Source organism: Eumetopias jubatus, unplaced genomic scaffold (assembly GCF_037043125.1).
Source record: "Eumetopias jubatus isolate StellerSeaLion01/CBP00866 unplaced genomic scaffold, mEumJub1_p1.0 scaffold_13, whole genome shotgun sequence".
Taxonomy (NCBI): domain Eukaryota; kingdom Metazoa; phylum Chordata; class Mammalia; order Carnivora; family Otariidae; genus Eumetopias; species Eumetopias jubatus.
The window spans coordinates 5,317,985-5,449,347 of record NW_028274819.1 but is presented as its reverse complement, the minus strand read 5'-3'; the positions used below and the strand labels follow the sequence as shown (position 1 = coordinate 5,449,347).

Sequence of the window (131,363 nt, the reverse complement as noted above, 5' to 3'; positions counted from 1 at the left end):
CCGGCCGAGAGCCTGCGCGCCGCCGACAGGTACTCCCGGGGCGCGCGCGCGGAATGGTTGGCGCCGCAGGTGGACGTGGACGGGAGCGCTAGCGGGGCGGGGCAGCGAGCGCGCCTGGGGCTGGAGCGGGCTCTGCCTGTCACGGATCCGGGACCCGGGGCTCCCAGCTCGGGGCTTCAGTCCCCCCTCTGTCAATGCGGCTTGGGCCGGAACTCTGGGGCACCTTGTGATAGCTTTGCAGAGCAGCCTCTGGCTCTGTGCGACTTGGGGAACAAGTTCCTTTATCCCCCTGAGACCATTTCCTCCTCTGTAAAGAGGCTGGAGCAGATGATCTTTATGGTCTCTTTATGAGGATATGGGATCATTACCCCCTCATTGCACACCGCGTGCAAGAAGAAAGGGAACTGGATGGTTTGAGCTACAGTCTCAGCTCAGAATCTGGAGTCAGAGAAACTTGGGTTTGTGACTTTGGGCAAAGTTGTTACATCTCTTGAGCCTCAGTTTTTTCAGTTGCAAAACTGGGGGTAACGATAGTGCCACCTCAGGTGTTTGAAGATTAAATGAGATAATTCGTGTAAGTTTTTAACCCCAGGCCGGCACCTAGTGAATGTTGTTCCTAGTCCCAGCCATCATTTCCGATACCCTAAAAAACATTCCTTAGCTACTTGAGACCTTTTCCTAAATTTTGGAGTCACTTCCTCTATTGATGGGCAAATGCATTCTCTTAGGCAGGATGTTTTTATAGGCTGATTCCGATGGGGAAGCCCGAGTCTTCTTCCCCACGTCTGGATGCTCACGCTGTGTATCTCCTCCCTTCAGCTGTAGTTTGGGTTATATCATTACCACACAGCGTCTAGGGAGGGTGCAAAGCCCAACACCATGCAGTGCAGAAGATCCTTTCCCTTTCTTAAGATTCACAGAGGATGTGAGCACTGACATGCTATGATGAAGAAACAGCTGAATATTGAATTATATTTATATAACATTTACATAGGACTGGATACACACACAGTTATAAGGAATACATAAGAAAGAATCCTATGCTACTTGCATTGAGTTCAAACTTTGTATTAATTGGGAAAACCCTTACAAGGAATTTTAAATTAGTGAGAAAATGTATTATTTATTAAGTCCGGGAATTCCCAGTGGCTTCACAAACAAGCCTTCACTCATCCAACAGGCATCTTTATGTGTAAGCTGTATTCTGTGAGTTGTTTTTGACCACCTATTATGAACCTGGTACTGTGTGGGGTAGTCTGAAGGATACAAAGATGTATAAAATGATCTTTGCCCTCAAGAAAAGTCTGTAGGGCGTGCCTGGGTGGCTTAGTGGCTAAATGTCTGACTCTTGATCTCAGGGTGGTGCGTTTGAGTCCCTCGTTGGGCTCCACGCGGGGCATGGGGCCTACTTAAAAGAAAAGTCTGTAGAGAAGATCGGTTATGCATACAAAACACATGGTGCAGGAGGGAAGTGGTGTGTCATTAATACATCATGGTGTCTGCTGTGCTCATTGAGAGGCAGGAGACCCCACCGGTAAGTGGCTGTGTCATGAGAGCAGTAAGGAGCAGACAGCATCTCAGCCGGGCCTTGGAGGGTGTGGACAATGTGGGTGTGCCAAGAAGTAGGGCAGAGTTATTGTGAGCTGCCATGTCTCTGGCAGCCTTGAGACATGGGGGAGAAATGTCTCGGGCCCTAACTGGATATGAGCCCTTAGAAGGCAGGGACTGGGTTTTGGTCAGTGTCTGACTCTCGGCAGGGCCTGTGGATGGCACATAGGAAGTATTAGTGAAGGAACAAGGGCTATGAGTTTCCTGCAGAGATGAGCCAAGATGTGGTCATTGTGTTATCCTGAGACTTTTATTAAGCTTCCATGCTGTCTTACAGACGCCCTTCTAGGGGAGGAATGTGAATAGGCAGGTGATTATGGGGCAAGGGCTCTATTGTTGGTACGTTTAGTACAGTAACTGGGAGCCAAGTGAATAGGGTCTCGTGAATGGGTAGGAGGGTTTGTGAGCCTCCTTCCCGGAAGTGAGCTAACAACCACAAGGGGAGGACACTGCAGCACGGGATTATGAAGTGGTCCTGAGGCCCAGTGAGGGATATTCCCTTGGGTCTGTCTTGTAGCATTTGTGTCTGTTTTTGGCTCTTCTTTGTCTATGGCCCACTCTTGCTCAGAGAAATTTCTCTCCCATCTCTGGAAACCATGTCCAGCATGCCAAGGCCGATAGTAGCTGCAAAGGCATGAAGTTGGCTTCAGCAGCGCCGTCTTCAGGCTGACTTCTGGGCCCCCGTCCTTCTAGTCCTGCCCGGGGCTTGACCCTGTGCCAGGAGCCAGCACTGAAGCTGACCACTCTGAACAGCTGTCCAGTGACCCCGGGGAGCGGAGAACTACCTTAGGACCTGGGATGGAGGAGTCCCTTGTGGAGGGCAAAGCAGAGACTATTGAGAGGAGAATGGCTCGAGGAAAGGGCGAACCCTCCCCCACCCTACTGAGACTCCCCTCTGAGATCCTCTATTGCTCACAAAGGGTGAAGTCATCCTCAGAATGAGGAAGCTGGGGAAAGCTTAAGTGGGTTCAACAAAGAAGGGATGGGGCACCGCTAACTGCCGATTTTGTCCCTAGATGCGGGATGGTGCAGGACTTCTGGAGGCCACAGATGCTCCTCCTCCTGAAATGGGACCCAAAGTGAGCCGTTACGTCATCTCCCTGGCAGCCTGTGCTCCCGCCATGGAGTCCTGTTGTTCCTCTGTCCTGTGCCTCCAGCTTGCTCCCGCTCCACAGGCCGCAGGTAAGTGCCCGCTGGGTGTGCCAGGACTCCTGCGTCGCTAAGTGCCGCGTAAGGCTTTAATAACTAGAACCTGATGCTCGAGAGGAGGTTACCACAGCCCAGTGCCTGCCATGGAGGCCTGCGTCAGCCTACGTCAGGGCCATGCTGGTCCTTTACAAGTTACGATGGCCAGCAAGTCTTAACACTATGACTTTCCCTTTTCCACCTGAGCGATCTGAGTTTTTAGGTTATAGACCAAAGCGCTAAATGGTGGCATCGAGACCAGTGGTCATTCCACTGCCTTGGCTGTCACTGAAAAGGTGCCATCTGCCTCCAGGTAAGGCTGTGGTCATAGGTTAACCTGAAAGTAGGCCTGTACTCCCCTTCCTTCCCATCGCAGCCAGAGTTTCCTACCTATTTTCCCCAGTTTTCCAGCCTGGCCCAGCTGCTCTCTGTTATCAGACATATTTGGCCAGAGGCTCTCACTGCCATGCCCTCTCTAGACACTGACTTGTTCCCATGGCAGCATGTCGCAGCAGAGAGCTGGTGCTCCGCCCCCTAGTCTGCCAGATCTGCCTGCTCCCAGGATCACTGGGACACTATAGGGGATTCTGTGTCTGGGCTGGAAGAGTAAGAATACAAAACTATGCTCCCATTGGGTGGGGAGGCAAGTCGGCAAAGTTTGCCCAGTGAGATTTCCCTGGCCCGGGTAGAAATGCCACACTCCAGCCCATTGATGCACGCCTGGCAGCCACTCAGTGAACCTCAGAGGTAAAGATGGAGAGGGAGGTGTCAGAAAGGGGCGCACAGAACAAGCCCAGATGCAAACAAGGCCCCATATGCTGCCCTAGCTCAAGTCAGACATAATTGTGGGGGTGGGCGACAGGTTGGGTGAAGGAGGATGCTTCTCAAGGCCAGAGAGACAGATGATTGTATGTACCCCACAAAATGTGTGTGGCCTGGGAAGGCTTGGAACTGGGCGAGCGTGCTTGAGGCAGCAGCCGACTATCTATCCCAGCAGCACACACTTCTTGGTTTGGTGGACTGACTCCCAAACGGCCGAAGGCCTCAGGAGACCTTCTCCACAGCTTGTGGCATGAACTATATCGATAATGTTGTGCACCATCACCACTATCCATTTCCAGAACTTTTTCATCAAACATCCCATCCACCCTGGTAATCTCTAGTTTACTTTCTTTCTTTCTTTCTTTTTTGTTTTAAAGATTTACTTGTTATTTTAGAGAGAGAGAGAGAGAGGGAGGGAGGGAGCGCGAGTGAGTGGGGGGAGGGGCAGAGGGAGGGAGAGAGAGAGAGAGAAACAGATTCCCTGCTGAGCATGGAGCCAAGGACGTGGGGCTTGGAACCAAAGTCAAGAGTCTTGATGTTCAACCGACTGAGCCACCCAGGCGCCCCTCTATTCTACTTTCTATCTCCATAAATTTGCTTATCCTAGGTGCCTCATGTAAGTGGAGTCATTCAATATTTGTCATTTTGTGTCTGGCTTATATCACTTAGCATAATATCTTCAAGATTCGTCCATGCTTCTAGCATGTGCCAGAATTTCGTTCCTTTTGAAGGCTGAATAACGTTCTACTACATGGATAGACCACATTTTGTTTAGCCATTCATCTATTGATGGACATGTGGGTTGTTTCCATCTTTTGGTGACTGCGAATGATGCCATGAACATGGGTGTACAAGTATCCGTTTGGGTCCCTGCTTCAGTTCTTTAGGGCATGTGCCTAGAAGCAGGCCTGGGGATCATATGGTAAGTCTATGTTTAACTTTCTGAGGAACTGCCAAACTGTTTTCATAGCGACCAAGAAACTTCACAATGATGCAATATTATTATCTAGATTGCCTACCATAATTACATTTCTCCAAATATCCCTAAATTTTCCATTACAGCTTTTTAAAAAAAAAAAAGATTCAAGACCCAGTCAGGGATCACAGACTGCTTTTAGTTGTCGTGTTTCTTGATTCTTTTTTTTTTAATATTTTATTTATTTATTTGAGAGAGAGAGAGAGAGAGAGCGCGCGCACAGGCAGGGGAAGGGGCAGAGCAAGAAGCGGACGACTCCCTGCTGAGTAGGGAACTGGACACAGGGCTTGATCCCGGGACCCCAGGATCATGACCTGAGCTGAAGGCAGACACTTAACTGATTGAGCTGCCCAGGCACCCCTCTTGATTCTTCTTTAATCTAGTAATTCTTCTGCCTGTTTCTTTTTCATGACACTGGCATTTTTGAAGAGTCCGCACTGGTTGTCTTATAGGATATTCCCCAATTTGGATTTGTTTGACTATTTCCTCACAATTAGAGTCAGGTGAAACCTGTTTGCAAGAATACTTGCAATTGAACAATAATGAGCAATATGTTCTTTCTGCTTCATTACTTCAGCCATTTAATGTTGCTTTATCTCATTATTGCTGACGCTGAATCTGAGTGCTGGTTAAGATGCCGTCAGCTGGATCTTTCCATTGTCCTTCCCCTTCACGGTCATGAACAGCGTGGTAAGTTGAGGCTGTGTGAATATTCTGTCCCCAGCCATCTTGTCAGTCATTGGTTTCAGTATCAAGTAATGATCTTGGCCTAAATTATTTATTTCATTTTGTTTCTTTGAATTATATCATACCGTGTACCTCTGTTATTTGACATAATAAGCTATTATTTTTCAGTAAAGGAGAATTTTCTCTTGTCTCCTCTTTTTTTTTCTTTTTTGGGGGGGCACGTGTGTGCGTGCCAGGTGAGGGGGATGGGGCAGAAGGAGAGAGAGAATCTCAGTGAGGCTCCACACCCAGCACGGAGCCCATTGCAGGGCTCGATCTCACAACCCTGAGATCACGACTTGAGCTGAAATCAAGAGTTGGACGCTTAAGCCACTGAGCCACCCAGGCGCCCCAAACTCAGCATTTCTTAAAGGAAGACAGTGTTATCCAGGCAATGTCCAGCGTATAATAAAAAATTATTAGTTACTCAAAGAAGAAGGGAAACGTGATCCATAATCAAAAAAAAAAAAACAAAAAAACAGGGCGCCTGGGTGGCTCAGTTGGTTGGGCGACTGCCTTCGGCTCGGGTCATGATCCCGGGGTCCTGGGATCGAGTCCCATGTCGGGCTTCCGGCTCGGCGGGGAGCCTGCTTCTCCCTCTGACCTTCTCCCCTCTCATGCTGTTTCTCTCCCTCTCTCTCTCAAATAAATAAATAAAATCTTAAAAAAAACAATCAGTGGAAATATACCATGAGATGACACTGACATTGAAATTAGTGTATAAAAACTGTAAACCAGTTACTATAAATATGACTAGAGACTTAAAGGAAAATATGGTGGTCTTTTTTTTTTTTTAAGATTTTATTTATCTTAGAGAGATAGAGAGCTCATGAGCAGGGGGATGGGGGGAGAAGAGGGAGGGCGGAGGCAGAGGGAGAAGCAGACTCCCTCCTGAGCAGGGAGCCCAACATGGGGCTCAAACTCAGGACCCCGAGATCATGACCTGAGCTGAAGGCAGATGCTTAACTGACTGAGCCACCCAGGACCCCTGGAAAATATGGTGGTCTTAATGGGGAGTCTTAGCAGAGTAATTAAAACTATAAAAAAGAACCAAGGAGACTGAAAAATCCATTGGAGGGGCTTAACAGAAGATTGGAGAAGGCTTGGAAGAAGAAAAGGCCAGAGTTTAAGAACAGGTCCGGAGAAATGGTCTCATCTGAAAATCAGAGACAAAAGTGTTGAATAGAAATTAACAGTACCCAGTGATCCGTGGGAAAATATCAAGCAGTCTGACGTATGCGTCTGGAGTTCCAGAAGGAGAGGAGAGAGAGAATGGGACGGAAAAAAATATTTGAAGAAATAATGATCAAAAACAGAAATCTGAAATTTGATAAGAAACATTCACTTACAGATTCAAGCAGCTTGGCAAGACACAAACAGGGTAAACACAAAGTCGCACCTGGAGTGGGCACATCATAGTCAAACTGCTGAAAACCAGAAGCAAAGAAGACATTTTGAAAGCAGGTAGGTTACGTGTCAGGGAATGGTGGTACCGAGGGGCAAGAGGGCAGAAGACGGCGGGGTCGCACCTCTGAAGCGCCGGCCGCGAAGAGCTTCGATCTAGAATTCTGTAGCCGAGGGAAATGCCTTGCACTAGGAGGGAGAAGTAATGACATTTTAAGAAAAACGACAGAGGAGAGAATTTGCTGCTGGCAGGCCTGCGCTATGAGAAATGCTAAAGGGCGTTCTTCGTGCTGAAAGGAAATTTGGCAACTTGGAGCCATAGGAAGGAATGAAGCACCACAGAAATGGTAATATCCAGGTAAATTTAAAAGCATTGCTTTTTTCTTTTCTTAATTTCCATTAAAGACAAATGTCTATTTACAGCAAAAGTAATATTATCATAAGATACCGTTTTGGATATATGTAGGAATAAAATGCAACAGCACCAAGAATGGGAGAGCAAATAAAGTTATATTGTTGTAACATCCTTATATTTGCAAAATGTGAGGAAGTTCAGTTAGACTGTGATCAATTAGTGATGCATACTGTAATTTCTTTTTTTTTTAAGGATTTTATTTTAGAGCGAGCACACAAACAAGTAGGGAAAGGGGCAGAGACGGAGGGAGAAAATCTCAAGCAGACTCCCCACTGCGTGGACGCCGGGCTCAGTCCCACGGCCTGAGATCATGACTTGAGCCAAAACCAAGAGTCAAACACTTAACCCATGGAGCCGCCCAGCACCTCGCATGCTATGATTTCTAAGGCAACCATTAAAAAGTAATAAGAGGTACAGCTACAAAACAAAGAAAGGAAGTAAAATAACATCAATGATATTTAAGATATTGACTATTGAATTATAATATGTAAATATAATGTAATTATATTCAGTTCCTCAGAAGAAGTTAGGAAAAGGAGAACTGAGGAACACAAGAACATATGAGACAAATTTAAGAAATGTAGCAAGATGATAGACTTTTCTACTATTGATATATTGATACATTGAAATCCTCACCCCCCAGCACCTCAGAATATGACTGTATGGAGACAGAGCCCTTACATAGGTACTAAGTTAAAGTGAGGTCATTAGGCTGGACCCTAATCCTCTTACAAGAAGAGGAGATTTGGGGGCGCCTGGGTGGCTCAGTCCGTTAAGCGTCTGCCTCCGACTAAGGTCATGATCTCGGGGTCCTGGGATCGAGCCCCGCATCAGGTTCCCGGCTGAGCAGGGAGTCTGCTTCTCCCTCTCCCTCTGCCCTTCCCCCCGAACTCATGCGCTCGCTCTCGCTCTCTCAAATAAGTAAATAAAATCTTTAAAAAAAGAGAGAGAGAGAGAAATGGATACAGACATGTGCAGTAGGAAAACAACGTGAAGACACAGGGAGAAGTTGGCTGACTGCAAGCCAAGGAGAGAGGCCTGGAATAGATCCCTTTCTCACAGCCCTCAGAAAGAAGCAATTCTGTCAACACATTGGTCTCAAACTTCTAGCTTCCAAAAACTGTGAGAAAATAAGTTTCTGTTGTTTAAGCCACCCAGTCTGTGATACTTTGTTATGGCGGCTCTAGCAAACTAACACAGACTTACACCCAACCGGATGAATAATTCCATTAAATGTAAACATTCCAATTAAAACACAGAGCTTGTCAAGACCCCACTATATAATATGTAAAAGAGATACAATTTTTCTACAGACACAGAAAGTGAAAGGATGAAAAAGATACACTGGGCACCTAGAAAGCACAAGAAAGCTGGCACCGCTGCATTAATATCAGACCAAGTAAATGTCCAGACAAGGGGAATTAGCAGAGATGAAGACATGCAACTCTCGGTCTTGGGGTTGTCCCACACAATGGGATACTATCCACACAATGGGATACTATTCGGCCATAAAAAGAATGTAGTTCCATGTTAGAACATGAATGAACCTTGAAAACGTTATGCTAAGTCAAAGAAGCCGGATACAAAAGGCTACATGTTGTTTGATTCCATTTGTATGAAATGTTCAGAATAGGCAAATCCATAGAGACAGAAAGATTAGTGATTGGCAGGGGGGATTGGAACCGACTGCTAACAGACTTCTTTCTGGAGTGATGGAAATGTTGTGGAATTAGCGGCAATGGTTGTACAACGTAGCGAGTATACTAAAAACACTGATTTGTACCCTTTTCCTTTATTTTATTTTTTTAAAGATTTTATTTATTTATTTCAGAGAGAGAGAGAATGAGAGAGAGAAAGCACGAGAGGGAAGAGGGTCAGAGGGAGAAGCAGACTCCCCGCCGAGCAGGAAGCCCGATGCGGGACTCGATCCCGGGACTCCAGGATCATGACCTGAGCTGAAGGCAGTCGCTTAACCAACTGAGCCACCCAGGCGCCCTATTTTATTTTTAAAGTAATCTCTACACCCAGCATGGGGCTTGAACTCATGACCCCAAGATCAAGAGTTGCATGCTCTACCGAGTAAGCCAGCCAGGTGCCTCACCACCCTGATTTGTACACTTTTATTTTATTTATTTATTTTTTAAACTTTTTATTTATTTATTCATGAGAGAGAGAGAGAGAGAGAGAGAGAGGCAGAGGGAGAAGCAGGCTCCCAGGGAGCAGGGAGCCTGATGCGGGACTCAGTCCCAGGACCCTGGGATCATGACGTGAGCCGAAGGCAGACACTTAACCATCTGAGCCACCCAGGCGCCCGATTTGTACACTTTTAAATGATGAATTTTATGTATTATGTTATATCTCAAAGAGTAAAATAAGACAAGCTAAAAGAAAAAAAAAAAAGAACAAGTTAAACCCCAAGAAATGAAATAATGAGAGCAGAAATACGCAAAGAACAAAGAAAGCAAAACCAAAAGTAGGTTCTTTGAGAAAAAGCAATAAAATTGACAAACCCCTAGCAAGACTGATTAAGAGAAAAAAAAGAGGGAAAATGAAAATTACCAAGTTTTGGGAACAAAAGAGTGAAAAGGGGCAAAGGAGAGTAAGGAAACTTTTGGGGAGATTGAATGTTCTAGATTTTAATTGGGTTGTTGGTTACATCAGTGCATACATTTACCAAAACTGTATGCTTAAAATCTATAAATTCATCTGGAGACGAATTATATTTCAATAAAATGAAAAAATGAAAAAATTCTAGGGTTCCTGGCTGGCTCAGTTTGTAGAGCACGCAACTCTTGATCCTCTGGTTGTGAGTTCAAGCGCCACCTTGGGCACAGAGCTTACTTAACAACAACAACAACGAATCTACATACTGTTATCTCCAGTTCAAATCTGACATTTGAGGATTTTTTTCCTCACCTTCCTTCCATATTATATCTCCCTTTTTCCACAGTGCAATCTCTGACTTCCAAACGTCTATGTATTTATTCATTTTTTTGTATCCTTCATACAAAAACAGCAAAACAGTTTTAGAATTCCTACACCAATACCGTTATCAGCAACAAACCTATTAAGTAAAGTTCAAGATTTTTTTTTTTTGGTAGTCTTTAGGAAGCCCATGAACTATATTGGAAATTTATTTGTATTCTTATATTATTTTTCTATATGATTATATTATCAATTTGATATCCAATTAGGTTCAGTTATTACTATTTATAGTCAATTTTGAGATTTGAAAAAAATCTCCTGATATATTTTTGGATTTGTAAAATATTCATAGGGGCGCCTGGGTGGCTCAGTCGGTTGGGCGACTGCCTTCGGCTCAGGTCATGATCCCGGAGCCCCGGGATCGAGTCCCGCATCGGGCTCCCTGCTCAGCGGGGAGGCTGCTTCTCCCTCGGACCCTCTTCCCTCTCGTGCTCTCTATCTCTCATTCTCTCTCTCTCTCTCAAATAAATAAATAAAATCTTTAAATAAAATAAAATAAAATAAAATATTCCTATGATTCAGGAGCTGAGATTATATAAAAAAATACTTAGACAAATCTCACTCTCATTCTCTCTTCCACCCCATTCTTACCTACCCCCAAAAGGATCCATTTTACTCATTTCTAGTTTACTCTTCCTATGTTTCTTCTTTCAGATTTCTATCTTATTTTCCCTTTTTTCTTACACAAAGGTAGCACACTACATATTTAGCAATTTATCCTGGAAATCACTTTGTATCAGCTAATAGAAATCTCTCTCTCTCTCTCTCTCTCTCTCTCTTTTTTATAGCTACACAGGATTGCACTGGTGGCTTTATTTAATTAGCTTCCGTGGATGGGAACTTAGGTGGTTTCCAGTATTCTATTGCAATTAATGCCCACAGTGATTAAGCTTATGCCTATGTTGCTGTATGTCTGTGGAAGTGAATCTTCAGGATCAGTTCCTAGAAATAGCACTGCCAGATCAGAGGGTGAATGTTCTGTCGTTTTATTAGCACTACCAAGGACAGGTAGAAGAGCCTTCTCTCCCAGTGGAATGTAGTAAAAAGAGTGCAGCATTAGGAGTCCACGAAGCCATTGCAATACGTGGCACAAAGCCCCTTTTACCTTAGTAGAACTGTCTCTAGTACTGTTAATATGAACATGGTAAGACTGTTTTTCTTACTAATTGATTGAATAGGTAATACAGTCACGTAGTTCAAAATTCAAAAGCTCTGTTAATAAAAAATTTCCCTTCATTCCCTATTTCCAACCCACCAAGTTACCTCCCTCTCAAAGGCAACCGATGGTATCAATTTCTTGAGTGTCCTTTCAGAGATATTTATGCTTGATATAGGTGAATGCACACATTTTTTACCCAAATAGTAGCCTATTATATACACTGTTCAATAAATCTTTTTTCCCCCACCTCAACTTTTTCACATATATTTTAGAGCTCATTCTATTCTATACCAGTCTATACAGAGCTTGCCTGAACTTTTTCACAGTGTGGTATCCATTGTGGACTAGAACTTACTTTACTGGTGCCTTATTGATAGACATTTAGGCTGTTTTTAGTCTTTGCTATTACAAATGGTAAGATAATAAATAACCTTCTGTATGTTATTTTACACATACAAGTATATCTGGAGGAGAAATTTCTAGATATGGACTGAAAGGGATGTGTGCATTTGTCATTTTGACAAATAGTGCCGAATCGGCATCCTCGGAGTTGTCCCGGTCTACACCCAGCACTGCAGGACTCACTGTGTGGGGGCATCCTGGGCAGCCATCCTCCTGAGAGCCTGGGGAGCGGTGGGCTGCAGGGTCCTGTGTGCTCTGGATGTGATGATCCTCTCTACTCTGCCCCGGAGAGCGCCTCGGAGGAGCTGAGTGCGGGCCCCGTAGGCTTCAAAACAGGATGTGAAAAGGAGCCCGCTTCTGAAGTTGACCGCTTTGATGCGTCCCTTGCTGAGAAGGCTCTAGGATAAGATGGCTCTTGCCTTCAAGGCCACGCAACCCCCAGAAGTGACTTAGATAGAGACCACATTTCACTCAGCTGCTGCCTACACGATTCTCACAGGCTGGACAGGACCAACAGACCAAACAGGAGGTGTGAATGAAGTGGGAAGGTTCTGTCAGCTTTGAGTGCCTGATGAAACACTCGAGCAGAGGAGAGACGATGAAATGTAGCCATGCGACACGCTCTCATAAAATAGATACATTACCATGGAGAGCAGAGGAGAAATCCTTAAGTCTTCTTAGGGAAGGCTGCGCAGAGAGAAACAGCATGTAGTCAAGGGTAGGACACACTGGACTGGGAGCCATGCAAACTCCCAGTTTGAGGGGAAGGAGGCATCTGCCCCAGGGAGGTTTCTGGGAAATGCCTTTTCCTTCAAGAGACGAAGGGCTCAAGATGCCTTTTCCTCAAGAGAGGAAGACAAAGTAGGGCTCAGGAAAGATGAGGGACCTTGTCCACTTTGTGTCCACTCTACTCGTTCTAAAATCCTTAGCCACAGGGCCGTCTTCAGGGAGTCCGAGTTCCCACAGTGTCATGTCCACACCTGTCTTGTGGCAGGTTTTGAAATTCGCTTGCAGGTCCTTCTCTCTTTCCCACGCCCCTGCCCAGGAGGCTCTCGGATCCTGGGTTCCGCACTGGGGTTCTGACCATCTGCACCTGCCACAACTGGCACGAAGTTGTTGGTTTCTAGTTTAGGGCTCAGGTGAATGGACTGGAGACCCAGCAGCCGTGTTGAGGATCGCCTAAGTCCTAGAGGTCGTGTAAACCCAAACCCACCTCAAGCCGCCACTGCTGTGGCCTCGGTCTACTTCTAGACCAGTTCGGAAACGTGCGCCCTTCCCTTGTTTCCTTGAGTTTCTTGGCAAATTAGCTCCTGAAGCCTTTGTGTTATTAGCGCATTTGTCTGAGTTTGAGGGTGGGTAAATGCTGCCACACCTAAGTCAACAGATAAGGAATCGCGTGACCTTCACTGGAGGGTGTGGCCCTGGTAGTCACTGTGCGGGGGGGGGGGGGGGGGGGGGGGGGGAGTGCCAGAGAGAACTGCAACACGCAGACAGAGGGATGCAGGAAAGGTGGGGACACTCAGGGCGGGCCATCTTCCTCCTTTCCACCGCCCCCTCGTGAGATCTTCTGGCTGCGTGCCACCAGCCACGCTCGAAGTTCTCGGAACCGCCTGGATGCCAGCTCGGCCTTGGCTCTCCTGCCACTCGGCCACTCTCCCTTCTCCTTGGCTGGTCTTCCACCTTCTAGAGAGGATTTCCCGAGTGCCATCTTTGGTCCTGTCTTCACGCCTTCTCCCTGTCCCTCTTCACCCCCTGAGAAACCACCCATGCCCATGGGTTTGATCGTCGGTTCTACGCAGGCAATGCCCCTGTGCCCTGGATGCCACCTCTCCCTGGCCTCGCTGCTGGACTTGCCCTCCAGGCTGCCACTGCTTCCTGGATGTTGCCTTTTGGGAGTCCTGTCATCGTCTTAAACTGCACATGCGTGAGATCGAGCTTGCCTTCCCTCCCAGTTTCCATTTTTCTGCCCATGGCATCAGCCTTCTCTCACCCACCCAAGCTTACATCCTGAGTCATCTTTGACGCCTCCCTCCCCACTCGTCCCTTCCCAAACACAAGCCTTGCCACCTGCCTTTGCAACATCTCTTGGAACTCTCTGTCCTTTGCATTCTGTCTTCTAATCCATGGTCTCCGCACCCATGTCCTGAATATTTTTTTTTAAGATTTTATTTATTCGTTTGCGAGAGAGACAGAGCAAGAGGGACAAGCAGACTCCCGCCAACACGGGGCTCAATCCCAGGGCCTGGAGATCATGACCTGAACCAAAGTCGGAGGCTTAACTGACTGAGCCACCCAGGCGCCCATGTCCTGAATATTTTTTTTTTAAGATTTTATTTATTCATTTGCGAGAGAGAGAACAAGCAGGGGGAGAGGCAGAGGGAGAGGGAGAAGCAGACTCCCTGCTGAGCAGGGAGCCCGATGCGGGACTCGAGCCCAGGACCCTGGGATCATGACCCGAGCCGAAGGCAGACGCTTAACCATCTGAGCCACCCAGGCGCCCCTAAGTTTATCCATTTTTAATGTAATGGCAACTACTTGAGCATATCATGGAATAGAATACAAAACTGGCTGGAGATTTTGCAGATAAAAGATACAAGTAGTAAGAATATTCAGAGTGGAGGTGTCTTGGGCCCACCTCCTGCTGCACTGGGGGGTCTGCATTCATTCTGCAGCAAGAAGGGTCTGAGGAGCAGGGGTGTGGTGAGTAGAAGGGGTGAGGCACTGAAGTCAGACAGAGGGAACCACTGCAGTAGGAGGGGGCTGTCCTGGGCTCAGGGTCCCCACAGTGAGGGTCTCTTTAACACACATGCTCTCTTCCTCCTGAGGACTCAGTGTCGATACCACTCCTAGTTGCCCCGACGACGTGGCCTCTGTATCACATTGCTTTTTTTTTTTTAACTTTCCACACGGGTAGATCTTAATCTGTTCAGCAGCACCCTGAGCTGGAGCGCAGGTACGGTGGGGTACAGGTGCGGGGTGATGCAGTGAGGAAGGCAGCCCTGCGTGTGAGTCCGGCCCTGGTGTTTCCTGATTGAGCAAGTCTCAGCCTCAGTTGCCTTATCTGTGAGCCGTGGCTAATACTTACCTAATGACAGTGTTCTGAGTCACTGTAGTCAACCACATAAGGAATGTGCAGCATTCAGCCCAGCAGATGGCACGGAGGGCACTTAGTAAACGTCAGACTCCTCCCAGCTGCATGAGGCTCTCAGCAAACATCAGATTCTCGAATGTTCCCACCGATACCATACCTTCCCACCTGCATCTACTCCCACATCCTTGGCCTCCCTTCCTGTCGAGCTGGATGCTCCTGCCTGAGGCCACCCTCTCCCTGGGTCCTGGCCTTTGTCACTTTCACAAAGGCCTCACTCATAAGACCGCCACCTCTGTCCCCTCTTGGCTCACTTTCATACTATATGATCATGCTCTAGTGTCACTCTATCTAAAACAAAAGACAAAGGGTGCCTGGGTGGCTCAGTCGGTGAAGCATCTGCCTTTGGCTCAGGTCATGATCTTGGAGTCCTGGGATCAAGCCCTGAGTCCAGCTCCCTGCTCAGTGGGGAGTCTGCTTCTTGCTCTGCCGCTCACCCCACTTGTGCTCTCTCTCTCTCAAGTAAATAAATAAAATCTTTTTTAAAAAGTACATTTAAAACAAAAGACAAAACGACACATCAGAACCCCTCCCTTGAGGGGCGCCTTGGTGGCTCAGTTAAGGGACCAACTCTTTTTTTTTTCTTTTCAGAAAATTTTTTCTTAAAGATTTTATTTATTTATTTGAGAGAGAGAGAATGAGAGAGAGAGAAAGCTCATGAGATGGGGGGAGGGTCAGAGGGAGAAGCAGACCCCTGCCGAGCAGAGAGCCCGATGCAGGACTCGATCCAGGGACTCCAGGATCATGACCTGAGCCGAAGGCAGTCGCTCAACCAACTGAGCCACCCAGGTGCCCCATAAGGGACCAACTCTTGATTTCACTTCCGATCTTGATCTTCATGATCTCATGAGTCTTTAAACAATTTTTTTTTAAAGATTTTATTTATTTATTTGAGAGAGAGAGAGAATGAGAGATAGAGAGCATGAGAGGCAAGAGGTTCAGAGGGAGAAGCAGACTCCCTGCTCAGCAGGGAGCCCGATGTGGGACTCGATCCCGGGACTCCAGGATCATGACCTGAGCCGAAGGCAGTCGATTAACCAACTGAGCCACCCAGGCGCCCCCATGATCTCATGAGTCTTGAGATCAAGCCCCGCATCAGGGTTCTGAGCTCAGCGAGGAGTCTACTTGAAGACTCTCACCCTCTGCCCCTCCCCCGCTGGCGCTCATGCTCTCTCTCTCAAATAAATAAATAAATCCTAAAAAACAAAAAACAAACAAAAAAACGCAAACCCTCCTTTGATCCCATGTCCCTCTGGTCACCACTCCATTCCTCTGCTCCCTTTACAGTAAAAGTCCCTGAAAGAGTTGGCATGCTCCTGCTCTCCGCTTCCACTGCCATTCGCTCTGAGCCTACTCCAGGCACATTCTTACCCTGGCACTCGTGGAAACTTCTCGTCCCCAGTGACCTCTGCATTGCCAAGTCCAGCATGCTGCCCTCGGGCTTCGCTTTACGAGCCTCTCCAAAGCATCTGAGACCCTGAAATGCCTTCTGTCTGGTACTCCCAGGCCCATGCCTCCAGATTTTCCTCCAGCCTGCCACCCCCAGTCTCCTCCTCCCTTGCCTCTAAGCATAGAAGGTGCAGGTCCGTCCTTGGACCACTTCTGTCTCCATCTGTACTCGCACAGGTAACCTCATCCACATTCAGGGCTTTAAATGCCATCTAAAAAACGCCCACATTTTACAGCTCAAATTCAGAGCTCCCCAGAACTCCAGACTTGCGTATCCACCACCTACTCCCCAGCTCTGCTTGGGTGTCAAGCACAAACTCCTGATTCCCCGGCCCTCCCACCCCTCTCAAGTCTTTCCCGTCTTAGTCGTGGGAACTCTGGCTTTCCAGCTATTCGGGCCAAAGCCTTTGGAGTTCTTCTTGGCTCCTCTCTCTCTCCGACCCACAGCCACCTGATCTCCCCACCCTGGTCCAAATCACCATCACCTCTCTCAAGGCTGACCCCAGAAAGCCTCCTGAGCACAGTGTTGCTGCCTCTTCTTCCCCCAACTCCACAATCTATTCTCCACCAATAGCCAGAGTGATGTTTTCAACACATAAGCTTGATTATGTCATTTATTGGCTTAAAACCCACCAGTGTCTTCCTGTCTCGCTCAGATTAAAATCCACATTCCTTATCTCAGCCTGAAAGGCCCCATGGGAGCGACCTGCTACCTCTCTGGCCTCATTTCCCACCATACTCCTCTCGCGCCCTCTGCCCTGGCTGTGCTGGCCTCCATGCTGTTCCTGGGCCAGGGTGCACACACTTCTGTCTTGGGAAGTGTGCTTGCTGTTCCTTCTGTCCAGAGCACCCCCGTAGGTGCAAGGCCCGTTCCTGTACTTCGTTCAGGTCTCCGCTGAAATGCCACCCTGTCAGAGAGCTTCCCTGGTCAACCTAAGCACTCCTGGCATTCTTTGACCTCTAACCCTAACTTTGCCTACCACGGAGCACCTCGTGGCATTATATTTACCTGTATGTCTTCTTTGATCTCCTCACCACTAACAACACCCAGCTAATAACACTCTAGAGCCCGGCGTACAGCAGGTGCTCAGCAGATGAGCAGGTGCCTGGGTGTAGACAGGAAGAGCCTAGCGCACATGGCCTCTTATCACCACATACCTGCTGGTGCTGCTGAGCAGCCCCACACAGCTCTTCCGGGCTTCAGGCCCCCTCGCTATAAAATCTACCTTGACAGCCCTTTAGCAATTTTAGAGATGATTCATTTAAAGTGCCTGAGGCACAGGCAGTGCCCAGGACAGTGGGGGCTGAAGAGGCTACTTGGCTGCTCTGTAGGCCTGTCCCCAAGGAGTTGGTAATGCTGTCTCTGTCTGCCCAGGATGGAGGGCTGGTACAGCCAGTGAAGGTAAACAGAGTGCGAGGAACACTGACCCCATTCTCCATGTCATACCATCCCAGGGTCCCCTAAGCATTGTTTCTGCTCCACCCAGTTCCCCACCAAAGCCCATCAGACGATGGCCATCCCTGAGCCGGACCTGCAGGTTGAAAGCCTCCTCAACCCTGCTTTGGATCCAGGTGGCCTCCATGTGGGAAGCAGAGGTGCTTGCCGGGAATGTGTAGGTCTGGACTTTATGGGCCGTGGGCCCTATGGATCCTCCTCCGACAGACCCATTTTTGTGAGGTGGGCCACACTGGGCAGGCTAGGTGGCAGGCCAGGTTAAGTTTTCTCTGGCTCATCTCTGAAGGTGGCTAAAGAGTAGTTTCCCTGTACACCACCAGGGGGCGCCAGAGACTGATCAGCTCTAATGAGGACTTGTCCCACGGTCTGTTAAAGTGTCTAGTCCCAGGTCTAGGGTTGGGCAGCAGAGGGAAGGCATAGTGCTGGTTCTCTCCCACCTATCAACTTGCTGGTTGCTGCCAGCCCACGCAGGGCCATATTAAGGGACTGGAGGTCAGGCTTCCAGACTCAGTGTTCTTTATTGATAAGCATTAGTGAACCTCTTGCCAGTTTTGCCTTCAGATTCCCAGCCTTAAGTGGGGAGTGCATCTTTGCCTCGTAGATATCTGCCTGAGTCTGACTATGTCAAGGCTGTGCCTATTTGCCACACTATTCCCAGGACCACAGTATTTGTGGTCAGGGAGGCGTGTAGCAGGCATCTGAAAGGTCATGGGCAGGTCCTTGTCCTCAGAGACCATTCTCCACGTAGGAAGTGCAAGCTTCAGCTGTGTTGGCTCTCAGAGGGGCTCCAGAAGCCTGCTGGTTAGATGGAGGGCTGAGCCTCGGAGGCCTCCAGATTCAGCCTCTTTTCTCTCTCTATGAGGCTCTTTTCCTGCCAAAAGTTCTTCACAGCAGAACTGAGCCAAGGGGGCAGCAACCGGCTCTCACTTGGGTCTTGAGGTTCTGGGATAGCGGGCAGGAGGTCTTAGGTGGTGCCTCAAAGGGGATAGAGATGCCAGAGGCTGTGCAAGGGGAGGGGGCAGGGAGGGAGAAACCAGAATCAATTAAGTCCTTGATCTGATTTCACCAGCCCCAATTCTTGGCCATGGCCTATAGTCCTTGGCCAGCCCCTCTGAACTAAATAGATAGTCCCCTGGGCCCTGGGTGCACCCTTCCCCCACCATTAGATCAGCGGTAAGAATTATTAAAGCCATCTTCTGCCTTCCTGAGCCAGGCACCTTAGAGAACCTTCTTGCCTGTTCAGCAAGGCCCCCAACCTGCATCCATGTCTTCCTCAGGTCAGGGCAGCCCCCACCCCGGGGGGCCAGAAGGCTGGTGGTGCCTGGCTCCCCTGAGAGCCCTCCCTGGCCTGTCTCTGACCTGCACTGGAAGCGGGGATCTCCAGGGTGGGTCTGTAGCACCTGACGCACTTCTGGGGGAGGCTCCAAGCCCATCTGTTCCGCCCGATACCAGCGCTGCAGCCGTGTGATCCCTGCCAGGGTGGGAAGGAGACGCGGGCACCTCATGGAGGGTGCGGGCTAGAGAATGCGTGTGGAGGGGTGTGTCAGGACCTCCACACCCCCTAGTCTCAGGAGACAGTGCCCAAGAGGGTCAGGCAGGGCCTTGGGTTGCTTCAGGGGCCTGAGAGGGTTCTCACCTGTGCAGGGCCCATACTGCCAGGCGAGATCAAACTGCCTCAGCAGCTCCAGCTCTGCTTCATCCACGCTCAGGGGCTGGGGCTCTTCCCCTGCAATGACATGCTGCTCCTCAGGCCTGCCCAGGCCTGTGCCCTGCAAGGCCAGTCCCCTGCCCCTCGCCTCACAGCTGCCCCACTGCTCCCCGGCCCTTGCCACCCCTTTGCCTCTGCCGGCCACTGCCAGGCCTGGAGTAGGAAGTAGAGGACATACTTCACTTCCCCTTCCATTGCCCACGTCCGCCCACGTCCTCTCATGCCCCTCAGCGGTGTCCGCTACTCCCGCCCCCCCCCCCACGTAAGAGACCTAGCTCTGGTGCCAGCTCCCCCTTGCTGTGCCCAGCGGGGCCCTCCCTCCTCTTCACTGCAGGGTAGGAGTCAGTGATGAGCCGCTTCCGGCCCATGGCGGCCACCCAGGCAGGCAGAGAAGGAGGCGACTGCGGGGAAAAAGAGAGACAGGCCAGCGGGCACGAGAGAGACAGCTGCTGAGGGAGAGAGAGAGAAGAGGGCCGGGGCCAGAGAGCGAGCCTGGGGCCAGCGACGGGCAGACAGGGTGACCCAGACAAGCAGAGAGGAAGTCCACTGGTTCCAGGGAATGACGCCTGTCCCCCACCCCCACAAGCGCACAAACATCAAAGGCCTAGACCAATGGTTGGCCGCCTCTGCAGGGCGGGGCCCGGCTCCAGCCAATGGCAGGTGGCGACGGCAGGGGGGGCGGGGCAGCTGCTGCAGCTGTGTTCTGGGGGAGAAGGGGTGAGGCTGGGGTGGGGGACCTGTCAAGATGCCCCAGACTGCACCACCTCCTCCTGCCCCCCTCCTCCCCATTGGTCTGCAGTGGGTCTCAGGGGACTTATAGAGCGTTATCCTCAGGCTCTCACTTCCCGTTTTCCCTTCCTAGGCAAATGTTCTTTTCAGCCTCAGTAATCCCCGTGGCCGGTTAGTAACTCCCCAGAGTCCAGCTGGAGCCTCCACTCCCACCCCTTGTCCCGCAGAGCCTTGTGGGGGCAGGTCTGGAGGTCCGAAGAGCGTTTGGGCTAATCCAGCCCCCTTCCCTGCTCCCACCCCACCCCCATCGGCCCCAGGAGACCTGGCTGGAGAAGCCCATGGGTTCCAAAGCTCCTTTCTCACAGTCTGTGCCCAAAGACCCTGCCCGCTCTTCGTCCAGGCAAGCGTTGGCCTTGTCGACTCTCCAGGGTTCCCGTAGCCTGCCCATGCCTAGTCAGGAAGATTCCACAGTCAGCAGGAGACCCCAGTGTTTGTATCCCCAGGTCTTTAGCAGTAAAATCTGCTAAATACTGCTAATACTGTCTCACTAATGTGACAGTATGAGTAGAAAATACCAATAATAAACTAAACTCTTACATGGCACTTAACCGGTGTGCCAAGTATTGTTCTCAGCACTTTCCTACAAATTCACTCAACTAAACTAGATGTAAAATGCTTCTTCTTCTTTTTTTTAAGTAATCTCTACCCCCAACATGGGGCTTGAGCTCACGACCCCGAGATCAAGAGTCACAAGCTCCATGGACTGAGCCAGTCAGGCGCCGCATAAAAGTTTTTCAAAGTAGGAAGTGCTGATCGTCACAGGCATTGTGGGGCCCCAGTTAAACCACAGTCCCTCTGTGCTCTCCCCACCCAGGAGCTCAGAGGCTAATGGGGTAGGCAGATAGGATACACGAGTTGTCAGTGCAAGGATAAAATTCCTAACAAACAGGAAAGGGGAGAAGGGTGGGTCAGAGAGAGGTTGGACCACAGGGTTGGCTCAGCACTGGAAGACCTCCTGGAGGAGGCGGGCTGCTGTAAACAGCGTCCCTCAATTCTCCACCCATGACCTTTGTCCCTTGGGCTCCTGTCATCGCTGAGTCACCCCTTCACCCTCCTCCCCCTCACCAACTTCCTGGCAGCAGGCAAAAGTGCTGGTCAGTGGGAGTCTGGGAATCAGCACAGGGGCCAGCCCAGCTCTAAGTGCCCTTTAGAGATCCCCTCCAGCTCTTCCAGGAGAGCAAGGGCCTGCCCAGATGCTTCTGCCTCCCCTTTCCCACTGCTCCAGGACCTCAGTGCTCTGTGTTAGGAGTAAGGTGGGTATAAGAGAGGAAATGCTCTGGACAGGAGACCACCAAAGGGGAGGAACGAGAGCAGCCATGTCTTCAGGGACCTCCTCCTGCCTGGCTCTCCCCATGCACTTCCTTGAGGAGGGCTGAGTGGGAGTCAGAGCTCATGAATGCACTGCACAGAGCTGGAGGGCCCTTCCCTGCTTTATTTTCTGGGCTGGGCCTGGCCTAATCCCCCATCTGCCTCGTGGACTAAGTGGGGCCCACACTGAGGGAGACGGGGGGCCCTGCTGCATTGGGGAGGAAAACAGGGAGGCCCTCTCCACCGTGCCTGGGAAGGGCTGAGGTGTGGGCTCCCGTCAGGCCCTGTGCGCTCTACAGAGGGATGGTGCCCAGGCTCTGTGGGACTGACCACTCTCTCCCCAGAGGGCGTTCCCAGAGGTGTGTGGCACCTCACTCCTGAGCCCACAGAGCCCTGAGGGAGTAGGAAGCCATGGGTGGGGCGGACCCCTCCTCATTCCTGGTCCTTCCCACCCCTGAAAGCTGATAGCCGTGGGGCCCTGCCACCGCCCAGGGAGCGTGAAATGGGGTGTGCCGCTGGGCGGCCACAGTGGCTCCTACCGCCGCCCGAGCTCATTGCCTCTCTCCTCTGGCACCCGGACCTGCTCTGTGGGCATTGTCTGGGCCATCCCTGCCGGCTGCCCCCAGCTCTGCCTGGCCCAGACCCTGCTAGCCTCTCCCACCTAGCCTGGAAGATGTCTCCCTTGGCCTTCAGCTTCCTCCCAGCCCCAAGAAAGAATCAGGGCGGTCAGCTCAAGTGCAAGTGGCCTAGGACCAGTTTTCTGGCCTGGAGTCCAGAGAACTCTCCACAGGCAGCATTGCCCTCCTGTCCTAGTCCGACAGTAGTGGGGCTGAGTTCCCTGACACAAAGGAGTTGGCACCCAGGAGTTTTGGAACCATCCCTGTCTAATTGGCATCCTTCCCCAACTTGGTGTCTGGATCCCTGAGGTGTGCTGGCCACTAGAACCTTGGCCTGCCCATCCTCAGGTCTTTTCCTTCTTCACTCCTCTAACCCTGTCTGCCCCCTATCACCTTTTTTCCTGGAACCCCAGTCCCGACTCAGGCAGCCTCCTGTCCTATCCCCAAAACTGCTGTGGTGGGGCCTATCACAAGTCAGGCGTCAGGCTGGAGGGCCAGGTCAGAGGTCTGAGTTGGGAGCTAAGTTCTCCCTCCTTCAGGGAATTTCCTGAGACCCAGGAGCCTGTTTCTATGTCAGCTCTGACCCCCAGAGGCTGGTGATGGGACTAGCAGGAGTGACCTTTGCACTTGGCAGGAGTGACCTCAGCTTGGGAACACTCAAGGGCCTTGCTCTAGGCCAAGGCCAAAGTCTTGGGAGAACCCAAGAGAAAAGAGAGCAAAGAACTGGAACAGGAGCCCAGCACCTTCCTGAGGGCTGAGGCCCACTGCCTACTCCTCCAAAGGGAAGGGGGATTAGGCCTGGCTTAGCTCAGACAATGTGGCAGGGTGGGGGGCCTCAGCACTGCGCAGGCGCCCTGGGAGCCCCTTCCCCCTCCCCCTGCTCACAGTGGGGCTTCTGGAGAGAGCCAGCTAGAGCTAGGAAGGTGGGGGCAGGTAGAGCGAAGGAAGCAGCTGCCTGGGGCCCAGCAAGCTGTGGGGCGTAGCCTGCTCTCCTTCCTGCTCTCCTTCCTTCTCCCCAGCACCCCCCTTCCTCAGGCCCTCAGGCCCTGCCACCCACCCTGAGCTGGAGATTCTGGGCAGCCAGACTCATATCCCCAGGCCCCACATATTCACACGCCCTGGGCCCCATTCTCCACCCTGTGGGCCAAAATTCTTTCAGGCGGCCCCTCCTAGTCCATCACAATCCTCCCAGACACCCCACCTCTCCCTGCTCCAGGGTCTCCGGCCTAGTGGGCTTGAGGCGCAGGAGACTGGCAGAAGGCAAAAGTTCTCCTGCGTCTGGGTTTTTCTGCCACTGGCTCTCTCTTCTGCTTTGTCCCAACCACCCCCTCCAAAGCTCCCATCACCTCCCCTTTCACCTTGGCCAGCCCGGCCCTGGAGAAATTCTGGGGAGATTTGAAAAGGGAGCCTTCTGGCCATTTCTCACCTTGGCCACCAGGTGTCAGACTTTGTCTAGCTGGGAGGAAGGTCCTAGTTAGTTTCCACCCCATGGGCCAGGCCTTAGAGATGGGGGCGAGTTGGGGAGGGGCCTGGAGGTGACCTCTGAACTCGGGAGGCCGAAAGACCCTGAAGGTTGGGAGAAAGAAAGGGCTGGAACTCTGGTCCTACAGTTCACAGCTACTCCCTCGTTGTCCCCACCCCCACCTCACTGACAAGGGCTTTGTCTACTGCTGGGAATCGGGGAGCCAGGCTGAGTCAGGGAGCTCAAGAATTACAGGGACAAAGGCAGGGACAGTTGTGGCTCCAGAGAAGAAGGGGGAGCTGAGAGGCAGCCATCCATCAGAGCACTCAGCCAATGGCCTAGATCACTGGCCCTCACCCTGCAGGTTAAGGGGAACAAGGGCCTCCCTTTTGGCCCTTCCCCAGTTGGGGTGACCGTGGCAAGTGGGTGAATGTGTGCATGCGTCTGTAAGATGAGTGCTTGAACGAGTCTCTGCACACACTGAGAGGACCCCAAGTCCTCGGGTGTTGGGCCAGTCTGTGCAAAAGCGGGAAGCTGGCAAGGTGTCACTACCCTTTAGCCACCCTCCACCTCTCCTGTACCCGCTCCTCCCCCTGCCAGTGACGTTGCCTCTCCCAAGTGACAGCTCTCCATCCTCTGCCCATCCTTTCACACGCAGGTGCGTTTCTGGACACCCAAGACGATGCTGAGATTTGTAAGCCACTCCGTGCCATCTGGATGGGGATGACGGGGGAAGAGAGTCTACTCTCACTCCCCGCGCCCCCCGCCTCACTCTCCCCAGCCTCCCTGGAACAGAAGGACTTCTAGAGATGTCCTCTCCTCCACGGCACTGCTGGGCCCCAGGCATTCCAGGTTTTTTTTGTGTGTGTGTGTTTTTTTTTTGGCATTCCAGGTTCTTAAGCTGACCTCTGCATCCCTGGGCCCCTGACTCTCAGGCCGTACTTAAGAGGTGGGGCCTGGGATAACCACGGCTAACTCGTCACCTCTCCTGGAGCTGCCATGGGTGGAGAACCAAGGACAAACAAATTCATAGAAAAGCCTGATGACTTGTCTTTACCAAGAGCTACCTGCCTCTTGGTCCACAGCTCCAAAACCCAAAGGGGGGACTCACACCCTGACACCATCAGTAGGGAGCTATTTGGGGGAGAGTTCAAGAACTCAGACTCTGAAATGCCCTTTCTGGCTCGGTTCTCCTCTGTGTCCACCTCCCCCCCCCCCTTGCTGCTGGGGGTGCCCCCTCTGCATCTTCCACGGGAGCCACCTCCAGCACTTGCCCACCCTTCCGGATCACTCTCCTCCCTTCATTCCCTCTGCTACCAGCCCTGTGTGCACTCAAAAGCACCATTCCTAACCCTCTGGAGTCTCAACCAACCCTCAATTCTCTGCCATTCCTGCTTTGTCAGTCCTTGGGCCTTGGGAAGCACCCTGTCTTCTCTCTGTCCTCGCCTCTGGCCATCTGTGGCTTGCTGGGGAATGTCACAGCCCATGACAGGGATGCGTGTGCTGATGTCACCTGGCTCCACGAGGCAACGATTTTGATTCCCTTCCTCTGCTTGTCCCTGATTCCATTCCCTAAGGCTCTCTACATTCTTCTCCAGCTGCCACCCCTCCCACAGCAATTTCGTGTTTAGATCTCTCTGTTTGAAACAACAGCAAACCAGCCAACCACACATCAGTGCTCCTGTTACCTGCCTAGGTATTCCTTTTGCCACCAAACGCCGGGGAGAATACACTCACCCCTTCTTCTTTCTCACCACCTCCTTTAATCTCACGATTCGGCGTCCCAACCGCTCTTGCAAAGGTCACCGTGACTTCCTGATTTCTCAGTGGGTTTCCCCCCGAATTCGTCCCCCAGTGCTTCTGGGACCTCTGACACTGTTGATCGACGGCCTCCCCAAAACTCACTTCCCTTAACTTCTCACGCAGTATTGCTTGACACTCTTTAAATCAGCTTATGTTAAATTAGCAAGTACTTTAGTTCAGTGCAGGCATTGTGCTAAGATGCTGTAGGGATGCAAAGACAAGTAAATTATGGAACCTGCCCTCGAGCTGCTATCTGCTTAAAAGGGAGACAGACACACTGAACTGACCCTTGTCCTGCCCTTGTCCAAACCCTACCTGGAGAGGCCATGCAGCGGCACCTGCTTTGTGTTGGGCACTGGAAGGACAGCAGTGGTGGCAGACACCATTGCCTTCCCCGCGAGGCTTACAGACCAGCACCCTCAGCGGAGGGATGCCATCCTGCCTTCCCTGTCTCCCGGGGATTCCATCCGGGTCTTTCCACAGCTAATCAAATTCTGCCTTGGAATTTAGCATTTGGGCAAGGGATCCCTTTTTCTAGGTGGTTTGGTTCAACACGCTAATTGAATACCTTCTTTGGGCTTGCGCCTGCCCTGGGATAGAGCAATGGGAGAAAACTCAAAGTCTGCCCCCCAAGAAGCTCTCAGTACAGGAGTGTGGGCTATGCCTTCCTTCTCCCGGTATTCTGTATAGCCCCTTGCTTGGTGCCTTACACCCGACAGGCTGCTACTCATTTTGCCCCAGCGTGGAGACAGCCCAGATGCCCTCTCCTTCCTATCTTGTTAGACAGGAAGCAGGCCTGGAGGATATCTAGACAGAGCCAGGGCAGATGTCCCTGCCCAAAGAGCCTGGACCCCTCTGTGGGGCATGTCCCCTCCAACCTGGGCCAGGTGACTGTGGGACAGTCAGCAGAACCCGGTTCGACCATAAGCAGGTCCAGTAGCTCTTGCACCTACACTCCCGCACCCGCCGGTCTTCTCTCCCCAGATGGGTCACAGGCTCCATCAGGGCAGGAGCCAAGTTAGGTCTCAGACTTCTCTTGGATTTCCTAGTCCAGTTAACATAACGATGGGCAGGTCTTTAAAGTATTTGTAGATTGCTTGACAGGACCATCATTTGTTACTTCCTTTGCTTAGGGCACCGTCTCCTGGTAAAATACCTCTGTGTTAGCTGGGACCAGTCAGCCCAACTTACTCCGCGGCTCTTCACTGGAGTGTCCCGGCAGGTTGATCTGTCCCAAGTCGCCTGATTACTAATCCCTGCCGCTGTGGCCAGGCACCTCACCTTTATTGTTTCTCTCATCCTTCAAACAGTCTTAGAAGGCTGTTTCATCATCCCCATTTTACAGACGGGGAAACTGGAGAATAGAGAGCTTTAAGTAACTTGTCCAAAGTCACTCTAGGAGGCTTCGAGGCTGGGCTTGGAGCTGAGGTCATCCCTTGAATAGCGTCTACCCCATTTGCTTGCAGACCAATCTGAGTTAATCTCTTTCCTCCTAACCTGCTGACTTACCCTGGAAAGAAAGGGGTAGAGTCACAGCTGAGACTTGGGACTTGGCCACAGTCGGTCACGCTCCCCAGGAGAGGAAGGGTGTTGAGGTGAAGGTCACTGCTGGGGGCCCCGGTGGGCTGCCACGGGGGTGGGAGAACTGGTGAAGCTGAGGGCTGACTGTGCACGGCTGACCGGAGGGACAGGTGGACAGCTTAGGGAGACAGACCTACAAGACCCTTAAAATAATCCTGAGAGGTGAGGTGGGCTGAGCAAAGGCCGGGAGGGGGCGGACAAGACGGTGGAAGGACTAAAGGAACACGCCGTGGGTGGAGGAGCAGAGTGTGCTGCGTGCACACCCTCCCTGTGGACGAGGCAGAGCCACTTCCCCAAGTTCTCCGCCTCTCCGAGCTACCTCTTGGACTGGCAGGCTCCGAGCCCGTGGGGGCGCGGGAGCCCAGGCAGGGAAGGGCCAGGAGGAGGGGCAAGGCCAAGCAAAGAGATGAAGTCCTGGGGCAAGCATTTTATTTGTTAATACAAGAATAGAAATTCTGCAATAAATATCATCTAATAAATAACATCTCCAAATAAATAAATATTAATACAACAAACTTAGAGTCATGAGTGGGTGAGGCTGGGGGGCAGGGCCTGGGGGGGGGCTGCCCCCCGCACCCGCAATGCTACTGCAATGTAAACTTTCAGGGAACCCTGTGGCTGTGGCTACGGTTGCCCTCCCCAGCCTGGGCAATCCACAGCCAGCCTGGAAACGGGGTGGGGAGGAGGCGCCGTGATGCCGGCGACAAGATGCAAGGCAAGGTCCTTTTGGCTGCCATCCTGTGCCACCGACTGCCTTGGTGACCCCTGGGTCCGGTCTGTGCCTGGCCCTATGCTTTCAGTACCACCTCCAATGCAGACCCTTCCTCTTCCACTTTTAAATCCCATTTTTTCCTGTTTGGACTTGCCACTGTGTATGTTTCCTGAATCGGATGTACTGAGTTATTTGGGGACAGGGGAGCAACACCCATCGAAGAAGAGCGGGGCAGCCGAAGGGCTTCACCCCAGAAAGGCACGTGCTGTGGTGGCCCCCCCTCCCTGCCCTACAGGCACGCTTCCTGGAAGTGCCATTGGAGGGGCAGTGGGGCACTGGCCAGTGCTGGGCAGGACACAGGAAGCTGTGAGAGCCTTTGCACCAACTTGAGCCCCTTGGGGCTCCCGTGAGCATTCCTTCCTGTGGCGATGGGACGGGGCCTATTGCACCTCTTCCCCAGACCTGCACAACTTTGGGAAGCAGGGAGGGGACAGGCCTTATTGCATCACACCCTCTTTCAAGTCCGGAGAGGGCCAGAGGCTCATGGCTTCTGTCTCCTGGCTCAACGAGTGTTGGCATACAGGTTTCTCCCTCCCCGAGCGGGCGCAGGGTTTGAAGGAGCAGGGGAGTGGGGAGGTGGCGCAGGTCAGAGATCAGAAGCCACGGGCCTCCAGGTGCAGGGTGACTGCAGCCGCGGGAGGCTGCATCTTCTTCTTGAGCCGGTTGAAGTCCTTGGCTGAGCGCCACAGCCAGGTCTGCAGCTCCTTCAGCAGCCAGAAGTCGTCCATCTTCTGGAGGAAGTCGCTGTGGGCAGGGCCAGGGGCCCAGGTGGGCTCAGTGCCGGGCAGAGGCTGGGGCAGCGGGTAGCCCAGAGCCGCCATGACCCCCGCGATGCTGCCCAGCAGGCCCTGGAGGCTGGTGCAGAAGTGGGCCAGGCTGCGGCGCAGCTCGGCCGTGGCCGCCTGGCGGTTGAGGCCTCGCAAGTAGCACAGCAGGTGGCTGTAGGCCTCATAGTTCTGGGTCAGCCGCAGTTTGTCGTTGAGGCTTCGCCACACATCCAGGTTGACGGTGGCCCTGGGCAGGGTCTCTGCCCCCAGCCGAGGTGGGTTGAAGTCAGGCTCGTTGAAAGGGGGGCCCAGGTAGTTCAGCTGTGAAAAGGAGAGGGCGATGTGGAAGGAGGAGGGCCGAGTAGCCAGCGGTCACCAGGAGATACCTGCCCCCAGAGCTGCTATGTCCTGTGTCCCCTGACACTGGCCCCGTCTCCACACTAGGCCCCTCTCTGTTCCAGGGCCTCCCCCAAGTTTCTCCGGGGATGTCATCTGCATGGAGGTGACAGCTGAGGCAGTGGGGGTGACGAACTCCCCTATGGAGAGGTGTGGAAAGAGAAAAACTCGCAGGAGATACTCAGGGAGGACGTGCTGATTGGCTGTGTGTGCGAGCCTTGGGAGTGGGCCCGCCGCGGGGCAGGGCAGAGAGGAAGAGGGGCCGGGAGGACCCCGGAGGCCAGGCTGCAGAGGTGGAAGGTGGACCAGAAGAGTGCAGAGCCAAGAAGAGTTCAGAAGGCAGCAGTGCTGGACAGTGTGGCTGCAAAACAGACACCAAGGAGAGTGAGCCTTAGAAAATTCTGTCGGGTTTGGCAAGAAGGAGGTGCCTGATGACCTCGGAGAGAGAACCGCTTCAGTGGCCTGGAGGCCAGATTGCAGGGGGTTAAGGAGTGAGTGGGCGGAGAGGAAGCTGAGGCAGAGGGTGTAGACCACTCCTTCGAGAAGTTTGGCAGGGAAAGCCAGGGGAGAAAAAGGGTCGGGAGCTAGAGGGGGTAGCAGAGTCAAGCAAAGGTTTTTGGCCAGGGAAGGGGAAAGCGGGTGGAAAGGCAGAGGGGCCCGTGGGAATCAGGGCTCCCTTTGCCTCCCGATGCCTCCATGCCTGGTCCCACGGGCAGAAGGGCAGGGGACAGACAGTGCTCCCGAAGCACTAAGTCCCCCAAGGAAGGGCTCATAGGAGCAGGGCTGCAGAAGGAAGAAACTGAGGCAGTCTCAAGAGTTGGGCTGGAGGAAGGGTAGAGGAGGCAGTCCAGGGAGGACAGAGCTTTGCCAACCCTCAAGGGAGAGGCCTGGGGCCCAGGGAAGGGGCTGAGGGGGACGTTGCAGCCAGAGAGAAAGGGAGCAGAGAGGGGCGAGGCCTGGGATAGGCAAGGGCCCAGGGGGAGGTTCACACGCTGACAAGCACAGAGACAAACTAATTTCCTCGGTGTATCCTGGGGCTGGAGCCAGCTCCCCCGCCACCCTCCTCCCCTTTCTTTCCCTGGCTCCAGAGTAGGGTCTGGGATGTGGAAGAGGAACACGGGAAGAGGGGGCCGGTTCCCCATAGTCCTCGGCAACTCTGACCCTCTTTCCTTCTCTCCTGGGCTCTCAGAACACCTCTGGACTGCCCCCAGATCCTTATGGCACAACTTCCATCCACACCCCTGAACCTCCTGCCACTACTGGCCTGGCTTCCCTGCAGCCCCCTTCCCCCAAGTCCCCCCTAGGAGGCCCAGCTAGGATGGGAGAGGCAGACAGAGGGGAGGCCCATGGGTCCAGAGCAGCAGGGCCCCAGGTCTGGGGCAGAGGCGAGCTGGAACACAGGCATGGGAGGTGGGGCCCCTCCATCCCCACCCAGCCCCGCCCGTGCAAGAGACACCACAACACGGTGTAAACAGAAGAGACTTCCCCGGCCCCCAGGGGGAGGCGGGCGGCTGGGCCGGCAGCCAGTGGGGCAATGGGCCAAGGCGGGTGCGAGGCCTGCCCACATGCCTAGTCCTGGGGCCAGGGATGGGAAGGAGGGGGCACCTCAGAGGGAAGGGCAGGAGATAGGCCAGACATGGGGACTGTTTGGAACCAAAGGGCCCCCCTGGTCACCAGTGCTCACTGGAACCCCTCCACCATTCTGTCTCTCTTCCACCAACTTCTCATTCGTTGCCCAACTCCCAGACCTTTCAGCCGCCCCGGGTACTCACGTAGGTCCCAGCCAAGCTGCGGAGTTGGTGCTCCAGGTAGCGGGTGAGGTCGTAGGTTTTCTGGATGGAGGGGCCAGGCCCTGGGTCCCCTGTGCGATTGAGGGCTGGCACTGCAGGGAGGTGCCAGAGGACAGTACACAGGCAAGCTAGCATCCCCCACGAGTCCCCTGTGGACAGGATGGGCAAGAGGCATGAGGGCGGGCCCAGGCCCAGTGGAGGACTCAGCTGGCAGCCCCTCAGGTGCCTGTCCCCACCTTGGGCTGGGGGGGTGGTGAGTGGGGGCTGCCGGATGGGAGGCAGGGCGGGTGGAGGAAGGGAGTGTTCCTGGCCGGGGTGTGTGTGTATGGAGGCATGTATGTGTTTGAGGACCGGGACTTGGCCTCTGTGTGTGTATCTATGAGCACATATTGGAGAGTATATTAGTGTGTCAGCTGAGAGTCACCATCCGTATGCCGACACATATGTGTGCGTACGTGGAGGGACGGGGCCAGGCCTAGGGTCTGTGAATCAGTATGCCTGGGTTCAGCCTCCTCTCCCAGCCTCCCAGTCCCACTGGAGCCAAGGGGTGGGAAACAGCACGTGTCCCCGCTGCCGGCTGAGAGCAGTCAGCCCTGGGAAGGGCCCGAGAGAGGCTGCCCCGAGACAAGTCCAAGCTGAGCCATAGGAGGCAAGGGGGAGGGTTAGATCACCAGCGTCAGGCTGAAGGACACAGGGCTGGCTCCTGTAATCAGTGGTGGGTACGTTCTAGCGTAGGATTCCTGCGCGTGGACTGACGCAGGGTGGAGGTCGGCCCCGTTCTTATCTAGGAGGTTGCATGGGGAAAAGTTTGACCTGAGTGAGTTTGTTGTTTGTTTTTTAAGATGTATTCATTTATTTCAGAGAGAGAGAGAGAGAGAGAGAGCGCGTGCGCGCACACACGTGTGTGTGTGTGTGTGTGTGTGTGTGTGTGTGTGCTCGCGCGCGTGCGCGAGCAGGGGAGGTGCAGAGGAAGAGGGGAAGCAGACTCCCCCGCTGAGCGTGGAGCGTGACTGGGGGCTCCATCCCAGGACCCCTAGAGATCGAGACCTGAGCCAAAATCAAGGGTCAGATGCTTAACCAACTGAGCCACCAGGCACCCCTTGAATGAGGTCCTTTGATCAGCCTGCAGTGAAGAGGGAGGGTGGGGGAAGTGAAAGGGAGGAGGAGAGGGAATATGATGTATCTGATGCGTTTGGTTTGTCAGCCAACGGTGCTGGAGAGTTTGGACATCTTGAGATACCAGAGCCCAGGGCTCAGTTCCGTGAGGACAGACGCAGGCAGTTGGGAGACATGATTTTCCCAGCTTTTAGGTGAGGTCCACGGTGAAGAGAACGAGACCAGGATTCAGGGGGCATTGGGGCTGGGTAAAGGCAATTAAGGTTAGGTTGGGGTAAGGCTATAATTGGCATTGGCCTAGGTTAGATTTAAGGACTGGGTTACTTTTAAAAATTTCAGGTTAGTTTATTAGGATTTGGCTGACTGAGTGTGGTTGAGGTTTGAGTCCAGCTGGGGGATGTGGTTAGGTTTGGACAGGCACAGGGTTCACTGGGGCCAAGGTCTGTGAATATGTTGATTTAGATGTCAGCTGGGGTAGCACACGGCGTGTCATGAAGAGAGGGCTGGTTTGGGTTTTAAGCTTGGGTAGGTGTGAGATCATGAGTCGTTTCTTCTACTTTCTCTTTTCCACTGTCAAAGTTTCTTAATGACATATGTGATAGAAACGAGTTGGGTATGCGTTTGACAATTTGACTGTACTTAGAGTTAGGGGAAGTTTGGAGTTAGTCGTAATGCCGGGTCAGGGTTTGAGAGAGGGTTTAAGACTCCAACTGTAGAGAATGCCTCTTACAAGGGTGTAGGGGTCAGGTAGGGACTTCTGCAGTGGCCCGGCCCATCAGTCTTGACCCTTTCAGATGCTTGGTTGGCAACTTTATTGATGGAGCATGGGAGTGGGCAGGGTGGGGGAGAGCACCAGTCTCAGAGACCCTGCCCCTGGGGATAAGGGGCTCTTCGTTTGAGAGCATGGGTGGGTGCGTGGGTGCGTATGTAGACAGAGAGCGGGATCAGGCAGGTGACTGGCCCCCTTGTCCTTGTCCCCATCTGCAGCCCGTGGCTTCCCTCCTGGTGCTCCTTTCCTCATTCTGCCTTCCCATGCCTAGCTCCTGCTGACTCTGCGTTCCTTTCTAGTCACTGTTTCTCACATCCCAAGGGAATTCCGGGCCCTTCTCCTCTGCACGAAGCCTGGGGCTACCCTCAGCCCGGATATCTGGCAGAGTCACTTCCAAGATCCGAAGGGTACAATACGGGGTTAGTTGTGGAGGTTGGAGACATGCTGAGGTGCGCAGTGGCCCTTCCAGCCTTGAGTTAGCAGCAGTGCTGAGGGTCCCAGCTGAAACCCTGGGAGCTGGGCTCACCTCTTTCCCCCACCCTGCTTTGGGCAGCCCTTCTGGCCGGAGTTCTGAGACTGGGCCAGTGGCACGGAGGGGGGTGGGGGAGGGGCACAGGGTCAGGACCCCAACTCTGGGCCTGGTTTTCCCCTCCCCTTCTGGGCCCTGTGGGACACCCCTGGGGAGAACTGGCTCCCCACACAGGGACAACAGGGGGAGAAGTCTTTGGATAAACAAGAGCTAAGTCATCTGGGCAGAAAAACGGCTCATGAAATTAACCAGACGAGGCTGGTGTTTCCAGGAATATTTCAGTTCTGAGGTAACTGTGTCACTGCAGGCTGGGGGGTGGGGGCAGGGGAAAGAGCAGAAGGATCGTACTGACCGACCCATAGAGAGAGCCAGAAAGAAGGAAGGAGTCTCAGGTATCTAGAGGGAGAAGAGGCTGGGAGAGGAGAAAGGGGGACAGGGCTCTCCTCTCGGTTACAACAGCTTCCACTCTGGGCAAGATGTCCCCATATCTCAGGAAGCAAACTGATAGCCATCTGGGGCAAAGAACACCTGTGGTTGAGTTGTAAGCAGTGGAACTTGGTGCAGCTTGCAGCTTGCCTGCATCCCTGGGAGGGAGAACTAGGTGGGCATCCTGGAGCCCTCTTCCATCCTTCTGGCCAGGCTCACGGTGTGCAGGTGGACGGGGCCACTGGGGGCTGTGTCCTGGGCCCCCTCCCCCAGTCCTGGCCCCTAGCCCAGCCCCCACCCCAGCTCTGCCTCTGGCTGCTGCCCACTGATTGTTTACATCCCCTCTTCCCTTGTGTTTATAAATCCGGCTGAGCACGTGAGGAGCTAATGAGTGCAGCTCACGTTTCCTGCTGGAGCCCCCCACCCCCCATCCTGGCCCCCGCCCGGTCGGCCCCTAATTCCATCCAGATCCCTGGGCCCTGGGAACCTAGGCCCCCCTCGTGAACACACACACACACACACACACACACACACACACTCAGCCCATGCAAGCGCATGGCCACCCTGACAGGGCAGCACAGGCAGGCATAGCCGTGTTCTCATGTCTTTAGCAGCCGCCCCTTGATCCCTGGCCTGTATCCTCCAGGCTGACCTCATTCAGTGAGGGTGGGGGGCTCAGTGGGGCAGATGGGCCAGGGCAGCCAGGGTGGGCAGGACAAATCAGCCAGGAGACTCGGCACCTGGGATGGGTGCGTGAGGGCTATCAGCCAAAAATGTAGGAGCCAGGGAGGCATCACAGGGCTGCAGAGGTGCTGAAAAATGTGGGAGCCAGCCGGAAAGGCTCCGCCCTCAGGCCAGCCCCGGGCCAGCTTCCCCAGTGACCTTGGAGGGATCTGTTGCGGGGAGTTGGGGAAAGGAAGTGGTTTAGGGGGTGATGTGTCCACTGCAGTGGGAGATCCAGGCACTGAACTGTAGGAAATGGCCCTCGGGGGCTCCTCCTGACCTGCCTCCTCAGGGACAGGCCCACAGAAACAGCCCATCTTTCCTTGTCCTCTGGGCTGGCTGCCCTCCCCTCTGTCTCTTCTCCCTTCCATCCTCCCCTTGCTTCCCTCTGCCCCAGGTCACTGAGAAGTGCTTAGTGAGTGAGTACACATAGGCCCAGAAGTCAGGAGCCCTAGCTTTGCCACCAACCCATCAGGTGATGGGGCTTGCGCGAGGGCTGCGCTATGCACACTGAAGTCCCTCTCAGCGGAACCGTGTCGGCTCCATCTCTGCTGTCATCTTCAGCAGCCCCCTTCCTGCCCTTCTCTTCCAGCCTAAATGACAGAAGAAGAAACTGAGGCCTGAGAGGCCCAGGGAAAGAAGCAGACAGGGGGGCCGGCCACCCTGCCTTGTGAAGTCAGTATGGATACAGGAGTTGAGCTGTTGGAGTGAGAGGTTCTGGATTGTGCTGCAAGAGGACCCCAGGTGTTCCCAAGGGGTGCAGGATGAAGCTGGGGGACCTAAGCAGCCAGCTAAGAGCCAGGCATGGGGACCAAGAGAAGGAAATAGTCTGGGCAAGTGTGCGGGTGAGCTTGAAAGGGTGTTGTTATTCAGAGGTGTGGGAGGGGCTGGGAGGGGGCTGGGAGGGAGCGGGCAGGAGCCCCGGTGTGAATAGGCAGGTGGGATTGGATTGTGGGGAGGAATGTGAAGTGTCACTAATAGAGTAGCTGGTGTGGCCAGGTGGTGTGCACAAGTGTGAACGGGGAGGAGTGCGGGGCTCTGTGGAGGGGAGAGGGAGCCATTACACCAGTCTGGAGGAGAGACTGGGGACGGGAGGGCTGCTAGGTGACACTTGCTGCCATCTGCCTGGTGCCTGTTTTCTCCCCTGGTTGAGTGTGTGGCTCCAGGGCAGTGAGGGTGGCAGATCCAAACTGCAGGGGGAGGCGGGGGTTGCTGTCTGGTCTCTCCGAGGAATGTGTCCCGGTGTCCCGAGGGAGGGGCAGTGTGTGCTCAGAGCCGGAAACGGGGTTCTGTGGGGGTTGTGAAAGCCGGGAGGTGTCAGCCCCTCAGGGTCAGGGTCAGAGAGTTCCTGACAGAGGTGTGTGTCCACTGCCCTCACGCTCAGCCTCTGTTTCCAAGGCTGGGGACTTCCACCTTCCCCTCCCCTCCTGGCAGCTCCCTCCTACCCCAGCCGGGCGGGCCAGGCCGGGCGCTGGGGGAAACTGGGACGGGGTCCCCTGGGACTGGGGGTCTGTGCGGGTGGGGGCTTCTGGAGCGCAGCGTGGAGTCACTGGGAAGGAAGTTGGGGAAGGCAGAGATGAGGGCACTCTGGAGAGGCCCGGGGGACCTGGGCTTTCCCTCGAGGGGCTCGGCCCGAGAACTTTGCGGAGGCGGCCGCTCGCTGGCCCTCCCCCTCGGCGGTGACCTCTCGCTCTCGGCCCCCTCCCCGCGGCGGCGGCGCCTTCCCCTTGTGTGGCCTCGGCGCCCCCGGCCCCGCCCCCGGCCCGCTCCCGCCCGGTCGCTCCCTTCCCGGCGGCGGGGGCGGGGGCGGGGTCCGGGGCGCCGGGCTCTGCCGGGCCGCTGCCCTTTCCCGCGCGTCAACTCCCTGCCCTGCCCGCCCTCCCGCGGGCCGCCGGGGCCGAGCGGCCGCTGCCGCCGGTGACGGACTTTCTCCTGCCCGGTCCGGCCGGGCTGTGCCCGTCCCCCGCACTAATCACTCCCAGGCCACGGCGGGCCGGACCGGGGACTCGCTGCCGCCGCCGCCGCCCGCCCCGCCGCCCGGCCCCTACCTGCCGCCGGCTCCCCGGCCGCGGGCAGCATGGTGGGCTCCAGCCGCGCAGCGCGCAGCGAGGAAGCCGCGAGTCCCGCAGCCCGGCCCGGCCCGGCCCGGCCCGGCCCAGCCAGGCTCGGCTCTGCCCTCCGCCCTCCTCTCCTCTCGCCCGCCCTCCTTCCCGCCCTCCCCTCCCGGCGGGCCGGGGAGGGAGCGCGGCGGGCCCGAGGTGTCGGCCTCCCCTCGCCTCCCGCCGGCCCGGCCTCGGGCTCCCCGCCCTTCTCCCCTCTTCCTCCCCGGCCCCCTCCTCCCCGCGCGCCGTGTCTCCCTCCCGCAGTCCCGCTCCCCGCCTCGGACTCGCTCTCCCCGACTTTCGCGCGGGGCTCTTTCCGCTGGGATCCCCGGGACCCCGTCTCGCAGGGGCTCCAGGTTGCCGGCTCCCCTGGTCAGCGGGTCGCGCGGGCTCCCCGCCGCGCTCCCGGCCACCTCCTGGCTCCGCCGGGCGGACTTCAGGAATGCCGCGTCCCCGCCCGGCCCCTCTCGAGGGCGCCCAGCCGTGCCTCCCCCGGCCCGAGCCCTGCTGGCCGGGGTAGCTCCCGGCTCCCCAGCCCGGCCCCGGCTCGGGGCTCCCGGAGGAGGCACGGGAACCGGATCTCGCGGCTCCCGGGCGGGGGCGGGGGCCGGGGCCTCGGACGCCAGGCTCCTACCTGCTCGGAGGTCCATGGGGCTGGGGGCCGGGCCGGCCGGGCGCGGCTCCTCTCCCGGAGGCTGGCGGAGTGGGAGGGCGAGCCGCGGCTCCGGCGAAGCTTTAATAATCCCATCCGCCAGGCCCACTCGCAGGTTTTTTTCGCTCGGTTTCGGATTTTTTTTTTTTTTTCGGTGTGGGACATTCTGCAAACTTTTTTTTTTTTTTTTTCTGACGTGTAAAGCTGTAACCACAAATTGTAGCGGCCCTCCCCGGGCTGGGGGGAGGAGGGGGGAGGAGGGAAGGGAGGGCTTCTGGGGCTCCTATCCCTCCCACAACACCGAGGGGGGGTGAGGTGAGGCGAGGCTGCGGCGGTACCACCCTGGGCCTCCTGGGGGAGGGGGCGGGGAGGGCATCAGTCCGTCTGCAGACTCCCCGAGCTAGGGGAGGGAGCCGCCCGCTCCTTTTCTTCTCCGACGGCGTCGACCTGGGGTGCGGGGTCCCTGCGCTCGCCCTACCTCTGACTCCTCATCTCTAACCTTCCCTCCCCTCCCCCTCCCCCTGAGTAAATGCAATGACACATTCTCCCAAATGCCAGCGAGCTGGCTTCGTAGCAAGTGATGGTGTTTTTCCTGCTGCCCTTTGTCTGGGCTGACCGCCCCCCTTGCCTATTGTCCCGCCGCCTGTCCCATTTCCAAGAGCTGGGGCTAAGTGAGGCGCTGGGGCTGGGGCAGGTGACTAACTGGCTCACAATGCCCCCTGGGGTGGGGGAGACAGAGGGCACCACAGGCCCACTGCCCAGCTCTAAGGAAAGTAGAGGGCACTTGGCTGAGGGTTTTCCCCTCAGGTTCACAAGGTTCTTCATTCTTCCCCGTGGCCGGGAGACTGCACATGGGTGGGGGAATTGTAGTTCATTAATCAGCAGGAGGCACCGGACCAGTTTCAACACCAGCGGCTGCACGGGTGACTCAGCGGGAATGCTCCCATTCAAGGCGATGGACAGACCAAGAGTCCCCATCTGTGAAATGCTTCCCCCTAAAGGCTTTCGGTCTCCTCTTGCCTTTGGGGTTTGGGGTTGTTGATGTTTTCCAGTGGTGGGGTACGGGGGGGTGGGGTGGGGCGGTGGTGGCCGCGGAGTGCTCTCCCTCCTTCCTTCCCTCAGGCCTGGGTGGGGACTTGCTAGGCAGGATACCTGGGGGACCCATAAGCCTACACCCTCCATAGAGGGTCTCCTTCCTGCCCCCTTTCTCCCGGTCCAGAGAGCTGCCAGGGGGAGTGCAGAGGAAACGGTTCACGTCTGGGGCTTGCAGACATCTCCTCTTGGTGACTTCTTGGGGGACAGTCCTTTGGTCTCCAAGGCTTGAGTGCTCTAGATCCAGACCACCAATTAAATCATTTGGTAATAAGTTGCTTCTGCTGTTTGTTTTTTTTCAAAGTGGGAGAGGCGGTGGTGGGCCAGCCCTGGAAGGTGATTCCTCTCTCTGGACTAGCATCAGATTCTTCACTCCACCCTCCTGCCCCAGTGCCCCCAGAGAAAGGAGGGGGGTGCCCTGCCAGCCCTGCCACAGCCCCTCCAGGCTGCAGGTCAGAGCCAGGCGGCGTGGTCAGGACCAGTGCTGGGTTCCCAGGCAGCTCTTCCCTTTTCTGCACTGTGCCGACTGAGGTGGGGGGGGGGGGGGGGAAGAAGTTTGTTTTCAATTACCTCACTGGAGTGGGACAGACTTTGTTGTTGGTTTTTTTTTCTTTTTCTTCTTTCTTTCTTTCTTTCTTTTTCTTTCTTTCTTTCTTTCTTTCTTTTTCTTTCTTTCTTCTTTCTAAACAAGGAGAAAAAGAGCTGGGAAAGGGGAGCTGGCCTGGGGATGGGGGCAGGGGGCTTTCCAGGGCATCAGTAGCAGCTCTGACGAAATCTGCTTGGGGGGGGCTCCTTCTGAAAAGTGCCGGGGGGGGGGGACTCTTCCCCCTCACCCCTCCACCCCAGCCAGAACTCTGGAGTTTCAATGACATTCTTGGCCGGTGAGCCCCACGATCTTTTGATGCCCATGCCAAGGTCAAGAAGGCAGATGCCCAGTGGGTGACTGGCAATGAGGCCAGCCAAGAGGTCCTCAAGGAGCCTCCGTTTCGGAGGGAGGGAGCCATGAAGGGCCGGGGTGGGGTGCGGGGGTGCAGTCCGTCCTTCTCCCCTGGTTTGCAGCCTGCTCCTTATGGAGAGTGTCTGCACAATGTGGTTTGGATTTGGCTGAGCCCCCTCAGCACCTTATAAAGCACCTTGCTGAGTCAGGGAGAAAGCAGCCCCCACACGGGAGAGGAGGCGGGGGCCAGGAGAGAAAGGGAAAAGAGGGAGAGGGGAGCTGAAGGAGGAAGGTGGGGGCTGAGAGAAGGGGAGGGCAGGAAGGACGAGAGGCAAGGAGGCAAATAAATGGGTAGGAGTGGGAAGGAGGAGCGGAGGCACAGACTCAGCAGTGGAAGGGGAGAGAAGCTCACCATGCTGCACCCCCCCCCCACACACACAGCAAATGTTCACCCCAGGAGTCCAGAAACTATTGGTTTGCAGGAACTGAGGGCCAGGGCTCTGAAATGGGGACCCAGGCCGAGTGCAGGGACAATTGGTTTTCCACACAGCCCCCTGTCCCCCAGCTTGATACAGTGACCCCACATGCCGGGGAAGTCACCTTCTCCCTCTGCCTCTTGTCTAGACTCGCATCCCTGCCCTCTCCCCCCACCCAGGGGGTGGCCAAGCCCCCCCCCCCCATCTTCCCCACTGCCAAAGGGAAAATCAGCTCCATCTCCAAGCTGCCAGTACCCCTCTGCCATGTCCGGGCAAAGGCAGCAGGCTAGGAGCTGCCAGTTGGGTTGGGGTGGGGGCTGGAATACAGACCGTGCCTTTCTGCTGCCAAATCCCAAATAGGGTGGGCTGTCGGAACTCGGTTGGAGGGGGGAGAAGGAAGAGAGGAGAGGCGGAACAGGAATAACCCCTCCAGTGTTTCTGTGGGGCGGGGGCACAGGTGGCTGCCCTCTGATTCCCAGCTAGGGGATCTCAGGGAAGTTCCCGCTCCCCTGTGGCTCTCCGAAAGCAACTCTCGTTCTGGGATTGCTGCTGAGGACAGGGCAGAGGTTACGGGAGACTCCAGCCCCCTGGGCCCCAGAGCCATCTGTCTTGGTGCGTGGTGCAGGCACTTCCTGAACCCCTGCTGGGTGCTAGGGGCTGCCCAGGACTGAGGGGACGAGGAAAACCCACCCCTGCCTTTAAGAATTTCATGGTCTTGCGACAAGGGGGGCACTCATTAAAGATCAGAGGACCGAGAGGGCAGGAGAGCCCTGGGAGGAGGCTCAGCCTCAGGGCGGAAATGTGGCTGGATGGCAGGAGGGCCAGGGGCAACCACGGGAAGAGGCACCCCACGCTAGCCCAAGTGGTTCCCTGCATTTGGCAGAGGGCCAGGCTGAGAGTCAGGATGAGGGGCTTCCAGTTGGCCAGCGTGGCCTTGGGATAAGCCCATCATCTCTCCGTGGAACGGGTTATGAGCACCTATGCCCTCCTCCCCCACAGGATGGTGGGAGATCAGTGAGCTCATGAGAAGGACACTGCTTTCCTGCCTTCCCCGGCCTTTCAGAGTCCAGGCCTTATTGTGCACAGGGGGTGGCAGGCCAGGCCCCAAGGGTTGTGGCTGGGAGGGGGGCAGGGCTGGCACCGGGTGATGCCTGAGCTGCCCTCACAGGGGGTGGGTGAGTCATTGTTGGCTCAGGGACAGGCTAGACCCTGTCCCTTCCCTTTCCCTTCCCTCGCTACAGCCATAACTGGGATCCCCAAGGAAGGCCTTCCAGACACCCCCAAAACACCATGTCCCGCACAGCTGCAGGATTGGCATTGAAGGGGTCCTGGCCCAGAGGGTGTCATGGATTCCTGAACGAGGGAGGCCTCTGGTCCAGCCCCCTCCTGGTGGGTGAGCAGGAGTGTGGTGTGGGAGAAGCCCACAGAGGTAAGTAAGGACACCCTCACTCATTCATGCATGTGTTCACCAAACATTCCCTGGGTACACAGAGAGGAGCCCTGTGGGGCCATGGGGATGAGGGATGGAGGCTGACCCGTGTGCAGGCCAGAGAGGCAGGGGCCTGCCCGTGCCTGCTGCAATGCCTGGCATTTCTTGATGACACTTCTACTCCTTTTAGGACTCTGAGACTTAAATACTGACCATAGTTTAAACATTCTGAGCTCTCACCATGTGTTGGGTCCTGGGCTCCGGTTTTGGGGGGACAATATCATTTCATTCTTACAGTAACCCTGTAAGATGGGAACTGGGATTTACCCATTTTATATGTGAGGACACTGAAGTCACTTGCCTAAGGTCACACAAGTACTGGAACCCAGCACTGTCTGCCCTTTTAACTACACCACTCAGGTGCTAACATGCCCCCCGAAAAAGGGAAGAGGCTGGGTGCCCAGAGGCTCCAAGAGGCAACAGGACTTGTCAGTGCCCCCTGGCTATGAGGTAGCTAAGCTGGGGCCAGCCTGGCTTTACAGGACAGAGAGGATCCGTGGACAGAAAGAGAGCCGGAGACCTGGGCTCTCATGCCCTCCACCCACCACCCACTGCTGACACGAACGGACAGTGCGCTGCTGGGCCAGGCACCCGACCTGGGCCCTCCTGGGTCGGTGAGAGCACCCTGAAAGCGCTCCATTGCCCTCAACTAGAATTAGACTCCACGAGCAGCCAAGTGGGTTTGAATCATGGACTGAGGACTGCACTGGCTCTTAGGTAGCCCCCGGTCCACAGCCGGGGGGAGGGCTTCGCCGGGCTTTCAAGGGCCCCGACTCTTCCCCCTGCAGAGTCAGGGCTAGGTAGGCTCAGAAGCCCTGCCTGGGCTGCCGGGGCCCGAGGAGGCTCCCTGGGATCCGCATCCCTGAGGCAGCCTCCTCTCCATCACCCCGTGCTCGCTGCCCGGAGTGCCGGCCTGGGGGCCACCGAGGGCAGGAAGGGGAGGAAAGGCAGCAGGGCTGTCCACTTTCCCTTTCCCCTCTAGTGGGCAGGAGCCCAGAGGGTCTGCCTCACCCTGAGCTGGCAGTGATGTCAGCAGAAACCCCGGGGGCGCCGAGGACCTTCCTCCTACCTCAGCCCCAGCCCTACCCTGCCCCTGCACCCCCCACCCACACCTGGACGGGCTCAGCCTCCCGGGGGGGGGGGGAGGGGGACACTGCGCCCACCTGCCCCCTGCTTCTGAGGCCGAGAGGAGCCCGGTCCTGCTGCCTGCCTCTCCCCTGCCCTTTCTAGGCTTTGTCTCCCCATCCCAAGGATGTCTGGGTGATGAGTGCGTGAGGAAGGCAGGGGCAAGAGGGGTACCCCCAGGTGCGCGACTCCTCCCTTGCCTGCCAGGAGCTTTCCCCGCCATTCTCCCAGGATGTTCCATTGCCCTGGCCAACCCATGCCTCGGGCTCGGTGACTCCGTCTCCCCTGGCAGAGGAGTGGGGTTACCTCTCCCTGGGCTGGAAGATCCTTATCCTGCCCTGCTGAGTCACTGCCGGCTCCTCCCACTCTGTCCCCTCCCTCCCCACTGGCCTCCCTCCTTCAGACTTCTCAGGCTTTCTCCAGAGTGCCTGGGTTCCTCAGGGGCCCCAGGGGTCAGAGGACAGCAGCACCTCCCTGGGACGACTCGCAGTCCCACCCCAAGTGGCTGCCATCCCAGCACTGTGGGGACAGTGACAATGAGCAAGGGTGCCCTCCACCTTTACTGGCTGTGTGACCTTGGGCAAGTCACTTGGCCCTTCGACATCTCACTTGTCTCCTGCATAAAACAGGAAGGATGATAATGATACCTTCCTCAGACAACTGAGTTAATACAAGTCAAACCTGGGGGCGCCTGGGTGGCTCACTCGTTAAGCGTCTGCCTTCGGCTCAGGTCATGGTCCCAGGGTCCTGGGATCGAGCCCCACACCGGGCTCCCTGCTTACCGGGAAACGTGCTTCTCCCTCTCCCACTCCCCCTGCTTGTGTTCCCTCTCTCGCTGTGTCTCTCTCTGTCAAATAAATAAATAAAATCTTTAAAGAATATATACAAGTCAAATCTGGCATTCAGCACTTGATCATGTTGAATATTATTGTTATCTGCCCCTCATGCCCTATTCTCCTGTCTCGGCTAATGAGGCCCCCTTCCTCTTTCAAGCCCCCATGCCCATATGTCTGCCCCTTTCCTGTTCTTTAGATGTTGCTTCCTCCTGAAGCCAGTCCCCGCAACCTCGGCGCCGACCCCTCCCCACAAGGCACAGACGTCAGGCTGGATGGAGAGTTCTAGAGTTGGGCCGTTCCTTGTTCAACTCTCCTCCCACGATAACCCATTCCTGAACATTTGCCTTTGCATCCCAGACAGCCTCCTCACCGGGGTTCCGTGAACTGACGGAGGGCTGGAGGGGGAACGGGGGGTGGACACTCCGGGCACAGGAAGCTCTGAGGGGATGAGAGCAGTCACCCGGTCCTGGGCTCCCCAGCCGTGGGTCCCTCTGCAAGACATGAGTGGTTTGGGGCCGTGAGGAGCTCACCCCTCCCCGGCCCCCACAGGCACCTCTCAGAGGTCCCCTTGTGCTTCTCCCCAGAGCACCCTGAGTGTCCGCTGCTGCCCGCCGCAAAATGCATTCAATGATACAAGGCTCAAGAATTCGAGACAGGTGTACCAAGGGCATCTGTGCAGAGGAAGGAGAAGGCCGGGAGGGCTTGGAAAGGGGCTGAGGAGGCCTGAGTGGCCAAGAGGGGAAGGCCCCACCTGGCCGGGGACCCGTGCCCGGCGCTGGGGGTAGCTGACGCTCAGGCCCGTGGGGGGCAGCCCCCGCCACAGCGTTCAGAAGCACCTCCTCTCTGTACCCTGAGGAACGGTGTTCACCTCCCAGAGCCCCACACCCTGCCCACCAGGGGCTCCAGCAGGGCTGGGACCACGGGCAGGACGGCTCCAGAGCCGCCCTGCTCTTAATTAGTGGCCTCCTCCCTGCCCTCCCCCAGGGGCCCGAAGTCTCTCCGCCCGCCCCCTCCACTGCAGTGAGCCCGGCTCGGCCAGAGACGTTCGCTTCCCGGTGCCCTTTCTCCCCGGGTGCGGAGCACCGCGTCGGGCACCGAGCTGGTGCCCAGAGGCACTTGCTTGCCCCGCGCAGGCCCCGGCCGCCGGGTCTCTGTTCTGGAAGCTGGGACTGTACACGGTGTCTGTCTCCCTCTGCTGGTCCCTTAAGGGACAGCCCGGCCAGGACACCTTCCACAGAGCTGGCGGTGTCCACGTCTACCCCGGCGCGGGGACAGTGAGCACTGCAGGGTGGAGTTACAGGGCCCAGGGGGCGACTCAGGCCCGGCTGCCGCCCGCAGGAAGCCGACACTGCCTCCTGGGCCTGGGAGGCCTACAGCCGGCCTCTGACAGGGGCCCCGAGGGGCGGCCTCCCGGCTGCCTTCCCCGTAGGCCAGCAGGCCCCAAACAGCCTCCTTCCCCTTCTGACCCGTGAATGGAACTGTCATCCACGGATTTATCTGAACCTTTTGTGAAGCTATTTCTGTTTCCAGCCGCGACCACATCTTGGAGTAATGAGTTCTGTCGGTGTCCTCCCCTGCTGGGTGAAGCATGCTGCCTTTGATTTGTCCTAAACTTACCTCGCTTGCGCTCCAAGGGGGCCCTGTAACTCCAGCCCGCCAGGTCGTGGCGAACAAGCTGGAGCTCCCCTGTTCGCATCCCTGCTGTGGGCTTGGGAACTTCCAGCCCATCCCCCTCCTTCCACCTCTACCCGGCAGCCCGAGGAGACCCGGTCTCTCGTCTCTTCTCCGGGGCTGACTTCCGCCCCCACTAGAGTCTTCCTAGTATCCCCCAGTCCCTGGCGGCCTCCGGGCCTTTCTCTGGAATGTTCCTCTGGGGGGACTTTCCTCCTAGGTTCCTGGTGGGATGCACCAGGGCTCTGTCCACGCAGACTTGTTTTGTTTCTGGTCCTGACCCTAAAGTATGGGGAGGCGTCCTAGGAGCTTTATGAACACTGACGGGGGTGAACCCTCACAGCTGCCCCTTGAGGGAAGGCCTGGTATCGCCCCTCCGCCAATGTACAGGCGAGGCTCGGAGGAAACAAGCAACGTGACCCATTTGCACGCACCCTGAAAGTGGTGGAGCCAGATGGAGGCAGGCCGGTGCCTCGAATGCCCTTAGTGCACCTCAGCGGGCAACCTGGCTTCGAGTCTTGCCAACCGGCTGAACGCTATATTCCTGTCACTCAGTGTGTGCTTCTTAAGCTGCCTCTACGGGCCAAGCTTGTTCTGGTTGCTGGAGCTCCCTCGCCCGCTTGGTTCCCCCACAGGTGGGGGATGTCCCCCAGTGGTTCCCCCCCACACACATATACCATTTTCTGTGTGTGCACAGGCCAGCCGACCTCCTGCAGAGCATCCCGCCACCAGAGCGGAAAGCCCACGAGGACGGGTTTTTGTCCTGTACTCTCTCTCCTGTAGAGCAGTGTGTCTAATACAGGTTGAATAAATAAATCACGGTGCTCTGGGAATTCCTGCATTTTTCTTTAAAGATTTTATTTGTAAGTAATCTCAACGCCCCACACGGGGCTCAAGCTTACAACCTCGAGATCAGGAGTCGCATGCTCCCCGGACCGAGCTGGTTCCCCTGAATTCCTGCATTTTTAAACCTAACCAGTTGGGTAAGAGGTGGTGGTTGAAGGGAGGAAATTTCCCAGTGGGTAATTATTTTATTTTATTTTATTTTTTTAAAGATTTTATTTATTTATTCATGAGGGACAGAGAGACAGACAGAGAGAGAGAGAAAGAGAGAGAGAGAGAGAGAGAGAGAGGCAGAGGGAGAAGCAGGCTCCCAAAGGGCAGGGAGCCCGATGCGGGGCTCGATCCCAGGACCCTGGGATCATGACCTGAGCTGAAGGCAGACGCTTAACCATCTGAGCCACCCAGGCGCCCGTGGGTAATTATTTTAAAAGTTTGAAATGGTAACCACCTTCCTCCATTCCATATCTGCCTCACCACACACATATTCCCACATACTTACATACTTATGTACCTGTGGGAGGCCACCTCGAATATGGGGTGAGGCTAAGAATTTGGGGTTTGAAAGGATCCTGAGAGAGCAGCTCATGCAACCCCCTCATTTTACCAAGGAAGAAACTGAGGCCCAAAGAAGGGCCTTGACTTGCTTGAGACTCTTGTGAGTAGGGCTGGAGCTATACGGGTCTCTCGACTTCTGGCCCAGACCCCAAATTGGCTTCCTATACCTGTCCTCTGCCAACACAAAGTGCTCCCGGCGGTTGCGAGGCCCTCATCCTCCACTGTGCGTCCTCCCTCTGGACCTGAAAGGCATCACTGCCTGTGCCAAGTGCAAGCCCAGAGAGGCTGCTTGCCTTCGGACAGGAGATCTTCCTTCCGGTCCCGCAGTCTGGGGGAAGCGGGACAGCCAAACACAGCTCCTCTCCAGAGCTGTGGCCGGATGACGGGCCCAGGGAAGCCGAGGCCCCCTTCAAGATCACAACACATCAAGGTCGGAAGGAACCTCAGTGAGCATCTCATACCACCAAACACGTTGTACAGATGAGGAAACAGCTGCAGACAGAGAAGGGACCCGCACAGTTACACAGGCTAGAGACCCAGGACTCCTGATTCCCAGCTCTAGGCTCCTTTCTGGTGTCTGAGCCCTTCACAAGGGTCAGGTGAGAACAGACCTCTGACAGGGTGTGTGTGTGTGTGTGTGTGTGTGTGTGTGTGTGTGTGTGTGTCCAAAGACTCATTACAAATACTGAAGAGGGGCGCCTGGCTGGCTCAGTCAGTAGAGCACACAACTCTTGATCCTGAGGTTGTGAGTTCAAGCCCCACACTGGGCACAGAGATTACTTAAAAAAAAAAAAATCCTAAAGAGTGTGTGCGTGTATGTCTGAAGACTCATTAAGTATCCTGAAGAGTCTGGGGTGCCCGGGTGGTGCAGTCGGATGAAACCAACCATCCGACTCTTGGTTTCAGCTCAGGTCTGAGATGGAGCCCTGAGTCGGGATCTGCGCTCGGGGTGGAGTCTGCTTAAAAACTCTTTCTTCCTCTACCCTCCCTCACCCCCGTCCTCTCTTAAATAAATAAACCACCACCACCACCACCACCACCTGAAGAGTTTCTGTCTCCCTCTCCCTCCCCAGGGCCCTGCCTCCAAGACCTCAAGGCCACAGGACCCTACAGCCCCATAGATGTCAGGGGCAGAGGTGCGACGTGTAATTGTCCCCCACCTTGGCTTCCAGGGAGCCTTGGCGTACGCCTCCTGTACCAGTTGGGCTGTGCAGGTAACGGTTGTGGGGCAAAGTTGTGAAGGCCACGCAGAGTTATACTGGGGTAAAGAGAGAGAGAGAGAGAGCGAGAGCGAGAGAGGAGAGGAAAGGAAGAGAATAGCTAACACGAGGTTCTTTTGTGGGTTTCATTTATTTTTTGTGGGTTGTGTTTTTTTGACAGAGTGTGGAGGGGAAGCAGCTACTGTCCAGGGAAGGATGGGGCCGTGGGAAGGTGCTGGAAGCTTCACGACAGCACCTTAGGTAGACACAAATGAAATACTGTTGCACTGTGGTGAGTGGTGGGGGCCGGTGCACAGAAGGCCTCTCTGAGGACGAGCAGCTAAAGCTGAGCCTAGGAAGAGAAGGAGCCAGCATGTGAGCAGGGGGACGCTTTAGGAAGGTCGCTTTGGTGCCGTATGGAGAGTGGACTGCAGAAGACAGGCAGGAGACCACTCAGCTCCTATAGTCGTCCGGGTGAGAGAGGATGGTGGCCCAAGCCAGGAGGGCGGCTGCGGAGATGGAAGAGGGTGCCATCTGTTTGGAAGATGGAGCAGTCAGGGCTTGCTGAAGGACTGTAATATGTGGGCTGAGGGACAGGGTCAAGGATGACTCCCGGCGGACCCGACTTAAATGCCTGGGTAGCGGCAGGACCATTTACACTGCCTCCCCCCTCCCCCGGCAAGGCAAGAATAGCCTCCCCCAGTGCTCTAGAGAAGTCTGGTGATGCACAGACACTGAGAGAAAGGAGAGGGAGAAACAAAGAGGCAGGGTCCAGAATTGCAGGTCAGGAGCTGGAGGGCAAAAGGCTGGTAGACAAATACGACTCCTCACTGCAGACAATACCAGAGGGTGAGTAAGGCCAAGCCAGCCCTAAGGAATGCAGAGATGCCCAGGGGCCTTCAAAGCACTACAGAAGCTTGGTGCTATGGGAGCCGGAGCTCAGAAAGTCCCTTTGGGACTTCCCTTCCACTTTGCAGACCTGCAGCCCAGGGCCCAGGGCAAGGGGAAAACTTCCCTAACTGACGAATCCCCTCCTTCTGCGCGGTCCTGGGTTTTGTTTTACTTATTTATTCATTCGTTTATTTATAAGAAAGATTTTGTTTATTTATTTATAAGAAAGATTTTATTTATTTATTTGACAGAGAGAGAGAGAGAGAGCACAGATAGGCACAGAGTGGCAGGCAGAGGGAGAAGCGGGCTCTCCGCTGAGCAGGGAGCCCCATGCGGGGCTCGATCCCAGGGCCCTGGGATCATGACCTGAGCTGAAGGCGGACGCCTAACTGAGCCACTCAGGCACCCCCTGGGTTTTGTTTTAAATGGCCACATAAACTCGATTCCACCCTCGTAAAACGTTTCCAGTGCTTCCCACTGGTGTCCCTCATCGTTTGGCAGCCTCCATCCCTCTGCAAGGCTCACAGACCACTTCCCTCCACAAGGGGCAAGGCCCACGTACCAATGACCCTTTCCTCTCGCTTCCCCCTGCTAGGTACACCCTTCTACCCCCTTCAGCCCCTAGAATCTTCTGGTCTTCAAAGATCAATGATGGGGTTCCTCGAAGCCAGAGTGAACAGCCACTCTCCCACTCTGGGATCCTGCAGCAAATTGCTTTAATCTCTTTAGAGCTGGTGGTTGCTGCTTGTGTCCGTGCGGATGGTCCAGCTTCAACCCCGTATCCAGGCGCCCAGAAGATCTGTACTAAGCGACCCAGGAGGGCTCGCCCGCACATTTTAGGGCTCCGAGCCCGGTGCTCGCGGCCTCGCACCGGGTACCTCGTGCCCTGCGGCCGCGTCCTCCGTACTCCTCGCGTTCGGCTGCACAGCCGCCGAGGCCCCACCGAGCCGGCCGGCTCCCCAAGGGCGCGAGGGGGCCGGGGCCGGGCGCCCCCCGCTCCGGTGACCGCGGCCCGCCCCCATCACCGTGGACTCCGTCACGTGACGGCGGAGCCGGCGAGCGTTTTTCTCACGTGACGGAGGCGCCGGTGTGGGGACCAATGAGAAGGCGGGGGCGGGGCTTCCGGGGGGCGGTGCGCGGGAAGGGAACCTCGGGCCCCCGCGGCGGCGGGTGAGATCGGAGACCGGCCGCGGGCCGGGTGCGTAGGGCCCGGCGCGGGCCAGCCGCCCGTCTCAGCTGCGTCGGAGGCCAGGCCCGGCCTCGGCGCCGGGGGCAGCATGAGGTGTCTGGTCACGGGCGGCAACGTGAAGGGTGAGTTGGGGCGGCCGGGGTGGGGGGCGGGGGCACGTGGGACCGCCGGAGACGCCAGCCTAACCCCGGTTCCTTTTCTCCTCCCCGCAGTGCTCGGCAAGGCCGTCCATTCCCTGTCCCGCATCGGGGACGAGCTCTACCTGGAGCCCCTGGAAGACGGGGTGAGGGGCTGGGTGGGATTACAAGCGGGAGCCGGTTTCTCATCGCGTCAGGCCAGATGCCCTTGGGCAGAGCTGTCTGCCGAGTTTGTCCCCCGCCTCCCGTTGTCGGGGCGTCAGTTTGGGCCCTGTCATCTTCCCAGGCCGATGTGTGACTCGAGAGCCACTGCCCTCCCTGAAGTGCCTGTGGCGGGTGGGGGCAACTAGGGGGAAAGGTAGAGTGTGCCGACGGTTGTGTAGGGCCCTTGCTGTGGGAGCAGTGACTGCCGGGGACTCAGGGAAGGAAGGCTTCATGGAGAAGGCACCCGCTGACCGGAAGGAGAGGGAGGATTTCAGCGGGTGATGGTGGAGGAGGAGGGCGTCAGGACAAGCGTGTGAGCAAAAGCTGGCCAGAGGGCAGGGCCCGTCTGCCCCCTGACCGCATCCCTCTCCCTGCTTTTCCCGGCCCAGCTCTCTCTCCGGACCGTGAACTCCTCTCGCTCGGCCTACGCCTGCTTCCTCTTTGCCCCGCTCTTCTTCCAGCAGTACCAGGCGGCCGGCCCTGGTCAGGAAGCCCTGCGCTGTAAGATCTTGATGAAGGTGAGGCCCTTCCCTCATCAGCGCTGCTTGGTGTCCCCTCGGCTCCCCCCCCCCCCCCCGCCCGGAATGTGTCTGCCCTGGGGCATTCAGAAGATGCTAACTGGGGAGAGGGATGTATGTAGGAGCAAGCGGGTGTAAAATGCAGTGAGGAGCATAGGAAAGACACCACCCAGGGTAATGGGAGATACGGTGAGGGAGATTGATTCTGCCAGGGACCTGGAGAGAGTGGTGACATTCACCTTGGTCCTTGAAAAGTGAGCAGATCTTTCAAGGCATCCCAGACAGGTGTGCAACAGCATGAACAGAGGCCTGGAAAGGCATAAATGGTGCTGCATGTTGTGGGAACTCCCTTCCTAGTGGGACAGTGCTGAGCCTGGGATGGCCAGGTCCTACGTGGGAGTGAAAGCTGGTTGGTGGAGGCACAGCACTGGGCTGATGTGTTGCCTCCGCTCAGTCGTTCCTGGCTGTCTTCCGCTCACTGGCGGCGGTGGAGAGGAGCGTGGAGAAATGCTGCATCTCACTGGGTGGCAGGAGCAGCCGCCTGGTGGTCCAGCTGCACTGTAGATACGGTGAGTGAGCGGCCGGCCACGGGCTCCCTGGCGTGGAGGCGTAGAGGTTAGCAAGACCCACTGAGACCCTGTCTGCCCATCCAGGGGTGAGGAAGACTCACAACCTGTCCTTCCAGGACTGCGAGTCCCTGCAGGCCGTCTTCGACCCAGCCTTGTGCTCGAATGTGCTCCGTGCCCCAGCACGGTGAGTGTGGCCTCCAGCTGCCAACTGAGCGTGGGTCTCGTTTGTTTCTTTGGAGCCTCCAGGGTCGATTTAAGGAGACACCTTCTTCGTTTTCTCTACAGAGCTTCTATGAACCTCAAAGAGTTTATCCAGACCGGTCTGCTCTCAGGTCCTGGGGTGGCTCTTGAGGGGCTGAGGCTGGAATGGAGGAGGGCATTGCTCCATGCTCACTGTCTTCAGGAACCTGTGTTCTCCACCCCAAAGATCCAGCTTGGCTTTCTGGCCACTTAGACCCCTTCCGACTCCTCTTTTAGAAAGCATGTCTTTGCCTTGCTCTTAAGTCCTCTTTCTCCGGCTTGAGCAGCCTTGAACATCCGTCTCTAGCTTTTCGACTCAGGGGCTCAAAATCCTTCTCTGGTGTGGTCATCTTTCTGGGACTGCTCTCCATTCAAGGGCCGCCTCTTTTCCTGTCTGCTTGGGCTGTAGCTTTGAGGAGTCCACAGGCCGAGGAAGGAGGCTGGACAGGGTGGTCATGGTCCAGGAGTGCCGCCTGAATGAGCATCTGTGGGGATGGGGCTGTTCGGGGAAAATCAGAGTACCCCGGGGGGCTGTGCCGGGTCCAGGAGATGGGGATTCCAGTGGAGGCAGAGGTCCCTGCAGCAGATCAGGGTAGAGAGGGGTGGTTCCCCTCCCACCTTTCGCTGCATGCTGATTGCATTTGAGTAGCCCAAGGTCACGTTCATTTTTTTTTGTAACCCTCGGGTGTGGTAATTTGAAGTTCCCTTTGGGTCCAGATGATCTGTTTTTCTGAGTTCTGTTGAGATAATGCTGCTCAGGACTCCTTTGGGTAGAGAAAGAGGGAAGGGTATCACCTCCGGTCTGGATTTTGGTGCTTTTTTTTTTTTTTTTTTTAAATGAATGAGCAATTGTTTTTCTCATGGACAATTTCAAGTATGTATAAAAGCGAACCCCTGCTCCTGTCCCAGTGGTGAGACACAGTCCAGATGTTATTTCATATGTACATATTTGTCAACATGTATTCCTAAAAGACAAAGATTTAAGGTCTTTTCTGAAGGCTGAGTTTATAGGGATGGACTGGGTGTGCTTCCCCCCCCCTCCCGGGAGGGGCAGGTGCTGCCGGCCTGGTTTGGCCCAGTGCGAACAGCCCATCCTCTCTGTTGCCTCCCCTGGGCTCTTCTCTTGTCTGCCCCATCCCTTGCGGTGGACTTTTCTCCCCCAGCAGCCTGAAAGCTTTGGGTGGGGTAGGAGCCATGTCCTGCTCACCCTGTCCTTCCCAGGGCATGCTAGGGCCAGCACATGGTGGGTCCTTTTGGACACTGGTCTCCGCAAGCGTGAAGCCACGGGGCAGGCCTGAGCCTTGGGTGTGATGCTGTGCCCCCCTCACAGGGTCCTGGGGGAGGCTGTTCTGCCCTTCCCCCCTGCGCTGGCAGAAGTGACACTGGGCATTGGCTGTGGCCGCAGGGTCATCCTGCGCAGCTACCAGGAGGAGGAGGCAGGTGAGAGAGCCAGACGTGGCCTTAGACAGGGGGTTAGAGCTGGGGTGGGAGGGGGTAGGGCGCAGAAGCCTAGGTCCTTCCTGTTCCTGCCTCCACAGACAGCACCGTCAAAGCCATGGTGACCGAGATGAGCCTTGGGGAGGAGGATTTCCAGCAGTTGCAGGCCCAGGAAGGGGTGGCCATCACTTTCTGCCTCAGGGAATTCCGGGTGAGGTTCCCCCCGCAGTACACTCCCCACCCTGTCCTCCCTGCCCTGCCCGGGGCCTCACTGCTCTGCTTCTCCCTTCCCAGGGACTCCTGAGCTTTGCGGAATCCGCAAACTTGTCTCTCAGCGTTCACTTCGATGTACCAGGCAGGTAATTCCCAGCCTTAGGTCCGGAGGGGAGGCTCTGGGATGCTGGGAACTGAAGGGCCCTGACCTTGCCCGGGACCTGTCGTCTGCCTAGGCCAGCCATCTTTGCCGTCAAGGACTCTCTACTGGACGGACACTTTGTCCTGGCCACGCTGTCAGAGTCAGACCTGCACTCCCCAGCCCCGCGCTCCCCAGAGCTACGCAGGCTGGTGCCTCCGCTCCAGGCTCACAGGTGAGGCTGCCCACATGCCTGCCAGCCCCTCCCCACTCCCCTCTCTCTGGACCTTGGCCGCAGCCTCCTGCCTGCAGCTTGTGCACCTCCCCCAGCACATACACTTCCTGTCAGGCCCCAGCCCCTCTGGTGCTCACAGCCCCTTCCAGCCCTGCAGGCTCAGCCTTCCTGGTCAGCTGTGCTCAGAGAGCCCTCCCACCCAGGGAAGAAGTGTCCCCGAGGTCGGGTTGGCTTCCTTCTCTGGCTGAGGCCTCCCCTCCGAGCCTCTTCTCAGGCCAAGGAGGGAACAGGCTGCCGGGAGGCAGGGGGCTGACTAGGGCTGGGGAGAACAGGTGGCAGGAAGGGCAGGTGGGCCGGGGAGGATGGGCCCAGTGTAGTTGAAGCAGAGGAAGTTTGGTCTGGCCCCCCGCCCAGCACGTCCCTGGGCCCCAGTGCTCTCCAGCTCTGTCTCCTGGGAGGGCGGAGGCTTTGGCCCAAGGTGGCCCAGCTCGGAGGACTTGATGCTGCTCTACCCCAGCTGAGCTATCCTGACTCCCAGGATGCTTCCCTCAGGCCCCTATCTGAACTCTGAGCAAATGGATCAGATCAGTCCGCGCCCTGCAGGAAGCTACCACTTAACCACGGCATCTTTCCCCTCCAACCAAATGAGAAAGTAATAAAGCCAGGAGATCACCCGTGGTCCCAAGGCTTTTACCGCTCCGAGTCTTCTAAAGCGGGGTCCTGCCTCTATACCCTCTTCTCTCCCTGTGGTTCGCTGACACCCTGTCCCTGCCTGCAGCACACCCCACCTGGATGACTTTGCCAATGATGACATTGACTCTTACATGATCGCCATGGAAACCACTGTGGACAGCGAGGGCTCCCGGGCAGTACCTTCCACCTCCCTTTCTCCCGGCCTCCGGCCCCCCTGTAGCCCTGGCCCCTACTCAGAGGACAATGAAGCTGAGGCCAGTACACAGCCTGGGACTCCCCCACCCAAGAAGGTAGGGGCTGGAGATGGAGGCAGGGGTGGGAGGCAAGGACGGAGCAGCCTCCAGAACTCACTCTGCTTCCTCTGTTCACCTTCCAGTTCCGCTCACTGTTCTTTGGCTCCATCCTCGCCCCTGCACACTCCCCTCCGGGCCCCAGCCCTGTGCTGGCTGAAGATAGTGAGGGTGAAGGCTGAACTGAGAACAAGCCTGTGTCCAGAGGCTCTGGACTAGATGAAGCCACAGCCTCCCCCTTCCCCCAGGGGCAGCCCAGGGATAGGGCTGATCTCCACCCTGCTGGGTGGTCAAGGTGGGCTGTGCTGGAGCTGAGCGCTGGTCCTACTGCCACCCCAGGTCCCTCGTGGCTGGCCGTGACCAGCCTGGGTCCTATGTTCTCTCTTCAACTCCCAACCAATCATGTCTGTCCCCAGGCTTGGCAATGAGCCACCACCTGATGGGAGGTCCCGCACCCATTACTCCCCTCCCAGTAGGCCTTTAGGCCAGACTCCAGCCATGTGGCTAGGGCTAGACACCTGCCTTCCCCAAGCGTTACCTCCCTAAGACGGAAATCACAGAGGGGCTGTTGGCCCCTGCTGGTCTACCTTCTTTGCCAATCATGACCTGTCCCTCCCCCAAATCCTAGGCACACCTCTGGGATTCCTTGTGGCCAGCAAACTTTTTTCTTGCTCTCTCTATGCTGTCTGGCCCTGGCCTGGGATTCTAAGCCCCTGTGTACCTGAGCCTGTGGCTGGGATTACCCTGGCTGGGGCCCCATGCCCAGCAAGCCTGTCCTCCTCCCAAGTGGCCCTGGACCGAAGGGCTGCCAGGCCCAGGATTTGGGACAAGGGAGACAAGAGGCCATGGCGAGAATCCAGCTTTGACCTTTATTCAAGAGACCAGATGGGTTGCCCCAGGATCTGTCTGCCAGCCCTGAGGCCAAGCAAGGCTGGAAACCCACATCTGGCCCTGCTTTGCCCTGAGCTGCAGCCTTGGCCCCAGGATCCTGCTTGCGACCACTGCAGGTGCAGGTGGAAGGAGCCCTGGGGGACTGGACGCTGCCATTGATTCATTAAAAAAAAAAAAAAGAAAAATACACCAAGGCTCCGTGTTCCCCGTGACAGGTGGGCCTGGGGGGCCAGCGTGAACCCCCCCAAAGGCCACATAATTTCTGTACAATCCACCATCCGGGGCAGAGTGCGGGCACACAGAGGCTATTTCTTGGCTTTGGCGGAGTTGCGGGGCGGGGTGATGGGCCGGCCTCCAGGGTTCAAGCCACTGAACTGCCCGTATTTCCCCTTGTTCTTGTCAGCGGGCTTGAGGATCTAAAAGAGACAGAGCTGGTCAGGCTCATGGGCTAAGCCACCAGGCCACAGGCCCCTTCCTTCCCTCCCCATCCCCACCTGGAAGGAGCACATGAGCGTCTCATCCACACTCATCATGGCACCTGCGTTGTCAAACTCGCCACAGTAGTTGGGAGCCGAGAAGAGTGTCACCAGCTGCCGCTTGGCAAAGAACTCATAGCCGTCTTCCACCACCTGGATGAGGGTAGGGGCAGTTAGCTCAGCAGGTGCGGGCTACCCAGCCCCTGCTCCCACCCACCCCAGAGCTGCCAGCCCACCTGGTGTGCCCGGCAGATGAGGTCCAAGTCGTGCTTGTGCAGGAACTTGGCCACTACCTCAGCCCCAAAGGTAAAGGAGACACCACGGTCATTCTCGCCCCAGCCCTGCACGTCCTTGTCAGGGTCAGACCACAGCAGGTCACATAGCAGGCCCTGGTCAGGCACGTCTGTGGGCCGCATGATACGCCGAATCTGCTCCATGGACTGCAAGTCTGGGGACAAGCCTGGGGGAGCAAGGTGGGGGCGGGGGGGGGGGGGGGCAGGTCACTTCCTCAAGCCTCAAAACAAAGACCCCCCTGCTCCACAAAGCCTCTGCAGGTCAGCCTCCCCTCTACCTGCCACCACCTGGCTCCCTCCCAAAGTCCCAGGAGTCCAGGCAGGCAGAAGTCATTCCCTTCTGCCTCAAGGACCACAGAGCTCTCTGAACAAAGGAGACAAAGGCAACGCACAATGCCAAGGCCAAAATGGGGGTGAGTGGAACAGAGTACTGGGGTGGGTGTGGCGGGGGGGGGACTTCCTGGAAGAAGTGACATGCAAAGCAAGAGCACGGGGAGAGCTGTTCCAGGTGACTGGGAATATATCCCCCCAGCTACCAGCCTCGTCCCCCAGGGATGTGGCCTGGGGCTCTTCCTTCCCAGACATTCCTTCGACATGTGCCCCAGAGCCACCCTCACCTCCATGGCAGCAGAAGATCTTCTCGTCCACAATGGCAGCAATGGGCAGGCAGTTGAAGCAGTCAGTAAAAGTTTTCCACAGTTTAATGTTGTAGCGTCTCTTGCCTGCCGGGGGCAAGGACAGACGACCTCATGAGGCCTGTCTGCCTCACACCCAGCCTGAGTCTCTGGGCCCTCCAAGGCACTCTGTGGGCCCTTCAGACACAGCTGGAAGAGAGTGGCAGACAAGAGAAGCCCCTCCCCCCACTCCACTGCCTACCAGTCTTCCTAGAAGAATTCTAAAGCAGCTGAGTCCACAGGAACCTGAGTTCCAATCTGGAACAACCCACCCCCACCCAGTGAGCAGGGCCAGGCCAAGACTAAGTCTGGTTTATCTCAACTTCTGGTCAGCAGAAGCCAGTCCAAATAGGCATCCTAAGTGCTCAGCGGATGTACCGGACGGGAGTGTCATCAGGCAGGGCCCTGCAGGAGAACACTGGGCAGTGTTCAGTCAGCAGCCATTCGCCAGACCCCTTCTCTGAGTGCCAGGCCCCATGCCAGGAGGGCAGGGCGGAGAGACACGGGCTGGCGTGCGCCCTTCACAGAGCTCAGTCTGCAGGCATCTGTCAGACACTTGAATACCTTTACCGCCAATCCGGGTCTCACTGGATAGCGGAGTCCCTTAAGGGCCTGGGCAGCCCCAGATACTCGGTCTACTCACACTCATCATAGAAGCCGTAGATGCGGTTGATGCTGGCACACTCGTGGTTCCCACGCAGCAGGAAAAAGTTCTCGGGGTACTTGATCTTATAGGCCAGCAGCAGGCAGATGGTCTCCAAAGACTGCTTGCCCCGGTCCACATAGTCCCCCAGGAAGAGGTAGTTGCTCTCTGGAGGGAAGCCGCCGTACTCAAAGAGCCGTAGAAGGTCATAGTACTGGCCATGGATGTCACCTGTGACCCAGGGGACGGGTTCAGCGCTAGGTGCAGCGGCTACACTTGAACCCAGGGCCAAGTCTGGGCTCCAGGGAGGAGCACTGCAAGGACTTGCATGGCCGGGGCGGGGCGGGGGGGGGATGCCACTTTCAGAAAGCAAAAGGGGCCTGGGCAGGGGGCTCACCACAGATCTTGAGGGGTGCCTCCAGCTCCAGAAGAATGGGCTGGCTCAGGAAGATCTCCCGTGATTTGAGGCACAGACCACGGATCTCGTTCTCTGTTAGCTGTACATTCTTTCCAGGCCGCGAGCCCTGCACTGGGGGCGGAATGGGGCGTCAAGCCTCTGGTAGGAGGAAGGTGGGCGACACAAGTGGCCCTATGGGCACATCTGAGGGCGCCTGGGCCTCCTGGGCCCCTCCTTGCCCAGGGGCAGCTGTTGCTGCTGAGCCTCCCAGGATGGACCCCTCGAGGGGGGTCGGCTGTGCGCGGGGCGGGGGGGGGGGCCTGTCACCCCACCCCATAGCGCAGGACCCCTGGGAGGGGTGGAGCTAGGCTTCTTAACGTTTCTCCCTCACCGCCAAGAGCACAGGCCAACCTGTGCGCCCCCAGCCCAGGAGAGGGGGCTGCTCCCCTTGCCAGAGCGTCCCCAGAACCGCCCAAGCGCCCCGCGCCTGGGGGGGCGGCTGTGGCCGCGGGACCTCGAGGCCCGTCCCCGCCCAGTCTAAGCTGGCCCTGGGAGGGGCAGGCCCGCCCGCGCACCACTTCCGGGCCAGGCAGAGGGCCAGGGCGCGGCGGGCACCGACCTCCCCCGCCCCGGCCAACCTTCCAGCAGGCGCCCGATGATAGAGTCCAGGTTGAGCTTCTCGCTGTCGGACATGGCGGCGCCGCCGCTCCGGCCCAGCAGCTCCGGGCCCGCTCCTGCCGCCCGCCCGCCCGCCCTCCCTCCCGCTGCCTCCTTCCGGCCTGGCGCTCCTTCCGCCCGCCCCAGCCCGCCCCGGCCTGCCGCCCCGCCTCCTGGGCTTGCCGCCCCGCCCCGCGCGCTGCCCCCGCGCTCTAGCGCCTCCGCTGGACGCCGGGCGCAGCAGCCGCGGCGGTCCGGGGGCGGGGCATAGGGGACAGGGCGGGGCTTGGGCTGAGGTCGGTCTATCTAAAACGGAAGCCCGGCCGGTGGGTGGAGCTTGGTGGGGCGGGGTTGAGTCTGGTCCCACCCCTGAGGAGTGATCCGAGTCCCGTTCCGAGAATATGGGGCCGGAAGTACTGTAGAAGTTGTTTTTCTCTATCAAAGGCTAACCAGCCCTTCCCACCCTGGGCGGGAGTGTGGTGTAAGCACATTAATAACCGATTCCCCAAACACTGCGGATGAAGTCCTCGAAGCGCGGAAGAGGAAACTGAGGCCCAGAGATAGCAAGGGTCTGGTCCAAGACCCGGCGTCCACCTCCTGAGCCTCTGTGGCCCCCCAGGCAGCCGGCCAGACCCAGATACCTGCTGCTGCACTCTGAACCCAACTTGGTTCACACTGTGGGGCACGCTAAATTAATATTTTTTTTTGTAAGATCCATTATTACCTGCTGAGTGCATAATAATGCTGCAGTATGTGCATATTCAAAGCATTACTTTGTGAAGAGCAAATATTAAATCATAATTCTCACTGGAATCTTGATTTTTTTAATTTTTACTTATTTTTTTAAAGATTTTATTTGTTTATTTGTCAGAGCACGAGAGAGCACAAGCAGGGAAAGCTACAGGCAGAGGGAGAGGCAGGCTCTCTCCGCTGAGCAGGGGAGCCCTATGTAGGATTCGATCCCAGGACCCTGAGATCATGACCTGAGCCAAAGGCAGACCCTTAACTGACTGAGCTACCCAAGCGCCCCTAGAATCCTGAATTGTTTTACAAGCTGATAACCTCAAAACTGGAGGGGGCCTGGCCTCTGTACCTCGGGTGGGTCCTGGCCCCTTCACACCCAACGCAGGAACCCAAGCCTGCAGCCGTCCAGCCCACGGGGAGGGGAGGGGAGGAGAGGGGAGGGGAGGAGCCCATGGCCCTGGGGGCACGGGGGCAGGCCGGAAGAGCCTCAGAGAGGAAGGGGTGACTCCCCCCACACTTGGGAGGGGAGTGTGGGAGGGGCCCCCCAGCGGGTTGCTGAAGCTGCCAGAGGAGGAAGTGAGAGGAGGAGGTGAGGTGCAGCAGGGAGGTAAGCTGGTCTGGGGGGGGCAGGGGCTGAGTCTGGGGCTGGGCCTCTATACAGAGGCTTGGCTTTTCTGCCACTTCAGGGCCCACCGTCCCCCCACCTCCAATAAAAGGGGGGACAGAAGGGGCTTGGTGAGGTACCTTGAAGCCTCTCCCCTCTGAACCCTGCAGCCAGGTCCCTGGGCTGGGGATTGGCTGGATGGGAGCCCAGGCTCCAGGCTGGCCAGAAGCTGCCTCTCACGCTGGCTCTCTCCACACCTTACAGCCTGTGGTAGCTTGGGTCTGGGGCACCATGGCCCAGGCCCTGGGGGAGGACCTGGTGCAAACTTTAGAGCTGCAGGACGACTCCAGCTCTTTGGGGTCCGACTCAGAGCTGAGTGGGCCCGGCCCATATCGCCAGGCTGACCGCTATGGCTTCATTGGGGGCAGCTCAGCAGAGCCAGGGTAAGTGGGGAAGGGATGGGGGCGGCAGGGTGTGGGATTGAGGTTGGGGGCTGAGGGCTGACTTCTAGCGTGAGGCTCAACTTCGAGGGTCCTGGGGGGTCTGGGGACTCAGCCAGCGTCACCCTTCTTCGTGCTCCAGGTGGAATCCTAAAGCTGGCAGAGCTGAGGCAGGAGTGTCCCTCATGTGTCTTTTTCCCCCAACCTCCCAGGCTTCGCACCTATCCTTGGGGCCAAATAGCCTTCCCTTTTTGATCTGTCCCAGTAAATCCCAGAACCATTCCAAAGAACCCATACCTCTACCCCTCCCCTTTCCCAACATATAGATAGGAAAACAAGTCCAGATAGGGACTTGCTCAAGGTCACACAGCAGATCAGATAGAGAACTCAGGGCTGGCTTCTAGTCTGCGGCTCTGTCCCCCTCGCTTCTCTTATGAGTTGTCTGCGTTCTCCTATCCTGGGGGACAGCCAGCCGGCCCCTCCCCCCCATACCTACACACCCCCTTCAGTCTCTCCTGCTTCTGCCCACATCAGAGTCACATCCTTTCCTGTCCCTATGACAACCATTGGCAACTCCTGGGTTAGAGGTTACCCCCCCACCCCGAGATCTCCACGGCCAGGAGCTGAGCTTCCCCGGGGCAGCAGGGGAGGGTGGCAGATGTGGGCCCTGGGAAGCAGCTAGCCAACTCCTCCGTGCCTGTGCCATGTGCCCGTAGGCCAGGTCACCCTCCTGCAGACCTTATCCGCCAGCGGGAGATGAAGTGGGTAGAGATGACCTCGCACTGGGAGAAAACCATGTCTCGGCGGTACAAGAAGGTGAGGCGAGGATGCGGCTCCCTGGCTCATCCCCCTTTGCCTCTGCCCATACCCTGGCAAATTTTACCCCTCCTCTGTCCCAGCACCTCCTGTCTTTTCCCCCTACCATCCGAAGGGACCCTTGCCCCATGACAGGCTGGGGCCTGGGACCTGCCAACAGGAGCAGGGGAGGCTGGCCTGGCTGAACTAACGGGGCCCCTTGGCCTCACCCGCAGGTAAAGATGCAGTGCCGGAAAGGCATCCCCTCGGCCCTGAGGGCCCGCTGCTGGCCTCTGCTGTGTGGGGCCCACGTGTGTCAGATGAACAGCCCGACCACCTATCAGGTAACAGTTGGCAGGAGTCCCTGCCTCCCCTTTCCTGAGCCCCTCGCCACTCGGAGCCCTCCCCACCACCTTCCTGTCTCCCCACAGGAACTGGCCAAGGCCCCCGGAGACCCACAGTGGATGGAGACCATCAGCAGGGACCTGCACCGCCAGTTCCCTCTACACGAGATGTTTGTGTCACCTCAGGGTCATGGGTAGGCGGCCAGTGACACCCCGGGACCTCCAGCCCCACAACCTCCAGGGCCTTCAGCCTAGACTCTTGCCTCAGCTTTATAGCTTTACCTCTTGGGGGACCCAGCAAGGCCCGGGGCGGGGGGCTGAGGCCTGGGAAGAGGCCCCCCGAGGGTGGGGAAGGGGTATCTGGAGGACCAGGCCCTGATGGGGTCTCCTGGCACAGGCAGCAGGGGCTCCTGCAGGTACTCAAGGCCTACACGCTGCATCGGCCGGAGCAGGGCTACTGTCAGGCCCAAGGCCCTGTGGCAGCCGTGCTACTCATGCATCTGCCCCCGGAGGTGAGTGCCCCCGGCCCCGCTCCAGGGGCTCGAGACCCTGACCCCTAGCCCCAGCCAGGGACTCTGGACTCGGGCACTGGGCTCTTTGACTCCCAGATCCTGTCTCAGTGACCTAGGGTCTCATGACCACCAACCTCAGTGACTTTCAAGCCCAGCGACCTTGACTCCAGGAACCCGGGACCCTTCTCCCCTGCCCCCTGCCCCAGTGACCTAAGAATCTGGACGTTGTCCCCTTGACCTCACGACTCCTGATTCTGAGCCCTGTGACCATGATCTCAATGACCTCAAGAGCTCAGGGCTTGAACTTGGGGACCCTCCCAACCCTTGACCAGCGAACCCCAACTCTGTGACTCTGAAATTCGACATCATGAACCCTATGACTTCCAACCCCCTAAACCCATCGGTAGGCCTCTGGGCCGTGGGGAGACTTGGTAAGAGCCCAAGTTTAGGCTGTTTAGGCTCCGGGCTCCAGAGTCACCCCAGAGGGTACATAGGCCCTCCCCTGTGCTCCTTTCCCCTACCCTGCGGTTCCTTCTGTGATCCCCTGGGCAGGGGTGCTCATGGCCTGTGCCCCCACCCAGGAGGCCTTCTGGTGCCTGGTACAGATCTGCGAGGTCTACCTCCCTGGCTACTACGGGCCCCACATGGTGAGAGGCTGGGAGGGGGCCAGAGGGCACCCCGGGAGGGACTGGGCAGGTGGGCAGGGGCCTGGGGATGGAAAGGGGCAGAGCCTGGGCTTCGGGAGTGGACGCGCTGATGGACGTGGCTGCAGGAGGCCGTGCAGCTGGACGCCGAGGTATTCATGGCCCTGCTTCGACGGCTGCTCCCGCGCGTGCACAAGCACCTGCAGCAGGTGGGCGTCGGGCCTCTGCTCTACCTGCCCGAGTGGTTCCTGTGCCTCTTTGCCCGCTCCCTGCCCTTCCCCACCGTGCTGCGTGTCTGGGACGCCTTCCTCAGTGAGGGTGAGTGGGCAGCTGGGGGGCGGGGGAGGCGCGGCCTGGCCTGGGAGCCTTGGGCTGCGCACAGGGACGAGCACACCAGCTCTGCTCCGCCCCACCTGCCACTGCCAATCCTGGCTCCCGGTGCGGGTGCCAGTGGGTGCCGAGGGCGATGGTGTCGGGTTGGCTCTGGGGGAGCAGCCCAGCCCCTGCCTGTGCGTCACTGGTGTGATGGCTGGTGCTCCTGCCCCTGTGACGAGACACACCCCCCCCCCGCCCCCACCGAGGGAGGGCAGGCTCTGATGAGGGTGGGCTGGGGCCAGGGAGGCCCCCCCCCAAGGAGGCGGGGCAGAGCTGGGGAGATCCCAGCGGTGCAGCTGTTCTGGGGACTGGGCTCAGTGGGCATGGCCAGTGGCAGGGACAGGGCCGGGGCCCGGGGAGCGGGGGAGCGCTCATCCCTGGAGCCCACAGGCACTCGGGGAGCCCTCGCTGGTGCCCTGCACGGCTGTAGACGCTGGGACCCCTGGGTGAACGAGACCTACATTCCGGTGGGGGTGGGGATGGGAGCCAACAGTAGCCAAATTAACAAGATATTTATAGGAGTGCCCGGCTGGCTCAGGGGTGGAGCGTGTGACTCTTGATCTCAGGGTCGCGAGTTCAAGCCCCACGTTGGGCATAGAGCTTAAAAAGAAGGTATTTCTAGATTGTCATAAGTGCCATGAGGAAAATAAAACAAGGGATGTGCCAGAGTGTTAGGGGAGCCGTGGGAGGAGAGCGCTGTTTTCAAGATGCTTTTGGCCTCTCCGTGGGGGTGGCAGACTTGCAGGGCCCATGTGGAGGCCGGGAGGCCAGGAGAGACACTGTCCACAGGGCCAGGCCACTGACGACTTGGGGATGTGGGCATGGGCAGAGACGAAGCCGGAGAGGTCAGGCCAAGAGTGGGGGCAGTCGGGGCAGAGCTGAGCTGGACGTTTTAGGACTTGGGGGCTCTGCCTCGGTACCCCGATTGGTTACCCACCTGCATTCTGTTCTCTATGGGTTGTCTGGCAGTTATAACTGAAAAATGGTAGAAATCAATTAGTACATTTATAGAGCACCTGCTGTGTGCCCAGTTGGCTCCAGGCCCCCTTAGAGCTCTGGTCACAGGTGTCCAAGCTGCCATCTCCGTGTCACCACCCCCTCCAGCCTCACACCTTGGGGGCCGGGCAGGGCAGGCGGAGGAGCCCTCTGGACAAGCAATGTCACAAGCTCTGTTTCGTCATGATGATGACACGAGTGGTTGTGATCATCTCTTTACAAGGCATGGTTGTCACCAGGCCTCACTGGTCCCCAGACTCGAGGCTGCCTGGAAGGGATTCTGAGGCTGCGGGAACAGCCCGAGGTCACACCCGCGCGTGTGGGTGAGCGAGCGTGCATGGGTGTGTGCACGCGTGCACTATGCTCTTGGCTTAGCCGTGAAGAGTCTGGCGAGAATCCCTCTAGTAACAAGAAGGTCACAGATCTGAGCTAGAGAGGCCTTCCTAGCAAGGACGAGCTGCCGAGGCGCTGAGAGCGGGCGTGAGGAGGCGTAGCCCCTGACTGCTAGCAGGCTGCTCTGCCCGGAAGCGTCTGCGGCCGCAGTCACTCACTCGTCAATGCCCCCACATTGCAGTCCCACTGTCACTCACTGCTCCTGGTCTGAGTCAGGCTGCGGAGCTGCAGGGGGGGGTGGAAGGTGGGAGAGCAGGTTCAGGTACAGAACCGAGGAGGGGCAGGGCCGGCCCTGCCCTGAGTGAGTCCCACGGCCCGCAGGTGTGAAGGTGCTGTTCCGCGTGGGGCTGACACTGGTGCGCCTGGCGCTAGGCACCACAGAGCAGCGCCTGGCCTGCCCCGGGCTCCTGGAGACCCTTGGTGCCCTACGAGCCATCCCCCCCACCCAGCTGCAGGAGGAGGTCTTCATGTCCCAGGTGGGTGCCCCCCCCCCCGCCTTGCCTTCCACAATGGCCCAGCCCCTGCTGCTCAGGTGGGGAAACTGAGTCTCACAGCCGGAAGTCAGTGTGAGACCCGGGGCCCAGTTCCTGTCCTCTGAGCAGCAGAGAATGTGAAAACCCCAGGCTTCAAGTAGATTTCTGTGGTTCCCTTAGTGAGTCTGGCTGTCAGTCCCTCAGCCCTCAGCCACTTCCTGGGGCTGTGTCCTGCCCGCCTGTGGGGACCTCATGGTTTCCTGCCCTCCCCCGGTCTGGGCACACTCAGTACCAACGACTCCCCGCAGGTGCACAGCGTGGCGCTGTCTGAGCAGGACCTGCAGCGGGAGATCAGGGTCCAGCTGGCCCGGCTGCCTGAGTCAACGTCTGGGCCACCCCCCAGGCCTCAGGCCCGCCTGCCTGGGGCCCAAGCCATCTTTGAGGCCCAGCAGCTGGCAGGGGTGCCGGGAGGCACCAAGCCCGAGGTGCCCCGGATAGTGGTGCAGCCCCCGGAGGAGCCCAGGCCGCCGCGGCGCAAGCCCCAAACCCGAGGCAAGACTTTCCACGGGCTCCTGACTCGGTCCAGGGGCCCCCCTCTCGAGGGCCCCCCCAGGTCTCATCGAGGCTCCGCCTCCTTCCTGGATACCCGGTTCTGAAGGTTCGACTTCTGAGGGTATCACGGACTCGGTGTTCCCCAACCCCAACTGCCCGATTGGCTGATGCCCGCCTCATAAATGGGCACTGCACTTTACGGCTGGGATCTGGCGGCTCAGCTCCCTGCCCAGGGACTGTCAGACACCAGGATGAAGGAAGATCACCGAGTGCGGTTTCAGGGGCCAAGGCCTGCCATTTTCCCACGGAGCCGTCCTGGTGCCCGGGCCCTTGCAAGCATGGAAGCTGGCGCTGAAGAGGTGTGGGGTTAAGGGCACCTGGCTGGGCTAGCGGACCCCAGAGGGCTCCTGGGGAGGCCTAGAATAAAGTCTGACTGAGCAGAAGCCTGATGGATTTGGACTGAACGCTCTCCACCCCTAACTGTAGACCTCACCCCCTCACAGCCTTGCCTCTCCGGGCCAGCCCCGGGTTCCCACGGGATACACCGAGGCTGCCCATTGGCTGCTGAAAGCTGTTTACCCGCAGCAGGAGCCAATGGCGAGCCGCCTCGCGCAACCTCTTGGGGGCAGGTAAGGCTCTGGCACTTGCGGGAGGAAGGCTCCCCTAGTGGATGCTGGGCCCAGAAGTGGGGCTCTATCCCCTATTCTTCCCCTCCTCCCAGGTTGGTTCAGGACTCCCAAGGGCGGGGGGGGGAAACCTCTAACCCAAGTCTGCCCCCCCACTCATGGTCCTGGTCCCGTCCTCAGAGACAGCCAGGCGAGAACAAAAGCCTACTGTGCAGGGACAAAGGAGAAAGGTCCCACAGGCCCTTGCCCACTCCCAAAGCCTTGGTTGTACCCCCTCGGGACTGCCACCATGGAAACTCCCTCCCACACATGATAATTGCCCCTGTGGGTGCCAGGGGTGCCTGAGACATGAGCCATCGCCAGGACAACGGGGCTGGCTCCAATGCTGGCTTGTGTCCCTACAGTGCCCCTTCCCGGGTGCCTTGCCTGCCTGGGGGCCCTGCCCTGCAGTGGGGAGGGTGGCAGGGCATGACAGGACTCTGCAGTACTGGGAGAAAGCATCTGGACTCCCACTTCCACAGTGGATTATTCAACCTTGCTCGTCCCGGTGGCTGTGCTGGAACACTGGCCTGGCCACTGGTCAGACCCCTGATTTGGAATGTCCTGGTGACAGCACCACAGGTTGTGGGAATACACTCACTCTTAACATATGTTCCTCTGGTGCTTAGTATGTGCCTGGCCAGGGCCTGGCTCTGGGGCAGACCATCCCATACCCAAGGAGCCTACCACCTGGAGGAGGGAACACGGAGGTCTAGACGCAGGTCTGCGGAGTTTCCTGGGGGAAACTGAGGCTCAGGAGGGGAGGGGATTTAGCGAAGATCTCGCTGCCCATGCCAGACCCCAGGTTTACCCCTGCCTCCACATCAGCAGCCCTGAACCTGCCCCCTACAACTGGGCGCCCACCCAGGTCTGTCCTCCTGGGGGTGCTCTCTCTCCTGCTCCCACCCACTCCCCTGGCCCTGCCCCAGCCTGAGTACTAGCCCCTTGGAGTGTGGGGCAGCAGCTGGGCCCCGGGGTGTTAAAGAGAGCTTCCAGGGCCCTCCCTCCCTCCTCCCTGCCCCACTAAGGTAACTGTAGCTTAAAAATAACCCACTCACCTGCACTTCCCAGAACTCTTTCTCAGATCCCCTCCGCCTCTGCAGGCAGCACAGATCGCGCACTAGAGAAAGGGGAAATGGGAGTGCCCAGGCCCAAGATCACCGTTAAGGGCAGAGCCCCTAGAGTTCAGGGCTCTGTGCCTTCTGGACAACACCTTAGCTTTAGGGCATCGAAATGCAGTCTCAGGCTCTGTAGCAGGTAGGGTTGGGGGCACCTGCCCTTAGAGTCTGCTCCTAGACTCCCTGCCCTCCAAGGGCTCAGTTCTTCTGCTCGGAGGTTGGGGAAGCAGGAAAGCAGCAGCCTCGGCCCTGGGCCCCAGAATCTGTCATGAGTCTGGGAGGGGGGCCATGGTGACAGTGGGTCCCACTGGTTATAGACCCTAGGGGCAAATGGTCTCCAGCAGGACTCCTCTAGCTAGGGCTAAATCAATGTCTTTTCGGCTCAGGGAAGCATTTTCTGGGCAGGTGCCATTATCAAACATCTACATGGGGAGCCTGAGCTGGGTAGGCTGTGGGGGTGTCAGACCAGAAGAGAACTAGCGCCTTCCTCATGTGAACACTTCTGCACACATTACCTTCACAAGACCGTGCTGGCTCCTACAGCACCCGTGTGCTAGTTGGGAAAAGACACCTCTCCTCCAGGCACATGCAGCCCTGTGTGGCAGAGGGGAAGTGACCACTCAGCTGGGTACCTTTGTGCAGTGAGCAACCTGAACAACTATACTCAGTAAACCTGGCAGCCCCGGCTCCCGACAAACCTGCTTGGAAGGGGGCTAGGGGAAGGCAAACCATGTATCTGATGGCACTCAGCCTGCAGGGACTGAAGCTGGTATGGCACCCAGAGATGTCCATTGGCCTGGGTCAGCCCCAGGGACAGGAGTGGGGGCCAAGCAAAAAAGTGGAAGGACAGGAGCCCCTGGCTGGCTCAACTGGAAGAGCATGCAACTCTTGATCTTGGGGTCGTTGAGCCTGAGTCCCATGTTGGGCGTAGAGATTACTTAAAAATAAATAAGTACACGTTTTTAAAAAGCAGAAGGGCAGATGGATCCCCACCTTGGTCGTGAGGAGGGCCCATGGTCTCCATCTTGCACTGCCACCCACCCCTGAGGTTCCCCATCCCCACGCTGCCCAGAAACCAGACTCGGACTCCCTGCAAAGTCCCTGCATAGGAATTGTCCTCTCGCTCTCTGAGCTTATTTTCTCCTATAGATAATGCGATAAAAGTTCCCACCCCAGCCCCAAGATTGCTCTATCAGTCACAGTATTAGGAGGATGACTGTTCAGTTGATCTGGACTACAGCTGACACGCTGCCTCTCCTCACCCCACCACTAGCTGGCTGGAGACAGAGCAGAAGCGTTCTGCCAGACCGCTTGCCCCAAGTCCCAGACCTTGCCTTTCCTCCTTGCAAGCACAAGGCAAACGCCACAAGAGCTGGTGCCTGGCCAAGGCCCTCTGGGAGTGGGCACAGAACCACACTGCTCTCCATGCATGTGTGCACACGCTCCAGCAGATGGAAGACCCCCCACTCTGCCTCTCACCAGCAGTGTGCTCAAGACCTGAGACGAGATCAAGAGCCGGACACCCGGGGCGCCTGGCTGGCTCAGTCGGTTGAATGTCTGACCCTTGACTTTAGCTCAGGTCCTGATCTCAGGGGCATGGAATCGAGCCCTGCATCTGGTTCCTGCTCAGCACAGAGTCAGCTTAAGATTCTCTCTCTCCCTCCCGGCGCTTGTGCACTCTCTCTCTCTCAAATAAAGTAAAAAAAAAAAACAAAAAACAACTTATTTGAGAGATAGAGACGCGGTGAGAGAGGGAACACAGGCAGAGAGAGAACGCGGAGCGGGGAGCCCGATGCAGGGCTTGATCCCAGGACCCTGGGTTCATGACCTGAGCCAAAGGCAGACGCCTAACAACTGGGCCACCCAAGTGCCCCTAAATAAAATCTTAAAAACAAACAAGAGTCAGACTCTTAACCCACTGAGCCACCCAGGTGCCCCCAGAAATGGAATCTTAAACCAGGATCAAGACTCACCTATAAGCACTAGTTAGGTCGTCTGATAGACCTCTGCCATCCCCTAAAGGAAAGCAACTTTGCAAAACCCAACCCCCTGTTTTGCCCAGTACAACTTCGTTGTCTTTGCTCCCTTCTGCCTATAAGTCTTTCATTCTGCACAGCTCCTATGATTTGTTGAATAAAGCCAATCAAATCTTTACAAATCTACTCAGTTGAATTTCAGTTTTTTAACCCTTGTTAAGTGCCAAAAGCTCATGCTCCTTGATGACATCCGCGCCCCACCCCTGTTCCCACCAGTGGGGTTGCCGTGGCGCTCAGGCTACCCCTGCAGCAAGAGAATGGACTTCTCTAGTGGCCACACCTAATTCCAGGGAGGGCGCCGAGCAGCCAGCCCTGGAAAGCTGTGTGGGGAATGTGGGCTGGGATGGACGGACTCTGGATGAATCATCTCTCCCCTTGGAGTCCCTTCGGTGGTAAACAGGGGTGGGTCATCTGTATACCCAAAGCTGTCCCCTCTGCCACTACAGGTGCCACAGGCCCCTCGGTACTCTCCCCCAAGCCCAGAAGGCGCTCAGGGACAGCCTGGGAGTCTCCAACTCTGAGACAGGCAGGGAGAAGGTGTGGGTTCGAGGCTGTAAGGTGGAGGAATTGTAATAATAGTCCGCATGTGGTGGGTGCACGTAGGACCATGTACGAACCCTCCCCACGGCCCTGTGAGATGGGAACTAGCCCCATTTTAGGCAGGAGGAAAGTGAGGTTCAGACCAGAAAGGGGATGTGCCCAGGCCCTATGGCTGGAGCTAGGATTGACACCTGCCTACTGTGACACTTAGGAGAGGGTGTGAGTCTCCGAATTTGTGGCCGTGAGCCAGGTCTCTTGAGGTGTTTTCTGTGGGTGCTTGGGTGAATGCACCTGGGTGTAAGGTTGTGTGTCTTGGGGAGACTGGGTGTAATTGCTGGTGTCCAGCAGACGTGGGTGTCCATGGGCAGACAGATCCCGGACACACCCCCTTTCCTGGGCTCACATCTGCTGGAACCCCACAGCTTGGGCACCCCCTTCCCTCTTGGCCCCCTGCAGGGCAGAGGGTGTCCCAGGAAACTGGGACTGCCCTTGAGGGACCCTCTTACTGATTGGTCCCTACTCCGGTGGGGGCCAGGAGAGGTGAGGCAGGACCCCGACAGATGTACAGGGACCCCTGCCCAACCCTGCCTTTCTGGGACAGTCTGCCATAGGACAGAGTGCTCATGGCTGAGGCAGACTGCTGGGGGCTGGGTGTGCTAGGGAGCTCAGGACTCCATCCAAGGGCAGGACTCCAGATTGTGGGCCCCGACGGCCCTCCTGACCCTCCTGGCCACCCCTCCCCGAAAGGCCAAGGGCAGCCCTGCCACTGGTCTCTGCCCTCTCCGGCTCTCTCCCTCCCCTCCTCCTCTCTCCCTCTCTCTTTCTTCCATCCCCCGTGCATTCGGCACTGTCTCTCCCTCTGTCTCTCTCTCTCTCTGTCCCTGTCCGGGCTCTGTCTTCCCCTCACCACAGCCCTGTGGCTGTGACCCGCTGTTCCACTTGGTCGGCCCTCTCTCCCTGGACGCTCCCTGGAGCCCAGGTGTCGGGCTGGGGGGCGGGTGTCCGGACGCGGGCGGCGGGGCGGCCGGGGAGGGGGGTGCCGGCTGGGGCCCCGCGCCGCCCCCGCCCCGCACTGGGCATGCCCCGGTCGCTTCTATATAAAGCGGAGCCGCCCGCTCCCGCTGTGCCGCCGCCGCTGCCGCCGAGCCCCCGCCGCTCCGCGCCGCCCGCCTGCCCCGCCGAGCCGCTGCAGCCCTCCAGGTACCCCGGCTCCTGCCCGCGCCCCGGGGAGAGCCAAGGAGGGGGGCTGCGGGGCCAGGGGTCGCGGGGACCCAGCGCGCCCCCCGCTGGAAGGGCGGGGTGCTAGGACCCCAGCGCTGCCAGGCACAACCCTCAAGGCGTGAGCTGGGGGCCTGGGGGGGGTGTCAGGACCCCTGGGGTCCGGGCGGCAGAAATCCCACCGCCTCCTTGGGTGGGGGTGGGGCAGCCGTGGACACCTGTCAGGGACGGGACACAGGCACCTTTGGGGGCCATCTCTCCGCCCCCGAGTCTGAGGGGCTGGGCAGTGGGGTACAGACCCGGCTGCCCTGACTCCCTCCTTTGTCTCTTTCCCTCTGTCTCTGCCATCAGTCTCTCAGCCACTGCACCTGTAAGATGGTGAGTCTCCTCTGCTCCTTTCCCCAAAAGGCCCAAGCCCCTGGCCAGAGGGAGGGCCCAGAGGGCAGGGTTTGGCACCCAAAAGCCTCACCCTGGGGGCTCCCCTGGGCAGACAGCTCAGACCTATAACCAGCAGCCCATGCTGTGGTTGACTCTCCACTCCAGGTGACATGGGACAAGCAGCTGCTGTGCGCCAGGCACTTCCCCCTCTCCCCCACCAGCCCCAGGGATGGGCACTGTTGGTCCCCTTTGGCATTCATTCATTCTGCGACATTCACTGAGCCCCTACTGTGCATCTGACACCATTCCAGGTTTGGGGACATAGCAGTGCATGAACAGTCTGGGCTCTCAGGGAACACACACCTTCTTCTTTTTGGAACACACCTTCTAAGAGAAGGCACAAGGCTCAGAATTTGGAACTGGTCAGCCTGGAGTTGAGCCCAGGTCTCAGGCGCAGGCCTGCCCTCCCGGCCACAGCACACTGTCTTCCTGTGACTGAAGCCTCACCGGCCTGCTGGGGTGGGACAGAGCAGGTGCCAGGCCCCCACAAGGCCCAAAGAAACCTTTTATAACTCACCCAAGGTAGCCCACCTAGGCTGTCCCCCTGAGGACAGGCCCACCTCTGTCCCCACCTGTGGTCACACAGAGCCTCTGAGCTGCCTCATGTGGGAGTTAGCCAGCCTCAGAGAGGGGCAGGGGTGTAAAATTTCATCCAATGAAAGCATTTCCATGGCTCAGAACATCTGAAAAAAGGGCACTGGCTTTTTCCCCTACCAATGCCTAGCACAGGGCTGGACACACAGTAGGTCCTCAAGGCCTACTTAGGTGGCAGTGGAAAGATTCACCTACACATTTAGGTCTCAGCAGAGCTCCATGATGGTAGTAGATAGGTTACCAAGGCCAGAGAGAAATGAGCAGCTCAAGAGTGATTGCTTGGTTCGTTCGTTCATTTATCCTCAATCAACGTTTATTGAGCAGCTATGGTGTGCTAGAACTGCTTCGATGAACAAAACAGACCAAAACCTCTGGTCCTGCGAACCAAGCTAGGGCAGACCTTGGCGTGGCATGGGGGGGGGGGGGCAGTGGTCCAGCCAGCAGCACATTGCTTTCTACCCCCAGAGCCCTGGAGCACTGCACCTACGTTTTACAAACCACCTCTACCTACGTGTTCCTGGTGACAGGCCTTCATCCCCTCCTGGTTCCTAGGACAGTGCCCTGAACATAACCCAAGGTTGGGGGTGTGGAGGGCTTATATCCTTGGGTGACCTAACGTGCCATTTGCCCACTCTGCCCAAGACCCACCACTTCTGCCCCTCTCAGCTCTCCCTGGATCCGCTGGGTCCCGAATGGGACTGCCCCCTGGGCTCCAAGGACCTGGAGGAAGAGGAGGGCCCATGGGGAGGAGGCTCTGGCCTGCCGCCCCCAGACTGCTTCCCCGGCTCCTGGCGCCACGACGTGGGCCTGGACTGCAAGGGCTCCCTCGAGGGGGCGGAGGCCCGGGCCTGGACCGTCTACTACTATAGCCTCCTGCAGAGCTGTCTGCAGCAAGCTGGCCTTCCGGAGACCCAGGACCGCAGCCAGGTGCCCCGCACAGGTGCCCAAGGGCTCCAGGGAGGGGGGAGCCCCTGGGGGGGAGGGGGCGCCCTCAGCCCAGCCTGCTTCCCATCCCTGTCAAGGTCAGCCCCTTCCCCCAGGCTCTGGCTGGATCTGGAGCCAGGGAGGTCAGGCCAGTCAACCTCCGGCAGACAAGCATTGTTTCAAAGGGCATCTGGCACCAGTAAAGTCAGAGATCAAGGCTTCCCTCCTGTCCCCAGAAGACCCAGCCGTGGGATTTGTCATCCACGTTCTGTGGAGCCAGAGCTTCTACAGACGTGTCTTGGGAGCTGCTGTGGAAGCAGCTAACAGTTGGGACCCAAAACTCCTTCCCTGTTTTATCTGTTTTATTTTTATTTATTAATTTTTACATCTGTTTTAAAGATTAGGTGGCCACAAAGGTTTTGTGTGGACAGAGGGTTCACAGCCAGAATACATGAAAATCACAGACTGGGAAACTGAGGCCCAGGGACTCCTCCCCGCCCCCACCACACTGCATGGGGGCCACGGGTCACAGAGACAGTCAGTGTCAAAGCCCAGGCTAGAACCCAGCTCTCCAGTCACTCAGCCTCCAGTACCTTCCAGGCTAGCTGCAGAGAGGAGGGAGCCAGCCTCACTGGGTGGGATGGGCAGGCAAGCTTCCCTTTCCCTTTCCGGGCGTCTTCTCTGTCCTCTCTACTCTTCTCAGCCCACACTGGCAAGGACCTTGGGGGCCCCCGGGGAGGGGGGGGGAGGGCGGGGCTACGGGGCAGGGAAGGGTAGGCAGAAAGATAGCAGGGGAAGCCCCTGTTGAGCTTGGCAATGTTCTCCCCACCCCACCCCACCCCCAGGCTGCCCTGGTGCGGAGGTGACCTTATGCGTTCTGGGATCCCCCAGCACCTTTCTGTCTGTGCTGCTGGAGGGTGGGGTCCAGAGCCCGGGTGAGTATGTACCCAAGCTCCCCCGCCTGCTCCTACAGAAAGGGCAGCCCTGCTCTGGCCCGGCCACATCCCGAAATACCCACTGACTCTGGCAAGTGCCTGCATTCTGCCGGGCCGGCTGCCATGCTCTGAGTGGGGGTGGGTTCTGGGAGCAGCTGCCCCCACTACCCAGGGCCCCGGGCTGGAGGCGAAGGACATGGGGGCATTAAGCCTTCCCTGGCCTTCCCTGGCCAGCAACCCTCCTCCCTCTGCCCATAGGAAACATGCTCCTCTGCCTGTCCCCTACTTGGCTGACAAAGGTGCCAGCACCTGGGCAGCCGGGCGAGGCGGTCCTGCTGGTCTCCAAGGCTGTGAGCTTCCACCCAGGGGGCCTGACATTCCTAGATGACTTTGTCCCCCCACGCCGAGCCACCTACTTCCTGGCGGGCCTGGGGCTGGGACCTGGCCGGGGTCGAGAGGCAGCTGAACTTGCCCGTGACCTGACCTGCCCCACCGGAGCCTCGGCTGAGCTGGCGCGGCTGCTGGAGGACAGGCTGCTGACAAGGCGACTGCTGGCTCAGCACGGTGGTGTGGCTGTGCCAGCTACCCTGGCTTTCACCTATAAGCCCCCGGCACTGCTGCGGGGAGGGGAGGCCAGCCCGGGCCTACGGCTGGTAGAGCTGAGTGGCAAAGAGGACCAGCAGACACTGGTGAAGGAGGAAGTAGGGGCCTTTCTGCACTCCGGGGCCCTCGCTGATGCCCTGCAGGTAACAGGCTCCTGCCTCCCGAGGTCTGTGCAGATGCCAGCAGGATGGGACCCATGGATGGTCACCTAGTCCTGCTGGGAAGTTGTCCCCAACTTGGAGCCCTCCTGCTGGCGTCTCTCTCTCTGTGGCAATCCCCTCCCTTCTTACCTCAGTTTACACATCAGATCCTATGGTACCCCACAGGTCCATGGGGTGGTAAGGAGACCCCCTTCCCCTCCCTGTTGCAGGTGGCCGTGAAGCTCAGTGGCTGGCGCTGGCGGGGGCGGCAGGCAATGCGTGTGTACCCTCGAGTGGAGCTGGGCACAGTGGTGGACACGGTGCTGGCGCTGCTGGAGAAACTGGAGGAGGAGGAGAGTGTCCTGGTGGAGGCTGTGTGCCCACCTGCCCGGCTACCCTTCCCAGGTGAGAGCCACCTGCGCCAGCCAGGAGTGGGAGCTTGGCTCGCCCTCCTGGCTGCTCTGTGCCGGGCTCAGGCCTCGCTGTCCTTCCCCAGGCAGTGCCCCACCTGGCCCCGAGCTGGCTGTGCGGATCTGTGCCGTGGTATGTCGGACACAGGGTGACAGGCCCCTGCTGAGCAAGGTGAGCGTGGCCCAGGTTTAGGTCCTGACCCTGCCGCCACACCCCAGCCCAGCCCTAATGAGCTGCTGCTGAGGGCCCCGGGCAGAGAGAAGACATAATCTTTGGGGGGAATCCTGGTGGCCTCTAGGAGGACTCCTGCGTCTGACGCTTTTTCCCCTCCCTTTCCACCCTTCCTGCCTCAGGAGCTCTGCCTGGTACGGGGTATACCAGGGCCCAGGGCTGAATCCTCTTACCCACAGAAGAGGCTGACCCAGGGTCTCTGAACTGCCAGTGTCTGGAGTCCTTTAGGAGGGGCCTCCAAGCCAGGGAACTCAAGGCAGCTTGAGGACCCTCCCGGGAACACAGCTCTGAGCCAACCTGAGGGAGAGTCTGTCAACCCTGCCCTCATGGAGGTCTAGGGTGGGGCACACCAGGGTGGCACAGGCCCCCAGGCCTGCAGGAGCTAGGAGCAAGCGTGCTTGGCGCCTTCAAGGAGCAGAGACCCCGGCTGGGCCTGGAAGCCTGGGTAGAATCCCCTTAGGGTCTAAAGGACCAGAGGGGCAGAGGCGGGGGAAAGTGGTTTGTGCAGCGGAAGCCACAGAGGAGGACTGGGCTGCTTGAATGTCCAGTGAGAGGTCTGGCCTGGACCTCGGCACCAGGGTAGGTGTTCAGGGCATGGGTGTGGGGGGTGGCATTAGTCCTGGGACGGCTCCTCCTGGGCCAACACCCTCAGCCACACCCTGCCCAGGTGGTGTGCAGCGTGGGCCGTGAGGACCGGCCTCTGCGGCACCAGAGCTCCTTGCCACAGACGCTGGAGGTGGCACTGGCCCGGTGCGGCCTGGGTGAGACGGGACAGGTGGCGGTCGTGCGACGGCGCGTCAAGGCGGCGGCCGAGGCCGCGCTGGCCGCCGTGCTGGCCCTGGAGGCCGGCCTGAGCGCTGAGCAGCGCGGCGGGCGCCGGGCCCGCACGGACTTCCTCGGTGAGTGCGGACGGCCCCGGGCGGGGGCCGGGGGCCGGGGGCCGGGGGCCGGGGGCGAGGCCGGAGGGCAGCCGGCGCTGAGCCCGCGCCCCCCCCCGCCCCCCCGCCCGGGCCAGGCGTGGACTTCGCGCTGACGGTGGAAGGCCGCGCGCTGACCCCCGTGGCTCTGGAGCTGAACAGCGGCCTGTGTCTGGAGGCGTGCGGCGCGCTCGAGGGGCTGTGGGCCGCGCAGCGCCCGCGGTCGGCGGCCGAGGACGCGGCGGCCGCGCCGCTCGTGGAGACCATGCTGCGGCGGTCCGCGCACTGCCTCATGGAGGGCAAGCAGCTGCTGCTGATCGGCGCCGGCGGCGTCAGCAAGAAGTTCGTATGGGAGGCGGCGCGCGACTACGGGCTTAAGGTAGGCGGGGCGCGGGGCGGGGCCGGTCCGAAGTCCCGGCCCCAGGGGTGGAGGCGGCACCCTGGGCGCCCGGGCGCGGAGGGCTTCGGGGCGGGGCCAGCACCGCTGGGGGCGGAGCCTGCGCTGGGCGTGCCCGCTGGGGGCTCCAGAGCCCAGGAGTAGGGGTGGGGCCCGCTGCCCCGCCCAGGTTAGAAATTTAAACTTTTTTTATTTACTTATTTGAGAGAGAGCGAGAGTGAGAGAGCACAAGCGGGGGTGGGGAGGCGGCAGCAGAGGGAAAGGGAGAAGCAGGTTTCCTGCTGAGCAAGGAGCCCGGTACGGGACTGGATTCCAGGACCCCGAGATCATGACCTGAGCAGAGGGCAGAGGCTTGACTGACTGAGCCACCCAGGCGCCCCAGAAGTCTAGACTCTTTTTGGCCTCTGGCCGAATTCTGTTTCAGCGAGCCCCCTCCAGGGCAAAAAGAGCCCACTGCAGATGGGCTGGAGGGGCGGGGGCGTCATTCAGGGTTAGGACCAGAACCGGGGCCTTGAATGCCAGGGGAAGGAGCCTGGCCCTAACCTGCAGGAAGGGCAGGCCCTTCGAGGTTGAATTCCTGAGGGCACGAGTAGGGTGCTGAAGAGCAGCTTACAGGTCCCGAATCAAGTTCACAGCAGTGGCCTCGCATTAAAGAATCTGGAGCCATGCAGGCAGAGTAGGCATTCTTTTCTTTTTCAAGATTTTATTTATTTATTTGACAGACAGACAGGCGAGAGGGAACACAAGTAGGGGGAGTGGGAGAGGGAGAAGCAGGCTTCCGGCTGAGCAGGGAGCCCGATTCGGGGCTCAGTGCAGGGCTCCATCCCAGGACCCTGGGATCATGACCTGAGCCGAAGGCAGACGCTTAGCCACTGAGTCACCCAGCCTCCCCCAGAGTAGGCATTCTTATCCCCCATTGAACAGGTAAGAAAACAGAGGTCAGGTTCTTCCTGGCTCTAATCTACCACAATGGCTCCTCTCCCCTCCTCCACAGTACCACACCCTCTTGGGAATCCGCCCCTCCAGCCATGCCTATGCCTCTTCACTCCCTGCCTTGCACATTGTGCTCTCCACTTGGAACGTCTTTCTACTCCTCATGCTGCCAAGTGTTACAGTGCTCACAGCCACGCTCCCCTGTCTCTTCAGGAGCAGCCTCTGCCCTGGGAACCAGCTGCTTTGTGTCTGTGTTCCCCCAGCGGGCAGTGAGATTTGGGGCGCAGGGCCCCATTGATTCCTCTGTGGGCACCCCTGGGGTCAGAACTCTTTGGGTGAATGATGACCAAGAGCATGATGCCCAAAGACACCAGGCCACCTGTCCCTACCCCCAACCTGGTAGTTCCACTACAGCTGTGGTCAGAGTGAGAATGAGCCCACGTCAGAGTGGGTTCATTCTCACTCTGGGTGGTTCATTCTCTCTTTGCTCCAGCCCCTCCTGCCCGGATCACACCCTTTCCCTTGTGCCGCCATCTTTCCTCTGGCTTTTACTCAGCTCCCGGCCTAAGCATTGCCTCCTTTCGGCTGCCTTCCCTCCCCTCCAGGCGGGGTTAGATGTGCCAACTCTGCACCTTCCATGTAGTCAATCATCAACAAATATTTTTTTGAGCCCCTAGAACTGGTGAGTCGGTCTCTCCTGAGGGCCAAAACCACGTTCTAGGCCCCATCCAATCTCCCCAGTGTCCAGCACAGGCTAAACTGGGTGTGTTGTGCTCTGGTGCTTTCTGCAGCTGCACCTGGTGGAGTCGGACCCCAACCACTTTGCGTCCCAACTGGTGCAGACTTTCATCCACTTTGATGTGACAGAGCACCGGCGGGATGAAGAGAATGCACGGTTGCTGGCGGAACTGGTGCGGGCCCGTGGCCTGCAGCTGGATGGCTGCTTCTCCTACTGGGATGACTGCCTAGTGCTCACGGCCTTGCTCTGCCAGGAGCTGGGGCTGCCCTGCAGCCCCCCAGCTGCCATGCGCTTGGCCAAGCAGAAGAGCTGCACCCAGCTGCACCTGTTGCGCTGCCATGGCCCACCCTGGCCTGCGCCCTCCCTCCACGCTGTGCCCTGCTGCCCGCTGGAGAGTGAGGCTGATGTGGAGAAGGCCGTCCACCAGGTGCCCCTGCCAGGTGTCATGAAGCTGGAGTTCGGGGCAGGCGCAGTGGGTGTGCGGCTGGTGGAGGACGCGCCACAGTGCCACGAACACTTTTCCCGGATCGCCCGCGACCTGCAGGGGGAGGCCGACCACCCTGGCATTGGGCTGGGCTGGGGCAACGCCATGCTGCTGATGGAGTTCATTGAGGGCACCGAGCACGATGTGGACCTGGTGTTGTTTGGTGGGCGACTGCTGGCCGCCTTCGTGTCCGACAACGGCCCCACGAGGCTGCCCGGCTTCACGGAGACGGCAGCCTGCATGCCCACCGGGCTGGCACCTGAGCAGGAGGCCCAGCTGGTGCAGGCAGCCTTCCGCTGTTGCCTGGGCTGTGGGCTGCTGGACGGGGTGTTCAACGTGGAGCTCAAGCTGACTGGGGCTGGGCCGAAGCTCATCGAGATCAACCCTCGCATGGGCGGCTTCTACCTGAGAGACTGGATCCTGGAACTCTACGGTGTGGACCTGCTGCTGACAGCAGCTATGGTGGCCTGCGGCCTGCGGCCTGCCCTGCCCGCCCGCCCTCGTGCCCGTGGCCACCTGGTGGGGGTCATGTGCCTGGTGTCCCAGCACTTGCAGGTGCTGAGTTCCACCGCCAGCCGTGAGACCCTTCAGGCTCTTCATGACCAGGGCCTGCTGCGCCTCAATTGGCTGGAGGAGGTCCTGGTGCCAGGCGAATACGAGGAGCCCTACTGCAGCGTGGCCTGTGCTGGGTCCAGCCTGGCTGAGGCTCGCCTCCGCCTGCTGGGCCTCTGCCAGGGTCTGGGCATCGATGGGCCCCACTACCCTGTTGCCCACTTCCTGTCCCACTTCAAATAGTGCCTCTCTTCCTGGACCCCTGCCCCAACCCTGGCCTGGCCCCCCCAAGGCCTCAGGTCTGTTCCAGAATAACAGGGCCATTTGACATGAAGGCCTCCTGAGCTTGAGGACCACAAAAAAAGTATCTGGGGCGGGGGGGCTACTGGCCCCTCTTGCTGTCAGTCCGGCACAAAGGCCCCAGTCCTGCCCCACGAGTCTAGCCATGGAGAAACAGCAACAGCTGCGTGCATACACGCAAGCACACGTACATGCACGCGGGCGCACACACACACACTGCAGGGAGGCGGGAGTGGGCCCAAACTTAGCCCCTCTTTGTCATCCCTCCAGGTCTGTCTCTCCTCCTGCAGCCTACAGGAAGAGAGAAGCTGGCTGGCCCCTGGCCTTGGACAAATCCCACAAAAGCCTGAGACGAAACGCCCTGTCTTCTTACTCTTAACCCTCATTTAGCAAATTCCAGGATATTTCTAGAGCCCGCTGACAACTTTTGGCAGTGCCCTGCTTGCCTCGTTTGGCCTGAGCAGTAGAAGCTGGTGCCCTGGGGTCAGCAGGAACCATCTCCTCTCCAGGCAGACACTATTGCCCCATTCTACAGATGAGGAAAACAGGCTCAGAGAGGAACAACCATAGCCTCAAGGTCACACCACAGTAGCTGGGGGGGGTCAAGGGACGAGATACAGGGTCCAGGTTTCCACTTTTACTAAGTCTTACGTGCCCGCTCTAAACCGCACTCACCTCCCTGCCATCATTCATATGTGGCCTTAAGACGAGTGAACGCCCCCTCCCATGCAGCACACATCTTCTCCACCAAACTTTGGTGGTTTGGCCTCTGGCATAACTAACCGGCATTGGCAGAGGAGAGTCTACACTCCCTTCCTGATTCAGGGGAGTCTGCTTCGATAACTCTGCCCCCTGTGCAGCGCAGGAGCTGGGGCTTGCTCCACAAGCATCCCTCTCCAAATAAAGGCTTATGAACTAATGAAAGGTCTGGCATCTGGTTCATGTGACTTGGACAATACCCCTCAGGCTCAGCTAGATGGGAGTTGGGGATGGGAGGAAGGAGAGGTGGCTAGGGGATACCTGTAGCATCTGGAGCTAAGGATAAAACACCCTACTGGCGAGGCCTCTGTGTTCGCCGTGAGCAGGGGCCTGCCATGGTCACTCACAACGGGACCCAAACCTGAGGGTCTCTGGAGGGTGGAATTGCAACCAGAGGGCCACATCCAACTAAACAACCTTCTTCCAGCCTGGAGACTCCTGACTTCTGTCCAGCTGAGTTCATATTTAGCCTCCCCATCCAACTGGAATGCACATCCAGACAGCCTCCAACAGTCAGAACTCATCCAAGACCTAGTGTGGCCCCAATTCACCCCTACAGAGCTCCATGCAACGAGAATCCATGCCCAAATCTAAAGTCACAGACCAGGTTTTGTGTATTCATTCACTCATTATTTTAACGAAGTTTTATTACGTGCCTATTCTGTCCCAGATAGCGAAATTACTAAATGTACTTAAATTGGCAACGAAGCAAACTCCAGCACAAACCCGTATTTACGGGTGTATCAATGAGACCCAAACCCTTTCTGGCAAGAACCTGGCAAAAAAGCCCAGCCTGACCTGAGCGTGGGGCAGTCACCCAGTAAATGTTCTGATTTGCAGGGTCCTTGAGGCAGGTGTCACGTCAGGGAGACTGTGATGCAGCAGCCTCTCGGGGGAGAACAGAGAAACGCGACTTGCCTTTCGCCGCCCAGCCACCCTGCCAGCGCGCGGCTTAAACCGGGCTGGGGATTAAATTTACACCAATACCTGCATGTGCTTCTGCCCCATCCAAACTCAAACTCTTCCCAGAACCAAGATGAGCGCCTTCTAGGCTTCCCCTGTCCGGTGCCACCCCCCGGGAGCAGTGCTGCGAACACTGAGGGTTCCGTCAAAGAGTGTTAGACGGGCTTCGGCACCCCGGCACTCTTGAACTACAGTTCCCGAGAGGCCTTGCGCCGGGCGCCATCTTTTCGCCCCGCCAGACTAAGTGGCCGGCTGGAGGGGGAGGGGGGAGCCTCATGCGTCATCGGCGCGCGCGGCCGCGGTCGCGGTCGCGGAGTGATAACGTACAACCCCCCGCCCCGCCCCCCGGGCTGTCAGTCTGAGCGCGGCCAAGCACGGGCCGAAGGGCCCGCCGGGCCGGCGCCGCTATGGCGGCCGTGTTTGACCTGGACCTGGAGACGGAGGAAGGCAGCGAGGGCGAGCCAGAGTTGAGCCCCTCGGTGAGTGGTCCTCCCGGGCGCGGCTCGATCCCGGAGCCGATCCCATCCTCCAGGCGGTGGAATCGCCCTGGCTTCCCCCAGCCAGAGCGTCTCTGAGCCCGGCCCCTATTAAGCTCTGACCCACCCTCACTCACCCCGACCTGTCTTTCAGGCCCCAGCCCTTACCCTGGTTCTCCCTTTTCTGCCCTGGACCTCTCCTCCCCATTGCTGGCCCATCGCCCGCCAGCTCCATCCCTGACCCCCTCCTCTCCTGGGCCAAGTAGTCCGGCTTGAGGGGAGGGATCCCGGTGCCTTCCTTGGCTCTTACCCCTCGGTTTCTCGCAGGACGTGTGTCCCCTTGCCGAGTCGAGGGCGGCTGGCCTGGAGTGAGTGAGGGTTGTGTTGGGGGAGGGAGGGTATGGGCTGGGGAGGGAGACATGGGGAGTACTGGAGCCTTGCCCCCATTAACTTCTTGTGTTAATAGGCCTGTGGGACACTGTGAGGAGGTGGAGCTGACTGAGACCAGTGTGAATTTGGGCCCTGAGCGCATCGGACCCCACTGCTTTGAGCTGCTGCGTGTGCTGGGCAAGGGGGGCTATGGCAAGGTATTGGCCTTCCTTCCTCACTGGTCTCCCTGCCTCAGTCTTGCAGCAGCAAAGGGTCTCAAAACAAATTAAACTTGTAAATCGGTCGAGCCTCCATAGAACGCTGAGGTAAAAGCATAAAGCAGGGAAAAGGCCGATCCTCTCGGAATCAGACTTGACATCTTTACTGCCCCACCCTTGGGTGGGCCCAGGCCTCTTGGTCTCAATGCCAGAGCTTCAGGGTGGAGCTTTTTTGAAGATAGGATGTGGAGAGGGAGGTTGATCCTGTCTCCCCTGCCCTACAGGTGTTCCAAGTGCGAAAGGTTCAGGGCACCAACTTGGGCAAAATATATGCCATGAAAGTCCTGAGGAAGGTGAGTCATTTGTTCAGCCAACAAATCCTTGCTCGGTGGCTGCCGTCCTCCATGCACGACTCCAGGCTTCCGGAAGACAGTAGTGAACATGATGGAGGAGATGGCCCCTGTCTTGGGCATTGGCTGGTTTAATGTCAGTTGTGGTGGTGGTGTTTTGCAGTAATTCCCAACCGTGGGCAATACTGCCTCTACAGTTTTGAGTCACAACTAAATAGGGGTGCTACTGGCATCCAGTGGGTAGAGGCCGGGGCTGCTGCTAAACATCCTACGATGTACAAGACAGCACCCACAGCAAAGGATTATCTGCCTGAAATGTCATTAGTGACAAAGCGGAGAGGTACCTCTAGAGGATAAATCAGTCCTTGAGAAGGATGATCACTGGTAGCGGAATTACGGAGAAATAGAATGGAGCGATAAAGGGTGGCAGGAGGGTAATGGCTGGAGGGACTAAAGGTGCCCGAGGTGCCCACCTTCTGATTGATCCCGCCTCTTCAGGCCAAAATTGTGCGCAACGCCAAGGACACAGCACACACGCGGGCTGAACGGAACATTCTAGAGTCAGTGAAGCACCCCTTCATTGTGGAACTGGCCTATGCCTTCCAGACTGGTGGCAAACTCTACCTCATCCTCGAGTGTCTCAGTGGTATGAGCAGGGGCCCAGCCAGGGAACCAGGGCCAGGGAACCAGCCAGGAAGCACTGGGAGCTCTGGGGGAAGCCTGGAGAGATGTGTGTAGAATGGCTAGGGGGCCCCCACACCCATCCATCTGTGTGTCCATCCGTCCCATCATTCATTCATTCAGCAAACGTCTGTCCAGCACCTGTTGTGTCCCTCACCTGTATTGGGGGTGGACGGGAACGCTCGGAGTTTGTGCAGAAATCCAGTGGCTTGTTTTGTCCATTTCCACTACCCCTCCATGGCCTGTGTGCCCTCTGTCCAGTTGGGTCCCAGATCCCGCTGGTTCATTCTCAGCAGTGTCCTTCATACTCTCCACTCTCCTGAGGGGATGGCAGGGGTCACAGTTGTTCCTAACTGGGCCTGAGGCCTTCGGCTCACCCTCTTCCATGAACTCCCAGGGTCATCGTCTCAGCACGGAATTGTCCCCGACGCTCCTACTAACAATTACACGGCTCCCTGTAACTGCCCCGGTGAAGCCTGGCCTCCTTGGCCTGGTGCCCCCTGTTGGCCATGAAGCGGTTGGGGCCCACTTGCTGCCAGGTCCTGTCTGCACAGATGAGCCCTGTGAGCGCCAGTCCCCACATCCATCGCGGCACCCCTTGATTCTCACTGTTACCATGGGCTGTGTCCCCTCACGTTAGGAGTCATTTGCCTCCTCTGTGATATTTTTTGCATTAAGCTCTTGGAGCTATTGCCTCAGTCTGGCATATTAGAGCACCTGTGTGCATGTCTGTCTCCCCATTAGACTGAGCATCCTGAGGGCAATGGCTGGGTCTCCTCATCTCTGTGTCCCCAGCTTCACCCAGCACAGGGCCAGACACCCGAGTAGGCGTCGGTAGATGTTTGCTGAATTGAATTGAATCCCCACGGCAGCTGTGTGAGGCAGGTAGGGCCGGAATTATGAGTCCCACTCTCCCCAAGAAGAAACCGAGATTCAGAGAGCAAAGATGCTTGTTCCCAGCACACAGCTGCTGACGTGTTTGTGTCACAGGCGGTGAGCTCTTCACGCATCTGGAGCGAGAGGGCATCTTCCTGGAAGACACGGCCTGGTAGGTGTTCCTTCCTGCCTCTCTGGAGGGGCTCCAGGGATGCTCTTCCCTCAGAGCCCAGCCCCCCCGCCTACCCTTGCCTTCACCCTGTCCTGTCTCTGCAGTTTCTACCTGGCAGAGATCACACTGGCCCTGGGCCATCTCCACTCCCAAGGCATCATCTACCGGGACCTCAAACCTGAGAACATCATGCTCAACAGCCAGGGTGCGCGTGTGTGCACCGCCCACCCCCCCCCCCCCCCCATGCTGCCGTGTAGCTGCATGTGTTGGGTTGGAATCTGCAGGGAGGGCTGAGGGGCACCACCTGGTAGGCCAGGGCCCTGACCACCCCCTCCAAAATCTTCCTCAGGCCACATCAAACTGACAGACTTTGGACTCTGCAAGGAGTCGATCCACGAGGGCGCCGTCACCCATACTTTCTGTGGCACCATTGAGTACATGTAAGCGGCAGCTGGCTGGGACCAGGGGTCGGGAGGACTGCCGGGAAGGGCCCTGCCTGGCTGATGGTTTCCCCTGGCCCCCAGGGCCCCTGAGATTCTGGTACGCAGTGGCCACAACCGGGCGGTGGACTGGTGGAGCCTGGGGGCCCTGATGTATGACATGCTCACTGGATCGGCAAGTCCAGCCTCCTTGGGAGGAGGGGCGGTGGGGAGGGGGGTGGGACGGGGGTCCTCATCTCGGGCCAGGGCCAGGGCCTGGGGGGAGGCCCGCAAGTCTCCTCTCACCCTTGCCTTCTCCAGCCACCCTTCACTGCAGAGAACCGGAAGAAAACCATGGACAAGATCATCAAAGGGAAGCTGACGCTGCCCCCCTACCTCACCCCGGATGCCCGGGACCTTGTCAAAAAGGTGGGCTCCTCCGGTCCCTGGCCCAGCCCCCAGTGTCTTCTAGGCCCTGCATGGAATCCTGAGTTTCTCTGGGCTGTGGGACACCCCTGCCTGTGTAGTATGCCTTTGGGGATGAAAGAGCATTGGCTTTGGGGTCCAAGACGCTGAGCTTGCGCCTTCACCCTGTTGCAGACCAGCTGATGACCCCGCTGCACACACCCCTAGTCCCAAGTCTTAATCAGCGGAACATTCACGATGAGCTAGCTGCTCTCCCATCGAGAAGGCATTTGCTGGGGGTAAAAGTGGGAGGCTAGGCTTGGAGATTGGATCCCACTGCAGTGCCCTAGTGCCCCCAGTGACCGGGTGCCTTTGCGAAGGCTTCATGCAGAAGGGCCCATTAGACCAAACCTTGGGAGGCCTAAGGTTGTCTGTAGGTGGAGACGACACTCCTGAGGCCTTCTCCCCACCACACACACACACACACACACACTCACACACTCACACACTCACACACTCACACACTCACCTTTCCCTGCCCAGGCCAGTCCGCAGGAACATGGAGGAACACAAAGTCAATGCCTCTCCCCCAGACAGACCCTCACCCTCTGCCCTTGTCTGCAGTTTCTGAAGCGGAATCCCAGCCAACGGATCGGGGGTGGCCTTGGGGATGCTGCTGATGTGCAGGTGGGTCTGGGACCACCAGGAGGGGGCAGGGCTGAGCCCCCAGGGTACCAGGGGGGCAGGCAAGGCCTTAGGCGAGAGGGAGTTACTGAGGGAGTCAAGGATGGTGAAATGATGAGATGTTTGGGGGCCCTCTACCCACAGAGGCACCCCTTCTTTCGGCACATTATTTGGGACGACCTCCTGGCTCGCCGCATCGACCCCCCTTTCAGGCCCTCTCTGGTAAGCGGAGGACCCATTGGTCTGGGGGCAGGTGGAGGACCCGTCCTGGATGCCCCCTGACCCCTCCTCCCCGCTCGGGTCTACCCACAGCAGTCAGAGGAGGATGTGAGCCAGTTTGACACCCACTTCACGCGGCAGACGCCAGTGGACAGTCCCGATGATACGGCCCTCAGTGAGAGCGCCAACCAGGCCTTCCTGGTGAGGTCCTGGGTGGCCTGAGGGTTATGGGGGCCCGGGCAGGATTGTGGCTAAGGAGTGGTGGACACTGAGTGTCGTCCGGCCCTGCTTTCGCTCCCCCCGACCCTCACAGGGCTTCACATATGTGGCACCCTCCGTCCTGGACAGCATCAAGGAGGGCTTCTCCTTCCAGCCCAAGCTGCGCTCCCCCAGGCGCCTCAACAGCAGTCCCCGGACCCCGGTCAGGTACCACAGGACAGAGGGGAGTGTGTAGCTGAGGCAGGAGGCCGGTTCTAGCTTTGGCTCTGCCAATCCACCCCAGGGCTGCCTCTCAGTGCTAGTCTGTTTTCTCATCCCTGGGACCCCTTGTGGTGGGGGCTGCCTGGCTGGGCACTTGACCTCACAGCCTCTGTACCTGGGGGTGGGGGTGGGGGGGACATCGGCCCTCTGACCCGAGTGCCAGTACGTGCTGACTCACCTTGGTTTCCCCTGCAGCCCCCTGAAGTTCTCGCCCTTCGAGGGATTCCGGCCCAGCTCTGGCTCACTGGAGCCCATGGAGCCCCCTCTACCTCCTCTCCTGCCGCCACCGCCACCACCCTCGAGCACTGCCCCCCTCCCCATCCGACCCCCCTCGGGGACCAAGAAGTCTAAGAGGGGCCGTGGGCGCCCAGGGCGCTAGGAGGATGGGCAGCCGTGAGGGCAAGTGGGGCCCTGGGCCAGTTCCAGGGACCTGGAGGTGTGTCTGGGGTACAGGAGTGAGTGCGTGTGAGAGCGGGTCTCGGTTGGGGTGGCTGTGCCCCTGAACCATGTTCGTGAAGGGCCACAGGCTCTGGCTGTCAGGGGAGTGGCCTCGCCACCCAGCTGGCCTGCAGTTGAGCTGTGCCCTTGGAGAATTAAAATACTGAATCATGGCACTGACCTGGCTCTTCCCTTGGACCTCTGGGGGGGGGGGGCAGGATTGGGTGGGGCTGTGCCAGGAGGAGCCCCTGCTCCGAGATGGGAAGGGTCACTACAGGACCACAGAGCCACAGGGCTGGAGGGGTTTTATTTCAGATGACCCCCGTGCCCCTAGGGGTGGGCGGCCTTCCTGGTGGGGACAGGGATGCGCGGCTTTGGGGACAGAACCAGTGGGGGAGCGATCGTCTGAGACGCTTACATTGGGGAGGGGGGTGGCGGTGTGGGTGACGCTGGGTCCAGGGCAGCTCGGGACACACAGGCACAGTGACAGGGATGGGACACCACGCTGGCGCTTACAGCGTGGTGACGTGGAGGCCCCGGCCCCCAGAGGCTTCGGCGCTGTCCCAGGCCGCGCTGCCAGCAAAGGCATGCAGGTCGCTCAGCAGGGCCTCGGCGCTGCCCCCCGAGCCCGCCGGCCCCTGGCAGCTGAGGCCCAGGCCCCCGCCGGTGTTACTGTCATGCGCGTCCTCAGCCGGCTCTGGGAGCTGCTGGGGGCCGGGCCCCAGTCCGCCTCGCTGCTCCTCTTCCTGGGACTCTCTCCCCCCTGGGCCGCCCGCCAGCTGGTAGTCCTCCTCTGCGTCCTGCTCGTCCTGCTGCTCATCTGGGGCCTCGGCGCACGTCTCCGGCTCGGCCCGGGCCCGGAGCCAGCGGCCCGGGGGGCTGGCCCAGAGGAGGCGGCGGGTGCGGCCCCACAGCGCGGCGCCCAGGCGGGCCGGGTGGTAGTAGCCCCCCGAGTCCCGGCTGAGGCGGCGCCAGGCCAGTGCCAGGCCGGCGACCAGCAGCAGCAGCAGCAGCAGCAGCACGGCCACGGCCACGGTGCTGGAGCTCCCACTGTCCTCGGCGCTGCTGCCCGAGCCCAGGACCCCTGGCAGGCCCAGCAGCGTCCCGAGCCCTAGGGCACAGGGCAGGTCCTGCGGGGAGACGGGCAGGGGGCAGTCAGGGGCCGGGTGACCGGCTCCTCAGCTGCCTCTTGGGCAAAACGGGCACCATCAAGCGGGAAAGCCCACGTCCTACTGGGTCCGCAAGGCCCTGGTCCTTTGAGATGTGGCCCTGGACCCCCCTCCCGCCCCCGCCCGCGCCCTGCATGAGCCTGCGCCTGCCACGGCCCTGTGTGCTGGCTGTTCCCTCTACACCCAGGATGCTCCATCCCCCCGAGAGCCGCACGGCCGCCGGCCCACTTTGGCCCAGACTGTCCGCGTGAGATTCCCCGTGAGGCCCAATCTGACCTGGAGTACTGCCCTGCCTCTCGCCTCTGCAGCCGGCCCGGCCGCGCTCTACTTTTCTCTCCCTCGTACTCCTCACGCTGCCTCCCTTACCTGCCCCACCAGAGCAAACAGCAAGGAGACAGGGGTCTTCCTGGCTCAAGTGCTCATTTCTGGCACACACAGTAGGTGCCCAGTAAATACTGGTCGGATGTGTCAAGACTCTGACGGTGGGGTTTGGGGGTGGCGATGGGATGCGGAGGGAGGGAAGGAAGGAATCTGGGAGGCCGGTGTTGGGGTTGGCTCTTCCCGAGGCGCGGGAATGGAAGGGCCAACTCTGAGACAACTGTTTACCCTCCACTTGATCAGGGCTCAGGATGGACCCCTCTTCCTCTCCCACCCACAGGACTGCCCCAGCTGCAGCATTTCCGTTCAGCTCCCGTCCCCGGGGGCCTCAGGCTTGTAGGGCTTGGGGGCTGGGGGAGGCGGGTGTCGCTACCAGAGGAAGCCTGCGGTTGGAACGGGGCAGGGGGGAGGTGTTGGTGGGGGGAGGGGTGCCGAGATTCAAGCAAGCCTCCCCTTCACCCCGGGCTCTGTTTGCCCAGGCTCCAGGGACGCAGGTAGGTTCTGTGCCCAGGTCCCAGCTCACCAGCAGAACAGGCGAGAGGGTCTGTCAGAGGTTCCTGAAGGGGGGCCGGGCCTGGAGAGGGGTGCTGGGGGGGGTACACCCTGAGTCCCGGGGAGGCCTACCTCTGAGGCGAGGTAAGAAGGCCCAGCTTCTGCCCCACGCTTGCCCTGGGTCTCCCTTCTCTGCCCTGGGCCAGCTGCTTCTGCTCCTGGGCCCCAATGTGGGGGTCCTCTCTTAGTGCCCAGGCCCCAGACATGCCGGCTCTGACCTCCTGTGGCCCCCACCGCAGGACCCAGTGGGCTCCGGTGCTCACCATCAGTCCGCCGGCCTCGGTGCTTGGGTGCCCGCCACCAGCTCTGGCTGTGTTGAGTGGAAGTGAGCTCTGGCGCGCTCAGCTGCAGCTAAGGGTTACTGGGCGCTTCCGCTTCCTGCTCACATACCCCACCCGGCCCTCCCTGCCATAGGGCCCTGCTTGGGGGCCGTGGGCCTCTCGGGGACCACCCTAACCCTTACACTGGGGGGCCTCACAGATCTCTCACCGGGTGAGGCCGGAGCTGTGAAGCCTGGGGCCAGGCCTCCAAAAGGAGGACCCAGGCACCAGCTCAAAGCAGGACGCAGTCCCGGGCGTCCACAGCTCCGGGGCCTCAGTTTCTCTAGCTGGCGGAATTCAGGGAAGTGATGACTTGGAGGGGGGATGCTCATGGCCCTCAGACCTTCCTCCCATCTGTGATCCCTGTGGGCCGGCCTCCTCTGCCCCCAGCATTCCAGACTTCCTTTCCCAGCCCCACCTTTTGCAGAGGGCAAACCTGGCTTTTAGAAAGAGAATTTTATTTGGAATGAAAATATAGAGCTTGTCCCTCCCACTTCCTCCGGGAGGGAGCAGGGAGCTGGGGGGAGATGGTCCCTCAGAGTATAAGTTTGCCTTGATACAAAAATCCTCCACAGTAACAATGACAGCCAGGCAGTGGCTCCAGCCCGGGGCCCACGGGATGGGTCGGGATGGACTGCCCCTGAACGTGCCCCAGAGGCCCTGGGCAGGGGGCAGGAGACAGCCAGCTAGTGGTGTGACTTGCCAGCAGAGGCTGGGTGAGGAGGGAGCTCGGAGGAGGAGGAAGTGAGGGGGAGCGGGATCCCCTGGGCCTGTGGTGCTATGCGTCCCCATTCTCCATGCGGCCGAGCTGCTCCTCCAGGCGGCCAATGCGCTCCCCCTGCTCCTTGACCAGCGCCCTCAGCGCCCGCAGCTCCTGCATCACCTCCTCCAGCTTCCCAGCCTCCTGCAGGGACGTGGGGGCAGCAGTCAGGGGGCGCGGAGCTGCAGCCCTCCCCCAATCCACCAGGCCAGGGCCTGAGCCCGACAGCCTGGCCGGAAAGGTTCAGGCACGCGCACAGCAGACCGGGGTGCCGACTGGGGGAGCTGGGGCGGCGGTGGGGCGGGGGGGGGGGCACGTACCGCGGCTCCGGCGAGGCTGCCGCTGGGGACAGTCGTGTGGATGGACGCAGCGGAGGTGGAGGCCCCGGGGCGGGCCGAGCTCGGGGCCGCAGCAGGCCGGCTATCGGATAGTACGTTGCGCCTGCTGACCTTCAGGTCCCGCTGCTTGCTGGGCACATAGGCCTCCCGCAGGGAGATGAGGATGGGGCTGGCATCCTGCCCACTCACCCACTCCTCTGCCTCCAGGGCCGCCTCGGGCCCGGCTGTGTCAGGGTACAGATCGTCCTGGAAGAGGTCCGACTGGGCAGGGGGTGGGGGAGGTCCGGATCAGCCGGGGGCCCAGTGGCAGGGTCCTCTTCTCTTGTCTGGACCCTGGGTAGCCACCTCCTCATTGTTTGTTCTCAGTCCCAGGCCTGAGCCCTGTCAACCCGTCCTCCAACGGCCTGGCCCCAAATGGCCTCTCTAAAGCCCAAATCTCTCGTTTCACTTCCTTTCGGGATATGGCCAACAACTCTTCTCAGAAGCCTTCCTAATGCTCCTAAGCACGGGTCAGCCACGTGGCTTCACGGGATTCTGGGAGCCCTGTCTGTGTCCCACGGACTGTGAACCCCGCCAGCCTCATTCATGGCTTTCCTCCCTGGGATGTGCCTGGCACGCCGAATGGCTCACTTGGCGAACGCTGGCTGGAGAAGAACGAGGCTCGTCCAAGGTTCTTGGCTGGGCATCTGAGGCCAGGCCACACGTGGATCGATCCCCTCTTCGTGGGAGTTTCCACCACAGCCAGCCTCCCGTCCCTCTCTCTGTTCTTACCTCCATGCCCTTTGCCTGGCCTTGACCCACCGTTGGCACGCCCCACCCTAGCCATGCTGTTGGGTCCTGCCTTGCCTGCCACAGGGAGCCCTGCACAGCGGCCTGACATCTGTCTCCGGTGGCTCTTCCAGAGCAGGGCCACAGCTCCCCCCGTCTCACCCCGTCTCACCGCCTGCTTGGCACTGTCCAACGCCTGGCGGCAGGCCAAACCCATCCTGGGTGTCTCTCCAGCCCATTGACCACATCCACATTCAACCACGTCCCGTTCACAGGTCTCAGCCCGGTCACCCCCGCAGGGCCTGTCCGCTGAGGAAGGGAGTGGGTGGGCAGGGGACCAGTGGCCTCACCTTTCTCGGCACCGTCATGACGATAGGCTCACACTTGCGCTCATGCAGTTTGTAGAACCTGCGAAAGGAGAGGCGGGGGACCGTGGGTGGAACCTCCCCCTCACAGGCTCTCCTGGCTCCCTGCACTCTCCACTTCCAGGCCTCACCCCAGCCCCTCCACGGTCGGACCTTGACTCTGGCCCTGCTGCGGGCTGGTTCCCGCTCCTCAGCAGCCTCCGAAGGTCTGACCTCTCACCCTGCCCGGCCATGGCCGGGCCTCTGCCGCTGGGGCCAACTCATCCCTCTGCAGCCAGCCACCCGGGGGGCCCTTCTTACCGGGCGATCTCGCACTTGCTGACCTCCAAGCCCCTCTTAGGCATGCTGCCCATGCCCCTCTGGGGCTCCTTGCTGGTGAATGTGTTCAGGAAGTGGATATAGGGGGGCTCATCTGTGATCTCAAAGTACCGGATGCTGGAGTCACCCTGTGGGGTGGGAGGCGGCAGGGGTCAGCACTCAGGAACGCAGTCTTCTTCCCTGCCCCCATCCGCCCTGCCTGGCCCCACCTTGCCGCAGACGTAGACCACGCCGGTGTCGGGGTCGTAGAAGGGCAGCAGCGCCCCATTGCTCGAGTCCAGTTCCTGCAGGGCCATGGGTTCCTCAAGGTTTTCCTGGCACATGGGGTGGCGGGCAGTGTGAGGCCAGGCCAGGACTTTCCTTCCCTCTCCTCACCGTCCCAGCCCATCAGGACTGGCCCCAGGCTGCCTCCCATGCCGGCTGGCACTGTCCCCACCAACGCCAGATGGGTTCTCTCCCCCGCTCCTGGATCCCCTCCACTCCCAGGATCCCACTTCCCTGGCCTACTCCAGGCCTTTAGTCCCTACCACGTGGGAGCGGGGGGGTGCCAGGCAGCACTACCCCGTCTCAGAGGGATCCACGGAGGTCACTATACAGAAGCCACAGGGCTGTGGGACAGAACACTCCAGGAGAAGGGCTGGGAGGCCTCCCGGGGGAGGGGGCCTCGGCACTGGGTCCCCAAAGGACAGCCAGATTGGAACAGGCAAGCAAAGGAGGGAAGGGCCTGTCAGTTGGCAAGAACAACGTGGGCTAAGGCCTGGAGGAAGCTGGAGGCAGCAGGGGAGGCTGGAGAGCGAGGGGCAAAGGTTCCAGGTCCCGAGAGCCTCAGCTGCCAGGCTGAGAACCTGCGGCCCACAGGCCTCTCCGGGGTGACTCCCGCCCTCCGTGCCCAGGGTGCGGTCCAAGGCTCAATCAAGCCTGTCCCGCCAGCTGGCCATGGCCACTCACCGGGTCCCACAGCGCCAGCTGCCGCTCGCTCATACGGCTGAAGCCTGTGGTGAACACCTTGCCATCGGCCAGGAAGATGGCCCGCATGGGACGGGCCCCTTCGTGAGCCTTCTCCCTCTCCTGTCCGGGGAATGGAGTGGTCAGGGCGGCACCCGACAGAGCCCCTCGGCCTGCCCGCTACCATCCTAGGCCCCCTGGGGGGCCACATACCGCCACCAGGGTGCCCCGGCGGGGGTCGATGATGCGCACACTCTTGTCCTTGCAGGCAGAGCAGAAGAGGCTGCCGTTGCGGTTCCAGCTGACGTTGTAGATGAGGTCGGGGTGCAGGCTGTCCAGGCGGTACAGCTCCTCCGCCGTGCCCACGTTCCAGATGAGCACCACGTTGTCACAGCCTGCCGGGCAGGGGGCCGTTAGCCCACCCTCCAGGGGTCACACCCGGCCCCTTGACCTCTGCGGGCCTCGGCTTTACCACCTGTCCGATGGGCCTGGGAGAGGGTGTGGGTTCCGGGGCTGCACACAGAGGGGGGCAGGAGGGTGGGGGGGCGGGGGGGGCGGTGCGGACCTGCGCTGAGCAGCACGTTGCGGGCAGTCGGGTGCCAAGTGACAATGCCCACCCTCTTGGTGTGTCCCTCCAGTACCGCCACCGGCTCTGTCAGCGGGGACGTGAGCCCGTTCTCCGGGATCTGCCACACCTGCGGGAGGGGTGGGGATGCCAGGTGAGACCTCTGCGTGGCCCAGCTGCTGGCGGCCTGGAGCCACACCTGCGACCCGGGCGCAGCCACAGCCCCGAGCCTCACCATGACCGTACAGTCCTCCGAGCCGCTGGCGATGACCTCATCGTTGTGGGGACACCAATCGATGTCCAGGACGGGTCCCGTGTGTCCACACACCGTCGGGTAGGCCTTGTCGATGCGGCCCGTCTGCGGGCATGAGAGGGGCAGTCAAGGGTAAGCGGGAAACGTCTGTTGCCTCTGACCCTGACTCGCTGGCAATAAAAAAATCTCTATCTGTGCTAACGCCTCTTTCAGGCAATAAATCTGGATTATGACACCTGCCCAGCAGTGTGGGGGTGGGCAAGATATGGAAGGTGAGGTGAGCAGAGAGGCCTCGTAGGTGTGGCCAAGTCTCCAGTCCTTTCCCCAGCCCTGAGGGGGCCCACCTTGCTTAAGGGGAGCACCAGGAAGGCACCCCCGCCGCTGGCCTCCACGATCACAGCCAGGAACTTGGGATTGACGGCACAGAAGGTGCTGTCCCAGGTGACACGGGACACTCGAATATCTTCATAGCACTGGTCATTCTTGACCGGCTGTCCAAACACGTGCCGGAATTTGCTCTGCCGAACCACTTTGCGGAAGGACATGTCTGCAGGGTGGAGAGACTTCGATCAGCCCTCACCCATCCCAACAACCTCAACCCTCCCAGGGCTGCACGAAGGGAGATGGGGAGGCTGCAACCAGGTCATGGGAACTCTCTTGGCTTTTAGCTTCCCCAGTTACAGAACGGGGTCACAGGTGCAGTCCCTGGCTGCCACCCACCAAGGGGGCATCTGAGGTCGGGGGGGGGGGGGGGGAGTGCACTGACCCAAGGCCCACACTGCTGAGTCCTGAGGGGCTTTGCAGGACCCTACCCAGGCCCCTCCCTGGCTCTGGTATGTGTGGGGGAGGTGGGAGGTACCCAAGCCAGGGCAAGCTTAGCTCCTCTGTGGGTCCCAGTCAGTTCCAAGCATGCTCCTTCCTGCCCAGGATTTGGAAGTTGGGTGATGGGGAAAGGTCTCCAAAGTGGAGCTGCGCCAGGCCCCAGTTCTGAGCCCCGGGGAATGTGCAGCGCCTGCAGGAATGTGCAGGGAGCCCCAGGCCGGTCCAGGGGGCCTGGCAGGACTGGGGGGCAGGGGGCAGGATGCCGCTCCCGGCCGCAGAGCATCCCAGGGCGCCCTCGGAGCAGGGTCCAAGGTGAACCGTGGCGGGGGGGGGTAGAGGCTCGTCGGCCACAGGGAGTTGGGACTGAGGGGGGAGTGCCGCAGAGGGTAAAGGCTCCTCGGACTCGCGACCCCCCACCCCAGCCTCCCGCAGCTCCGCTCCCGCAGGCCCGCCCGGCCCCCCGCCCGCGCCCCCAGCTCCGGCCAGCCGCGCTCACCGGGGACGCCGGGGGCTGCGGCACCGGCCTCGGGCGGCTCCGGATCCCAGCCTCTGGGAAGCAGGAAGCGGGAATCAGGAAGTGACAGAGGAGCCGGGGGCAGGGGGCGGGAGGGGCGGGGCGGGGGCTCGCGGGGGCGGGGCCGAGGTCACGCGCGGAGGGGCGGGGCGGGAGACGACGAGCTGGGCCCCGGACTCCCCGAGCGCCGGGGCTAGGGGAGCGCAGGCGGTGGCTCCTGGGCGAGCCCCGCCCCGCAGGCGCCCGGGTCCCTCCGGGGCGAAGGGGCAGGGACAGGGGTGGGGGTCGGGCTGGAGGGGCTGTGGGTGCGGGGTGCAGCCCGCCGGCCGACCGCGGCCCCTTCCCGGCCCTGCTCCTCTGGCTGTGCCCTCGAGAGTACCAGGATTGGGTGGAGCCCGCGGTGCCAAGCCCCCATCCCAGTGCATACTTCCGGGTGCCCCAGTCCACCCCTGACTCCAAAATACAGTATCCAGGCTGACAGTCGATATATTCCCGTGCCTCTTTTTAAAGGTTAAAAAAGTACACGCTCGTGATGAACAATGTAAATACAACATCGGTGTTCTAAGGGGCACGTGGAAGGCCCAGCCAGCTCAATGTTTCCGTTGAACACCCCTGGGGCCTGCTGGGCCTCCTTATTAAAAAGAGAAATGGGGACATGCCCCCTGCCAGATTCCAGCCTAGTGGTCTGTCCGCAGACGTCTCCCTCCTAGCTAGCTCCCGGGACAGGAGCCCAGACTGGCCTCCTCAGATCTACCCCATCCCTGTCCGTGTCCCACGCTGGGGGGACTTGGGTGTCCCTGTAGGTCTGACAGGCAGAATCTGTCCCTTCTGCCTGGGGCTGGTGTCCCTGGGGCACTGGCCACCTCCCTCATCTTCCTTGAGGTGATGGTCAGGGTCTCTTTCCCAGAAAAAGACAGGTAGGTGGAAAGAGGAAGGAAGAGCAAAGCCAGGAGTCTTATCTGGGGCAGCAGGAGGCCCCACTGTGTGTCTCGCACAGGCTGGGGCTTATACCCTATTCACCCCCCTGCCCACTCCCTGAAGAGGAAACAGCTCAGAGGGGAAGGGTGCCTGCCCCAGGTCATCCCACCAAGATTTAGCCCCCATCTGTTTGGCTCCAAAGTCCTTGCTTTTCCCTCTGTTCCACACACCCTGGGACAGGCCGGCCCTTCCAAAAAAGGACAGGAATGAGGGTGCTTTGGAAGAAGGAATGCTGCCACTAAGCCTCTCTCTCCATTGTGCCCTCCAGGCAACAGCCAGGGGTTGTCTAAAGCCCAAACCAGACCCTCCCCTCGGCTCACTGTCACACTTGAAACAATGCCCATAGTCCTTGTGCCCCCCATATGTTACCTTCCTCTGTCCTCTCCCTGCATGTGGCCCCGTGACGCGGACCCTCCTGTCCCCGAAACAAACCACCTTCTTTCCCACCCCAGGGCCTGGGTACTTCCTGCTCTTTCCATCCGGAAACTCTCCCCCCAGCTTGTGAAAAGGCTCCATCCCTCACTTTCTCCAGGTCTCAGACCAACCCCTCGCTGGTCACTCTGGCCCTTACTTGTTCCTCCTGTATCCTTCTTAGTCCGTATCTGATGTTCTATTATGTAATTATTTGTGTATTTGCATTTTGTCTGCCCCGCTCCACTAGAATGTTAGCAAACTGTGGGTAGCACACTTTGTCCTGTTTCTCACTGCATCCCCAGCACTTAGGATGAGACTTAGCACACAGCGTGGGGTCAAGTCCTATACGCTGAATCAATGAACGAACAGCAGTCCCGAACGTAGAATTGAAAATGTTCATATTCACAACTCAGAATAAACGTACCTCTCAGCTGGAGAAGGGGTGAGTCTCCTAGGGGGCAACAGGAGCCCCTGCCCCCTGGGGTGTTAGGGGTGAGGTAGATGGATCGTGGAATGTCAGGGATGAGCCCTCTCTTCAACCTGTCTGGCCTTGGGTGCGCATGCTTCCTCTAACACAAAACCCTCTTCTGGGGGTCACCAGTAGAACTCCTCTTTATCTCACAAAACCCTTCATAGCACTGTTCTTTCTCCTGGATAACAATTCCCCGTTCTGGGTGAGATTTCCCCTCAGGGACCTTGGAGGTGGGGCTAGCCCACTCTCCCAAAGGCTGGGTTTGGAATGGGGACCAGAGTTGAAGGCAGGTGGTGGGCACTGGGGTTTTAGTGTCTGATCTGCCTGTCCTGTTGAAAAAGCTTTGGGACCCCTCTCTGGGAGAAGAGGGAGGAGCACTGCAGAGTGCCCCAAGGGGGACACCAGTCCAGACCCTGCCTCCAGGGGGTGTGCACCCAAAGGGGTGGGGCAGTGGGAAAGCATTTCTTGCAGAAGGGGACGCAGTATGGTGGAGGGGACAATGCCTAGTAGGCAGGATGCTGCCACGTGGGCTCTGGCCCCTGGGTGATTGTTGGTCCCGGGCCAGGGTGAGGTTTGGGGATGCCCACGGGCATAATTAAATTAATGGTTAATAATTATTCAGCACTAGGGCGCTGGGTGGCTCAGTCGTTAAGCGTCTGCCTTCGGCTCAGGTCATGGTCCCAGGGTCCTGGGATCGAGCCCCGCATCGGGCTCCCTGCTCCGCGGGAAGCCTGCTTCTCCCTCTCCCGCTCCCCCTGCTTGTGTTCCCGCTCTCGCTGTGTCTCTCTGTGTCAAATAAATAAATAAAATCGTAGTAATAATAATAATTATTATTATTCAGCACTTACTCTGTGCCAGGCAAAGGATGCAAGTACTGCATAGAGATGAACACTCCTAGGAAATGGGGACCATTGATATGCTCCCCATTTTACAGATGAGGAAACGGAGTCCCAAAGAAGCCAAGAGCCTTGCTGAAGATAACACAGCTGGTGAGTGGTGGAGCTGGGATTCAAAAAACCCGCAAGGGGCACTTGAGGTCATGACCTCACCCCACTCATGTGTCCCCAGAATGGAGAGTTGGCCGGAAGGTCATCTAGCAAGTGCTCAATAAATGAATGAATTCAACAAATTTGTGCCCATTCAGAAATCTCCGTCCCGCAACCTCAGCGTCCACAGTCCCATCAGCAGGAAATGCTAGAATTCTGCCCCCCACTCCCCGCATTGTCACCGTTCAGCATGTTTCCATCCCCAGGGCCCCATTCATGACAGCAGCAGCCTTTGCAAGGGGAACTCTACCACCCCATTCTACAGAGGAGAACACCGAGGTGAAGAGGGAGCTAGCAACCAGAACCCAGCACCTGCACCGCTGCCTTTTTCAGAGTGAAGCCAGCCCTACAAGGGCCGCACAGAAAGGTCTTTCATCTACACCTGCTGGTCAGGGCAGCTCTCGGCTACTGGCAGTGGCAAAGGGCCGGGGGTGGGGGGTTGGGGGGCGTTAAAAGGGCGAAGGGCTCATGGTTTTGGAACACAAGGGGGTGAGGGAAAGCTGGGTGTGGGGGGGCAGCCCGAAGGAAGCGCTGGTGTGAAAGGGAAGGGGGTGGGGATGAGAACTTCAGCGCTTCCTACTTTTTCTTGCAGTGTCTGCAGCTTGAGAGGGAAGAGGGGGGCTCTGACCTGAGATGCTATGTGTCCTCTTGGGGGCCTGTACCCTTTCTTGAGCCACTGGTCCCCAGAGTTCTCTGTTTGAACATAGTCCCCTCTCTGCCCCGGGGCTGAGTGCATAGAAGGGGCTCTGCTGGAGACGGGACCAGGGCACTCGCTAGACCGCGTGGTGGTGGTGGTGGTGGGGGGCAGGTGGACACTAGGTGAACCCTTGAGTGGAGGGAGCAGATGCTGAAGTTCTCTGGAGCCATCCAAGGAACAGAGTCGGCCCCATGCTCTCTCAGGCCCCAAACTGGTTGTGGGCACAGCTGATCTGCCCCAAAGCTCACAGGGCCCCCACCTGGAGGCCGAGGCCAGGCCGCACCTCCTCCCGTCCGACTCCGGCCCCTGCAGGGACATCTCTGAATGGGAGCGAGGGAAGGACTTCTGTTCACTGAGGCCCTACTGTGTGCCAGGCTCTAGCCGAGTGCCTCACACACTTTCTGACTGAACCCTCCCCACGGCGGATGCAACAGCAGCTCAGAGGGTGAAGCAGCTTTTCCAGAGTCACCAGCGCCTGAGTGGAATCCGGGCTCGGTAGCTCTGTTCCTCTCCGGCTCCCACTGCCTTGCTGATGGAGGCCCGCCGGCACCGCGGTCTCGCTACCTGTTGGGGGCAGGGGGCCAGGCCAGGCTGTGTGCGCTCCTAGGGCCCCAGGTTCCTGCTGGCTCTTGAATGCCTGCCTTCTCTGCAGGGACTTCCTCCGTTGGCATCCTTGTGCTGAGTTAGAGGGAGGAGAGGGGGAAGGGAAGGATCAAAGGGAGGTCAGCTCAAGCCCTGGGAAGTCACCCCTGCTGGCTTTCTCCTGTCGGACTGAGGCTAGCGGGAGACTGTCGGTGGGGTCCAGGCTGCCTAGGCACAGAGCCCAGCAGGAGAGCATCAGCTCTGCCTGCTGGACCACTGGGTGTAGGGGGCAAGCGTGGAAAACCGGAGTGGGACCTGGGTAGGGACAAGACGCTCATGACAAACTGCCGGGGACTTTTTGGTGCTTCATTTTCACTTCCCCAAAGTCCTCCTGCCAGGCCCAGGGGACCGGGTGGGGTTTTCCATGATGACGTCCTCCACGGCTCCCCTGGTTAGTCTGTCTCCCTCAAGCTCTTCCACTGCCCTGATGGGCTTGGGCTTTCCTGGAACCTCACGTGGGGCCTGTCCCAGGGGCCTCCTCTGGGGGGACGCTGCTGGGGTTCTCTCCCTCAGAGACAGCAGGCACAGCTGGGTTCTCAGGGGCTTCTGGGGTGGGATCTGTGGATGGAGCAGAAGAGACTTCATCACAGGGGCTGGGGGCTGAGCCGGCAGCGGGTCCGGGGGTCTGGGCCTTAGGGGCTCACTTGTGGCTGGGCCTCATGGTTCACCTGTGGCTGAGCTGAGGAGTTCAGCTGAGGCTGGACCACAAAATCTGAATGTGGGGGGGCCCACAGAATCCAACGGTGGCTGTGCTGTGGGGTCCACCTGTGGGGGGGCCACAGAATCCAACTGTGGCAGTGCCGTGGGGTCCACCTGTGGGGGGGACACACAATCCAACTGTGGTTGTGCTGTGGGGTCCACCTGTGGGGGGGCCACAGAATCCAACTGTGGCAGTGCCGTGGGGTCCACCTGTGGGGGGGACACACAATCCAACTGTGGTTGTGCTGTGGGGTCCACCTGTGGGGGGGCCACAGAATCCAACTGTGGCGGTGCTGTGGGGTCTGCCTGTGGCTGGGCCGTGGAGGTCACCTGGGGTTGGGCCCCGGCCATAGGCCCTGGCAAAGTCTGACCCCCAGGATCCACCTGGGTCTGCGGCTCGGCCGGTGTGAAGCTGGCAGGCCATTCTTCGCAGAGAGCTGCCGCAAAGGAGGAGATCACGGTGTGCAGCAGGGCCCGGAGGTCGGCACTGGCCAGGAGGCAGAGGAAGGGACTGAGGCAGCTGTTGAGCAGGATCAGGTAGTCGGAGTAGACCAGGGCTTCCCAGAGCAGGTAGCCAGGGTAGATGTCCCACAGGAAGGCCAGGTACAGCAGCTGCGCCAGGTGGTAGGGCAGCCGCAAGACCACGTAGGCTGACAAAATGGTCTTGGCCACATTAGCAAAGCCACGGCTGGTCGTGGGTCTTGGCTGGCGGCGGCAGCAGGTCTTGCAGGCGGCAGCCTGGGTGAGCACGTGGCAGACGAGCAGCAGGAGGAAAGGCAGGAATCCCCCCAGGATCTCGAGCATCCGCAGCGGCAGCTCCTCGCTGTCCCAGAAGTCCAGGCAGATGACCAGGTCATACCACCAGACGGCGGCCTCTGGGAAGACCAGCCAGGGCACACTGAAGAGCGTGGCCAGCACCCAGACCCCGGCGCAGACCCAGAGGGGCAGGCGGGCCGGGCGGTGCCCCGGGTACCAGTGTGGGCACAGTGCCAGCAGGCAGCGGTCCATGCTGAGGGCCGCCAGCAGGAAGAGGCCAGAGGAGTAAGACACGCCCCACAGGAAGTAGTAGAAGCGGCAGGCTGCCGTCCCCAGCGGCCAGTGCCCTCCGCCCTGGATCTCCAGGATCTGGAAGGCCGCTGCCGCCAGGAACAAAAAATCCGAGAGGGCCAGGCTGAGCAGGAGCAGGGCAAGCCGCGTGCCCGCTCCCTGCCGAGCCTGCGAGCCAGCCAGCCACGCCATGAGCCCGTTGGCCGGCAGCCCCAGGAGCAGCAGGGCCACCAGGAAGACCGTGTCCCAGACGCCCTGGGGATAGTAGTCTTCATCGTCCAGCTCTGTGCGGGGCCCGAGGCTAGCGGCACCGGGGTCAGCTTCCATTGCAGTGTCCGTCTGAGGTCCCCAGTATGCCGTCGGCCACAGAGCGGGGGCCTGATGAACCAATGAAATCATGAGGGACTGCGTATGAGAGAGAGGGTGCTGTGTTATCTCCAGGCACATCACTGTCCCTCTCTGAGCCATCGTCATCACCTTTTGGGTAGATAGCCTCTGCCAGGGCCCTTAAGTAGATGATGGCACCTAGTCCTCATACAATCCGTTTTACAGGTGAGGAGGGGAAGGTCCAGAGGCTCGGTGACTTGCCCAAGGTCGGAGATAAGACAGAGGCACCAGGCCTGAACCTCAGACCTAACCATTCTGCCACACGGAATCCCAGCATGCCCAAGTAGACTTGGCTTTCAAACATATTTTAAAAGCTGGTGAATGTTTTCTTCAAATGAAATAGTACAGTGGCGCTCCCACATGAACTAGAAGGGAGCGCTCGGATTAGAGGAGGGGGAGAAGCCCTGGGGCTCCAGGGAGGACAGTTTGTGCAAACTGCTTGGCCACATTGCTGCAGGCCCCTTTCCACCCGGTATCCTGCGGTTCAAGTGTTTTAAGATTCCCAGAGGCGGAGGCTCAGGGCCCCATGGGCCTGTAGCAGTCCCAGGAGCCTGGGCCAGAGAAGGCCCGTCCCCCGCAGCAAGGGCGGTTCATGAATTCAGGGGGAGGTCTGCAACTCAGGCCAGGACCTGTCCTGGAAGCAGCTCGAGCCTCTTCATCATCCTCGACTCCCACCTGTGGCCCTGTCCACATTCTCACAGCTCAGGCAGAAAGCGGTCCTCTGAGGCCACCAGACAGGGGGCTCAGCAGTGTGATGAGGTTAGGGTGGCTGGGACCCAGAGGCCTGATGCCGCTCCCTCTCTGCCCCCACCTTCCCTCACGGGCTGAGGGAGTCTCCCTCCGAGGGTGGAGAGAGTGCTGGTGGCAGCGCTGGGTCAGGGGAGGAAGTAGATGCCCCCCAAAGGCTGGCTCCTGCCTGTGGCCCGCGACTCCAGCCCCTCGGCTCTCCTCTCCCCTAGGGCTCTTCCTCAGGCAGACCCCGTTCTGCAAGCTCCAGCCTCTGCTGGCTCAGAGCCCTGGGCTCCCCTGAGCCCCAGCGGGTGAGGCCTGGCTTACCTGTGAGGTGCGGGCTGCTGGCCGGAAGGAGCAGGGCGTGCCTGGCTGCACAGTGGTCCAGCCATCTGCAGGGCCCCACGCCGGCGGGGCCTGCTGCCTGGTGCCTGGCGGCGCTAAGGCGGCGGGCCTGAAACCCAAGCTGAGAAGACATCAATCATTCATGGGGCTGCTCGCTGGGAAACCCTAACCCCGGCTTAGCAGAGCCGAGTGACCAGCCAGGCCACCCCATCCCTGGCAGAGCCAGATGGCTAAAACTTTCTCACCCTGGCCCTGCTGCCTCCGGGCAGACGCTGGGTACTGCCCGCCCCCCCCCCAACCATGGTCCACCTCCTCTGATATCTCCCCCATGTCCCTCACTTTGGCGTCAAGGCCTCTGTGATCTGGCCTTGCTTCCTCAATTTCACACACCCTCCGCTCCGGCCGCGATGTCCCCCCATGAGGGGCTGCGGTGGGCAACTCGTCATATCCTCTCCCACCTCCCAGCTTTTGCCCGCACTCTGCCTCCTGACATGACTTCCCTTGTCCTCTCTTAGCTGAGTCCTGCCCATGTCATGCAACTGGAGTTGGGGACTGGAGTCGAGAACAAAGCGTTCCTGACTCTTCAGCAATATGGTCCCCGTTTTATAGACAAGGCGACTGAGAGGTGAAAGTGCTGAGCCTCCCAGCTCATGAGTGGCAGAGCCAGAGTCCGATGCCCCTTGTGACCCTGTGTCCTGGCACCGCTGTGGCTGAGGACAGTTCTCTTCACCATCTGGCTCTGTCCCCAGGCAGAGGGCTAGGATTAGGGCCTGGGCTGCCTGCCTCACTTACCCTAATCCCCCTCAAGTCTCATCCCAGGCCATCAGCTCTCACTGTAGGGGTGCATAAGCAGCTTTATGGTTCCCGAGAACCAAGGGTGCTCCCTGGAACTGCATCTCTGAGCCCCGTCGTCCCTCCCCACATGGCCACAGACCAGGCGAGGGGGCAGCATGGCCCAGACCAGGCCCCCGGCCCTCAGAAGCCTCCTGTGGGGGTCATGCCTTCCAGGAGTGGTGCTGAGGGCCTCCCCTTGACCAGGAAGAGGAGCAAGAAAGAGAGGGGGCTCCGAGGGTCCCGGAAAGGTGCTGGCAGTTCTCAGGAACAGACCCCCATCCCGGGCCCCGAAGCCCCAGGGAGCAGCAAGAACCCCTCTGGGACTGGAGAAGGACAAGGGGGGACAGGTCCCGCAGCCTCTGGGCCAGCCTCCCGTCGCCAGTCCCACCGGCACCGCCCTGTCCCCCAGCACGATGCTGCTCAGAAGACCTACGGGCCCCTACTCAATCGCATCTTCGGGAAGGTCAGGGGGGCCCGGGCCAGGGACGGGGGTGGGGGTGGGGCGGGGATCACACCTGTGCCCTTGGACTTAGCCCACCCTGTCCCTGGTACTCAGACCTCCTGCCACCTCTGCTTCCAGACCCAGGAGCCTGAGCCGTAGTGGCAGGGTTTCTGCGGTTTGGGGGAAGGGTTGGGGAGTGGGCAGAGCCGGACTTCAAACCCAGCATTCTGTGAGAGCTCTGCGCCCCAGGAGCAGGAAGGGGGGGTGGTCATCTCTTCTCTGGGGGCCTATGGGACTTCAGCTGCCTTCTCCTGCCCTGGTGGGACTGGCCCTGCCCAGGCCATTCTGGCCCAGGGCTGGAGGAGGAAGGATGGGCCCCAGAGACATGCTGGACTGTGCCTCTGCAGGACCGCGAGCTGGGCCCCGAGGAGCTGGATGGTGAGTGGCCCTTGCTGGTGGCAGTGGCGGGTGGGAGGTATCCCTGAGCCAGTGGCCTGGGCCTGACGTCCCTCCCCTGCAGAGCTGCAGGCCGCCTTTGAGGAGTTTGACACTGACTGTGATGGATACATCGGCTACCGGGAGCTGGGCGCCTGCATGCGGACGCTGGGCTACATGCCCACCGAGATGGAGCTCATCGAGGTCTCCCAGCACGTCAAGATGCGGAGTCAGTGGCTGACCCCCACTGCCCCAGGGCGGGGTGGGGCCCGAGTCTCTTGGCTTTGTGCCGAGGCCGGGCAGCCCTGGGCCTCTCTGAGTCTCATGGTTTGGGGGACGATGAGGGGGTGGTGGGAGGTGGCTCTGGGAGTCTGCGGGGGTGATGGTGGGAGTGTGCGACGGTTTCTAGGGCATTTTGACCATCTGACATTAGCCTTGGCAGATTCAGGGGTTGTGAAAGGTACCAGTGATCCAAGAGACCCTTGGGGCTCAGCTGAGGACCCCCTCTGTCCTGTGATACATGTGGTAAAATGCTCCCTGCTGGTACTAGGCAGCTGGCTCTCTGTTTCTGTCTCTCTGACTCCCTAGGCCCCTGAAAAGAACCTCCTGAGGCCTAATGTGACCAAACCCTCGCCTTTCCTTGTGATTAAGTGTCGGCTGGACGGGGACTTGTGATTATCATTAGCTAATTTGACAAATATCAGATTCCTTTCATTCCAGAACACCTGCATTTGCTTTTTCTATGGTTTCCAAAATGGGATGTGACTTACAATTGATGTGAACATTAAGTGCTATGCTTCTTTTCTTTCCCCCAAAACTGCTATTTGGCTATTGGTGCTTTTTACAATTAGCATCAAGGGACTACATGGGCATGCTCCTTAAAGGGTATTTATTGCTGCCAATGGGGCCCCAGCACGTAAGAGCCGCGAACTGCGACCCCAATAGCACCCAAGAGTGGGTCTTCTCATCCTCGCCCCAGGATGAGGAAGGAGGGTTCATGAGTCACCCAAGGCCATGCCCCTTTGGCAGCAAAGACAGAGTTTGAATCTGGGGCTGCCTGGTTCCAAACCTTGGTCTCCTTCCCTCACACTTCAGTGCTTCACCGAGAGCACCCAAGCACCTCGCCCCGTCATTCCCATGGAGAACGGGGCTCCTGCCTCCTCCCCCCTCCCCCCAAGGGCTTGGATGCAGAGCTGGGGAGAGGCTGGTGCTTGTGACACTTGTGACATCCCTCCTCGGGCCCAGCCCTCTCCATTGTGATGCTCTGCCTGGGTCCGCAGTGGGTGGCCGCGTGGACTTCGAGGAGTTTGTGGAATTGATGAGCCCAAAGCTGAGGGAGGAGACAGCGCACATGTTGGGGGTGCGGGAGCTGCGCATCGCCTTCCAAGAGGTGTGGAGAGTGGTCGAGTCGGGTGCTGGGTGGGTGGCTGGACAACAGACTTGCTGGTCTCCCATCCAGGCCAGAGAGCCTGGGGCCTCAACCTCTGGAGGCCCACAGCCCTGGCTAGGGCCAGGGAGGGGTTGGAGAGGGTCCAGCTCACTCTCAGCTGGGGGATCCACCCAAGGAGACTTCCTGGAGCAGGGGGCCTGTGTCTAGGCCTGGGAGGAGGTGGAGGGTTTGGATGGGCAGAGGTGGGGGCATCCAGGCACAGGATGTGGCAAGATGGAGACATGTCCAGGCAGAGCCAGCTTTGGGTGGGAGGGGCTGAGCCCTGCTGGAACCCTAGTTTGACAGGGACAGAGATGGACGGATCACAGTGGCAGAGCTGCGACAGGCAGCACCGGCTCTGCTGGGGGAGCCACTGGTGGGTCCTGAGCTGGACGAGATGCTCCGAGACGTGGACCTCAATGGGGATGGCACCGTAGACTTTGATGGTGAGTCTTCTTCCCAGACAGCCCCCACCCCTCCAGCGCCCAGGGGGAGCCCAGCATTTCCTGGGATTCCTGATCAGGACTGGCCCAAGCTCTGCCCCGTCTTTCCTCCAGAGTTTGTGATGATGCTTCTCACCCACTGAGGCTCCAGAAGGGAGAATGTGTTGCCCCTCTGGCCCCAGGTCAGCAGAGTTCATGCTGTACACCCTCCCCACGAAGCCCCAGAATGGAAGAGACCAAGCAGCTCCCAGGCTTCTTCGGACCCTTGGCAACATCTGGCTGGAAAGTTGCCTTGTGATGTCACCCACCTACCTACATCCTCACCTTCCTCCCACCTGAGCTGCCTGGAGGAAACCTGCACCCAGTGGCCTATCATTCTCCAGTATGAGCAAGATTTGGATCTCTCCAGACCCTTGGGAGGTAGCAAGCTCCCTGGCACTATAGCATTCAAAGATAGGGGAAAGGGTTGGGGGGATTGTGGTAATATGGCTATTTGGGAGGGTGGCTGGGTGCCTCCCACTACTTGTGTAAAAATGTTAAAAAGAAAAAAAAAAAGCTTAACTTGAAAGAAAGCCAGGGATAACCCCCGGTACTAAAGACAAAGCAAGAACTCAGAGCTGGGTGGTGGGAGAGAGGGGACGCCATGGGGCCCTCAGCCGTGGAGAGAGTTTCGGGAGCCTGGGCTCTGACACTTATGAGTGAAAGAAGACCTGTAAGAGGCTGAGGAACAGAACATGAGCCCGAGTACCTTCCAGGGCCTCAAAGGGCTACCCTGTTCTTGAAAAGGGGATCAAAATATATTTCCACCTACTGGCCTGAGGAAGTGGCAAGGGTACAGGTGTCCAGGGCCTTGAGTGGAAAAAGCTGCCCTAAGGAACCTGAAACTCAGGCTTGCACATTAGGCAGGAAAGCTGAAGAAAGAGGGAGAAACTACTAGAAGGGCAGTCTTCAACCCAGGACCCAATGTACTTAAACAAACAACAACCCTGTCACTTCTGAAGATGAACTCATGACAAAAAATTACAAATCACGTAAGAAAACAAGTCACCATGAGGGGGACATGGCCGACACAACAAACAGGAGAATCAGCACCCCAAAATATAATAGAACAATCTGAAAGGGACCATAAAGTAAATGCAAACAAAAATGAGATAAAAGAGGGGAAAGAGATCAATATGCAGTAGCAAGATAGTATGAAACAGAACAGGAAGATTAAAAAAAAGACCCAATAGAACTTCTAAAAATAAAGGATATAGCCATTGGAATGAAAAAAAAAAATCAAGGGATAAGTTAAACGGCAGATTAGACACAATTCAAGAGAAGATTAATGAACTGGAAGCTACATCTGAGAAATCACCCATAAGGTAGCACTGAGGGATAAACTAATGGAAAATATTACAGAGTAGTTAAAAGTCATTAGGAGTCTCAGAAGGAGAAACTACACAGAGTGGGCAGGAGGCAATACTCAAAGACATGATAGCTGAAACTTTTTCATAAAGGCTTCCACAAAGACAAGCCCCCAGATCAAAGGTACCCACTAGAGCCTGAGAAGGAGAAATAAAAACAAATGTATATCTAGATGCATTCCGGTGGAACTGCAGAACACAAAAGGAAAACCCTATAAACAATCAACTTGAGACAAAAGTCAGATGACTTACCCAGGAACAGCAATTAGGCTCTGCGAAGACTTTTCGTTGGCTACAGTAAATGCCAGAAGACAATGAAATAAACTGTTCATCATGCAGAGGAGAAATGGCTGTCAGCCAAGAAGCCTATACCTCACTGAATCATTCTTCAAGAATGAAGGCAAAAACATCTACTTTTTTCAGGAAACAAAGGCTGGGAAGAGTTTCCCACCCACATGCTCTCATTGAAGGGATGGCCTCCGTAAGAAGGAAATTCAGACCAGAACGAAGGCAGAGTATGTACTAAATTATGGTCAGGAAAGCGATCAGTAAACATATTGGTGGATCTAAAGAAGCATTGACTGTAAAAAAAAAAAAAAAGTTAATTTGGAGGATTTTAAAAATAAAGGAGGGACTAAAATAATAGACAAAATAAAATGGAAGATGGGAGGGGATACTTTAGACATGCTGAAATCTTTTTCTTGTCTTTCCTAGAGGAGGATAGTTTCACTGATCAGCTTTAGAATTTGTTAACCATTTAAAGGTAATCATGAATGTATAGAAAGAGAGATAGAATGCTCTGTTCAGGAGTCAAATCCATAGAGGGAAAGTGAAGAATTCTTTTTTTTTTAAAGATTTTTATTTATTTATTGAGAGAGAGAGAGAGAGAATGGTAGAGAGAGAGCATGAGAGGGAAGAAGGTCAGAGGGAGAAGCAGACTCCCCGCTGAGCAGGGAGCCCGATGCGGGACTTGATCCCGGGACTCCAGGATCATGACCTGAGCCGAAGGCAGTCGCTTAACCAACTGAGCCACCCAGGTGCCCCTTGAATTCTTTTTTTTTTTTTAATTTTATTTATTTATTTGACAGAGAGAGAGAGACCACAACCAGGCAGAGTGGCAGGCAGGGGGAGAGGGAGCAGGGAGCCCGACGCGGGGATTGATCCTGTGATCATGACCTGGGCCAAGCCAGACGCTTAACCGACTGAGCCACCCAGGTGCCCCGAAATTGAAGAATTCTTGATTAAACCAGTAGAAGGCTACAGAAGAGGGAAAAAAAGGTAAAGAAAAACAAAGTCCATGAGAACATTAAAACAGAAGGTAGGAAGGGGGTGCTCAGTAGTTCAGCCAGTTGAGCATCCAACTCTTGATCTCAGCTCAGGTTTTGATCTCAGGGTCATGTGTTCAAGCCCCGAGTTGGGCTCCCCGCTGGGCATGGAGCCTACTTTAAAAAAAGGCACACACAAAAAAACAGAAGGTAGGGATAATCCTTAAAAAATAAAAATTCCAATAATTATGAGTAAATTAAGTTTCTGGTTAAAAGAGAGTCTCAGCCCCAGAGGAAAGTTTCAGTATGAGACTGGGTTTCCTGTAACTGACAGAGATCCCAAATAACAATGCTTTAAAGGAATAGAAGTTTATTAAGTGAAATCCAGCTGTATGGTCTTCAGGGACCAAAGCTCCTGCTAGCCGCCCTGCCATTCCTGGGGTATGCCCAAGTTTGTGCATTTTCCAGGTGGCAGGTTTGGAGGCAGGAACAAAGGACAAAGGGGGACAAAGAATGTGAACCACTCATACCCCATTAGGTAGGGCTCCTCACCTGGTACACGTAGCTGCAAAGGATGCTGGGAAATGCAGTCTTTATTTGGGGTGGCCACATGCCCAGCTAAAGACCAGAGGTCCTTCTACTGTAAAGGCAGAGAGCAGACACCAAAGGGCAGATACCAGGCTCTTCCCCACAGCTGAGTGCAGGATCTAAGAGCATAACAAGAACCAAAAGGCCAAAAGTGATGACTTGGAAAACAGATTTACTAGGAGAAAATGAACCAAAGGAAGCTCGTATAAATACAGCCATAGCAGACAGAAATGGGCTATGAGGCAAAAAGCATTAGGGATAAAATGAGCCACAATTCACTGAGGAGATCTAATGTTCTTCGTCTGGACACAACTATTGATATATTTTTCTTTTTTCTTTTAAAAAATTTATTTATTTATTTGAGAGACAGCGAGAGCGAGAGAGAGAGCACGAGAAGGGGGAGGGTCCGAGGGAGAAGCAGACTCCCCGATGAGCAGGGAGCCTGATGCTGGACTCGATCCCAGGACTCCAGGATCATGACCTGAGCTGAAGGCAGTTGCTCAACCAACTGAGCCACCCAGGTGCCCCTCGACGTATTTTTCAACAAAGAAAGAAGTTACATTTAGAGTTTAGATATTCATTATTCCCTGAGGATAGTGTTAGTGTCAATCCAGTTTGGATTACATAAATTAACCAGCAAAAATCAAGCACATTGGTCATGATGAAACTTTAAATGTTGTGATTCAGTGTTCTGTCAATGTGTTCACATAGACCAGGGATCGGTCAACTTCTTCTGTAAGAGGCCAGTGTAGATTTTAGGCTTGGAGGACCATGTGGTTCCTGTCACGACTGCTCAGCTCTGTATCCCCCAGCAGCCATGGCCAACATAGAAACCAATAGGTGTGGCTGGGCTGGAAATTTAGTAATTAATTGACTAAGCTTGATTCACTGACACTGAAATTTGAATTTTATCAACTTTTATGTGTCATGAAATTGTATTATTCTTTTACTGTCCCCCCCAACCATTACTAAAATGTAAAAACCACTTTTAGCTTGGGGACCATATTGTGTCTGTGGGCTATCACTTGCTGATACCTGCTGTAGTCTTATAATATGGAGACTCACAACTTCCGGAATAACTTCCTGTTTAGTTAAGATTGTGGAATGACAAAAAGTTATGAGCATAGTAGCAACTCTGTATTAATTGCCTATTTGCTCACAATGAATGGTTTCCATGATCTTCCTTTTTCCCTGTGTTTGTTCTGATTATATTCATTGAAATGTAATTTTATGTCTGATTAGTCTGGTAATACAGATTGTGGGCTTATATTCTATATGTCTTTTTTTATTTCACTTTCCCAGGTTTTATTTTATCTTGCCAAAGTACTGGTCCACGATGGATTAGAAATGAAAACTGGTCCTTTACCAGAGCTAGTTTGAGAACCACTGATTTAGGAATTCCAGCATCCAACTGGTACCCTTAAAAGTGCCTTGACTGGGGGCTGAGGGGCTGAGGGTGGGAATTCTGGGTGGGCCAGGAGAGCAGGAGTGGGCCAGGAGAGCAGGTCTGGGGGGTTAATTCTTTCAACAGAGTCACAGAAATCTACAGATATTGTTCTGGCTGCTGCAGACACAGTGAAGGCCAGGCCGCATCTCTTCTCAACGGCACTCATGGTTTACTGTAAATATCTAAGTATATGAACAGGATCTACCTCAGCCCATAGTCCTTCAGTCAGCCCCCTGGGTGGTCAGCTGGGGACACACGTGCTGTTTCCTCTCCTCTCCCTCCCACACCCAGGTGTCATGGAAGCCTTGGGTTATGTTCCTAACGCTGCCCCTGGGTGAATCAGTCTCTCTGGACCTTGGTTTCCTCATCTGTAAAATGGGGCTAAGGTGGTAATTATCAGAAATCACCTGTGTTAAGTGCTTAGCACAGGACCTGCTGCCTTCTAAGAGCTTGATAAATGGTAGCTATTAGGATTCCAGATTTCAGGGTTCTCGAAGATTCTATTTCCTGGCTCTCAAGATTCTGAGATGCTTGGGTTTTCCAAAAGTCTGAGATGGCCTGTTTCCAATGTTCTGTGGTTCTAAGAGTCTTCGATCACTGAGGTTCTGTGATATGGGCCCCGTTTCCCATTAGTCTTTGCCCCTACTTCTCCCAATCCCAGGACTTGGGAAGTAGGGCAGTGGGCGGAGAGGGCTGGGTTGCTGCCTGGTCATGGCCCACATTCAGAGCTGGCTGTGGCAGCCCAGGGCCCCAGAGCCAGGCTGCAACCAGGATACCAGCCTCCAGGCCCCAGGCCTGCGTCATCTGAGTGCCCTTGGCCAGCGCCTCCAGGTAGAGAATGGGCAGGGCCAACTCTGCTAAGGGCTGGAGGAGATGGGAGGCTGGAAGGACCTCCAAAAGGCTTGCAGGACAGAGTCCCAGGCCCAGCTCTGCCCCAAAAGCGCAGGAGCAAGTCTTAGGAGCATCAGGACTGTCATGGGTACAATGAGAAAATTGGTGGTCCTGGACCCCTCAGCTCCATCAGCCCTTTCCTCAGTTTTTGCGGGAGGGGGGCTGTGGCCAGGCTGGCGGGCTGGGAAAGAAATATCGGTGGTCTCTTCTGGAATGAAGTACATTCTTTTATTAGCACAAAACACCACCAACCCAGCAGCCCCAGGGCCCGAGAATAAGTTAAGGCACAGAACAGGCCAGGGGCGACTTTTCCAGGCCTGGGTATTGGGCAAACTTCCTGAGCAAACTTCCGAGGGGGTTGGGGGCTCCCGGGTCCCGGAGTTCTTCCCTGGAGATGAGGGAACCAGAGCGGGGCGGACCCGAGGAGCGCCCCCTGGGGCCGCTCGGAGACGAGGCTGGTTTCCGGCCGCCCGCCCACGGCTCACTTCTCGAAGTAGGGCAGGTAGAAGAACTGGAAGCCCCGGTGGCCCTTGACCGCGCAGTAGATGAAGATCACGTGGTAGACTGCGGGGCGGGGCCGGTCAGCGCCGAGGCCCCGCCCCGCCCCGCCCCGCCCCGCCCCGGAGCCCTTTCGCACCTCCGGGAACCAACAACAGGAAGCCGGGCACGAAGAAGATGGCGCTGGAGACACCTGCCGGAGGAGGGGCCGAATCAAGGATGGGGGTGCACGGGGCGGGGCCCAGGGGTCCCTGCCTGGGCTAGTCTCTCCGCTGTAGAAGGGACCGTTTCCTGCTTAGGAGGGTGGAAGCAAACTTCCGAGGGGGCTGGGGGTTCGCGGGTCCCCGAGTTCTTTCCTTGAGGGGACCCCCGCTGCCAGCAGAGGTAGGAGGGGACGCTCACCTGGCGAGGGGGCCACCTCCAGTCCCACGGCGATCAGGATCAGCACTGCACACAGATGGAGCCGCGAGGGTGAGGGCGGGAGGAGGGGGCAGGCGCTGGGGGCAGGGCGGGGACCTCCACCCACAACCCCCAGAAAGGCTTAGGTCCTAGGAATAGTCCCCCACCTGAGCTGGAGGTTCCCTAGCCAGAGACCCTTCCAGGGAAGCTCAGCAAGCTCTGTGTTTTCAGAGCAGGGGACCCGGCGGGCCCTGGGAAATATCCGAAACCAGATTTGTCTCTGCTCCTTGATGTGGCCTTTCAGTCAATCAACAAATATTTATCGAACACCTGCTGTGTGCCTGGTACTGAGAATCCCACAGGGAAAGGCAAATGAGGTCCTTGCTCTCATGGCCCTTCCCTGGTGGCGCAACCAACAAGACCCTCCAAGCTACAACCCCAAAGGCCAGATCAGGCAGCATGGGAGCCTTGGGGCATCAGGGAGGGGCTTCTTGGAGGCAGTGGCGACGAAACTGAGCAGGGGTAGCAGTACCAACAGCAGGTAACATTTAGTTACCACTTACCAGGTGCTGCCAGGCACTGGGCTAAGCTTGTTACCTGCACTGCTTTATCATCAGTGTGACTGAATGAAACAGGTATGATCATCCCCATTTCACAAAAGACGAAACTGAGGCACAAGGAGCTGCACTCAGAAGGAGGCGATCTGACTCCAGACGCTTTGCTGTGGTCATCATGCGGGCAGAAAAGGAGAGGAGTGCTCCAGACGGAGGGAGCAGCATGGCAAAGGCCCAGCGTCTGGAGGGAGGTTGGGGCTTTCTAGGAGCCTCCTGCTTTTGGCAAGAGTGGAGAGGCAAGAGCCCAGGCTTGAGGTGTTTGGCAGGGCCTGGAGACCCGGTGAGGGATGTGGACTTTGGCTGAGGACAGTGAGTGTTGGGGAAGTCATGGCTGGATCAACTTTTGACCCAGAGAGAGTCCTAGGTCCCCAGTTAGAAGATGGGATTGGGGGGAGGTGGGGGACCCGGGCTCTGCAGCAAGGGGGGCAATATAGCACGGAGGCTTGAGGGGCTACCATGGACTGCTATGGGATTTGTGCCCTGCACAGAGCACCTCAAAAAGGGCATGGATTGGGGCTGATATACTACCTGCCACCTTGGCTTAGGGCTGGGGGCCCTGCCCACTCAGAGGAGGCGTCTTTTTCTAATTCCTCCAAAGGCCCTTAATAGGTCTATGGAGGCCTCCAGGCCTGGTACTGTCCGTGATGTGGGTTTAAATCCCAGCTCATCTACTCAGCTGAGGTCTGAGCAAGTCCCTTTACCTGCCTGAGGCTCTGTCCTTACTTCTGAACGGGGATGGTAATAATGCTTGGCCTCATGGGTACTGAGAGAATGAGAGGGGTAAGGCAGGTGGCCAGTGTGACCAGTGCCCAGCTTGCAGTGGCTGCTGGAGAAGCGATGACTCCCTCCCCCCATCCCCCCGGCACATAGACACCCAGAGCTGAGGCAAGGCTGCTGCTCAGCTTTCTGGCCAGGGGTCTCTGATCATCCCGGAGCAGGGAGAGCAGCTGCCACAGCTGGGCTGTCCTTATGGGTCCCTCTTGACCCAACCCTGTCCTTTCTGGGGATCCTGAGGCCTCAGCCCCATAGAATGAGTCCAAAAACACCTGGCTGCGAGATCTGCCTGCTCTGGGCTTCAGTTTCCCCATCTGGGCAATGGATGTGCCCAGTGCGGAGCGGGGAGAGGTCCTCATCCGCGCTCAGACTCCAGAGAAGGGGAAATGACAGGTTGCTCTAGGGGTAGGGCTGGCAGGGATATCTCTGAGAACCTGTCCCTACACAGGTTCTGGGTCATGGCCCTGCCTCCCTCTTGCTGTGTGACCTCCGTAAGGCAGGAAAATAAGCCTCCCCTGCACCTGGCTCGAAGTAGACACAGAATAAATGGTAGAACTATTACTCTTCTGCTCCCTGATGGATTACATGGGCTTAGGGAAAAAAAAAAAAAAAGAAGAAGAAGAAAAAAGAAAAAAAAAAGTTTGGAGCACTGAACCAAGTTCCATTTTCAATTACGTGTAATATCCTGGCTGTGTGCCCAGGAGACTGGGCCCGGTCCTCCCAAGGCCTCAGTTTCTTCACCTGTAAAATGGGCGTGGGGTGATGGCAGCCAGCTGCCTGCTCGGGGTGCAGGGAGGCTCAGTGTGCCAAGGGGGATGCTGAGCCGGCACAAAGGGAGGCCGGACCCCTCCTGGGGGTAGGCAGGGGACCCTCAGGGCACTCACCCAGCCCCAGCAGCAGGAGCAGGAAGGAGGCCAGCACTACCCGGCGGTTCTTCTGGATCAAAGGGTGTTGAGTCCAGCTGGGTGGCGGGAGAGCAGGATGGGTGTGAGAGGTGACAGGAGCCCAACTCCCTCCTGTTACCCTTCCCCACCCAGAGGACTGAGGGAGAAAGCCCAGGCTGCCTGTTCTGGGGCACAGAGCATAGGGGGCTTAAGCAGGACAGGGTCTCACCTGCAGCAGGCATGGTAGGAGCGCTGGGTGCTATTGCTGATGGTGCTGAAGGACCACTGGGAGCTGCGGATGGACGTTCGGCTGGAATCCCTGCGGGCCAGGTGGGCCCAGTGAGAGGCAGAGGAAGCAAGGAAGGGGTCATGATGATGTGGTGGGGGATGGGGCAGGGACTAGGGCTGGGTGTTCCTGCGGGATGGGGCCCCTGAGAGGGGACAGGGTGACAAGGAATCCAAGGGCTGGGGGTCTCTGCAGGCCTGAGGGTGGAGAAAGGCTGAGGATTCAAGCTGGGGATGGCTGCAGGACAGGTGACCTGTGGAGAGGTAGGGGCCAGACCAGGCTGGGGGGTTTCTTCAGGATAAAGAGCCTGGTAGGGGTGGGTGGGTGTGGCTGGCACTGGGGTAGGGGGACGCTGCGGGACAGGGGAACCCATGAGGGGAGTGGGGATCAGGCTAGGGAATCCTTGCAGAACAGGATGTGAGAGAGCTGACGGATGTGAGGTGGAAGACTGGCCAGGGACCTGGGAGCCAGGAGCACAGGGCTAGAGGTACAGGGTGGGTCCCCACCTGGCCCTGACCTGGTGCTGACTCCCCCATCCGGCTCCGGAGAGGCCTGGGCTCCGTCCTCATCATTCTCCAGGTTCTATTCCAGAACACAGGGCTCAGAGGGGTTATTGGGCCCAGGCCCTTCCTACACCCCTCTCAGGGAGAGGAGGAGAGCAAGGCCACACAGCTGTTTGCCTGGCCGCCTGACAGCTGCTCACCTGGCCCTCCACCCTCCCGCAAAACGGGTTTGATGATTCACAGAAACCGAAACCCAGGTAGGAGGTGGGTGCTGGGGCTTGGGGGGTTGGGGGTGGCAGGGACCACAGGGGCTGGTTGAGGGCTCCTCACATGGGTCTCAGGGCCAGGAGTTCTCCCAAGTTTGGGAGTCAGGGTGGACCTTTCGGAATGGTATTTCAGGGGCCCAGTATGGAGGCTCTGGATTTGGGGTGCCAAGGAAGGGCAGAAGCCCATGGTTTCCAGGCTTGGGGCACAGGAATCTGGTACACGTCTCCAAAAAAAAAAGAATCCTAGAGTTGGTGGAAGTCCTCTAGGGAGAATGGAGATTTCTAGTTTAGTGGGAGGTCTGGATCAGGTACAGAGAGCTCTCCAGCCCAGGGGGATGGGGGTTAGGTCAGTACCCAGGATGGGTGGGGACGCCCGCTGGGATTTCCAACTGGGGCTAGGAGACTTGATCCCGGGTTCCGGTTCTGGGCTCTCCAGTGGTGGCTGGGGGCCAAAATCAGAGCTGAGAGGGTCTGGGCAGGGCCCTGGATCAGTGGCCACGTAGGCTGGGGCCTCTAGACAGATTTTCCCTTGAGTTGGGGTTCTCCAGGGTCCGGCCTGGGGTCCCGCCCGGACCCGGGCTGGGGTTGAGGTGGGCCGGGCCGTTCACCTGGTAGCGCAGCCGGGACTGCTTGTCCTCGTCGGCCACCTCGAACCGGGCCCGGCGCTCGAAGTGCAGCGGCCCGAAGCGGGCGACCCCGCTGAATTCGGGCCCCGGGCCCGCGTCCTCCAGAGACAGCTCGAAGGCGTCATCGATGCTGAACTGGGGCCGGGTGGCGCTCATGGCCCCGGCCCGCTCAGGTGCCCCTCGCCGCCGCCATCGGCGCCCGCCTGCCCCTAGCGCCGCGGTCCCGCCCCCGCACGCAGGCCCCGCCCCGGGCCGTAGTCTTGGGAGCGCGACTGTCCGGCGCCCCGGCCGAGGCCCCGCCCTCACGTAACGGCCCCGCCCCCGCCCGCCCGCAGCAGGCCCGAGCTGCCGAGCGCCGAGCGGACCAGTGGGCGGGGCCTCCTTTGGGGACTGCACAGGAGCCGCGGCGCCTCCCAGCGGTCGCCTTCGTGAGCCACAGCGGGATTGCCTAGGCAATTCCCAGGTCTGTGTCATGGACTTGGAGGGGTAGCTAGGGCGCCAGCCTCCCAGGCCCGAGATGGGGCCTTCTGCATCCCGGCCCGCGCCTCGAGTGCCAAGGAGACTCCTGGGACCAGACTGTGTCCCCACCCTGACTCACTGCTGACCTGCACGGGATGGGTATTCTCACCACCGCAGATCTGGAAACTGAGGCTCAAGAAAGCTTATGTGGCTTCCACTCCTCCAACCCAGTGTCTACTCAGCAGCCAAAGTGATTTTTTAAAATATATCTGATCTTTTTCTCTGTTATTTCTTTTAAAGATTTATTTATTTATTAGAGAGAGCGTGAGGGCGAGAGCAGGGAAAGGGGCAGAGGGGGAGAGAGAGAGAGAGAGAGAATCCACAAGCAGACGCCGCTGAGCGAGGAGTGCCAGGTCGCCTGATCCCAGGACCCCGAGATCATGACCTGAGCAGAAACCAAGAATTGGCCACCTAAGGACTGAGCCACCCAGGTGCCCCTCTCTGTGTGTTATTCTTAAGTAAAAAAAATAAATAAATAAAAATAAAAAAAATTTAAGTATGAGGCTAAGTCACTCTGTATAAAACCGTCCCTTGGTTTTCCATTGTGGTTGGAATGATATCTGGGCTCTTTTTGACTAAGGCCCAGAAAGCTGTGAACGCTCTGGTCCTTGTGTACCTATCCGATCTCATCAAGCCTCCTCTGCCCCTCTTTCACCCACTCTGCAACACAGGCCAAAGTATTCTCACCTGAGGACCTTTGCACATGCTGTTCCCTATACCCGGAAAGCACTTAACCATGCTCTTTCACAACTGGGTCTTTATCATCTGTGTCCCTGTTCAAATGTCACCTTTCACGGGTGCCATCCCTGACTATACAATCTAAAGTCAGTTTCACATTACACAGCACTTACCTGAACTTAACTTACTTTACACGGTTTTACTCACCACTGTGTCCACAGTGCCTAGAACAGTGTTTGTCACTGAGTAGAGGCTCCTTAAATATTTGTGGATGAAATGAATGAACGAATGCTTTGCCAAAATCTCAAATGCTTACAGGTGGTGGAATTGGGGAGCCAAGCTCATCTAGCTCCCGGGGTGCTCATCCTCCACCCACCACACTTCATTGTATGACCTCACGGACAGAGTCGAATCAGTCCTACTTCTCAGTTTATGACACGTCACCGCTAAAAACCGGGGCTGTCTCAGTGTGTGCAGTCAGCTTCCATGCACCCTGCCCAGTTCTCTACTACACGTGGCTTGGCTCCTATGTGGATGTCAAACATGGTGTCGTGTATAAAACTCATTCTGTTGTTTACATTTTTGCATTTTTTACACTCAACACTCATGGTTTCCATATGCGTCTCATTCATTGCTGCTACCAGTCGCATGTATACTGTACCATGTTGAGCATGCAGCAAGCACGTTTATTACCCACCACACCCTTCAGGGATGCACGCTTAGCTTGGCCTCAATGCCCCTGTCACATCAGTGCCATGAACACCTTTATGCTACCTCCTTATGGATGGTGGGAGAATTCTTGAAGTAGGACTTCCAGGCTATAGGGTACACATACCCTTGACTTCACAAAGCACCCAAGATGCTCTCCCGGGCGGCTGGATGAATTGTCACACTCACCATGAGGGTTCTGGTTTTCTCTTAGCACTTGGTATTCCAGCTTTCAAATGCTTACTAATCTGATGAATCTAAAGTGGTTACTAATTTCCATCTGGGTCCTCTGACAACTGGGGAATTTGAATAGCTCTTCTTGGCCTTGGCAGTCATGGTGGTTCCCTCTTCCGCGAACTGTCTGTTCATATCCGTTGTCCATTTTTTTCTGTTGGGTTTCTAGCCTTCTTTCTGCTGATCTGCACGTCTATACCTGGAAAAGTACCGATGCCTTGGAGTTGTGCAGATCTCTTCCCTGGCTCTGTCTCCTTACTTTGTCTGAACTTCCCTTAGTTAACAATGCTCGGAGTCCTGGGATGCAGTGCAGGCTGAGGCCCACGTCGCTCCTGGGCATTCTCGGTGAGTGCAGCCTTGGCTTCTGCTAGGCCCCAACCAGCGGATGATGGGGGCTCTCAGTACCAGCGCTGCCCAGGAGTGGCTACTGAGATGGGCCTCTACCCTCCTCTCCCACGCCCAGCGCTCTCCCTCTTTGACCTGCAGGTGGTGCCCCAAGAACTCTCTCTGGGCTCACCTGAGAAACCTGCTTGCAGAGGATTCCTGAGGAGTTCAAAGACTTTCTGCTACGGGACCGCCCAGCGTGCTTTAAGTCCTGACTGTTTTGCCAGCTTCTGTTTCAGCTGCTTTCTTTCCCATTGCCACATATGCCTTCTCCAAATGAGGCGTCTCCAAATGAGGCTGCAAGGGGATCCGCACCCCCTTCTACTCAGGTTCACACCGTGACAACTCGAATTCCGGCTCTCTCCACATTTATTTGAGGCCTTCTCTGCAGCCGGTGGTTTCAAAGGACAAGGACCTAAGACTTCCCATGAACATCTAACCCTTCTGTGTGTCTCTGCCTCCTACTTTCTCATTCGTATGCTTCTGCTTTTTGTGTTGCAGAGCTCCTCCTACAAGTATGAGAAGAAAAGAAAAGAAAGAAAAAGAAGAGAGAAATAACCACTGGCCCAGGGTGGAGATGCCCATGGGGCAGTTTCCTGTTGGACCCAGTGTGAGGAAAACCCGCTCAGAATCTATGTCTTCAGGAGCTTTTGAAACACACCAGCAGCAGCACACAGGAGGAAGGCGCTGGCAGGAGCCACGTCGAACCCTCACCTTCTACGGACGTGTCACTGGAGGATGGACAGAGGGCTGCGGGTGAGGTTATTGGGAAGCAGTGCCCAATACCTCACTGTGTGCCCGAGCTCCATCGCGAGCAGGACCAGATCAGAAACTGCATAGACTTCCAAGAAACATGGTCTGTTTGGAATGCTCGTGAGTCACTTGACCCACAATATACATGTGACTGAACCCCTGACTCATGATTTTCTACAGCATATCACTAATTGGCGAAATGAAGAGCGGGATTTTTCAGGCCACTTTTAAACTCAAAATTATGCCTCTTTAAAATTCGTTAAAAACGATATCATGTTGTTTCTTTTTTTCTTTCTTTCTTTCTTTCTTTCTTTCTTTCTTTCTTTCTTTCTTTCTTTCTTTTTCTTTCTTTCTTTCTTTCTTAAAAGATCTTTTTTAAAAGATTTTATTCGTTTATTTTTTTTAAAGATTTTATTTATTTATTTATTTATTTGACAGAGAGAGAGACACAGCGAGAGAGGGAACACAAGCAGGGGGAGTGGGAGAGGGAGAAGCAGTCTTCCCGCGGAGCAGGGAGCCTGATGCGGGGCTCGATGTGGGGCTTGATGCGGGGCTCGATGCGGGGCTCGATCCCAGGACCCTGGGACCATGACCCGAGCCGAAGGCAGACGCTTAACGACTGAGCCACCCAGGCGCCCCTTATTCATTTATTTGACAGAGAGACACAGCGAGAGAGGGAACACAAGCAGGGGGAGTGGGAGAGGGAGAAGCAGGCTTCCCGCGGAGCAGGGAGCCCAATGCGGGGCTCGATCCCAGGACACTGGGATCATGACCTGAGCCAAAGTCAGATGCTTAACGACTGAGCCACCCAGGTGCCCCAATATCATGTTTTCTTGCCCCCACCCCTGGAGGAAAAGTATTGTGCAAGAGGTCGTTTTTTTTTCTAATTAATTAATTCATTATTTTTAAGGACTTTATTTTTAAGTAATCTCTATACCCAAAGTGAAGGTCGGATTTGCCACCCTGAGATCGAGGGGTCCCATGTTCTACCAACTGAGCCAGCCAGGCGCCCCTGTAAGAGGTTTAAACTTACTTTTCCTAGAGAGTCAGCCCTGGTATGACTTTCAGTCAGAAATGGGTTAAACTGGAATGTGTTTTGTTTCTGTCTTGAACAGGTCAGCCCAGAATAGATTTTTTTTTTAACACTCCTTATTTATTCTCGTTCCAAACCTTAGCCTTCTATGTTTTTTTTAAATTTCATTTTTATTTATTTATATATTTTTTAAAGATTTTATTTATTTATTTGAGAGAAAGAGAGAGAGGGAGAGAGCACAAGCAGGGGGAGGGGCAGAGGGAGAGGGAGAAGCAGACTCCCCGCCGAGCAGGGAGCCCGATGCAGGGCTCCATCCCAGGACCCTGGGATCTTGACCTGAGCCGAAAGCAGACTCAACTGACTGAGCCACCCAGGTGCCCAGTCTTCTATGCTTTTACAGGACACCTGACATAAGTCCCTTTACCTTGAGGCCTGATATCTCCAACCTGATCTGGAAGTGTGCTTCCTGAGAGATAATTTCACCCTTCCTAATAGTTTCCTCATCTTTCTGGGCTTTTTCTCTGTTGAAGCCAAGGGGCAGCTGGACATGACACATCTGTTGTGTAAATGTAGGATCTCTTCATGGTATAGTACTTGGTATTCCTTAGCTTCCTCTGAATTCATATTCAAGGCCAACTCAAAAAGCAAACAAAAACCTGGGAACACACATGGAAAATGGAAACTGTTCCTGTTTGGTTTCCTCTTTTTGTCTGTTTGTGCTCACAAGTCATGTTGGTCTGATTGTTGGCAGTATTGCTCGAGTAGTGTCTCTGGTCCAAATAAAGGTAACTGCTGACCACTGCCTGGTTTATTTTGTGAAAGAGGGATAGGGGGCCCAGGATACTCTCACAGGGAGTTAGACATACACTTCAAAGGCACTTCAAAGGCAAAGAGGTAGATCAAGCCATGTGAAAGCAAAAATTTATTGTGTTTCCTTCCAAAGTTTTGTGAATTTACAAGAAAGAAAGAAAGAGAAAAAAAAGGAAGGATCAAAGTTTACAGACTGCTCAGTTCAGGCTAAGAAGGCAAAAGGGGAGAGCTTGTGGCCACTGGGTCTCCCAGCAGATACACACTAACATTTGAAACAAACTCTCCCAGATTTGTTTACTGCTATCAGAGATGCTGCGTTCCTTTATACACCATCTCTTACCATATATTTGGGCCATTACTCAAATCACTGGAATGTGACGGAGGTATTTTGGGTTTGGTTTTGTTTTGTTTGTCCCCTGCTATAAAATGAAATTTTCAGTTTGTTTCTGAAAAATAAATTCGTCAATAAATTCATTTTGTTTTGCTTCTACTTTAGACACGAAGATTCATTAAAAGAAAAAAAAGATCCTCAGTTTTATAGGTTCAAGTCCATCAGGTTTGTGCTCTTTGAGTTTTGTTTGAAGTGTTTCCTCACCCCAAGATCACAAAGATATTCTCCAACATCATATTCTCCAGGCCTGATAGTTTTACTATACAGAAAAGTGTTGCAACAAGGTAGTTCACTGACTCTGGAGCCAAATTGCACTGGAATTTGTCTTCTTACTAGCGCTGGGATTTTGGAAGGCCAGGGTGAGGGTGAAAAATTTAAGGGGACATCAAAAGACCAAGCAAGATCAATAATACTTTAATGTACTATTTTTAAAAATAAAATTTAAGGCAAAAATACATGATGAACAAAATATCAAAATTTTATTTATTATCATTTTTTCAAAGATTTCATTTATGTATTTATTTGAGAGGAGAACGTGGATGGTTCAGTTGGTTAAGTGTCTGACTCTTGGTTTTGGCTCAGGTCGTGATCTCAGGGTCCTGGGATGGAGCCCTGTGTCAGCTCCCTGCTCAGCAAGGAGTCTGCTTCTTCCTCTCCCTCTGTTCTTCCCTCTTGCTTGTGCTCTGTCTCTCTCTCTCTCTCTCAAATAAATAAATAAATAAATAAATCTTTAAAAAGTGTAATTTTTAATTGTCAGAAAATACACATAAAATTTACTATATTAAACATTTTTTTTAAAAGATTTTATTTATTTATTTGACAGAGAGAGAGACAGCAAGAGAGGGAACACAAGCAGGGGGAGTGGGAGAGGGAGAAGCAGGCTTCCCGGCTAAGCATCGGGCTGAGCAGGGAGCCCGATGCGGGGCTTGATCCCCGGACCCTGGGATCATGACTTGAGCCAAAGGCAGACGCTTAACGACTGAGCCACCCATGCACCCCTTACTATCTTAAACATTTTTAAGTGCACAGTTCAGTAGTGTTAAGTATATTCACATTGTTATACAACCAATCTCTAGTAGGACTTTTTCATATTGTAAAACTGAAATTCTATACTCGTTAAACAACAAATCTTCATTTGCCTCTCCCCCACCAACCACCATTCAACTTTGCCTCTATGAATTTGACTACTCTAGGTACCTCATGTAAATGGAATTACATAGTACTTGTCTTTTTGTGAATGACATTCACTTAGCATATTGATGCATTTTTGTGCACACTAGTGGTTTCAACTAGCTTAATATTTCATTTAGTATTTTTCATATCTATGCATATCAGTAAAACGGGCCTACACCTTTCTTGTCTTTCGGTATACTCATCTGGTTCGGGAATCAAGATAAAGCTAGCCTCATAAAATATATTGGTCAGCTTTCCTCTTTTTCCATTTTCTGGAACAATCTGTATAAGATACAGGCTTCAAAACTGCTTCAAAATTTGGCAGAGCTTAGCTGTAAAACTTCCTGTGTTGGTATAAAGCAAAAGCAAAAACCAAACAAACAAAGCACGTTTCCCTTTCACCTCTGAGGTCCCACCGCTCTCAGGGGACTTCTTGTGGGCAATGAACCAGGGTGAATGTCTGAAGCACTTAGCACCTGGGTCAGAGGCGAGGGACAAGAACCTTCCCACTTAGGACGGGAGGATGAAGACACTGCACAGGCCTCAAGACATTCCCCTTCCTGGAGTAGGAATCCTTTAAATTTAATTTAAATCCTTTAAATTTAAATTAAATTTAAAAATCCTTTAAATTTAATCCTTTAAATTTAAATCCTTTAAATCCTTTAAATTAAAGTGATAAGAAGGCTCTTATCACTATTGTTCACAGCTAGTTTCCAGAGGCCAAGAAAAACCTTGTTTTAGTCCCCAAAGTACCTCACTTCTATCGGTCATATATTTTCTCATATTTATTATGCACCTACTGTGTGCCTGACACTGTGGATTCAGGGGACTACTCACCCACTCCTGACCCCGTGAGGGGCTCTCTCCGTCCCTTCTTGGTAGATTACTGTACTCACAGGAATACTGAAACCCTCCTTCCCCTGCCTCTTACTCCTGGTTTTATTTTTTATTTTTCACTTATTTGGGGTGTTTGTTGTTGTTGTTGATGTTGTTGTTTTTTAGAGAAAAATCCAGGACGCAAAAGTCAAAAGAAAATTAAAGGCCAGCAAAGGATACACAACAACAGTAGCTTTAGGGTGCGGCGTGACGGATGGAGTCCCCCGCATTCTCCGCGCCCTGTAAGGCTGCTGCAGTACTACAACTTTAAACGGGTTGGGTGGGGGCACACAACCACGCGGAACGGCCAGTCCAAACCCATTCAAGGACACGATTGCCAGGGACGCCCCGCCCGCTCCCGCCCTGCAGACCCTGGCCCCGCCTCTCCGACAGGCCCCGGGGGCCTCCCGGTCGGACCCGCCCCTGGCGAGACGCGCGCGCTCGGCCGCTGCGCAGAGAACCAATCACAGTCCATCTCTACGTTTAGTCCCTTTTTGGCGTCTGCCCTCAGCCAAAATGGCGCCATCTCGGAAGTTGCCGAAGCTCTAGAAGTTGCCGAAGCAGGTCCGGAAGCTGCCGAAGGAGTCCGGAAGTTACCGAAAGAGAGCAGCGGGGAAGAAGGATGGCGGATATCGCCGCAAGACTCCGGGAGGACGGGATCCAAAAGCGTGTGATACAGGAGGGCCGAGGAGAGCTCCCTGACTTTCAGGATGGAACCAAGGTTCGTGCGTAGCCCCCTGCCCTCACCCCTTCTGCGGCGCGGTGCGCATGCGAGGCGGGAGGAGGCCTTAGGCGAGAGGTTGCGCATGCCCAGATAGCAGCGGTCGGTGACCCTACTGCTCACATGCCGAGCTCGACGCTGGTTGGTCTGGATTTAAGTAGGGGGTGATTTTGGATATGTCTGCCTCGCCCCGTGGCTTGGCCGTGTGGCCGCATTGGTCGCGGAGGCCGTCAGTCATCCTAAGAAGGTTGCAGGGGTTTGGCTTCAGTGCTTGAGCGGACCGGGCGCTGGAGGAGACCCGGAGCAGGAGATCTGGGACCTGGGCGGTGCCCCGGGACTGAGGAGGAGGCCTTGGGCCTCCGGGTTGCAAGGTTCAAGTTCTTTTATAGATGGGAGGGCCTTCTGAAAACACTGAGACCAGCTCCCATTGTTTAGATGGGAAAAATGAGGCCCCGGAGCACACAAACCTATTGAATTTGTCCAGAGGTCAGGTCTGCCAGACTGGAACTCTTCGGCAGAGTTTTTTAGGACGGCTAGGTGATGTTGCTCAGGACAGATAAGGACTAGGAAATTAAAAAGCCTACTACCTTCCTCCTTTGTATACCCATGCCTCTCCAGCCCCCTTCCCCTGTGTCTCCAAGCTTCCCTGCTTCTGCTCATGCAGTTCCCTCTTCCTGGAGGGCCTTTCCCGGTTGCCACTTGTCTGTAGAGTCAGGAGCTTCCCAGGGGCAGCCCCTGGGCCCAGCAGAGCAGTCACACAGAACATGCAAATTGAACGAATGACCAAAGATCCTGGCTTCGACTGGGACACCGAAAGTAAGAGTGGCTGTGAATGAACACATTGTCCTCCAGCAGCACTAGGCCCAGGTTGAGCAGGTAAAGATCCTAGGCTGGCCCAGTGTGAGTGCCCTGAGAGCGAGGGAAGCTGCATCCTTCTGGTGATCGGCTATATTAAGAGGGCTCCTTCCAGAGTGGAGAGAAGAGGTGTGGGTGTGGTTGCATATCCCGATGGGCTGGGGGGGTTGACGGCCTTGAAGAAAGTCCTGGCAAGGGAGATCCTGGATGGAACAGACACCAAAAGGAGAGACATTGTAAAGATAGTGAAGATATGTGAACAGTGGCACCAAAAAACAGGGACAGGTAATACCCAGTAACAATCCCCAGCGTAGGCTGAGTGCTCACAGTGAGCCCTGTGCTAAATACCACACAGGTTTATTTCCTTTCATTCCCACAACGTGGGATGGAGACTGTGAGTGCTTCCACCGTATTGACTTGGAAACGGAGTTCAGGGTTGCGGCCTGGTGTGGTGGGCAAGAACGTGGGCTTCTCTACCTATATCCTGCCAAGGGTTCAGTCTTCAGATCCCTTCTCTCTGCACTCACCCGCGGATGATCTCCCCAGGCTCATCCCTAAAAAGCCCTCCATGCCTGGACTACTCCCACAGGTGTATTTCTGGCTGCGCCTCTCCCTTAAACCTGATATCCAGCTCCCAACTCACTGTCACCACTTGGATGGCTGGTTGGCAACTCAAACTTAATCTGCTGCACCAAGTCTTTCCCCATCTCAGTGAAGGGCACGTTCAGCCTTCTGGTTGCTCAGGCCAAAACCCTCCGTGGCCCCTCCTGTTCGCTCACGTCTTGAGAACGCACCCAGGATCTGACCACTTCTCAAGGTTTCTCCCATTACCACTCTGGTCCAGGCCTCTGTTGTCCGCCCTGGCCTACTGCACTCACCTCCTAACTCACCTTCCTGTATCTGCCCCCCCGCCCCGCATTCTATTCTCTCATCTTGGCAGCTGTGGAACCCAAGTCAGATCCTGTCCCTCCTCTGCATGGAGCCGCCCAGAGTAAAAACACGACGTCCTCACCACAGCCTCCAGGCCCGGCAGGATTTGTCCCCTTGACTCCGGTGACCCCACAGTGCACCCCTCCTCTCATTCACTCTGCTTCTGCCACACTGGCCTTGATGCTTCTTGAACACACCACACGATCACCCTGCTGTTCTTTTGGCATAGAAGGTTCACACCAGTGTCCTACCCCAGCATCTGGTCTGGCGTGCTTCCTCTCTTCCTCTCTTCAGATCTCTGCTTAAGTGTTGCCTCCTCAGACAGTGCCCGCCTCCCGTGTATAAATCCGCCCCGTCTTCCTCTGCTGCATTTTGTTTTCTGACCTGTAGCCCTTAGCTCCACTGTCCACAGTACGCTGTTTTGTTTCAGACTCATCTCCTTTCCCTGGAAGTTCCATGTGAACTCTGTGGGTGCAGGGACTTTTGTCTTTGTTTACTGCTGTGTCTAGCACAGAGCTCAGGCACATAATATGTGCTCAGCAAATATTTATTGAAAGAACATTTGGTGCCAGAGTGCTTGGGATCCCATCCCAGCCTGTCCACCCCCAAACCGTGTGACTTAGTTTCTTCCCCTGGGTGGTGGGGTAGAGGTCAGGTAGTGACCCTTGGGCGAGGCCTGTACCCTGTGCTATCTGCAGGCTGGGAGCTGGGCTTGGCCTTGGGGGCTTGGTGAGAGCTTGTGCCCTTGCCTTATCCCACATGTGGCCTGCAGGCCACGTTCCACTATCGGACTCTGCACAGCGACAAGGAGGGCGCCGTGCTGGACGACAGCCGGGTGCGTGGCAAGCCCATGGAGCTCATCATTGGCAAGAAGTTCAAGCTGCCTGTGTGGGAGACCATCGTGTGCACCATGCGTGAGGGCGAGATCGCCCAGTTCTGCTGTGATGTCAAGGTACCTGGCATCCGGCACCTACCTGTAGTGTCTGTCCTGCCGTTCCCTATTCCCCATCCCAGGGCCTGTGCCCTAGCTAGGCCACCGCCAGCTCCCTCCAGGGCGCCACACCAATAGGACATTGGGGTCCTGGCCTCTTCTGCCTTCTCCTCTTTATTAGCCAGGCGGCAGCCAGGGGACTGGTTCTCAAATGCGAATGACCCGCACAACTGCGTCTTTAATCCTCTCTGGGCCCTAGTCACTGTCAGACTGTCCCGCGGCCCTGCAGGGTCTGACTCCTGCCAGTCTTCCCCTCCCACTCACCTCCCTGCCTTTCCTTTCCATCCCCTTCTTGGCCAAGATCCTCCCTCATGCTTCACAGTGAATTCCTGGGGTCACTATCTCCAGGAAACCCTCCCTGACTGCCGGTGGTTGGCTTGAAACCCCTCCTGTGGGTCCTCTAACCCCTCGTGCCCTGCATGGCCAGGGTCTGGTCCTCTGCCTGGGTCTCAGCTACTGCAGAGCAGGGACTGGACCTGTTTACCGTTAGCTCAAAACACTCAGCACCAAGACTTAAGACGTGTCTGCTGGCTGGATAAACCGTACTCCAGCAGTCTGCCCCCATATAGGTCGTAGGGGCAGTGAGCAGAGCTGGTTGTACTGGGGTGGGGGTTAGTCTCACTCACCTCCTAACTCACCTTCCAGCATCTGCCCCCGCATTCTACTCTCTCATCTTGGCAGCTGTAGAGTCTGGTTCCCACCATCTCAGCAGCTGTTCCTAGTGAAAGGTCAAAGGCTAGGTCCTCTATGCCTGCAGGTCTTGGCCAAGGGCTTTGAGTTCCTATCTTGGGCCCAGACCTGAGACAGGCCCTGAATGGGGTGGGGCTGGGGCAGGAGAGAAGCAAGAGACGCTGAGAACAGAGTGTGGAGGGAGGGACCCCAGGACGGTGAGAAGTCCAGCTTGTGGGCTACACCTCCGGGAGGAGGAAGAGGCAGGAGTCCCACTGAGCTTGTAAGGGCAGGGGAGATGGGGTGACAGTGAGAGTGTGTGTTTGTGTTGGGCGTGGGAGGGGTGCTTAGTTTGGTGGCCAGAGAGTGTGGCAGGAGCTGGGGACTTCGACAGAACAGAAGGCTGGGACGCCAGAGGACTCCTGAGGGAGAAGCCCTCCTGCATTTTAACGGGCAGGGGCCTGAGCCAGTTGCTGCCCTCTCTGGGCTTCAGTGTCCTTTCTCAGATGGTGATGGGGCCAGGGGCTGGGCCTCTTGGGCCTGGTGACCAGGCAGCCCACGCTGACAGAGCCCCTGGTGCCCGCTCGCCTTTCTGCAGCATGTGGTCCTGTATCCGCTGGTGGCCAAGAGTTTGCGCAACATCGCAGCCGGCAAGGACCCTCTGGAGGGCCAGCGGCACTGCTGTGGTATCGCCCAGATGCAGGAGCACAGTTCCCTGGGCCATGCCGACCTGGACGCCCTGCAGCAGAACCCCCAGCCTCTCATCTTCGACATTGAGATGCTTAAGGTGAGGGGCCACCAAGCCCCAGGGGCCTCATGCGGAAACTGGCCCCGCCTGCCTGCCCGGGGCTGTGGGCTCAGTGGATGGACAGTTGTGGGGGTCGGGACAGGGTGGGTACAAGAACGCCTGGTGGGACCCCAGCAGTCCCCCTGGGTCTCCCCCCTGCCTAGGAGGGGGGGGCCCACTGCTTCCAGAAGTCTCTGTGAGGGTGGAGCTTTTCACCGTCTTGTTCGCGGCTCTGTTCCTGGAAGCTGGGCAGGTAGGAGGTGCTCCTTAAACGGTTGTCGAGCGGTCAGTGAGTGAACAAGCAGTGCTGGACCACTGCTCCTCCGTCCTCAACAAGTATGACGGTGAGCACCGGGTGCGGCGCTGCGCCCTGCCGGGCCCCGGCACGAGCCCCAGCACACGTCCTCCACCCGCGCAGGGCCGTGGGCTCTGCGGTGCCAGTGACGGGGTTCGGCAGGGTGTGGTTGGCATCCTCGGGTTGGGAGGGCTCTAACCCAGGAGGTTCTGCTCCTGGTGTCCGAGGCCCAGAGGCCAGGCAGGCCTGCCGCGGAGAAGCCGTGGTCTCCCCCGCCGCGCCCCCCCCCCCCCAGGGCCTCACCCTGACGCGGCCCGCGCTCTGGCAGGTGGAGAACCCCGGCACATACCAGCAGGACCCCTGGGCCATGACGGATGAGGAGAAGGCGAAGGCGGTGCCGGTCATCCACCAGGAGGGCAACAAGCTGTACCGTGAGGGCCACGTGAAGGAGGCCGCCGCCAAGTACTATGACGCCATCGCCTGCCTCAAGAACCTGCAGATGAAGGTGCGGCCCCGGGGGCTGTGGTGGGGTGGGGGTGAGGTGGGGAGCCAAGGGACCCAGCTCTCAGCACCTGCTGCCCTCCCCATGCGCCCGTGCCCCCAGGAGCAGCCTGGGTCCCCTGACTGGATCCAGCTGGATCAGCAGATCACCCCGCTGCTGCTCAATTACTGTCAGTGCAAGCTGGTGGCGCAGGAGTACTATGAAGTGCTGGACCACTGCTCCTCCATCCTCAACAAGTATGACGGTGAGCACCGGGCGCGGCGCTGCGCCCTGCCGGGCCCCGGCACGAGCCCCTGCACACATCCTCCACCCGCGCAGGGCCGTGGGCTCTGCGGTGCCAGTGATGGGGTTCGGCAGGGTGTGGTTGGCATCCTCGGGTTGGGAGGGCTCTAACCCAGGAGGGGACCGCGGTGCCAGAAAGTCAGGCTGGGCAGCTGCCTTGTCCTGCCCCCCCTCATGCCTTTGCACACCTGCTGCCCGCTGGGGCCCCTGCAGACAATGTCAAGGCCTACTTCAAGCGGGGCAAGGCGCACGCGGCCGTGTGGAATGCCCAGGAGGCCCAGGCTGACTTTGCCAAGGTGCTGGAGCTGGACCCTGCCCTGGCGCCCCTCGTGACCCGTGAGCTGCGGGCCCTGGAGGCGCGGATCCGGCAGAAGGACGAAGAAGACAAGGCTCGCTTCCGGGGCATCTTCTCCCACTGACAGGGCCCCGCCTCGCCCCGCCTCGCCCCGCCTCGCCCACTGCTGCGGCTGCCGGCACCCCTGCCCGCCCCCCCCCCCCCCGCGACGTCCCGCCTCTCTGTATATAAAGGCCGTATTTATCTCTCCCTGGGCCTGCCGAACTGATCCATTGGGGGAGCCGGGGTTATCACCTCGAATTTCTGGTACTCGGGTGGTCTTGGGAGGCAAAGGTTTGGGGTCGTAACCCCAGCTTCCCATTTAGCAGCTCCAAGACCTCTCTGGGCCTCAGTGTGCCCAACAGAGGTGAGCAGGAGGGTCTCTGTCACAAAGGAGGTGTTTTTTTTTGCCGGCCAGGGCCGAGGTGCCTGGGGGCCTTCAGTCCTCAGGGGGAGATGAAGGCACAGCCAGGAAGGCCAGAGAGAGATGGGCCCCCCACTGTAGCTCTCCCCTCCAGCCTCTGGTCCCGTGGTCTTACAGCCCCAGGGCCCTGTGAACTGGAGGGCTGACACAGGTTGGGGGGGCGGGGTGGGGTGGGGGGACTGTTCAGGAGGCAGCGCCGGGTGGAAGAGCCCTCCATGAGACCTCCGGGGCCCCGGCCCCCAGTGTGGCCTTGCCTCTAACCCATGCTGCGACCCTGGGCGCATCCCGGCCCCTCTCAGCCCTTCAGTGTCCCCATCAAACCGGAAACTGGGCTTGGTTGCACTGTGGTGCCAGGCAGGTGGGCAGTCAGGTGGGTTACACGTGGTTTATTTTCATCGATTTACACAAACTGGAAAAGCCGCTGGGCCCTTGCTGCTCCCTCCAACCCCCACCGAGGCTAGGTGCCCCTGACATGAAAGGGAAGGAACGCTGAGGGGCAGACAAAGATGCAGGGTGTGGGGTTGGGGGGCCACGGGTCTGGGCCCCCAGCCCTCCTGCACGGGCCACTCGGGCCCCTCGCGTACATGAATAAATATCTCAGGGCCAGCCACAGTGTGGGCCTCACTCTTCGCTGTCCAGCTTGAGGCTGATGCTCCGGGCCTTGCCTCTGGCCAGGGTGGTGGGCGGTGTCCCTGGGCCCTCGCGCTCCACCTGACTGGGGCCCCTGGAGCGCAGCAGCTGGCTCTGCTTGCGGAGGAAGTCCACAGGGGCAGCCCCGCTGTAGCTGCTCTTGGCCAGGGCGGCCCTGGAGGGTCCTGTGGGTGCGTGAGGGTGGGAGCCTGCCTCCAGTT

General features: G+C 57.5%; 14 protein-coding genes across 25 annotated transcripts in view; 6 read left to right on the top strand and 8 right to left on the bottom strand.

Moving 5' to 3' along the window:
- Positions 1 to 18,234: 18,234 nt before the first annotated feature.
- On the bottom strand, positions 18,235 to 20,025 carry POLD4 (DNA polymerase delta 4, accessory subunit). 2 transcript variants are annotated; one of them, XM_088018166.1, is made up of 4 exons: positions 19,715 to 20,025; positions 19,372 to 19,461; positions 19,095 to 19,252; positions 18,235 to 18,736 (listed from the first exon to the last, which is right to left on the bottom strand). In XM_088018166.1, exons 1-4 carry the CDS (start codon positions 19,809 to 19,811, stop codon positions 18,659 to 18,661), a joined length of 423 nt encoding a protein of 140 aa, XP_087874292.1. In that variant the 5' UTR covers positions 19,812 to 20,025; the 3' UTR covers positions 18,235 to 18,658. The 2 variants fall into 2 exon arrangements, with proteins under 2 accessions (XP_087874292.1, XP_027974247.1); XM_028118446.1 differs by having other exon boundaries at positions 19,095 to 19,206; positions 19,715 to 20,021.
- A 7,409-nt stretch (positions 20,026 to 27,434) lies between these two features.
- Positions 27,435 to 37,176, bottom strand: CLCF1 (cardiotrophin like cytokine factor 1). Its single transcript, XM_028118447.2, has 3 exons — positions 37,028 to 37,176; positions 30,711 to 30,877; positions 27,435 to 28,863 (listed from the first exon to the last, which is right to left on the bottom strand). Exons 1-3 carry the CDS (start codon positions 37,041 to 37,043, stop codon positions 28,369 to 28,371), a joined length of 678 nt encoding a protein of 225 aa, XP_027974248.1. The 5' UTR covers positions 37,044 to 37,176; the 3' UTR covers positions 27,435 to 28,368.
- A 12,134-nt stretch (positions 37,177 to 49,310) lies between these two features.
- On the top strand, positions 49,311 to 55,098 carry RAD9A (RAD9 checkpoint clamp component A). Of its 2 annotated transcripts, none has more exons than XM_028118443.2 (11): positions 49,311 to 49,470; positions 49,561 to 49,631; positions 50,079 to 50,207; positions 50,662 to 50,776; positions 50,861 to 50,960; positions 52,347 to 52,456; positions 52,530 to 52,664; positions 52,748 to 52,808; positions 52,903 to 53,040; positions 53,819 to 54,023; positions 54,110 to 55,098. In XM_028118443.2, exons 1-11 carry the CDS (start codon positions 49,437 to 49,439, stop codon positions 54,203 to 54,205), a joined length of 1,194 nt encoding a protein of 397 aa, XP_027974244.1. In that variant the 5' UTR covers positions 49,311 to 49,436; the 3' UTR covers positions 54,206 to 55,098. The 2 variants fall into 2 exon arrangements, with proteins under 2 accessions (XP_027974244.1, XP_027974245.1); XM_028118444.2 differs by having other exon boundaries at positions 49,312 to 49,470; positions 52,555 to 52,664; positions 52,748 to 52,812.
- PPP1CA (protein phosphatase 1 catalytic subunit alpha) lies at positions 54,874 to 58,141 on the bottom strand. The gene is made up of 7 exons (XM_028118445.2): positions 58,036 to 58,141; positions 57,398 to 57,529; positions 57,001 to 57,231; positions 56,301 to 56,405; positions 55,627 to 55,850; positions 55,409 to 55,543; positions 54,874 to 55,330 (listed from the first exon to the last, which is right to left on the bottom strand). The coding sequence occupies exons 1-7, from the start codon at positions 58,088 to 58,090 to the stop codon at positions 55,220 to 55,222; spliced, it is 993 nt and encodes a 330-aa protein (XP_027974246.1). The 5' UTR covers positions 58,091 to 58,141; the 3' UTR covers positions 54,874 to 55,219.
- Positions 58,142 to 59,303: 1,162 nt separating this feature from the next.
- TBC1D10C (TBC1 domain family member 10C) lies at positions 59,304 to 65,369 on the top strand. 3 transcript variants are annotated; one of them, XM_028118056.2, is made up of 10 exons: positions 59,304 to 59,387; positions 59,667 to 59,845; positions 60,559 to 60,658; positions 60,874 to 60,981; positions 61,069 to 61,175; positions 61,379 to 61,493; positions 62,075 to 62,140; positions 62,266 to 62,455; positions 64,223 to 64,377; positions 64,683 to 65,369. In XM_028118056.2, the coding sequence occupies exons 2-10, from the start codon at positions 59,694 to 59,696 to the stop codon at positions 65,028 to 65,030; spliced, it is 1,341 nt and encodes a 446-aa protein (XP_027973857.1). In that variant the 5' UTR covers positions 59,304 to 59,387; positions 59,667 to 59,693; the 3' UTR covers positions 65,031 to 65,369. The 3 variants fall into 3 exon arrangements, with proteins under 3 accessions (XP_027973857.1, XP_027973856.1, XP_027973855.1); XM_028118055.2 differs by having other exon boundaries at positions 59,327 to 59,405; XM_028118054.2 differs by lacking the exon at positions 59,304 to 59,387 and having other exon boundaries at positions 59,419 to 59,845.
- Positions 65,370 to 73,304: 7,935 nt separating this feature from the next.
- CARNS1 (carnosine synthase 1) lies at positions 73,305 to 79,997 on the top strand. Its single transcript, XM_028117867.2, has 7 exons — positions 73,305 to 73,394; positions 73,653 to 74,140; positions 74,368 to 74,542; positions 74,634 to 74,719; positions 75,447 to 75,678; positions 75,795 to 76,075; positions 77,818 to 79,997. The coding sequence occupies exons 2-7, from the start codon at positions 73,658 to 73,660 to the stop codon at positions 79,042 to 79,044; spliced, it is 2,484 nt and encodes an 827-aa protein (XP_027973668.1). The 5' UTR covers positions 73,305 to 73,394; positions 73,653 to 73,657; the 3' UTR covers positions 79,045 to 79,997.
- A 1,170-nt stretch (positions 79,998 to 81,167) lies between these two features.
- On the top strand, positions 81,168 to 86,786 carry RPS6KB2 (ribosomal protein S6 kinase B2). Of its 3 annotated transcripts, none has more exons than XM_028118324.1 (15): positions 81,168 to 81,302; positions 81,627 to 81,667; positions 81,766 to 81,886; positions 82,171 to 82,239; positions 82,735 to 82,882; positions 83,908 to 83,965; positions 84,070 to 84,170; positions 84,315 to 84,405; positions 84,490 to 84,580; positions 84,706 to 84,813; positions 85,414 to 85,476; positions 85,618 to 85,695; positions 85,786 to 85,893; positions 86,006 to 86,113; positions 86,368 to 86,786. In XM_028118324.1, the coding sequence occupies exons 1-15, from the start codon at positions 81,231 to 81,233 to the stop codon at positions 86,521 to 86,523; spliced, it is 1,413 nt and encodes a 470-aa protein (XP_027974125.1). In that variant the 5' UTR covers positions 81,168 to 81,230; the 3' UTR covers positions 86,524 to 86,786. The 3 variants fall into 3 exon arrangements, with proteins under 3 accessions (XP_027974125.1, XP_027974124.1, XP_027974126.1); XM_028118323.1 differs by having other exon boundaries at positions 86,006 to 86,118; XM_028118325.2 differs by lacking the exon at positions 81,627 to 81,667 and having other exon boundaries at positions 81,216 to 81,302; positions 86,006 to 86,118.
- Positions 86,787 to 86,898: 112 nt separating this feature from the next.
- Positions 86,899 to 89,079, bottom strand: PTPRCAP (protein tyrosine phosphatase receptor type C associated protein). Its single transcript, XM_028118014.1, has 2 exons — positions 88,973 to 89,079; positions 86,899 to 87,740 (listed from the first exon to the last, which is right to left on the bottom strand). The coding sequence occupies exons 1-2, from the start codon at positions 88,973 to 88,975 to the stop codon at positions 87,123 to 87,125; spliced, it is 621 nt and encodes a 206-aa protein (XP_027973815.1). The 5' UTR covers positions 88,976 to 89,079; the 3' UTR covers positions 86,899 to 87,122.
- Positions 89,080 to 89,470: 391 nt separating this feature from the next.
- Positions 89,471 to 94,754, bottom strand: CORO1B (coronin 1B). The gene is made up of 11 exons (XM_028118013.2): positions 94,660 to 94,754; positions 93,686 to 93,888; positions 93,324 to 93,446; positions 93,089 to 93,218; positions 92,737 to 92,918; positions 92,527 to 92,646; positions 91,788 to 91,892; positions 91,561 to 91,706; positions 91,246 to 91,303; positions 90,110 to 90,388; positions 89,471 to 89,933 (listed from the first exon to the last, which is right to left on the bottom strand). Exons 2-11 carry the CDS (start codon positions 93,884 to 93,886, stop codon positions 89,808 to 89,810), a joined length of 1,470 nt encoding a protein of 489 aa, XP_027973814.1. The 5' UTR covers positions 93,887 to 93,888; positions 94,660 to 94,754; the 3' UTR covers positions 89,471 to 89,807.
- Positions 94,755 to 99,377: 4,623 nt separating this feature from the next.
- Positions 99,378 to 101,086, bottom strand: GPR152 (G protein-coupled receptor 152). 3 transcript variants are annotated; one of them, XM_088017770.1, is made up of 3 exons: positions 99,956 to 101,071; positions 99,757 to 99,883; positions 99,378 to 99,565 (listed from the first exon to the last, which is right to left on the bottom strand). In XM_088017770.1, the coding sequence occupies exons 1-3, from the start codon at positions 101,069 to 101,071 to the stop codon at positions 99,378 to 99,380; spliced, it is 1,431 nt and encodes a 476-aa protein (XP_087873896.1). The 3 variants fall into 3 exon arrangements, with proteins under 3 accessions (XP_087873896.1, XP_087873895.1, XP_087873897.1); XM_088017769.1 differs by having other exon boundaries at positions 99,757 to 101,086; XM_088017771.1 differs by having other exon boundaries at positions 99,378 to 99,557; positions 99,776 to 101,002.
- A 1,969-nt stretch (positions 101,087 to 103,055) lies between these two features.
- CABP4 (calcium binding protein 4) lies at positions 103,056 to 105,859 on the top strand. Its single transcript, XM_028118426.2, has 6 exons — positions 103,056 to 103,430; positions 103,817 to 103,847; positions 103,930 to 104,073; positions 105,125 to 105,234; positions 105,572 to 105,719; positions 105,831 to 105,859. The coding sequence occupies exons 1-6, from the start codon at positions 103,056 to 103,058 to the stop codon at positions 105,857 to 105,859; spliced, it is 837 nt and encodes a 278-aa protein (XP_027974227.1).
- A 5,852-nt stretch (positions 105,860 to 111,711) lies between these two features.
- TMEM134 (transmembrane protein 134) lies at positions 111,712 to 116,387 on the bottom strand. 3 transcript variants are annotated; one of them, XM_028118281.2, is made up of 8 exons: positions 116,146 to 116,387; positions 115,286 to 115,350; positions 114,712 to 114,801; positions 114,483 to 114,559; positions 114,274 to 114,339; positions 112,214 to 112,258; positions 111,951 to 112,004; positions 111,712 to 111,877 (listed from the first exon to the last, which is right to left on the bottom strand). In XM_028118281.2, the coding sequence occupies exons 1-8, from the start codon at positions 116,317 to 116,319 to the stop codon at positions 111,795 to 111,797; spliced, it is 654 nt and encodes a 217-aa protein (XP_027974082.1). In that variant the 5' UTR covers positions 116,320 to 116,387; the 3' UTR covers positions 111,712 to 111,794. The 3 variants fall into 3 exon arrangements, with proteins under 3 accessions (XP_027974082.1, XP_027974084.1, XP_087873777.1); XM_028118283.2 differs by lacking the exon at positions 114,274 to 114,339; XM_088017651.1 differs by lacking the exon at positions 115,286 to 115,350 and having other exon boundaries at positions 116,146 to 116,386.
- Positions 116,388 to 124,224: 7,837 nt separating this feature from the next.
- AIP (AHR interacting HSP90 co-chaperone) lies at positions 124,225 to 130,242 on the top strand. Of its 2 annotated transcripts, none has more exons than XM_028118406.2 (6): positions 124,225 to 124,443; positions 127,001 to 127,180; positions 128,487 to 128,675; positions 129,299 to 129,475; positions 129,575 to 129,716; positions 129,968 to 130,242. In XM_028118406.2, exons 1-6 carry the CDS (start codon positions 124,345 to 124,347, stop codon positions 130,171 to 130,173), a joined length of 993 nt encoding a protein of 330 aa, XP_027974207.1. In that variant the 5' UTR covers positions 124,225 to 124,344; the 3' UTR covers positions 130,174 to 130,242. The 2 variants fall into 2 exon arrangements, with proteins under 2 accessions (XP_027974207.1, XP_027974208.1); XM_028118407.2 differs by having other exon boundaries at positions 129,575 to 129,708; positions 129,968 to 130,125.
- A 641-nt stretch (positions 130,243 to 130,883) lies between these two features.
- The window catches only part of PITPNM1 (phosphatidylinositol transfer protein membrane associated 1), a 13,182-nt gene continuing 12,702 nt past the window's right edge, over positions 130,884 to 131,363 (bottom strand). The window contains exon 24 of the mRNA XM_088018009.1: positions 130,884 to 131,363. This exon is cut by the window's right edge and continues 34 nt beyond it. Within this exon, the coding sequence (XP_087874135.1) occupies positions 131,134 to 131,363 (230 nt within the window). The 3' untranslated portion in view covers positions 130,884 to 131,133.

Bases quoted from the DNA above. Each gene is read 5' to 3' on its own strand.
- CARNS1 (XM_028117867.2), top strand. From the start codon at position 73,658: ATGCTCCTCTGCCTGTCCCCTACTTGGCTGACAAAGGTGCCAGCACCT. The intron at 74,720-75,446 runs GTGAGCGTGGCC...CACCCTGCCCAG, and splicing joins ACAGGCCCCTGCTGAGCAAG to GTGGTGTGCAGCGTGGGCCG. The intron at 75,679-75,794 runs GTGAGTGCGGAC...CGCCCGGGCCAG, and splicing joins GGCCCGCACGGACTTCCTCG to GCGTGGACTTCGCGCTGACG.
- CABP4 (XM_028118426.2), top strand. From the start codon at position 103,056: ATGGCCACAGACCAGGCGAGGGGGCAGCATGGCCCAGACCAGGCCCCC. The intron at 103,431-103,816 runs GTCAGGGGGGCC...GTGCCTCTGCAG, and splicing joins TCAATCGCATCTTCGGGAAG to GACCGCGAGCTGGGCCCCGA. The intron at 105,720-105,830 runs GTGAGTCTTCTT...TCTTTCCTCCAG, and splicing joins TGGCACCGTAGACTTTGATG to AGTTTGTGATGATGCTTCTC.
- AIP (XM_028118406.2), top strand. From the start codon at position 124,345: ATGGCGGATATCGCCGCAAGACTCCGGGAGGACGGGATCCAAAAGCGT. The intron at 129,476-129,574 runs GTGCGGCCCCGG...CCGTGCCCCCAG, and splicing joins TCAAGAACCTGCAGATGAAG to GAGCAGCCTGGGTCCCCTGA. The intron at 129,717-129,967 runs GTGAGCACCGGG...GGGCCCCTGCAG, and splicing joins CATCCTCAACAAGTATGACG to ACAATGTCAAGGCCTACTTC.
- TMEM134 (XM_028118281.2), bottom strand. From the start codon at position 116,319: ATGAGCGCCACCCGGCCCCAGTTCAGCATCGATGACGCCTTCGAGCTG. The intron at 115,351-116,145 runs GTGAACGGCCCG...GTTCTGGAATAG, and splicing joins AGTCCCGGCTGCGCTACCAG to AACCTGGAGAATGATGAGGA. The intron at 112,259-114,273 runs GTAATTGAAAAT...ATCTGTGTGCAG, and splicing joins ACACAGCCAGGATATTACAC to TGCTGATCCTGATCGCCGTG.
- PPP1CA (XM_028118445.2), bottom strand. From the start codon at position 58,090: ATGTCCGACAGCGAGAAGCTCAACCTGGACTCTATCATCGGGCGCCTG. The intron at 57,232-57,397 runs GTGAGCCCCCTG...CCTGGGTCACAG, and splicing joins GGCACCCCTCAAGATCTGTG to GTGACATCCATGGCCAGTAC. The intron at 55,331-55,408 runs GTGGGGATGGGG...TGTCTCTTTTAG, and splicing joins CGCTCATGTGCTCCTTCCAG to ATCCTCAAGCCCGCTGACAA.
- POLD4 (XM_088018166.1), bottom strand. From the start codon at position 19,811: ATGGGCCGGAAGCGGCTCATCACTGACTCCTACCCTGCAGTGAAGAGG. The intron at 19,462-19,714 runs GTCTCTTACGTG...ATGTCATTGCAG, and splicing joins GGAGCTGGCACCAGAGCTAG to GGGAAGAGCCCCAGCCCCTG. The intron at 18,737-19,094 runs GTCAGAGACAGG...CCCCTTGCACAG, and splicing joins GATCCCCGCTTCCAGTGCAG to CCTCTGGCATCTCTATCCCC.
- RAD9A (XM_028118443.2), top strand. From the start codon at position 49,437: ATGAGGTGTCTGGTCACGGGCGGCAACGTGAAGG. The intron at 52,457-52,529 runs GTGAGAGAGCCA...GCAGAAGCCTAG, and splicing joins CTACCAGGAGGAGGAGGCAG to GTCCTTCCTGTTCCTGCCTC. The intron at 52,809-52,902 runs GCAGGTAATTCC...TCGTCTGCCTAG, and splicing joins CGTTCACTTCGATGTACCAG to GCCAGCCATCTTTGCCGTCA.
- RPS6KB2 (XM_028118323.1), top strand. From the start codon at position 81,231: ATGGCGGCCGTGTTTGACCTGGACCTGGAGACGGAGGAAGGCAGCGAG. The intron at 85,894-86,005 runs GTGAGGTCCTGG...CGACCCTCACAG, and splicing joins GCGCCAACCAGGCCTTCCTG to GGCTTCACATATGTGGCACC. The intron at 86,119-86,367 runs GTACCACAGGAC...TTTCCCCTGCAG, and splicing joins AGTCCCCGGACCCCGGTCAG to CCCCCTGAAGTTCTCGCCCT.
- GPR152 (XM_088017769.1), bottom strand. From the start codon at position 101,071: ATGATTTCATTGGTTCATCAGGCCCCCGCTCTGTGGCCGACGGCATAC. The intron at 99,566-99,756 runs GTGTGTCCCCCC...GCCACAAGTGAG, and splicing joins AGCACAACCACAGTTGGATT to CCCCTAAGGCCCAGACCCCC.
- CLCF1 (XM_028118447.2), bottom strand. The intron at 28,864-30,710 runs GTGAGTACCCGG...TCCTTTTCACAG, and splicing joins GCAGCTTGGCTGGGACCTAC to CTGAACTACCTGGGCCCCCC.
- TBC1D10C (XM_028118054.2), top strand. From the start codon at position 59,601: ATGGGAGCCCAGGCTCCAGGCTGGCCAGAAGCTGCCTCTCACGCTGGC. The intron at 59,846-60,558 runs GTAAGTGGGGAA...ATGTGCCCGTAG, and splicing joins GGCAGCTCAGCAGAGCCAGG to GCCAGGTCACCCTCCTGCAG. The intron at 64,378-64,682 runs GTGGGTGCCCCC...GACTCCCCGCAG, and splicing joins AGGAGGTCTTCATGTCCCAG to GTGCACAGCGTGGCGCTGTC.
- CORO1B (XM_028118013.2), bottom strand. From the start codon at position 93,886: ATGTCCTTCCGCAAAGTGGTTCGGCAGAGCAAATTCCGGCACGTGTTT. The intron at 91,893-92,526 runs GTGAGTGGCCAT...CCCATGTGCCAG, and splicing joins AGCTGGCGCTGTGGGACCCG to GAAAACCTTGAGGAACCCAT. The intron at 89,934-90,109 runs GTACGTGCCCCC...ACGTCCCTGCAG, and splicing joins GCAGCCTCGCCGGAGCCGCG to GAGGCTGGGAAGCTGGAGGA.